We start from the raw sequence: 144,179 nt of genomic DNA, 5'->3' as shown, positions 1-144,179 counted from the left end.
AAATATAGGCTACAAGTAAATAAGTGGAGAACAGGAATTTGAACGTGAGAGCTCCGATGATTCGGGTGCGATGCATTAATTGTTCCAGTGTGTCTCAACTGCAGTGGATCAAGGAAGGGTGCAGCGGCTCTGTCACAGCTGCTGGTCTGATGCGTGTTGGAAATTACACGGGATAAACTAAAAGAAAAAATTAAACCCAGAAGAGGCTTTGGTGAAACAAGCCTAATGTAAGCAACTTGTTTTAAAACACCGCTTAATAGCGCGAGTTTGCAGCAGAACTCTCCTGCTTTATGTTCAGTCAAACCTATTCTATAACAGTATTTGAAGAAATTTGTTTATATTTGGAAGACAGAACATGATCTATTTTTCTATATATAGCCAACCGTGTGTGGTATGACCTCTTGCACTATAGCCTACTGATTTCTCTCTTCTGTTCTTTTTGAATGAAATGGAAACCATTGTTGTACCTTTTGTTCTTTCCTCACACAACAATACTTCAATGCTCTTTCTTTCTCCTTCTTACTCACTCACTCACTAATCTCACAGGTTTACTCAACCGATCACTCATGCACTCCTGCATGTCTCTTTTCTCTCCTCCAACTCCATCTTCTTCTGTTTCACTTAACAAGTCCCAAAGCAGCGCAGCAGAGGCGGTGGAAAAAATGTCGAAACACCGGGCCTACGTTCAGAACTCTTTCTCTCCTCCCACCGTCTGTCCTCAAACACAGGCCTCATTTCTCCTGACAACACACAATCACAGCCATGTTTCAAGCCGTTCCCGTGTAACTTAAACACACGTACGCTCCCACTGCGGCTAATTACAGTCTCTGTGATTCCTATGTGCATGTCTCAGGTCGTTTGTGGTCATTTCATGAGTTGACAATACACACGGCCTCGTGTACAGCACACACACACACACACACACACACACACACACACACACACACACACACACACACACACACACACACACACACACACACACACACACACACACACACACACACACACACACACACACACACACACGACAGACGCGAGCCCTGTTCTTCCCCCTGCTGAGGCAGCGGTACTCTGTGTTCACCTTTTCCAGCCGAGACCAGCTGCAAGTCTGGAACCTCACAGGACTGACCGAGACCCGAGGAGACAGAGCGCAGACAGTGGGCGTCCAGTGTGGACCAAGTGAGAGAGCAAGGCAGACAGAAATACACTCAACAAAAATATCAGCCCAACACTTTTGTTTTCTCTCCCATTTGAGTGGAAGTTAAAGATTTAAGACTTTCTGCATCCACACAAAAGGTTTAATTCTCTGCAATTTTATTCACTCGTGTTAAAAAAAATGTGTTGGTGAGCATTATAAAATGTAGATAAAAGGGAGGAAGTTGATGAAATCTGCTGATTCAATGTTTGCTGGCCCTCAGTGTTTTATAACTGAGGGCTGCTGTTGTGGGTGAAGAGAAAATCAGAGATCAAGAGGAGAGTAAGTGCTGTTCAAAAAGAGCCTCATCTGGATGTACTCATGATGGTCAAAGAGTTGAGTGTGAAGCGATGGACCCTTCTCACTCTCGATGGTCGCCACCGTGGCTACGTAGCAGAAGAGGACGGACTACTGACCTATTTACAAACTTTTGAAAAGGGCGATAGAGGCTGAAGCTGTTGAAGTGAACACCGCTCAACTCAAGTTGTACAAAAAAGTTTTCCGTTTGAAGCCATCTGTGAGTTTACTGAGGGCTGAAAACATGTTCATTATTCAAATAAAATGACCAAACGTAGCCGACATCTTGGGCTGGTGGTGCATTCACATGTTATATAAAGTGAATTAGTGTCTTCTGATTTGTTACTAGCTAATATAAATTTGCCCTTGAGCAAGGCACCTAACTCTAACAGGGTGAAGTGAAGCTACTCCATGGCCCATGTACAGTAGCTCACAGGTGTGAATGGATTTCACTGTAAACGTAAAGTCAAACATGAGCGTTTGTGTTTACCCAGTTTGAACTGGACCTCCTTTCTATGACCCTCTCTGTTTCACTCTGTTTACACCACGGTGTCAACATCTGTGTACATTTCACCCAAACAAAATCTGCGCCAAGCTGAGATGAAGGCCGGCGTCTGCTGTGACTCTGACAGGAAGAGGGAAAAAGAGCAGGACCCTCTTAACCTCAGCTCATACTGCTCCCAGAGAAACACAGTCTTTGAACAGAGGGAAGCCCACAAGCTTCAAACACTCACACCCTCCATATCAGCTGGTGACATTTAAAGTGGACTTTTAACCCACCCACACACACAGTCACACAAACATGCACACACAACAATGAAGCCACAAGCACCCAGTGCTTGTGTTTTCAGTGACATGGCTTCTAAATAAGTCATAATGCACTGGTAGTCACAGCACCGTCTCAACATTATAGTCATGACGGGCAGATAGAGAAAGAGAAAGTTGCTTTATAGCCTTTACTGACATTTCGTTAAATATGTAGGTGTCTGATTGGTTTAACAAAAGATGAACGTGAGTAAGGTGTAAGTGGGTACAGTAAATGCCACGGTAAAGAAGAATGTAAAAACATTTTATACAAGTATGAGTGTATGATTTTTCTTAGTATGCCCAGTATTTATGAGCAGTACATGAAAGTTGTATTAAAGTCAAACTGAGGTTCAGTTCAATCATCAGACTGGCAGGATTAATGAATAAATGAGAATGTTGTGGAAAAGAGAGCTTACCTATTTCCTTGTAACACAAATGCTTATGAAAGGTTGTAATTATCAAAAATGTACAGATAGCCACATGATTTAATATTTCACATCAGTAATAAAAGAAAAAAAGAAAATATGTATATAAACAAATAGTGAATAATTGATTGAACATTGGCATTAGGAAACAGTAAAAAAAAAAAAAAAAGAAAAAAGGATTAGACTCTAATTAGGATTAGACAGAAGCTGTCCCATGTTAGAAAATGCCTTTATTGTATTTATTCTTGCACACTGAATTAAAATGTGTTTTCAGAATTCCTCTATCACCCACTGCATTGTTCCAATATATTCACATTAGCAGACCAACAGCAGACCAGAGGGATGTTCCTGAGGCTAAGTGATAATAATACACTTGTACATATTAGAGGTAAGTTTGTACACATTGTCAGCTTTATTTTGTAATAAGTAAGGTACTCTGTCATCTATTTGATAGAAAGACTTTCAATTCAGCGTTAAAAGTTTGACAATATCTCCCCCTTTTTTAAAAGGAAAAAAAAACCTTTACATTTTGTTGTTCAGTGTTACTTTCTGATAGATGATGATGTTGTACCGACAGACACTGTAGCTTTCATTGAACAACAGCGTTTTGTCTGAAGTAAATGTAATGTCTGAAACAGAAGGAAAAGAACGTTTTGTTGTATCAACTCGAAATATAAAGTGATGGTCCTCGATTGTGGAGGATTTATGTTCATGTTGATGAACTCCTTCAAAAATGTATTACAGTCTGGGTGTGATCCTTTAATGTGTATTAAATAGGCTGAAATTTGACTCCCGTCTTTCAAAAAGCTGTTTTACATCAAACTGGATGTTTGATTACTAGAATGACGTAAAAGGTTGTTTTCCCTTTCATCTGCAGAGTCACCTTACACAGATGTCTTAGACACTACCTTGTCATTGAATGAGGTAACACAATAGTGACTGACTACTGTAGGAACTGATCGAACTGGTTGTCTGTGGTTATATCCCTGTGAAAAATAACAGCGCAACAGTTAGTGATGCCATACGGTATGACCACTCAACTGATACAGGAGCTGAAAAATGGCTATGAAACACAGTTTTGAATCTTCACAATGTGGCTGTTAACTGCTCAACAATCAGTGACAGAGTCTTCATCTCAGCAGGCAGTAAATGCAAGAAAACCCTCAAACATCTTGCGAATGAAGAATTTTGCATTGATCCACAATTTCAGCAAGCTGATGTCAGAGACTGCAAATTGTCAATACAAGCTTCTGTGAACAAATGTGTTCTTACTTTTTCCACAGAGAAATATTATACTGTGGTCTGCTGGGGGAGCAGCATTGGAGCCAGCAACACCAACAGACTTAACAAACTGGTTAAGAAGGCCGGCTCCATCATTGGCTGCGAACTGGACAGCCTGGAAAAGGTGGTGGAGAGGAGGACGCTGAACAAACTATTATCCATATTGGATAATCCTGTCCACCCTCTCCACCTGCTGCAGGGACAGAGGAGCACTTTCTCCAAAAGACTCCTCCAGCTCTGCTGTCACAAGGACCGATGCAGGAGATCATTCCTACCCACTGCTTTAAAAAATAAAAAATAATTTAAAAAAAACAAAAAAAACATTGCACTATTGTTTAGTTAGTTTTAATTTAATTATTCTATTTTATTTTATTCTATTTTATTGTATATACTGTGCATTTTTATATTTATATATTTTTTACTGTTATTTTATTTATTTCCTGTATCTATAAATGCTGCTGTAGCGAAAGAATTTCCCCTTGGGGATTAATAAAGTAACTATCTATCTATCTATCTATCTATCTATCTATCTATCTATCTATCTATCTATCTATCTATCTATCTATCTATCTATCTATCTATCTATCTATCTATCTATCTATCTATCTATCTATCTATCTATCTATCTATCTATCTATCTATCTATCTATCTATCTATCTATCTATCTATCTATCTATCTATCTATCTATCTATCTATCTATCTATCTATCTATCTATCTATCTATCTATCTATCTATCTATCTATCTATCTATCTATCTATCTATCTATCTATCTATCTATCTATCTATCTATCTATCTATCTATCTATCTATCTATCTATCTATCTATCTATCTATCTATCTATCTATCTATCTATCTATCTATCTATCTATCTATCTATCTATCTATCTATCTATCTATCTATCTATCTATCTATCTATCTATCTATCTATCTATCTATCTATCTATCTATCTATCTATCTATCTATCTATCTATCTATCTATCTATCTATCTATCTATCTATCTATCTATCTATCTATCTATCTATCTATCTATCTATCTATCTATCTATCTATCTATCTATCTATCTATCTATCTATCTATCTATCTATCTATCTATCTATCTATCTATCTATCTATCTATCTATCTATCTATCTATCTATCTATCTATCTATCTATCTATCTATCTATCTATCTATCTATCTATCTATCTATCTATCTATCTATCTATCTATCTATCTATCTATCTATCTATCTATCTATCTATCTATCTATCTATCTATCTATCTATCTATCTATCTATCTATCTATCTATCTATCTATCTATCTATCTATCTATCTATCTATCTATCTATCTATCTATCTATCTATCTATCTATCTATCTATCTATCTATCTATCTATCTATCTATCTGTCTATTTATATTTTTGTTGAATAAATGATCCAAAAACCTGATTTTCCTCATCGTATTTTTTTTCAAATTCCCCACCATTATCTGTATTAACTGTTTCAAAGAGGATCAAGTGTTTGCTCAAACAAGTATGTCAAAATGCCAACAATTTACTTTTAACGTACATGTAGCCTCCCTGTACTGGCTTCTCCTTAAATGCAAAGTATAATTTAAAATTGTGCTTCTTAGATTATAGGGCCCTTCACAACCAAGCCCCATCTAACATTAAAAATCTCCTGGCACACTATTGTTGGAACAGGACGCTACGTTCCCAGGGGGAACCATTAAATGGTTAAATGTGTTGTGGTCTCTTAATGCATTTTTTTTCCCCCTACGTTTTCATATGGTTGGTCTTTCTGGTTTTTAAAGTGTATCGTGATCATATGACAGTGATCCTATGACATGGTGATCCTTTACTGTAAATAAATACACGTACAGTATTCTCATGGCTGTAGCTTAGTATTAGTTTTGAATACAGCGACTGTACTTGTCTAACTATTCAGGCTGTTGTGAGCAGGCTGTGAGCTGTGTACAAATTCAACCAACCACAGTGGGTTTGCTTCTGTAGTGATAATGTCCCTCTTGTTTGTGTGTGATTTTCAGCTGACGTGAGATTTAGCTAAAATATTGTCTTCGAGTTCGTGTACACATTTATTAATGATAAAACTACAATCAGTGGCGCCACTGGAAGTGTTGCTGAGCTTCATTTTTCCCACTAACTGTAACCCATGATGTACGACTACCCCAGACAGAACAAGTCAGAGGTGGGAGGTCATTCTGAGGGTTTACGAGCTTGTCCAAGGCCACATTGCCCTGTACAGCGAGTACCATTCCCACGCTCATGGACTCTCAGCTTATTCCAACCTGACTCGGAGTGAAATTGGTGAAGAAAAATAAATTAAAAACAACATGTAAGCAGCACATAGGTGTAGTGAGAAGCTATGTTGACCTTAAATCCTCTAAGTTGACAACAGTACATATATAGTATATCTAGTCCCTGGACATGAGCTGATATGGACACGTCACTGTTGACATGTTGAGTTTATGTCCTTGTCAGCAACTTAAACATGTATACACGCCTGACCACCAAATGACAGAGTTCATGTACCAAAATGAGAAAGTAACTGAAGTGTCTTTTTACTGGGCACTCTGACACCTTTATCTGAAATAATCTATTCAGAATAACACAAAGTGACTCTATTTCCATTCCAAGTAATTATAGACCACTTGTCTTTTTGCCCTTGCGTGTTCCTCTAATTAAAGACAAAGTGGGGTCAAACTGAGGAAGATTCCCATCCGTTCTGAGTGCAAGGCCACAAAGTGTTGGTTAGACTGGCATGTTGCTTCTTTCGAAGTCCAGTAATTATCACGAGAAAACGGAGGGAAGCCCAAAGCTGAGCGATGGAGTTACTGAAATAGATGGAGGCAAACTTCTTTTCTTGAAAAACATGAGGTCTTTCTTTATTTACCCAGAGAGAGTTTTTTCTTCAAGCATTATAACTCCCAGGCTTTACATGAAGATGAAATCCAAATCCTAACTGGAGACGTGCTAAAGAGCACCAGTTTGTTTTAATTATTCAGTTACCTCGCTCAGACTGTTGCGAGGTAAAATCCCATTTCTTTACTCTTGACTCTTTCACTCCGCCTCACAAAGAGACAAGCTCAGCTGACAGGATAAACCTCCAGAAAATACAGCACTTGTTTGAAGGACTATGGGAACAAGAGATCTTTTGGGATTTCACAGTTTGATTCTGAATCAATTCTCTATTCAACAAATACAATCGCTGTTGACATGTTGAGTTTGTGTCCTTGAACTACTTTTAGGCTCCTATTGTAGTCCAGTTTGGAGCAAACTTTTCACTCTTTTATCTTGTAGTCTTTAGTCTGCTAAACAGAAGAATAAAACTTGGCTGTCCTGCTAATTGGTCTGGATGAAGGTCAATGCGTAACTGAACAAAACGTGGAGAAACACGTGTGAGAGAAGACAGCTTATTTGTTTGAAAAGTTAATTGCAAAGATTTGGAAGCATGTTACAGTCAGGCCTGGGCAAAACTATTGGGAGAATTATGACATTATTACAAGTAAAAAAGTTTCATAAGTGCTGCACTGCATTGATCAGCTGCTCATTTGTTAGTGCTTGAGTTTGGTGCTCCAGTTCATTTATGTCACTTTCTGGATTAGGCCTTTCAAATTTAACCGTAAGTGGGACAAACAGGAAAATCACAGGCGTCTCGTGGGCCACATAGAATACTTTGTCAATGAATGTGTTGCCTGCCAGACCAGAGTGCAACATGAGGCTGGACTGAGCGAATGGCAGGGCGGAGCAGGTGTCATCATGTCGCAGTGACTTCTGGTGCTAACACACAAGCACACGCGGTTTCCCTGATCCTCGCCATGCTATCCCGTCACCAAGGTTCACCAGTCATGACATCAGTGTTAACAGAATATTTTACTTTCATTTCACAAAGTTAACTTTAAAATTCCAAAATCAAAAATCCAGCCACTTGCTTCACAGAAAAAGTACAAAATTATTTTTGTACGAATATGTTATTTCTTATTCCATCAACATAATGATTCTTACAATGTACAAAAATCTATTTTGGGAATCTGTGAATTGACTCAGAATCATGATTCTTATGTGAAGTGATTTTTTTTTTCAGTCACCACTAATAAGTACTCCCTCTGGAGACATAACAACAACAAATGTATATCCTATTTCTTCATTTAAATGTTCCGCTGCCTAATGCAGCAAGCAGGGGCAGTTTTTTCTCTTAAATGTCTGACTCGGATTCAGAAGATACTGGGAACAGGTTTTCTGGTCATTTTAAGCCAAAGTTCAAGAGAGTTAAAACCTCCCCTGGTTCCTCTTTGTTTCAGCTCACTGCCTTCACTAAATGAGGCGCGTATAAAAAAGAAAACCCTGAAGCAGAACATTTCATTTCACTCTCATCCATCACAGATTCTAACAAGTACACATGCATGCGTCTTTCAGACAAATGATTAACTTTCTGCATGTCTTTCGTTGCTTTTGGCTGGATGGTGTTACTTTTTAACAAATGATATTATCCTTCCAGCTCCAGTCAGACTTTTATCGGTTAGCATCTGCTCAATATGGTCCTTTTGTCTATTTTCTTTTTCCCTTTTCCCTCCCAATACTCCAGCAAGAACAGTTGTGTTTTGCTAGACTATCATTATAAATAATGAGTTCTTAATTGACTGTACTGGTTAAATCAAGGTTAAATACATTTTTTTTTTTAAACAATCCAGAGCAATTGGAACCGAACCCCACCTGCAGCATGGGAACAATCAGAAGGGGATGGGTTGCTTTTCTGCCCCAACAGAACAGTCCTGGCTCGTTACAGAGATGATAAATCAAACAGACCCTATCTGCCCAGCCAGCACAACATTTCTTAGTGTTCTTGCTTTCTTCTCTCTCTATAAGACTGCTGCCAAAAGACATTAAGTCTCCTCAATTGTGGAAACATGTCTATCTGCTTAAATGAAGATATTTTGAATGTAGCCAGAGTAATAAAGCAGATTAACTTCAATTTTCATAGAGAGGTAATGACAGTTTATGGAGTTTCACAGGACATAAACAGCAGCTGAAAGGCAAGTAAAACATGGTCGTGAGGAATCCTTCGTTCTGATTGGCTGGACAGTGTGCATTATTTGTGAAGAAACACTCAGTTGACATAGCTGCAGGTTTTCATACATGTTCACCTTAAAGGAGAGGTTAGACATTTTATTTGTACCTTTCTTGCTGACAGATGACAAGATATGAATCTTAGATTTAACTACTTCGGACACAGATACAGAATTAGTATCAGTCTACTCAGTTAACTAACTGTCAAACTACTCCTTTAAGAAACATGCTGCTGCATTTAAGTGTTTGAAAATATCATGACATCAGCAGTAGCAGATAAATGACTAATACTACTCGTAGACTGTATATAAAAATGGACATAGTCTCTGACTCTGGTAGGGGAGGCTAATGTGGGAGGGCCTTAATGTCCCATTGAAAAAGCATCAAAACGTTTTTTTTTTTCCCACAAGTCTTTATGGTGTCTTTCACTAAATTAACTTCTTCTGAAATTAATTCCATAATTGATTAGATAGTAGAGCTCAAAGACAAGTATGTTTCAAGGTGTTTCAAGGGTTTGATTGACAGGTTGCAGTCAGGGTGTCAGTATAGATGGGTGGACAAAGTGTCCTCAGGTTGTTAGTCAGATTCAACCCTCACTCATCCCCTCCAAAAAAAAACAAGATGGCGACAGCCAAAATACCAGACTTGAGATTGAGGAAACAGCAGCTCACAAATCCATGAGTCTCACTCACTATATGAGATTGATTTATGGTCAATAATGAACCTTAAAGCTTTGAGGCAACATAAATGATAAAGCCTTGAAGTGCCCACATTTTTTTTATTTTAATGTGTAATAATTTATGACAACTGGATAAACTCCGTCCACTTGATAAGGTCATGTGATATGATTGAAAGCTCGAGAACAGCTCCTCAGGAGACCTTTTGTCAACTGCTATTTCCAAAGTCAAGAATAAACTATGAAGATCAGTATTTACTCCAAACTGTGCAATTATGAAAAAATAGCACACTCCTCAGATGAAAATTGTTCAGTTTCAACATCAAAATGCATGTTTTGACAACCTTGTCTCACAATATGTTTTTTAAGAAGAACATGCGAGACATTTTGAAGGCTAGTGGATGCATTAAGTATTTGGTGTGAGGTTACAAGCGGTCCACAACTACATTCAAGTTGAACAATGTTGCACTTTGAACTTCCCGCTTTCTTATATCCTTCTTCTTCAAACGCACGCACGCACACACACACACACACACACACACACACACACACACACACACACACACACACACACACACACACACACACACACACACACACCTTAAAACAGCAGTCAGATATCCTAGATTTACAATAAGTGGCTGCAGTTAGTAATACTACTTCATGCTGTGCTGGTTGCTGACGGGGCTGCTAACACTATGATTTATAGCACGGGTTGTTTGCCAGTAGGCCGACAAAACCCACCAGAGGAGACTGGCTGCAGGAGAATAAGTGGGTGGGAGAGACGGCAGCGGGGGGAGATGTTCCTGAACTGAATGATTAGTGTGTGCAGTGCAACACAGTCTGATCATCCGCTTTTCTCAGGGACTGCGAGCCAGGTGATATTTTGGTCCTGGCACAAGCAGAGGTGCACGTAGAAGCACACATGCACATGCGTGTGTAGTCGAACAAGCATGTGCCTAAATTCACATGTAGCTGCAGAGATCCATGTTATGACAGTGAAAACTTGTGCAAATGATCGTTAGTTTATTGGTATTAGCTGTGGAGTGAAGCGATATTGAGATGTATAAAGTCTCCAAGATCTAAAAAATAATTTAGTATCTAATTTAATATCATGTGCATACATGATAACTAACAACCACGGCCAGCATGTAATACACCCATTATTCTACTAGAGGATATTATGACGGTATCATCTCCGACGGTCATTTATGCGAGGACATTTTCACACCCAGGGGAGGCAATATGTGGCACTGACACGGTATCCTCTAGTGGACAGATGGGTGTATTTCACACCGTGGCGTAATACTGGGCTGTAAATGAGCAATTAGGGAAGGCAACAAGTGGTCATGTACACATTAGACACACATTAAATGAATTGGTTATTAAGGTGGGATTGTATTTTGCTTGTGTTTGAGGAGTGTACGCTCTTCTGTTTGTTTTTGTCATTGCTTTTATGTGCTGAAACAAATAAAAGTTGAAGCGATAAAAATATGACTACATAAACTTCAGAACACCCTCTGTACTACAAAGTCACCCACTCTGGTTAGAAAGGCTGTGACTATATACATATAATCATAGTTCCTATTGTTGTTTGTGTTTCTCCTATAAATATGACGTCAGCTTTGGTTGAAACCGAAATAAGTAACATGCATGTGAAAACTTCACCGAATGTATTTAAATAACTTACGGTACCTTCTTTATGTGTTTGGTAAAAACATCCATGTAAGAAATTTGATAAGGATGTGAACCATTCATTTATGCAGTTTAAAAATACTTTAGTAGAGTCTTGAAACTTGTTCTTGCTGTGCAGTTAAATGTAGCAGAAATTTTCTGTGAAATCATTTTCATAACGTGCAAAATTACATGGAAATTGTTCTTTACTGAACCCCTAAAAAGGACCATAAATTGTAAAACTGTGTAGCATGACTTTGAAAACTGTCAGTGAAAATTAAAGTAGTAATTTGTGGAGCTTAAACCTGCTATTACTCTGGTATGCTCATCAAGTAACAAAAAACGTTACATCATTTATGTATTTAGAATTAATTGCATGTATAAAACTCTGTATGTAGTGAAAATACAGTACATTTTAGACACACACAAAGCTACCTCAGTCCATCTCCAAATCATTTCAGCATATTTAGTTTTTGGCTAAACACGTATCCCAGAGGCCGCTGGTTTTTCTATAATAATCACCCGACCACGGGAAACCTGGGATTTCACATTGATACCCCTCTTTTCCACAGCAGACCTATAAATCAACCAAAACCTCAAAATGTATTATTTTTTTTAGGTAGGCAAATTGGTAGCTGGGTTGAAAGCAAACAGGATCCTCAGTCAGCGTTACAAATCTGAAGGAATTGTCTGACAAACATTACCAGTCATGAGGTCATCCATTTGTGTGCAATATATCATTGTGTTTCTGGGGTTGGGTGAGAGTGGGAGAACCGGAGCCAAGTCACAACATCAGCTAAACCTCCATGGATTGATATAGAACGACCATATGGAAGACATTTGGTAATCTGGTAATCTGAAACTAAATCTGGGGTCAGCCTTTTAATAGGTGGAGAGGTAAGGAACGTCTCCTTGACCCCTTGAGATGGACATAAATATGCATGCGTGCGTACACACACACACACACACACACACACACACACACACACACACACACACACACACACACACACACACACACACACACACACACACACACACACAGCAGTGTCAGCCCACATGCATGTGGTAGTGATCTGGAACCCTAATTAGCTGTGGATAGGGGTGGAAGGAAGGGGAGGGAGAAATTGGATGAGAGGTTCCTCTGATTGAGGGGAAATGGGAAACAGACTGGAACCAATGTTACCCTTTAGCCACACACACACACACACACACACACACACACACACACACACACACACACACACACACACACACACACACACACACACACACACACACACACACACACACACACACACACGCATGCGCACTCACACACAATGATGGTCACTGGGTCAGCGATGAAATATCTGAGTTGGCCCATTGTTGGGTGCAGAGCTATCCCCTGTGATTATGGCCTCCAGTCTCTAGATGCCAATATCCGCTGGTTTAAAAAAAAAAAAAAAGTGAATTTGGAGGCTGTGATCACAGAATGAGTCACTGACTAGTCTGATTTGGATTATTCACTCTTCCCTTCACTTCTGCAGACCCAAAGCACACAGATGACTTGTGTCATAAACCAGATCTCAAACCTTTTGTTTGACACTTTTATTGAGAGAAATTGCATGAAATAAGGAGGTAAAGGTCAGACCTGAATGTGGCAGGAGGATGGCAGCGAGGCCTCGAGGGCGGTAGGTGAGTAGAACCAGGTTCCAGCTCCACGTAAGGAAGTATCCATCGTGATGAAGTGTCTGTGTGCATTACAGTGATGCCTCCCAGCTGTGTGCATGTTGCTCCGCAGCCAGCCATGTGTGTTGTGTGCCTGGATGGTGCAACAGAGACTCACGTTAGCACACCAAAGCATAAAATCTGGGCAGAAATATATAGCAAAAGGCTTAAAAAGACACAATCATCAAAAGTACAGAACATTATCAAACGCTACAATCTGTATTAGCAAACAGCAAGTTAGTTTAGTTAAGCATGAAGCTTGGAAACAGGAGGATACTTCAACACGTATACAATTCTCCCTCTCCTGCTAGTGCTCATGCTGTTGTCCTACGTCAGTGACTTGAGGCTGACAGTCAAGATGAGAGATTGAGGGAGTCAAACTGCCAAGAAAATGTTTTTAGAAAAAAATTGGCAAGAAATTTCTGCAAAATAAAAAATAATTTGATTTAAATGTTTTTATTAAAGAGTGTTTTAATTATTCTGAAATTATATCTTGCATTTAGAATGTAATTTTTTTTTGCAAAATATGAAGTATCAATGAAATGTAATGTCACAAAAAATGTACTGTATGGCCTGCAGTCCTCCATCCAGATCAATTTTTGTCACTTCATAGAAAATAATTTGGACACCTCTGGTTTACATGTACTTGATGTTCGCTGGCTGTCATTCATTCTCCCAGTTCTTCATTCTTAACCGTCCGTTTAACCAGAATGAACTTTTATCACCTCACACATGTTAAAGGCATTTAGGGGAAACACTGAACTTGAAGGAGGTTATTGTTCAGATTTGCAGCTAAAAGGTGGCAATAAAAAATAAAATAAAAATAAAAAATACATCTTTAATTGCAATTATTTGTATAACAATCATCAACTAAAATGTAATGATCCTGAAAGCTCTCGTGTTAAGAATAAAAAAAAATAGAAAGCTTAAGAAACATGTTTAGATCCCGCTAACCTCTGCACACCTGGCCAAACACTTTGTTTTTACTTCAGTTTTAAAAAGTTACAAAAGCGTTTTGCTAAAAGCATAATGACACCAACTGCATTTCTAATGTACGAGCTATCAGCAGAGCCGCTATAAGAGATAAAGTCATCGTGATTTGTAAATCCACATCCAGATAGAAATTCCTGTTTTAGTTTTTCTCTTGTTAAATGGATCGTTCTGTACAACATTGAATTCCCTTTAATTGACTTCAGTGAAGTCCGTCTGAGAAAACAAAACAACCTGTCACTTAATCGTGTTGTAAAGGTCTTTGTTGTCTTGTTAAATGGATTATTCACCATCCAGGTCTCACCCTCTGCCCTGCTCGCTTCCAGGGACGAGGAACCTTGGCCCCATCTATAACACTCAAGTGTCCTCCATCAGACCCAGTGAACCCACTGGGAACAAAGCAGACAAATCCCAGACTTAGTGCTCTCCACATAAAACAAAAGCCAGTTCCCAGTGGACAGAGCAGAATAATCCTGGTAAACCAGGCTTAGGATGGGTTGCTTCCAGGCATGGAGGGTCCTAAATCTCTCACACGGTCACCAGCTGGGTGATAAACTCCCATACATGTGTGCTCTCTAATGCAGGCAGGGCTTCCTGTCACAAAGAGGCAGCTATAATGTTGCACTCAATCACCGTCTTTTTGCTCACACAGACAGCATTCTTCTGCTCTAAATATAATTATCCATCAGCCTGCAATAGTTGCACAAGGGGACCCCACAACTCCAATTACCTGCCACACTCTGCTTTTGACCTTTTTCTATCTCCCCGTGAGAAGATGTGAGGCTGTTTGTAGTGTAATGCTAAAAGGAAAAGTCAATTAGGACTCCCCATGATGCCTTCTTACTTTTCCCAGTTACTCCCAGCAACCACATGTCAATCACACATGATTGGCAGATGGGAGCTTTTATGTGTTTGTATAGCTGCGGGTCTGTATAGCTTTAGGCATTTATGGCCACACAAGGTCAAATAATGTCTTTAGGTTGTACAACATTGAATTCCCTTTAATTGACTTTAGTGAAGTCTGTCTGAGAAAAAAAACAAAAAAAAACCTGTCACTTAATCGTGTTGTAAAGGTCTTTGTTGTCTGTTGTTCACATTCAACATTTAACATAATATATAGCTGTGAATACCAAGCTGTAGGGTGAAAGGCTTGTACCTACTAACTGTCAGCCTTTCAGGAACTTCCTTTGAGCTCGACATGTCAGTTTTGAAAGCCCAAAAAGATCAAATGTTATTTATTCCCTCAGATGAACATGTATTCCGTTAAATAACAGCTACATCGTAAAAAAAAATATAGGTAAACATGGGAAACATACAAATCTTACAGTCACAACAAATTCTTACAAATGTTTCAGAATAAAAGCCTTTTAGAAGGTTTCTGTACTTTGAAACCATATAGAGAGCTTTTAAGTTGAAGCAGATACAGGAAGTTGAATCTGTATTAATTCAAAAGAAGTCCAAACAAACAAACTAAAAAAAAGGTGGTAGAGTGTTTCTTTCAAAATGCAGCCTCAACCAAAAATATGAATAACTAACTGGAAGTGTGCGTGAACATAAGATGCATGCTTGAGTTGAATTATAAATTACCAAAACGATTTAGATTTGGTGAATCACGACTGTGACCCACTGCCAACCTGTGTTATGACAAGATGACACGCTGCACTGCTTCTTTTTGCATTACGTAGCTTAACGGGCTGAGGCGAACTTAACAGCGGGAGCACAGGGGGTTTAGCATGCTAACCTGCAGAGGCAAGTGTCAGTCATTTGGTGTGCATCGTGAACTTATTCAAATTGTAAAATTAAGAACTTTAAATAACTGCACATCTGTTTGCCAGACACACAACCATTCAAATCCATCAATGACACGTTAAATTTGAATTCAATTATGGCTTCAATTTTTCAGGGTTTCAGGGAACAGTAGCAGGATGTGATATCTGCCCAATGTTTAGGTCTCACCAACGTTTAGAGTGAAGAGTTTTCTCATGATCTTTTTGTTTTTATGAGCTTATTTAACGGTCATTTCTGCATATAAGAGAGCCCGAGCTGCATTGTTTGTCTAGAAACATGATCACCACAGAGCACAAAGGGATAATGGACAGAGTAGAGCTACAACATGTAATGATGAGGAAGATGAAATATGCAAGAACCCATTCATTGTGGCACACCCTACTGTAATTAGTGAACATATTATAAGTGAGTTACACTTATAATGACATCATAACTACTGGGTGGTAAGTTATGAAACCTAAAGCTCTGTGAAAGGAAAGGAGGAAACTCAGGCAGCCTTTCCTGAACTTTCAACCCACTTCCTGATGTGATGTCATCATGACTCAAATTTGTTTTAAAAAAAAAAGCTATATTTATCAAGGTTTATCTTTTTTTAGCTACCACGTGGCTCCTGCCCTCCACTTCCTACTTTAGGCTTTTGACACCCTTTGGACAATAAGATGCCGATTAGAAAAGAGAAGCGTCTCTGGATCAGTGGAGGACAAAGTCAAGTATGATCTTATCTGCCGAGTAACACTGAATACCAGCTTGTAAATACAAATTTAGGGATTTTTGTGTACTCCGTAATGTCTTACTGCTTACTCACCAGGGAGTCGTGTCCATATCATATTCTAGTTTGGTATTTACATGTTTGTAAAAGGAAGAAACGTTTTCTTTTAAACATCATCTGTTTATATGAAGGAAATAGATAAATGTGAAAAAAGTAAGTGAGTGCCTACAAACATCTTATTTCTCCAGTATCTTGTAAAATATTTGATATACAGTTTATACATACAAATTTAAATATTGACATTATCTCAGCTTTGACTCGATTGCTTTTGTATCAAAATGTCACGACTCATTTAAATGATTGAATATACGGCAGAAATTTTGTGACAAACTCTAAAGGCATTTATTTAAAAAATATATATATATATATACAATTGTACCCTCTAGAAATCAGATTATGGGGAATTATGGGAATTGACAACTTGCTTTAGAGTCCCTCCACCCAACAGAAGAAAGCTTTAATAACGCTGCTGAAATAATATGTCCAGATAAATGCTCATTAGAGGAAAGTTGTTTGTGCAACATTACATTGACAATTGCGGTGATCTACAGCGAGCTTTGTTAGCATTTATAATGTGTTATAGTGTGGAAGATATATTACGGACAGATGTTGAAGACAGCCACAGCCTGTTCTGTAACGCTCTCTGTCTTCATATTATATATTTACTTTCTCCTGAGAGGAACCACAAGTCCTGTCTGTGAAGCAGAGTTGGAAAACCCCGATCTGAAGCCAGTGTTCCCGACGACCTGCATAAAAGCTTCTGTTCAGACGCAGGAGGGTGAAGTGAGAAGCTCCACACATCAAGCACTCGGAGGTCCAGCTTGCCCAGTGTTGGTGTGATTAAACAGGCAAATACTTTACTGATTCAACATCGCCATCTATTGCTGTTTTTTTAGTATTACAACTGTAATGTTAAAACCTGGCTTCAAAAAATGATTCTTTAGTGTATTCTTATCTTTTTAAGAGGCAATCACAATAAAGAGAATTTAACAAATAAAAATAAAAAAATGCTTTTGTTTTAAAGGACTTGTAATGTCCTAATTATTCCCAAGTAAGAAATATATAATTTGATGCCAATTATAACCAATATAGAGACGATGTTCAGAAACAAGACATATAAATAACCCATTAATAATCCAAATTATCAGAAAACATCAGCAAATTATTTTTAAAAAAGTTAGCCAATTTTACAGTTTATAAATAGTACATTTTCAGAAAGAAAGAAAACATTTTTTTTTTTAACCCAAATAAATGTTGTTTTATTTTATGAACAATTTTACTCTTTACATTGGGTGAATTGAATGTTGTCAAACATCTCCCAGTTTTACATGCTGGCCCACAGTGGACTGACTTACTTTAAATGTCAAATAATTGAAAATGTTTCAATACTTATCAATGTGATTATTACCAAATAACAAAGTTCTTTTCAGAAACTTCCACAATGATTTACATTTATGAGCCAGTTTTTTTTTTTTTTTTTTAAGGAAATAATAAAAAAAAATGCGGGACCCACAAAAAAAGTGTCGCGAATAAAACAATAAAACGGTCACACTATTATTAGCACCCTACAGTCCATTCAAATTGTTCTCATCCATTCTGCTTTACTCTCTCAGCCCGGCTAAATGTCTATCTGCCATTTTAAAGGCTCATATAAAGCGATAAAGAGTTCATGTCTGTGGATTACAGCTTCAGTTTAAAAAACACAGTAAGCAGGGAGGAGAGCTGGAAGCCGACACTACGCAGCAGTTGCCATCTCGTTTCCTTTCAAGCAGATCTCGAGTCTCACGGCCGTGCACCGCCCGTGGTGATGGGTCGGTGTGTGAAGGTTGACCCGTCGTCTGCACGGCCTGTTTGCCAACCGCAGCGTCACCAATGTGCGACAGCACGGCGGTCCAGTCAGTGGATTTCATCTCTTCTTTTACAGTCCTGGTTTTTTGCCTGCAAATGTAGGTTAGAAGCCACCCGGCAGATTATACATTTATGTTCATCAAAATAAACTTAAGTTCCAATAAATATCTGTCTATGAGGAGTGAGATGTGTAAAAGTCTAACCTGCAGTTTGAGTGTCAGCTAAACATGTTCTTTAGTTTGGAAAAGAAGCCTCCCTCCTCCTCCTCCTCCTTCTTCTGCTGCTGCTGCTGCTTGTCCTGTCCCTCCTCTGAGCTGCTCGCCTTCGTACCAGAGCCTGAAGCGCTGCTGCCCCCTCCTGGGCAAAAACATGCACCTCGTCAAGTGAGTGTGGAGAGACTGACCATCTGTGTCTACAACTTGTGTGTCTGCTGTACATTAGTGTGGAGTGATGTTTTGAGTTGAACGTTCGTCCTGACCTGAAGAAGGACTGACACCGTTGACGGTCCCCGGGACATCCGTCTCGTCCTCTGCATAACTCAGCAGCAGAGAGCGCTGCCGTCGAGTCAACTTCCTGCAAGAAAAACAGACCACAGTCAGCGACACATAAACCGAGTCATGCCATTATTACTAATTCATAAAACTGAATAAATGAGATCAGTATTTTTTCCTGTCTGTGCCCTGCACTGCCAATAAAGTAAAATGCTGGTCTTTTTGAGGCTGCATCATGATTGGAAATTAAAACAATCTTTTCAAGGTAATTTCATACACATTGTTTGTAATGTATTTCCAAAAATATACATGAAAAATTCATGTTCTACAATAAAAATGATACTAAGACTTGTGGGTCTGAACTGTGCTTTTCAGTGAACAACAAATTCTAGCAATTATAAAAATGATTGCAAAATTTAAAAAGAAAAAGAACTGAGTTTGAGCAACATGTCACTGCCATTACAAACGAACAAGAGCTGCCAAAACAATCACAGTTATAAGAATGGAGGCTTCAGTAGTGTAGCACAGTTTCATTTTAAAACGCCACAAGTGTTGTGACAAACTGCTTAAATATTAGCCTGCCTCCGGCACATGTAGGCAGGAGAGATTTAAAATGGACAACAGACAACAAGGTCAGCAACTATTCGTACTTTGTTATCGAAGCTTATTTAACCACAATGTGTCAGAGGAGTGATGAATCAGAAAAGGATGCGTCACGACGGTTGAGAACCGATCAGGGAGCTAACATGAGTCAGAAGGTTTCCATTTCTGCCAGACTCAAACAGGGTCAGCAGCGCTTTCATAGGTTTCCGCCGCAGTAGCGTGGAGGCCTTAACATAGCGCAGGTTGTTATTTTCCACGTGGATGCGGCCTCAGAAGACGTGCGTGTGCGAGTCTTACTTGGGCACTCTGATCTTGATGTGGACGTAATGATCGCCGTAGCTGTAGCTGTTCATCCTGCGGATGCCTTTCCCCTGCAGCCGGATCACCTGATCGGTCGGGCAGCTCGGTGGAATCTGACAACACAGAGGAGACATTTTGAGACAGAGATTACCGGAAATGTATTTGTACACTTAGAAGCATCTGATAGATACACCCCGAATACTACATGATATCAGGAACTCGTCTTTACACAGCGGCAAAATGGACGGGCTGAGGAACAGCAGATCCATGTTCGGTCCAAGGTAAGATCGTTTTCTTGTTTTTTTCCTGCGTGGCGTCTGGTTCCGAATGCAGAAAACGCGAACAGGCCGAGGTTTAGAGTGGGTGGATATTTATAGGAGTGTGGCCGGAAGTGGGGGGAGTGGTTGAGGAGTGGTCCTGCTCCTGAAATTCAGATCAAACTTTATCTCCAATATAGGTGTGTTATGGGCGTAATATAAAATAAACCGATCAGAGAGTCATCTTCCATTCCCTTTAGGAGCCAGGTCCATGTGCACCTTGTATTACTGTTCTAATGACACATCTTCCAAGTATTAAAAGAAAAGAAATCCTCTGCAGAGGAAACAGTTCAACTTGTGCGCTGACTGAGCAGATTGATGTTCATATCAATAACCTTCCACTGCAATCTTATTATATCGAATCTGTTGCCTGTTTGTGCTCAGCTGTATGTCCCTGTGTACGTAACAAGCACGCAGGTGCATTTACAATCTACATAACGTTCCATAAAAACAGCAGTAAAGTACTGCAGCATTCACTTCAGACACAGTTTTTGTTGGTCAGTCACTTTCAGTTGCCTCAAGATGCACCAACAATGTGCCTGAACACACCCCATGTTAAGACCAACACACCCGTGGGTGCTCAAGACAGGACATTTGCAATGTAAACAACATGGATGCTGGATGGGAAACTCACACCTGAAGCTGTCTGAATCGAACAGAGACACTTGCATTGCACGTATTGCTGCTGTGCGCTGGGTGGAGGATCGCACCCTACGCATTTTAGATGGAACCCAATCAATATTACAATTAAAACAAAAATCAAAAGAAATTTCACTTGAACATGACAGATTATATCTGATAGTATCTACAAATATATATATATGTGTGTTTTGGTATTCTAATGGAGAGCATGTGGGATCATTTCTAAGATGACTGCCAAGGAGGTCCAGCCGTGCCACTGACTCACCACTATATTGATGGTTTCATGGAGGCCCTGTGCTGTGGCTGAGCCTCCCAGGATGGCCTGAGCGATGGAGATGAGCACGTCAGAGTGGATGTCTGCTCCACTACGTCTGAACACCGGGCTCCTCTGGACCTGCACATGTCAAACACAACACATCAAACCAGTCAACATCCAACTTCAACATCATACCAGTACATGGCTAGAATTAAATAACTCTTTAATTGCTTTGAAAACAAAACTTACCCTGAATGTAATGAGGATTTCTCTTGTCCCGACTGCCATGCGCACTGTCTGACCATCTTCCACACCTGGGAGAAAAAAAAAAAGCACAGAACATAAGTAATTGTCATGCATATGTTCAAAATCAGAGCCAACAGCAGTCAAAGCACATTTACACACATCGACAATCTGGCACAAAATAAAATATGCTGGCAATTCCTCAGGATCATTCATTCAGCAGCAGCAGCTACACACACTGGAGTTCATTCCTGCATTAACACAGACTGTGAATTTGTCTCTTCCACTTGTGAGGACGAAGACCCACCAGCAGGTACAGGCACAGAGACCGTCTGCCTCTTCTTGGTCTGGCCGGAGCCTCGGCACAGAGCGCAGTGTGTGTTTATGATTGATCCTTTGCCACCACAACGCCTACACGTGGTCCGCATCATGAAAGGACCCGTGTTGACCGACTCCTGCAGGGGGCGACACAGACAACGATGCACAGACTCAGTCCTGAGAGAACGTCTGAAGGTATAAAAGGAGCCTGAAGATGCTCCACAAGTTAAATTATGATGCTAATTATGCTGCTGCCAGGTGTCTGAAACTCACCACGCCCGTGCCGTTGCAGTACCGACACTGAGACACCCTGGTGCCCGGCTCGTTGCCCTTTCCATCACACCTTGGGCAGTTGTCGTCAATGTTCACACTCAGCTCCTTATTCACTCCCTTTGCTGCCTCGGAAAACTTAAGTTCCATCACAAACTGTGGAAAGACGGGAAACTTATTCAGTACAGACCACTGAAATTAGTATTCATATCTCAGTGATCTGCCGTATTTTCAACTAGTTCTTTAAAAACAATAACAATAAAAACTTCTAAATAAGTTTCAAATAATGGTGTATGGTTACAATTCAAAACATGTTGATGCTACAGTGTTGGGATTGGCTGCACACCTCTGGCTTCTGGTTAAACATGCTGTGGATGTCTCCGAAGCCCATGCCTCCTGAAAACTCTCCAAAGATCTTCCTGAAGAGCTCCTCAGGGTCGATGTTGCTCCCCCCGGCCCGGTAGTACTCCTGCTGGCCAGCTCCAGCTCGGTTCGGGTCAAAGCCTGCTGCTCCATACGCGTCATATTGCTTCCTCTTCACCTCGTCACTCAGCACCTCCACACACACAAAAAAAAAAAACAGCAGAGAAAAGAGTTCATTACACATACAGGTCCGAACAACATCATCTGAGGCATCATTCTCCTGCAGCGCGACATAACTGCATTCACTTGGTACCTCGTAGGCTTCAGCCAGCTTGGCAAACTTCTCTTTGGCCTCTGGGTCGTCTGGGTTGGTGTCGGGATGGTACTTCTTTGCCAACTGGAGACAGACAAAAAGATGAGAATGCAAAAAGAGAAAACATTAGATTCAAATGCAACTCCAAAAGTGTCATAAATAAAATCAAGTGTTCCTATATTCACGGTATTTGACCTCAAACCTGTAGATATTTTAACCTCTCGTGTTTTAATACCAAACATTTGACACACTTATTGTCACTTTTCATACTGCGAAAAAGGCCTAAAATAATATCAAGATATTTCAGGAAAGTTCTGCAATATTCTTGATGATACATGACAAAATACTAAAAAGTATTTTGTCATTAACTTCAAGAACATACGACTGCAACCAAATTACAGTTTCATACGTCAGCATAAAGGTAACAATTTGTGTTCAAATATCCAGTAAAAACTAACACAATCACTATATCGTACCATTTTAGAAAAGATAGAGATGTTATCATGAACGATACAATTGTGTGTCAATAGAACAAAGTGTGTCAGAGACCTGGTAGTAAGACTTCTTGATGTCCTTCTGCGAGGCAGTGCGAGAGACGCCCAAGACTTCATAGAAGTCCTGCTTGTTCGTCAGTCTGCTGCTGGAGTGGAAAGAGTGGCAGGCGATGCCATGAGGACATCTCACCCCTGGAGAGAAAGAGGATATACAAAAAAAAGACAATTAGTCAAGAGGGGGACATCCATGTATCAGGACATACAGTGAATTATGAAGTGTGTCAGCAAGTTACAGAAACCTCAAGATCATAAGTGTACTTCTCTTTGACAACCCTGCAGATATTAACTGCTATTAGTACCCAAAAAGAAGAGTTTTGCACGGAGGAGATGTATCACACTGAATATCCAGCATGGCTTCACCGAGGTGCATTTACAGCAAACTAAAAGAACTCAACTCATTTACCAAACCTCAAATGCTACTCTATCTTTCATAGTGGATCAACAGACAATCAATCTGGCAAGTGTGACGAGTGTTTCTGGAGCTGCGGATCTCTGGGGAGTTTCACCAAAACAGTCTGCAGAGTTTCCTCGAGTGCTGACGATGGAGGTCAGAGGAGAACTTTTTACAAGTTTGCCGAACACAAAAGCAACTGAGGCTGCAGAAGTTGATCCTTCGGGCAGACGGCAGCAGGAAACCACCCCCGGGGTCCCACTCCTGTCGGTCCAGGGCGGACATCGGAGACGACGGTGAGCTCAGCAAACCTGGACGACTGAAGACTGGAGAAACGTGGCCTGGTCTGATGGAGCTCAACTTCTGCTGAAGCTGCAGATGTGGGATCTGGATTTGATGCGAGCTGCCTCGGGGCTGCTGGCGGTGTAACGATGAGAAAAACGTTTTCACGACTCACTTTGGTCCCTTCGATACCAACCAATCGTGGATTTGAAGGCTGCAAGCCTGTCTTGAGTACTCTCGCATCCCTTTATTGCACACAGAAGACCATCTTGTGCCGTCTTCTTCCAGCAATCACCTCCAGCTGGTTTCACGGTCATGACATTGAGCTCGGCGGATGCCCCCCAGATCTGAATCGGTAGAGCATCTTTGAGACGTGGTTCGTGTTGAGATTTGAAGCGCCGACGTGTGAACCTGGACATGGAGCAGGATCTCCCAAGAGTCAGGATAAGTTCAACTCTGACAGTGGACAGACGGACATTTAAACCAACGCTGTCGACGCTTCACAAACCAGCTGATGTAAGAGTCTGCAAAATGTGGAGCTGACTGATCTCACCGGTCGGTCCTCTCAATGTCACCCCGCGTGTCCAGGAGCTCCGGCTAACCGCGATCCCTCCCCGGTGTGTCGGTGGGCTCGTCGGTTGACAACCTCCTCCATGTCTGGCGGGGACAAGAAGAAAACAGCTGCTACGACGTGCAGAAGAAACTGATGCTGTTAGCCAGCGTGTAGTCAGCCGGGCTGCCGGGGACGCCATTTCTGCGTCACTACCGGTGTCGGCGGGTCGTGTGGCGGTCTGCGCATGTGCGGGTGGAAACGGAAATTGACACAAAAAAAATTCAAAATAAGAAGATTACATTTTTTTGTAAAAGTGCATCAGTGGTCAAAATGTACTTTTTCATATTTACTGTTGTACATGTACGATTTCAATTTGCAATGTACGTATATGTATATGTGTGTATCTACATTAGTTTACTTGTACGAAAACATTTCCGTTTTCAATTACTTTGGTGGAGAAGTAAAGTTGTGGAGTTATGTTGGAAGATACATGATGTCACCAAAATCTGGTGACTAACAAGTAAGTAAATTGTCCTGCCCTAACAATAAACATACACATTATATGTAACAAAATATGTTCTATAACAATCAAATGCTACTGTCTGTTGTAATGCATCATTAGTAACAAATCAAAAATAGCCTATATAATACTGTCTTGTTGGGTCCACTAATAAACAAGTACATTTTTCTAACAATATGTAAGTCTAGAGGAAGTATACCACAGATATTACTCTGGTGCGAGATTAACCAAATAAGAATTAACATATTGTGCTCTTGAGAGAAAAGTAAAAATCTCTTTGGCACCTCAATACGGACAACAAAGGTCATCAACAGCACTGTGTTGGGTATATCCTTTTAATTTAATACAAACTATGTGTGTTTGTGTCTCACTATGAAGTAGACGCAGACATAAATTGCAGACATACCTGTGAGGTATATGTGCTTTGAGATGAACTTTAAGACATTTTTTTTTTATCTTAATATCATTGGTTAAGTACAGTATGAGTTAAATACAGTTGTATTGCTGTCGTAAAGAAAGTTATTTTTGTGTGCATTCAGAGACAGTAGATGGCATCCCTGAGCTTGACAGACACGGTTCTCCAACCATTTAGTGCAGTTTATTTCATCGTTCAGAAAGTGATTCCATAGTGCTAATGGATGATGATAGAATAATGCAACAAAAATAACATATTCCAGTTGTTTCCCTGACACATCAGCAGTCAGACTCCATAAAAGTCTCAAAGCTGTGATGGAAAATTGAATGTTGTGTCCTGGGGTAAGGGTGCAGAGGTCACTGAAAGGGTGGTGGGGTGCGAACAATGTTCCTCTTCATTGATGTCAAGACTGGGTCATGCATGTTTTTACCCTTCATTCAATTAAATTAATAAAATGGCTGAGAACGTTACCTCTTACACATTCGGTCTAAACACTCTCTGCAGGTCTGTATTGCAAATTCAGGTTTGGGAATGATCAGCTACAGTGATGTGAAATTATGTTTCTACGTACTACTGTTGTTTTGTAATTTATACAAAATATATTAAGTTTTTTTGGAAAGTATCTTCCACCTTCTCCAACCCTCCTACAATATATAGAGAGTGCAGCATGTGTATCTTTTAAAACTCTAAATATTTTTTTTTCACCAAGACAAAATTATTGTAATAAGAAAAACAGTTTTCATAAAATAAACTCCAATAAAAATGTGTCTTTGGTGTCCCACATTTAAATGCATATTGAAAAGATGGACGAGTAAGGTCATTTATGTGTGAACATTTAATGCTGTTATAAAAGTGTCTTCCTGAATCGAAGCCATCAATCACGGTTCTGTGATGTTTATTTGAGAAGCTAAGCATCAAGTAAAGCAACGTAAGATAAAGCAGGAAACAGTTCTGCAGAATGTTAAGGCTCAACAGATCTCCTTCAGAGCAGCAGTGAAACAAATCACCAACAGAGACTCCTGGGGACAAAGACAATACAATAAATGTCTTTACAAAGTGTATTACAAGCTAAAACATACTTCATAGTAGATTCCAGCAATGGAGAAGGCCATAAATCTTGGACCCTCTCACAGTGTCAAGGTTATTGGGTTTAATGCATTTGAGTTATAGTCATACTCATCACTATGTCTCCCTTATTTACTTAACGCCAAGTAAAGAGAGACTGTCTGTTGATGTGGCAGGAAGATGATATGACAGGCAAAAGCGGAGGCGAAGGATCAAGAGTTTCAGATCTGGAGTGATGTCGGGGATTTCACCAGGCGAACATGTTGAATGGATGTCAGTGTGTGTGTGTGACCTGATGAAAGAGAAGTTTGCGCTCCCTTTCAATATTTTCTTTCCCTCTTCATCGGCATCCCTCTCTCTCTCATTCCCCGCCGTCTCCAAGGCAACTTGCAAAACAGCATCCCAGCTGTGTGCGTCTGTGTGGAATGTAATACCGGAGGAGGCTGACATTTGCCACTCAGTAATGTAAATATGACTCTGAGCGATGATCCCTATCGCCGTAAAGATGCTCCAACTTCCATATTGACGTGAATAGTTGGTATGTGCATGTGAATGTTGGCCCTCCAAACTCGTATGCTCCCATCTTTTGGGGGATTTGAATCGTTGAACAGTTTGAGCCATTGCTGTGGTAATTCTCTGCTTTTTAATCTCTCCAGCAATGGAGGTGGAGGGTCTGAGGTCAAGTCAGCCAGTCAGCAGGAGGTGGGGCAGGAGTGTCAATCTTGACTCAACTGCTTATGCTCTTCACCCTGCACCTTTACACACGCAGGCTAAAAACCCACGGTGTTGTCATAAAGGTTCAAAGCAGCCGTGCTCGTTGCAAGCCTGTGGTTGTAATTATAGTGTGTTGAGGTTATGAACGATGATAATGGAGCTCCATATATCAGCCCCGCTGTCAGACACCGGCACGACGACTTCATACCGTGGGCCAAAACACAGACACCCGGAGCAAGACAACAGGACTGGCCCAGATCTGGAGCAACATAAAAAAAAAAAATTTACATTTCTTCTGCAGCGACAAGTGAAAATCAGTGTCAACTGGGCTGATCACATCTGGATTGCTGTTATATTACACTTCTTCACTGCACATGTTGCTGTCGGTACTGGTGTTATGGGCCGGGTTGGGTTTGTACGATGCTGTAGTTCCCTTCGCATTTCAGGCTTAAAAACAGGGTTTACACATCAGCATCATTTGATCAGTAATTAGATGTACAATTTAGCTTGTGAAGCGTCAGCCTGATATCCAAGCGTGTAATACACCTGTTATTCAACTAGAAGATGCATTTTGCCTCATTTTGCAGTTAAAAGTATGGTGCCTTGAGATTTAGCACCAAAACTACTTGGTTAGGTCCAGAAAAAGATCATGGTTTAGGTCAATATCATAAACTGTATATAAAAGTGGATGCAATTTCCAGGTCTAAAATATGAAGCCAGTGTGGAAGTGCCTCAAACTGAAAATACCCCTAAGGGCCGCTAGGGGTTAGCTCCAAAAAGCATGAGGCTCCACAGACTCCCATTCAAATTGTTTATTGAAATAAGAAGTCAACCAAGTTATAATGGTGTCTTTTACTGAAGTCGTTCCTTGTTAGTTTTCTGGCGGTCCATCTAAAAATAATCCCGTCATTAATAAAAAAAATTGCCTCAAAAAGTCATGTTTTTGGGGGCGTGTCTGTTTGATTGATGGACATTTAGTGCAGTCAGGTTACGGCTATCGGTGGACGGGATGTAGTATTGTCGGGCTCCCAATCAGATTGAGTCAGATCGTCGTCCTGTGCTGCAGCATCTGATAACAAGAACAAACGGTAAAACAAACGTTTTAAAGGAATCTGTCATTCCTCTTGTGCCGGTCGGTTTATAAAGGCCAGTGTTTATTGGGTTGTCTGGTACTGGTGTCATTTTAAATGCGCATACAATTTAAATATCCTTTGGTTCCAAAAATATACACTGCGACATTTACCTTACCTGCATGTTGCATGAGATTTGCCCCCTGTGAGTCTCACCCTGTCCCCCACAGCTACTGTGACATTTCATGTCACATCAGAGAGCCACATTAAGTGAGAACATGTTATCTTTTTTCTTTCGCTACTCATGGGTGTGTATGTGTCCAGACAGTAAAGTGATCTCACAGGCAGCGGAAACTGAACCTCGCATGTTCATCTTTCAGAAACACACAGCTGCTGATCTAGCTCAAGGGCAGAGCACACAGAACATCAACAGCAAGAGAGTAAGAGAGCGAACAGAAGTCAAACTATATCCAGCATGACACTCCGCACTCCTCTCTGTTATGGAGATGATGCGACTGTTATGGTTACAGACGGTGCTACTGAATTACTGAATGGTCTCACAGTATCTCTCCTTCAGTGTTTATGTGTCTACTCCAATAGAGCCAATAATGACTGTGTCCTTTCCATCAAAACAGAGAATGCAAAATGCAAAATATGTGAGTGCATCTTTAGCAAAAAATTTTTTTAGCTTTTTGTCACTTTTAAAAATTCCACCACTTTCTTTGTTTCTGTGCACTGTTTTCACCTTGAGATTTTTTCAGTTTAACATTTTATTCTGTTCAGTCTAAGTCCAATTAAACCTGTAATTTGTTTTTAATCAGTCAGGGGCAGAGAAACAAGTTGTTAAAAAAATATTTACATAGCAAACATGGAAGGAATATTTCCATGTCTAGTGGACAAGGAACAACATTGACAACATGAATTTTCACTCAAGTTTCTGTTCCCCTGATGAATATAGATAGATAGATAGATAGATAGATAGATAGATAGATAGATAGATAGATAGATAGATAGATAGATAGATAGATAGATAGATAGATAGATAGATAGATAGATAGATAGATAGATAGATAGATAGATAGATAGATAGATAGATAGATAGATAGATAGATAGATAGATAGATAGATAGATAGATAGATAGATAGATAGATAGATAGATAGATAGATAGATAGATAGATAGATAGATAGATAGATAGATAGATAGATAGATAGATAGATAGATAGATAGATAGATAGATAGATAGATAGATAGATAGATAGATAGATAGATAGATAGATAGATAGATAGATAGATAGATAGATAGATAGATAGATAGATAGATAGATAGATAGATAGATAGATAGATAGATAGATAGATAGATAGATAGATAGATAGATACTTTATTAATCCCACAAGGGCACATTTTTTCGCTACAGCAGCATTATAGATACAGGAAAAAATACACAACAGTAAAAAATATGAAATATAAAAATGCACAGTATATTCAATAAAATAGAATAAAATTAAATAGAATAGTTAAATTAAATTAAAACTAACTAAATAATAGTGCAATGATTTAAACAAATAAGAAAACAGACAACCAATGGTGTTATTGTTGTGTGATGGATTGGACCAGAGGTGAGTTATTGTACAGTCTGGTAGCAGTGGGCAGGAATGATCTCCTGCATCGGTCCTTGTGACAGCAGAGCTGGAGGAGTCTTTTGTAGAAAGTGCTCCTCTGTCCCTGCAGCAGGTGGAGAGGGTGGTCAGGATTATCCAATATGGATAATAGTTTGTTCAGCGTCCTCCTCTCCACCACCTTTTCCAGACTGTCCAGTTCACAGCCAATGATGGAGCCAGCCTTCTTAACCAGTTTGTTAAGTCTGTTGGTGTCGCCAGCTCCAATGCTGCTCCCCCAGCAGACACCCAGGTACTTGTACTCCTCCACCATGTCCACCTCCTCTCCCAGAACTCTCAGCGGTTGTGGAGCCGTCGTCTTTCTTATACACCCGACCACTGCAGAGTCATCAGAGAACTTCTGCAGTATAGTGCTGCTGCTCGGAGCGAGGCCTGAAATCCCGGGCGAACTTCAGAGAAGACGTCGGGGTTGCAGAGCTGGAGCTAAACTGAAGGCGAAGAGGAGGAGATATAAGCCATCGGTACTGGCGATTTTAATGGGGAACGTGAGGTCTTTGGGCAATATGACTGAATATAAGTCCAATATTCACTTTTCTTTATCTCTGTTTTGTCTCAATCCTGTATCATGCCAAAGAGTGTAATAGATCTATTAGTTCACTCGAAGACAAAGTGTCAGAGTCCTCATTTGCTTTTCCTTGATGTGAAAAGTAGGTGCCTCAGAATTAGAATTTTCAAGTTTTGGAAAAAAAATCATGGGTTAAGCTAGAATAAGTCATTTTACGCAAGTCAATTTACATACATAGGTGTGGTGCTGCTGGAGCCTACAAGTACAACACTCCAATATTTTTTTTTTCCAAGCGAGGAAATAACATATTCACACTTCTCTTACAATTAATTTAATTTTTTTTAAGTGCTTGAGCAGCCAATCATTTCTTAAGTGTGTGATGTGCAAAAGATCCAATAAAACCAAACAGAACGGTCACAGTTGTCATATTGACATTGAAGGTGCTGATTGATGCATGATGTCAACCCGACGCCTCCTTTTGATCCACTACCATTTTCCTTGTTAAAGTTATTGTATTACTTGTTCATAGAAATACAGCACTTCCTGTATCTAACTCAAATTAAAAGTCCACTAATATCTCAGTAAACAGAAACACCTCATTTCTTAACAATGCTTTTATTGTGAAACATTTACAGGAACATGTTGTGACTGAAACAGGACGACCAAACTTGAGAGGAGCAATCTAGAACAACCGTTGAAAAATGGCAGGATTTAATTGTTGATTTTAATAAATTAAAGCTATGGAGACACACATTATTGATTACTGCATGTAAACTTTCCACCATAGGAGTCGTGGTTACACAACCTTAGAAAAAGTAGCAACTGAAATGTGTGTGCGCCCATATGTTTGAGCACCATATGTTTGTTTTAGTTCCATACAATCACAACTCACCTCCAACCTTGCTTGGATTCAATACGTCTTTGTGTTTTTTCTCATGATTCCCTTAATGGACCTTGGTCATAAATGTGTGTACTTGTCATGCAATATGTGATACTGACACAGTATCCCAGAGGACCAACAGCTTTACACGTTATGGCCTGTCACATTAGATACACTTTTAATATAACAAATATTGAAAAGAGCAGCTTTAAACTTGTTTGCTTTCTCAAGCAAGTATTCCTTTTAAGTTTCAAATACATAAGGGTGCTATTTTCCAGAACATTGTTTGACATTTCCCCAGACATATTTTGGATGGCGTATCACATTCACTTTCTCCTAAATGTTGGATGAGTTATTGTATCCTCCCAACAGCATGTAGGTGGTCTCCTTCTCCATTAGATAACTTATTAATAGAAACCCAGTCCCACGTGGGAGTACTTAGATTACACTTTCCTGTTCCAGCACTTTGTCTTTTGCTTCATCTGGCTGCCACAGCCCAGCATTTAATGCTAATCAAACAGTGATGACCTCATGTGTTGAATCATGTCATCAAATTACAGGACAAGAGGAACAAAAGCATGAGAAAGGAAACACACTGTGAAAAGTCGAGAGGTTTATATTCCTGGCTTGGCTTGACGTTTTGTCCTGTCAGTATGGTTACTGTGAATGATGGAGACGTTCAAATTGGTTTATGAAACAACAGTAAATTATGTCTTTGTTGGCCATGGCCTGGCCAAGATGTCAGGCCTACAAGTTGATGACTGTTTTTCGATTCGTTTCTTGTCAGTGCTGACCCTTATTTTCCTGGGATGAAACTATTTTTAGTTGAAATAACTATGCTGTGGTGCCACTTCACTGAGACTGATAGTAAAGAACGTGTATTATGTAACCACTGTGGTTACTCTTCTGTACTCGCTGGGAGCATCAGAGAGAAAGGCAGTCTTTGTGTGGTTATATTAAGTCACTAATCTGTGGAGTCAAGAGACAGAAGCTTTCTCTGCCCCTGCGGTTCTGCGGCTGCAGTCCTGTTTGGGTGATGGCTGCCATCGGGCTGCTCATAAATGTCTTTGTGGTTACCTCTAATTCTCTTCTTCCCCAATTCAAGCCAGTGTGTGTTTGTTTGGTTGTCTGGCTACCCTTGTGAGGACCAGTTTGAGGTTCTGACACACCTTCAAAGGGCTGTTTGAGGGTTAAGACTTGGTCTTAGTGTTAAGGGTATAATTAGGTTTACGTTAGGTAAAGGTTATGGTTAGGCATTTGATTCTGATGGTTAAAACAAACAAAGGTGTGCTTGTTATTTCATCTTGTGAAGGGATCGTTGCATATGTGGACTATGGTGAACATCCAAAATGTAAAATACAAGTTTTCCTTAAAACAATGATGAAGATGATGATGAAGACTTGTGTGGGTTGCACCATGTTAGTCATGTTAAATACATATCCCCATGTAAAATAAATGCATTGACATTTTTCACAAACCCAGACAGGTGACAGATTTTAGTCCACATATGCAACAAGCCCTTCACAAACTGGAATTACACCAATGCACCTGAAGTATCTAAAGATAACCTGTATGTGACCACAACAAAGACCCAACAGCACTTCCACTTCTTTGTGTAAATGTGTGTTTGTGTTGTGCATACTGGTCAATTCAACTCCTCACAATTTACTTCCAAGTGCCACTACAGGAGTAAAGTGGACGTGTAGCTTATCAAACTTTCAGAAAGTCCTTGTCCTTTCACAGCCGTGCATCATGTTTCATGCTTTTTAGTAACTTCAAATACTATTTTATTCTGAGTTTGAGTTTAACCGACCTATATTATGAATCTGAAATAACTGATATTTTTCAACACTTAGGGGGGACAGAAACAAGCTGTAAATGCATCACAGACAGATTTACCAGTGCATAACCTGTTAGGAAACAGTTGCTTTTATACACAAGAGTGACACTGGCATTTCTTTGGAGTTTTTGGCACCAGATGAGTCCAATATTTACTCACTTTAGAGCTGTGTTTGGCTCTCCACTTACTCCTGCTTGAAAATAACTGTCTCTTTTGGTGCTAGACAAGTAGAGTGCAGTGTCTTTCTAGAGCTTTTTCACTAAAAGAGATACAGCTGAAAACAATGCTGATGAAAGTCAGCAGACTCTGTACAAAAACCAAAACGATTAGCTGAAAGACACTTTCCAGAACTGAGGAGACTGTGTAATTAGGTCCATTAATACAAGTGACACGTTTTATATACAAGTAGGCTTTTAATGCTCTATTAATATGTGTTGTTTTGAAATATTTAATTTTCCATGACCATTGGGGCGTGTTTGTTTCAACACCAACCAATCAAACTATTTTTTAAAGATATGATTATTTTCCCTTAAATAAAAATAGACTCTTTAACTACAATGAATGAGAGCCTTTGTGCTGGATTTATGGAAAATCCTTTTTCTCTGCTGAGAACCCCCTTCTTCCCTGTTTCTTTTTTTACCCCTCTATCACTCTACCAAACCTTATCCTGCTCTCAATCTCAGCCCTAAAACCATTCAAACGGCACTGTGACGTCTTGTGGTTGATTGTTCAAAGAGTTTGCCAGTTGGGTTTCAGTCTGAGGAGAATATGTGCGGTAAGATGGTTTCCACAGGGAAAACATTTTCATATTAATTGATAGAAGCTCTCAATGAGCAGAACACACTGCAGTTTTAGTATATTTTGTGTGTGTGTTGCCTGTTGGTGTATGCTCATGTGTAAGGGAGATGCATGGCATATAAAACCATGTGCAGATCTGGCTGAGGCCACCCACTCTGAAACTGTGGACTGGGCCGTTCCCAGGACTCCGACTCAGCAGGCCAAACCTATCCCGGCCAATTTGGACAGCTCCATCCTGACCCTGGGAACATGCTGTACCTGCACTAATGAACACTCCAGTGTTTTCTCAAGCTGTTTTCATAAGGATTTATAAAACTTCATCAAACAGCTACTTGAAATGCTAAGTTGAGAAAAATCACGTTGGCACCATGTTTGTTTTCAGCGCCACTGTCTGGTATTCAGACATTTTTTTGTCCTGGAGCTGCACCACAGTCACTCCACTGAGCTCTGTCTGGGTTGCTGTTCATAATCACACAACACATTTCCATATAACTGCATTTAGAATAGTATAATCTAAGCCCTATGTGAGCAATAATCGAGACCCTGAGTAGCACATAAAAAGCAAGAGAACATTGGACTGATGGATATACAATACACGACAAACTTTTTTCCATTAGCCAATATTTTGGGAACACTGAGCCTTCTTCAGAAAAGTGATTTTAAAAGTATTTATGCCATGATATGAATAGCTTCCAGTGCAATTTAATAAACTTATATGGAACGGGATGATCAAAAAGTTCAGAGACTGCGAATAGAGTGTGGCACAGTAATGTGCACGGAGCAAGCGGAAGCTATAACCCTCATGAGTAAGTATTCCAAGTTGTTTGATACGTGTTTTTGCGAGCAGGGGTACGTGCATGTTTGGGGTTTCACCATGGACCTGCAACGTGAGCAGCGGGCGCACATCAAAGTTTGTGTCAAATGTTTGGGCAACAGAAATAAATCACTGTGAGCCAGATCTAATGAGTTGGTGGTGGGGAGCTGCAATTGTCTTGTTGTGGGAGAGAAACTCACCTCTTCAGTGTGCTGAGAGCGGGAGTGTTGTCATGTTGGTGAACCCAAGTGCCATAGCACCACAGCTATGGTGGTTTGCACCAAATGTTTTCCTTCAGACGTCTCAGAACAACACAGCAGAACTCTGTGTTGACAGTCTGACCCTTGGGGACAGATTCATGGTGCACATCCCTGCTAATCTCAAAGAAAACCCACCCACTAATTTTCTATTGCTACCCCCCTGCTCCATGCACATTACTGTGCTGTGCTCTATTCCTGCCAGCAGGAGATAATTTTTGATTGCCCCTATGCAATTTTCAAAATGTAGATACTTAATCCAAATAAATTATGATAAAATATAACAAGCATTTTCATAGCTTTGCAGTAAATAAGTTGGAGACATTCAGTTTGGGAATGCCATAAAGATATCTAATACCAATCCCCCTCTCAAAATCTTAACAAACAATTGAAAATCCCTGAAAAAGTATGAATGAATTTGATGCATTTCATTTGTCATTTATTTCTAATAGATTTGTGAAAGATGTTAATCTAGGGTTTTTCAACATAGAGACAGAGTCTTTTCAGCAAGTCACAGCAAGAATCATTGGTATCAAATTTTTCACTCATCACTCCTCTTGGTATCCCAAAATTGGATGACTTCCATCTGATGATACCTCACATGTCTTTGATGTAAATCTTGTTACAACAATTTAGTAACACCCTGTCCTTAAAGAGTCTATATAGTCTTGACAGAAGTGGTTTCATTAATCCAAGTACATTTGAAAAGAAATAAACTGCAGCCGACCAACAGTCTTTCAGTTCATCATCATTTTGAAGACTTTAATGCTTAATTATCAGATTTTGCTTTTTTCCCCATGAGTACCTGCCACTTGATGGTGGTCATCTGTACTTATTAGTGTTTATTCTGTTTGTTGGTTTTGTCATAATCAGACTATAAATGCTTCTTGTTCTCAGATATAAAAACTGAAATCCTAATCTTAAAGAGACATCCACATTATTATGCCTTATATATATCTATATATATATATATATATATATATATATATAGCCCTTATTGTTGTTAACAGTTTTCTGCATGAAGCCTCGGTGCTGGGTTGACCCACTTCCTTCTGAATCACTGCAGACATTAGTGTTTCATCAGGGTCAACTACTTCCAACCTGTGTAATTTGTAAACGTGTGTGTGTGTGTGCCTAATTCGCACTAGGTGACCACTCTTATACTTCTAAACATGCATTTCCCAGGAAGTCTCTATCTGCCCCATCAGCTCTGCAACAAAGAGGCCTGTCAGTCGTTCACACCAAAGTCCTGCCTTGAGCTCGGAGCACTGTTGTATCTCACCACCCCGACCTGGTCCAGCCCATCGCTTGTGACCTCCCCTCCCCTTAGGTGACATTTGAACCATGCAGAGCAGTGACCCACCTGAGTGTTGCCTCTGGCTATAGGTAAATGACCACCTCAATGCTGACAGGGGAAGACCTCACTCAGGTCATATCAGATTTGCAATAACCCATGACAAAGAAAAGGATGTAAAATTGTACAAAAAAGTTAAAAACAAAAAGACAAATTGCGAGAAGATGCAGGGTTAAGGCAAGGGTTTCTGGGAATCAGTGTTGTCTCTGTCGCTGTCTCCTCTTCTCTTTCTTCCCTTCTCCCCTCCTCATCACAGCGCGGACCACCAAAGCGCCTTTTATCTTTGGGAAAGGCGTCTGACTTTGATAAGTTCATTCATGAATCGAGCGAGGCTCCATTAGTGCGGGAGTTAGAGATGGATGAAAGATGGCTGCACAGGGGAAGAAGGTGGGAGGGCAAACACGGCTGAAAACACAGGACTTGGCAGGATGTTACTTTCCCTGAGCTGTTTTGTCAACAGGTGAAGATGTAATTGCACACTTGACTAGTGCTGTTCTTGTTGAAGTCTTCCCCAGCCACTGTGAAGAACAGACATTTAAAGAAAAAAAAGACAAGGAGGTTGTCAAGTCAGCCAATTGTGTGTTGATGGGACAACATTTCCCCCTGTCAGTTTGAATTGTTTATGGTGACATGGTTCATACCAACAATTCCTAAAGTTTGATCACGTATGAAAAGGTGAAGAGAGACTGACCCCCATTCTCTTAAGCTGCAGAGTGATTAAAAATTAGTAAAATGCACTGAAAAAGAAAAAAAGAAGAAGAAAACACAATCACAAGGTTTTAAATGAAGCAGATTTATCTCCCTCCTGTCTTATTGGACTTTTTTACTCAAATATTTAAAGAGGAACACTCTCAAACACGTTGTCTGTTCTTTGTTACAGGATCAGTCAGCTGTGTTGTGTCTTAATTTTTGCATGCAGTTCAAAGATATAGCACCTCTATCATACAGTACAAAAAATTATATCAAATCAAAAATGTTGTTCAACATTGTTGATTATGAGTGAACTTTGAGCACAGGTGTCCAATGATTGTTTGAAGGTGATGCTTTTTCACTATCGACATGAATTCATGTTTTCATTTAAATGTAAAAAAAATAATTTTCAAATGTTCCTATCATTGACCAATGAAGCATTAACAGGTATAATGAAGTAGTAACTGCTACTCACTGTATTGCAGGAACGATCATGAGGTTGATAAACATGTCATTTTTACTTACATCTTAGAGGTGGGTGGTGAATGTCTTAATGGAGTTTTTCTTTTGGCTACTGTGTGCACAGACATGAAACAGCCTTCAGTGTAAGCAGCTGGATCCCTGAACCTTTGGCCTAAATCAGCCTACAAGAGGAATAGAGTATAAATTATTGTCTGATGTAAAGTGCTGTACAAAGAAAAATAGCCGTAATAAATCCAAATTATACCGCACTGATAAAATGGCAACAGATGTTTGAAGGTAAAGAGGTGAATCGGAGATGAAGGAATTATGGTGAAAATAAAAAGGAGTCGTTTTGGGAGGAAGATGTGATCAGGAGCCAAATGCATGTCAAAGATGGCAGTGATCAGTGGATGAGGAACACTAAATGATAGAGAAATGAAGAATATAAAGAGGACTGTAATCATCAACTGATAAATTGTCAGTGTTGTACATATCTGTCAACCTTAAAACAGAATGGGAGTTTCTGTTTTATCACGTTTTGCCTCATTTAGCTGCCTGAGTGTTAGGCACTAAATATACATGGTTAGGGTCAGATCATGGATGGGTTAAAATAAGTAATTTTACTTAAGTAACATGGCGTATGATCAATCCATCCATTTTGTTTCTGCTTATTCAGGGTCAGGTTGCGGTGCCAACAGGTGGAGCAAGTTTGCCCAGACTTCCTTATTCCCGGCAACATTTCTGAGGTCATCCAAGGTTTTCCCGGACCAGATGACATATATAATCCCTCCAGTTCTGGGTCCTCCCCGGGGTCTCCTCCCAGTTGGGCATGCCCAGAAAACCTCCCACTGACGAATGTTACCTAAGTTAATTACTTTGCGTTATGTATGTTACACAGACTACTAGTTACACGGATTCTAACTATAGACTGTGTATAAAGGTGGACGTAGCTTCCGGCTCTGAAAAATGAGGCCAATGCGGAAGTGCCTTAAATTGCAATACCACCAAGTGCCGCCAGAGGTTGGCTCCAAAAAGCGCCAGTTTCCATTGACTGAAATTTTTGTATGTCACATGACAACTTTCTTTTAAACTGGTTATACATGCATGTACTTTTCAAGGCGATGCAAAATGTGACACTGACAAGATATCCTTTAGTGGACTGACAGGTGTATTACATACTTTGGCGTGATACCTGGCTGAACTTAGGATAAACTTATACATTCACCCAACACATGTGCTTCTTTTCAGACTGGTCTGGATTGTGCAAATCACCCGGCCCCTGCAGTTAGACACTTCGGTGTTCATGACAAACGTAACACCAGCCACCCTCCAGCTCGCAGCAGCAATAAAATTCCCCGTCTCTGACTATCTTCTTACTGCTTTAACTCCGCACCTGTAAGCCAACCTGCCACCTTCAAGTGCAGAAGAAGAAGAATGAGGAGAGGAGTCTCTAATATGGCTCTGATCCCGGGTTCACATCTGTGCAGGACTTACTGTGCCAGGCACGGTAGCGACTGAATGCATGACAAGTCAAAACCCGGCAACATCATCCTTCATTCACATGGTCGGCTGGAAATCCCAGCAAAGCCCTCCATAAAATGACCTGTCATCTTCACAGAACCCCCCTCCTTGTTCATTTATCTAAGGTGCTTTTGCTCTCATATTTTATTTATTTATGCAACATGTGTTTCTGGTTTGCGCACAACTTTTCAACAAAAAATGTGAATGTGGTTTCTTGTGTTTTTCATTCACCTGATACTGAATGAAAGAAAAACTTAAAGCAGCACTATTTTAAGAAAGTTTACTACAAGGGTTTATAAACAAGGGTTTATAAAGTCTACATAATGGATTCATTAACACGACTTACACATTAACCTTTGGAGAGTTGAGAGGTTCTCAATAATCCTTTTGGCTGGTGTACCACATGTCCTGTACATTAGTACTATGATGGTCACTAAAACTGATTCAAATTCCTGTCCAGCTAAAATTACTTAGAATAAATGATTCTGTCTTTTACAATGAAGATGTTTTTTCATCAAGGACCCTTTGTAGTGTTTGACTGACTGATCATTAAATTGAGTCAGATTTTGATGCTGGCTGCAGTTCAGTGAATCCTTCATGCAGGGCTCAGGCTACATGACATTGACACGAAACTTGATCATTTTACCTCAAATTGTCTGTCAGTTGATGACAACTAATGTCTCATCTCCACCACTTCTGATGTCCTGACAAAAATAGAGTAGACTTGAAAACTCAAACTTTTGCCATGGTGCAACCCACAGACAGGTCTACAGTACTTCTTTCTTCTTCTTTTAGGGTTTTGTGAACACAGAATGGCTCCTTGGATGGATTTTTTGTTGTTGTTTAGATTTAGTTTGTTCTTGTTTGCACCTCTTTCCCAGTGAAATCATGCACATTGTGAAAGATGGCAAGGATTGGTCATTAACCAACCCCATGCGTCTCGGCCAAATCCATACATCCCATTATTTATTCCGGCTTTCTAATATCGTGAAGGAACCAGGCAAAGTTTTATTTATTTCATAGACCTTTTATAATGGTACCAATTAGGTTGTTTCTGAGATCCAATGTTTTATTTGATTATTCATTTCATGTTTTACTTTTTTTTATGTTATCTGTCGTGGGATATCTTAAATTCATCAATATTGCAGCCTATTTTTTACCAGGCCACTATAGAACAAGATATTTTTAATCTCAGTGAGGTTTTCCTTATTTAATATAAAATAGGTTAAATAAATATACACTCGAAATGCACTCCGAAATGAGAAAACAGACATAAACAGTGCACACAGGTGTTGTCTATGAGCACTGTCTCTGAGCGCAGTTAAGAGAACCATGTTCCATTCATAGACAATATAGTAATCAGCATAGACTCTGGGTCTGAAAAGTGTATCCAATGTTGAAGTGCCATAAAGTGTAACACCACTGAGGGCCACCAGAGTCTGGCTCATAAAAAAACAGTCTTGCTTCAATAGAATTCCATTAAAAAAGCATTCACTTCTCCCAAACAATAATTGGTCAGCAAATTTCTCTCACAAGTCTTTATGGTGTCATTTGCTTAATTTAAGCTATCTGATCAGTGTTCTGGTGGTCCTTATGAAAATAAGTCCATCATTAATTAGATATTAGGCCACAAAGAGAGGTATATTTGGGGGCTAGCCTGATTTGATTGACATGTCTTGGGTGCAGTCAGATTGCCAGTAAAGGTGAGCATGCAGAGTGTCCTCAGGTTCTCAGTCAGATCAAAAATCAGATCCACCCCTCATCCAAATATGGTCACTTCAGGCACCAAAAAAAACAAAATGGCAACAGCCGTAACCAGTGGGTGATGTCGTGGTCAACTGTCACTTGGTTCCTGCCTTTAGGGTGGCAAAAAATGACATGCAACATTTAGTCTCCAACACAAAGTCATGCAACAGTAAATGAGAATTATTTATAGATTGATTGTTAATCAGCTGTCCGGTGTAATAAGAACATGGCACAGAGCAAGGATTACTTGCAATCAATGTAAGCTATATTTACAATTTAAAGTGGTACGAAACTTTTTATATTCTTGTGTTTTAGCAGATGCATTCTCTCTATCACTGTCCTCATTGTCCCTTTCTCCTCCATCTCTCTCTCTTTCTACCCTGCAGGCATGAACACACTTTATGACTGTTCCTCAGAAGTCTCCCGGCCTTAATCCTCGCCGAGCTTAGGAGACAGAGAGACACTTTGCTCTTCGCTTCCCTGCTGTTTGATCCCACATATTGTGCTCTTCTGGTCAGCAGGGAAGAAAAAGGGCAGGGCCGGGTGAGAGAGCAAGGTGGAGGAACGAAATGGATGCAGGGCAGAGTGGACAAAGAACAAAGTAGAGGAGAAAGAAAGCGCACCACGGGTTTGCCAATATGAACACAAGACATAAATTCACCGTTGCCAAGATGGATATATTTTTGTTTTGAAGTCAGGGATGATTCGCCTCAATCCCTGGATTGAAGTTTTGATGCTGTTATTATGTATCGTGTTGAGAGAAGGATAAAGAATAGAAGGAGGGAGGGTGGAGGGAGGTTTGATATGAATTCCTGTTGGGGAGGACAGCTATATCAAAGCCAGTGGGAAAATATGATTTGTGATGAAATCTGCAAAATATTCCTAAGAATGATATCTCTGCAAGACAGAGGTAGCACTTTGATCTCAGTAAGGAGTGGCTGACAAGATGTTCACAAGATGTTACAAATCAAAGAGGAGGAAAAGAGGGAGGCAGAAGGATTTCATATTTCCCTCCAAATGTTTTGGTGTGTTTGTCTGAAGCATGTTCGAAATTCCCTTGAAATTACCTCATCATGCCGGGAGGGAAATGTGAACGGACAGCGAAATGATGAAAACCATGCATGAAAAGCAAATTTTGTGCAGCGTTGTTCAGGGTTGTGTCTGATTGGTGATGTTTCTATTTCTTTGTCCGGGAAAGACAATACCATACCCCCTCAAATGAGAGCAACTTGAAGGAATCCTGATCCCTGTGGAAGGCAAGCTGGCACCTGACGGCTGGACAAAGCCGAGGTCAGGAGGTTGTGAGTCAAAGGTCAGCAGCAGAGGCCTGATGTAGAAGCAGAAAAGAGGCTGGTGAATCACCTCAGATCATTTTGTCTCCTTCTTATTAACTGTCTAGCTCCTTGGGTGGCAGGAGAGCATCTGTTTCTTTGTTTTTTGGGTAAAGTTGTGACCGATTGATGCAGCGACGTGTTGCTTCAGAGAAGTCAGTTGCATATTTCCTTTCTTTGCCAGTACTTTTTGTTCTGTGCCGGTTAAATTTTTCCTGATTAAGCTACATTTTGTTAAAGAACATCAAGTTCCCTTTTCAACGCTGGCGTTCACTGCCATTGCAGAACCCGTCCTTATGCTGCTATAAACATGCACACATCTGCTGTCAATCCAGTGAGCTTTCTGAAGATCAAACTTACTATCACCAATATGTCAGAGGGCTGTATCACGTTGTGATGGTGGACAGCAACATTGTTGGTGAACACAAATGTTCCAAACACATGTAGAGATGGAAAGCAACATGTGATTATACTCGTGTTGGATAGGCCTTCTGCGCGCCACATTCAGAGAGCTGAAAAGGGAGGTTTATGGGTAATAAAGAGGGAAGTCATTGTGGTCTTCGATGGGTCACCGCGTGGCTTCCTCTCTGTTGTCAGACCCTCTTTATGCAGACTTGAATGAAGCCCATTTCATGGCTTCAGTCATGTGATGGTCATTTATTTTGTTTATGTTGGTTGCATGTCTTCCAAAGTCAACAAGACACAAGTGTCTGTAGTTCCAGGACATGCTGCTCTTCCTCGTGGTGCATTAAGCAGTTCTTTATTGTGGTGAAGTACGGATACGTTTCTCATGTTGTTGTCTCGGTTTCCTTTGAAGAAGAGATTCTTGATCTATTTAACCAGGTTAAATAAAGAACAAAAATGATTAACTTGCCTGTTAGCTTTGTGGCAAATCATCAAGCTGTCAGACTACTAAATGGCTTGGAGCGCCATTCACCGAAGTATGTGCCTGTTTTCTTTATGATCATTCAATAATAAAACCAGATTTACAATCAGCCCAGTGGCCCCGTCTACCCCGGCCTCTACGTCCACCTCTTTATGTGACCATGTCTTCCTCTCTCAGCCTATTGATGTCTTTCTTCTGTCACTGCTGACAGGAGTTTTAGTCTCTACTCAGGGAGCTCCATAACTCAAGTGAGCTCAATTCAGTAGAGAAAAAAGAGCTTTTATCAGAGGGCTTTGCAATATTGACACTTGAACACAAGACTGAGAACGCAATAAAAACTCTAAATGTTGATGTAATTACAGAATGACTGATAAATTGTGATGGAAAAAAATTGGTTCTCCAATATTTGTGTACCTTACATGTTGTGCCAATTTTGCACTCCCCTCCTTCATTGTAGAAATGAAGGAAATGTGATACCAAGCGAATGTAAAACTGCATGTCACCAAATTGCTAAAAAGCCAACTTTAGCCACTTACAGTGCAATGTGAGTTACGATAAAAAGCTTCACCGCTTTTTCCTTCAAGAGCAACAGTTAAGGTTTCTTCGGTGCAACTTGAGCACACCAATATCTTTTTTAACTTCCATTTTTTAAACTTCCTGTCAACTTTGCATCTCACCATAATTGCCAAGATTATCATCTCTTGAGCCTCACTGACCTCATTCCCGCATGCAAACTCTAGCTAATCCTTCTGTTACGGCAGCAAATGGATTTCATGAGTCCAGTTCTCTCTTTAATGAAAGGAGACTCCCACCTTTGCCTTAATTTGGGAGAATACAGTCAACAATTTAATTGTTCGTAGAGTTATTTTGGGGAGAACATGAACATGTGCAGCTAATTGCATGGCAATTCAACCAATATCTGGGGTATTTTACCAAAAACTACAAAGACAAAAAGTCAGGCAGTCTTTAAAATCTTTAAATCTATGCTTATTATGAATTTGGTGCCAGCAACACATTTAAAAAAAGTTGGTATAGGGGCATGTTTACCACTTTGTTTCATCGCCTCTTGTTTTAACAACACTCTGTAAACATTTGGGGACTGAGTAGTTTTGAAAGTGAAATGTTGTCTCACTGTTTTCTCAATTTCCCTCAATTCCATTAGCATTAAATAATCATGAAGAAGAGTCAGTAGGAAATACAGAAAATTTAACCTTTTTAATGTTGCACTTTCAAATCAAAATGGTGGGAAATGTTTAATTCCCATAGGTAGTCAGTTCTCTATGTAAATGTTTCAGGGACCTAAATATTATCTTTCATGCAGATGCTCAGGCTCTCCTCTGGTATCACAACGGCTCTTAATGGCTTTGTGGTAAATGAGAACACAAGCACAGAGGGATTAAAGGGAGAGAACATGCTAGACTGACATAAAAATAACTATGATAGAGGGACTTTGCTTACAGCTACATGTGACATCAGGCTTTTAATCTCTACACATAGCAGAACTCCTGCAAAATAGGTTACAGGAGAGTCTCTGGATGACTTGTTGGGTCTGAAGATATTTAATGTGACTTAATGTTGTGTAATAGTAATGTGTGGCATGGGTTTGACAGAGGGATAGTGGGCACACACACTCACGCACACCTTTATCCTTTAACAATCCAACCCCCCACCTCCAGTGAGTCCATTAGAAAGCGTTTAATCTGTCCCAAGATCATTCCACGCTCTCTGTTTTTATTTTCCTGCCCAGCCACACTGCTGCTTCCCTCTTTGTGTCGCTCAGAGGCAGCAGTAGGCCTTCAGCTCGGCCCGACCAAAGACAATGGCGGAGCTGCAGGGGATGGAGACGGCGATGAGGGAGACACGAAGGGGGTTTAGTTTGTTGAGTGATTTGGAGTGGTTGACAGCAGGACAGCTTTTTTGTTGTGTTTGTGTGTGTGAAAGAGGCTTATGTCTGTAAAAAAAAAAAAAAAAAAACGCTGTGTTGAAGTCAAACAGTGAATAGCAGAGCAGGAGGTGTGTGGTTAAGAGGTGAATTGGGTGTTTAAGGGAATCTCTGATAGTGATCAAACAGCTGTTTTTCCCGAGGCCGCAGTGTGACGGAGACCTGCAGCAGCCAGTGTCTGCTTCACGCTTAATGTGAGAACAAACCCAAGGTCAGAATCATTTCATTTCAGATTAAGAAAGTGAATGTTTTAGTTTTAGTGTGTCTTTTTCTTGAAAATACCTTCTCACGCTGATGCTTGTTCTTCAGTAGTAATCTGTGTTCTTCTATTCAACCTGAAAAATGAAAACAATTTAACAAAACAATGTAAACATGCAAGCACGGTCATGGTTTCCAGGCCCCTTTGCTTTTCCGAAATTAACAAGTACAGAAAACATCAGCATTTTAACTGATCAGAAGCCACAGGCCTGATTAGAGGAGCTGACACTAGAAAATATTAGTACAAATACTTCTCTGTTGGGGTTGTAAGGATTCGGCCATGTTTGAGAGGTGGACTCTGTTAGACAACTTGAAATTTGAAAAAAACATTTTATGCTAACAAATTGTAACAGCCTTGGTGACATGTTAGTGTTAACTCTTCAAAATGTCATAGTGTTTATTCTTGTTGTCATCTCTGTACCTATGACAGTGAGCAGTGTGGGACAGCCCGTCTGTGATTGGCCAGGAGCCAAGGGGGGATATGTTCTTCTTTTCCTCACTTGTTGTTAGAGTTAGTTCAAGTGTGTACCGAGCGATAGATGCTGTGCAGAGAGATATCTGTAAGAATTAGCCGTTGTGTTGGCGTCGGCTACGGCCCACAGTAGCTTGTGTATTGTTCAGAATAAAGTTGCAGCAAACCGGGCACCATCTGGCAGCTTTGTGAAGTAGAGACGCTACAGTATTTAAGAGCAAAATCAGACCCAAAACTACTGGATTCATGTGGTTTCCATCTTTTATTTTTTGGACTGCAGGCTACTGCTCCGTCCTGTCTGTCTGACTTTTTCTTATTGTTTACTGTCACCTGCATCTCTAATCATATTCATTGCCACAAAAAATGTTACCGGCTTCTGCCTAAAGTGTTTCTGTTTTTTAAAAACATTTTGACATAAGGAAAGGTGCAATCTGGTTACCCAACAGAGCAGATAATAATCAAAAAGTTAAAAGTTTGATAAGAGACTGAAAACTTTTAACTGTTCAAGATTAGTTCCACAATCGTTAAACTTCATTTTCTTATGTAACATATTTTTGGGATGATAAAGTAGCTGCACTGCAGTGACTGTATTTAAATGTATTTGTTGCTTGGGAACTTTTGTTAACTTCTAATGTAAACTGAGAGCCTCGGTCTGTAGAGCCTGACCACTTTTACCCACCCTGTCTGCTGCTACAAACCTTCTGGCTACATATTATTGCATCACATATGAGCATGAAGTTGCTTCAAATACAGTTAATTTACCTTCAGAGTAAAAATTGCTGTATATCTTATCTTGAAAATAGTTTTGTATTTTAACCTAGGGCTTAATGATGACTGTTAAAACACAAAGTTGCAGCAATGACATTAGACAGTGCTTTAAATATGGATGTTGCTGCAAAGAAGTTACAAACTCGAAGATGTGGATGCCTCACACACATCTTCAACCAAACAGCAAAGAGGTACAATCACCACAATTTCAAGGTGGACACCCAAGATCAGTGTCACCAAGTCAGTACGTGACCAAATTTGAAATATGGTTACAATCTCCCCTCAAATGTTTTATCAGTTGATCCTTAAATCCAAGCGAAAGTTTGTGCCATAACTTAAGCAATTCCCCTCAAGGCGTTCTTGAGATATTGCGTTTACAATTAAAGGACATAATGTGAGGTCACAGTAAATAGTCCATCCTTGGGACCAAGTGAATAATTGTGTTAAATTCAAAGAAATTAGCTGAAAGTGTTTTTGAGATATCATGTACACTAGGCTGGGACAGCGAGCCGGCCGGTTGGATGGATAACCTGTTAACAAAATGCCTCCTGCCGTGACTATTACTGGTGTGGAGTCATAAAAACACATAAAAATAAGTGATTTGAACTTGAACATCACTTAAAATCAACATGATAAGTAACTGTCTATTTACCTCTAACTGCTGTGTCTGAATTATCGTTCAGCTCCAAGCTTTTAAAACCCATCAAATATGATTTTCCTCAAAAGTGCAGTATGTGGGTCTTTGTGTACGTGTGTCTGCCGTAGGTTTGTGTGTCTGTATCGTAAGAGCCTGGCACTGATGACAGTTGGTTTACCTGAAGGCCCTAAAGGAGGAAAACAGGAAAGAGGCAATACACAAACAGAGCAAATGGGCTTGAGCAACATGTAGAAATGGATTTGTTACGCTCTATCAAAACAAGAAAACAAGGACGGAACAGTCAAACCCTGCTGCATATAGGACAGCTCAGACCTGAAGGGTGAAAATAACACTGTTTACTGAAGTGACTCTGGGAAAACTGGTTCTCATTAAAAACATGTGTGACACATGTGGGATATTAAAATGTACATAATCGGGTTGCAAGTATTTGCAAACCAAGAATTTAAGAATTGCTTTTTCTGCCTGTTAACTCCTTTTTTCTCGCTCCCTCTTTCTGAATCTCAAGTTTTTAATTTTGGACAGGGATCCGTCACCATTCATTGGAAATAAAACTTCTACACAGGATCCAGCACCAAAACATCAGCTTTGACCACACAGCAGTAAATCTTAATCCTACTGTATGATGCCAAACCTCAGCTCCAGTTCTCCATCCCCGCTGTATCCAGTGGTGGGAACAATTCGGATGGAGGGAGGTGGACATGTTTATCTGGTAAAGCAGCTCTGTGTGACACGCGGAAAAGGAACAGAGGAGATACAGGAGGAGAAGATATCATAAAAAGACTGCTTATTTTTAATTAAGACTTAGTTTGACATCACCAAGACAGCAGGAGGACACTGATGTGATAATAATGTTACACAGGGTCAAAAATAATGTCCTCCCTGAATACACTTACAGTAATACTCTACCATATCCCTGTTGGGGTTATCCTCTGTTTGGAGTGGCCTTCCAAAAGGAGTACAAGGGGTCATGGTAAAATAACTCTGATTCAGTCGACACATACTGAACCCGACATACATAATACTAACTGTGTGCTAGCTGCTCTGTGAGGCCCATCGACTATATCGACATCGTCTCAGAGTCTGAAAAATGAAATATGGAAGTGCCATAAAGTGCACCACTGATGGCCACTAGGGACTGGCTCAAAAAAACTCTGGCTCCAACAGACTCCCATTTAAACAGCATCAACTTCTCTCGTGAAATTCAAAGTTAATGATTTTTTTTTCCCACAAGTCATTCAGGTGTCAATCACTAAATTCAAGAGGTAGTGGAATTTCTGGCTCATGTTTATATATGGTTTCTTCTTTGCATGATAGAGTTTCAACCAGCATTTGTATTCACAGACAATGGATTTCAGAAGTGTTTCTGAGCCCATGCAGTGATTTCCACTACAGAATTGTATCTGTTTTTAATGCAGTGTCACCTGAGGGCCAGAAGATCACGCTCATACAGTATTGGTTTTCAGCCTTGTTGGATTCTCTTTGTGAAATTATGTATGGCAGATGATGATAAATCCCTAAATAATTAAAATTTTTGCTGAGGAACATTATTCTTAAATATTGCACTATTTGCCCACATAGACTTTCACAGAGTGGTAAATTCTCTCCCTCTTTTTATACCCAATCATGTTCCTGACTTGTTGCCAATTAACCAAATTAGTTGTGAGATGTTAAACAAGGTGTTTATTTTGCATTACACAACTTTTCCAGTCTCTTGTTGACCCCATCCCAACGTTTCTGAAACATGTTGCTGACATCAAATTCAAAATATTTTTCATGGAACAATAAGATTTCTCAGTTTCAACATGTGATATGTTGTCTTTGGTCTATTTTTGGTGATTTGCAAATCATCATGTGTTAAACAGCGTCCTAACTTTTTGGGAAACGGGATTGTAAATATTGGTAAGAAAACTCGTGTGTAACTCAAAATGTCAAACTATTTCTTGAAACAGAGTTTTACTAAAACCTGAGGAGAGCAGTAACAGGACCCAGAGGTGTAAATCCAGAAAAACCTGCTGACCTCAAATTAGACATAATTTCAGCTTCTTAATGGCCGAGTGTAGGAATACGGAGGTTTGGTAATCTGATCTGAGATCTGTAGCTGAAGGGGGCGAGTTGGACTTCCATGAGCTTATATCAGTTTGTACTTGACCTGTAGAGCGTTCAGCATTTTAGCTGGCCTGTTATTAATCTGCTTAACCAAGCTTTATAGAGATGGAGTTTCTCTCTCTGTTTCACACACACAAACCCACTTTTATCCATTCTCACACAAAGAGACACTTACTCTGTTTTACCCCCCTCTCTCTCTCACACACACACACACACACACACACACACACACACACACACACACACACACACACACACACACACACACACACACACACACACACACACACACACACACACACACACACACACACACACACACACACACACACATTGTATTCCATCCTGTCTGTTTTCATTTCCTCCCTCTCACCTTTCAGACCTTGTTACACAGTCTTATCCCCATCTGTCTCCTCTCTTCTTGTTCCCTCTCTGACAAACGACAGGTTTTATTGCTTCATATCCCCATGATACTTTCAGTTTTATGCATCTACATGTTGGATATTTAGCTGCAGTCTGAGAACAGAACAGAATGAAACTGCTGCATGGGATTCTGCTGCTGCAGATTTGACATACGCATTTTTTTTTTTTTTTTTTTAGTTTTCAAACAGTGCCGTCTTTGTGCAGCTCACATTGAAACACTCAATTATGAAATTCATGTATTTACACCAAGTGCCCACTCTGGTTACGCTGCTGGCCAATGTCTACACGGCTTACACACCAGCTCCTCCAAAACCAATATGCCAGCAAAGTGAGTTACGCAAAGTGACCTCAAGCTCGCATGAAGTCACCTGACTGTGTGCCTTGTAATTTTTTTCACCACCACAACTAACAAACATTTGTTTTGTCTTACGCTTGTCGTCAGCTGTTGAAGCATGTCATAATAAGTGGCTAATGTCTGAAACATAAAGAGCTGTTTGAGGTGGCTGCAAGCTGTGTGGAACCATAGTGCAATAGTCAAAACAGCAGGTTTGCGGGATCACGTCATCATCGCCGACGTAACACACTGTACAGCCTTCTCTCTATTTTGTTGTTTGCTAATCAGGTGCTTTTCCCAAACCAGTTTAGTTGTGACTAAACAACTATTTTACCATAACAGATTGACACAAAGCATTTAGGATGTAAAAATGTTACAGCTGTAGCCAAAGTTTATGATGAATTTACATCCGAGTATTGATGACGCCTGTGCAGGACAAGTTTTGTTTTCTGAAGGTCTGTAGGATGACGTCAAGAACACCAGAAAAACACCAAAGTGAGCCTTGAATGTAGAAAATATAACATATGTCCATAGTACAGTATCATGCAGCAGATAGCACATGTACCAAGAATAGGAAGTTATGTTTAAGGCACAGACATGTTTCAAAGCACACCCACAGTCACTGCTAATCACCCACTGCATAAGATGAAGGACATAACATCATATAACCAGGTAGCAAAACAATCTACAATTATGAGAATTCAAAACCATAATTAACATTACTGATGTCCTGATAGCAGATTTTTTTTTTAATCAGAATCAATACCACTAAAATTCCACCATCCATCAATCACATTAATGTACTTTAACCTGTTTTATTTTGAGTCATCTCCAGTACCTGCTGCTTCTATTGTACCGTCACTACTAACAGTACAATAAAAAAAAAAAAAAATAATGTTTTATGAATCATGGCACAGACTTGGTGAAAGTATTGCTTGTTGGGACTTCCCTAATTGATTTACAAACATATTAAACATAATTTCTGCTATACACAATCAATTCAGCCTCAAAGGCTTAAAAACAGCAAAGACATACTAGAAAGTTCTTGATCCCACTGCCATCTTATTTGGCTCGTTCTGTCTATTTTCTCTTCTTTTCTTCAAATAGATTTTATAATTTAGGACTCAATATAATTGTTCATTGTACAACATTTTGTGATAAGGATACAGTAGATGGCAATAAATGTGAGCAGTAAGATGCTTTGAGTGAAGTTTTTGGCTGAAACTTGACCTAAATTCTGTTAAGATTATACACGATGAAATTAGGCGTATCATTTCTTATTTGCAACATTTTTGAATTACGATAAAATTAAAAAGTTTAATGTTATCTTTTCTTTATTACTTATTTATGCGATTAATTAATTAATTTAGACAGTTTATCTGGAGTGGCACGTTCATTTGATTCGAGGTCATTCTGGTGAGACAAATATTGAGTATAATCACAGAGCAACCTAAAAGTGGGTAGTTTTATTAACAAAGTCAAAAACCTCTAAACCGTCTTTGAATATGAAATAAAATACTTCTATATGAATAACCTTGTCGGTTGTGCATGACTACATCAGATTTTATCCACCATGAAGAGAGAACCTACAGTGAAAAAGACAGAGCTCCTCTTCAGACCAACACTAATGAGAATGAACAATGAGTCAGCAGCTGATGGATGTGTCGTGTTTTGATATGAAGTCACCTTCTCCACATCCTCGTCCAGCGTCCTTAAGTCAAGTGATGAGGTCACCTCTGAAAACATTTATCTTCCTCTTTATCAAAACAATTGTCATTTCCTGGACCTGAGTTTGAAATAACAGCAGAAAGTATTTAACAGCACAGAAAAACTGTGTGAAATACTGTTCTCATGTCTATTCTCTACCTCAGCAAGGTTTAATGTGTGTGTGTGTGTGTGTGTGTGTGTGTGTGTGTGTGTGTGTGTGTGTGTGTGTGTGTGTGTGTGTGTGTGTGTGTGTGTGTGTGTGTGTGTGTGTGTGTGTGTGTGTGTTACATTTCAGTTACAAACTCACATGGGTTTTAGCTTCAGTATTATGATCCTCCAGATAATCTCTCTCTCACACACAGCATCCAAATTGAATTCTTAAACCCTTCAGTCACTCTGCAGGCATTTTGTGACAAAGCTGTTTGTTAAAAGCTGTTTTCTGATCACCACACCCACTTTTGTTTTCATATAAATATTTTTATTAGTATCGGTAACATGTCAGGGGGATCTGTTCCCCCCATTCTTTATGCGGATAACATACCAGAAATAGAAACAGACAGCGATAGAAAATGAGAGGTTATAAAAATAAGAGGATATACACGCGTGAGTGTGCTGAGGAAGAGTAAATCATGGAGTAAAAAAAACTAATCCCAGTCACTGTTTCTAGAAAGGATTGAACTCAGTTTATAATCCGAGTCGCTGAGCGGTTTATACTCCGGAGAAGGAGCAGAGCACAGACAATAAGTCCTTCGAAATCCCAGAACTCACCTCAGTTCTGCCAGTGTTCGGAATTATTCATCTTCTAATCACCTTTTTTCTCCATCGAGGAAAAGGTCAACTGGTTTGGGATTCATGTCCGTGTCTGGAAGTTTGATACTTTGCTTTTTAGCAAACGTCTCAGTACAGTTGAGGTCCACGTGAGTCAGTTATCCTCCAAACCAAGACCTCGTGGCAAAGTAGGCTCCAACCAACCTTTCAGCGTCACTGGATAGCAGGTGGTGAAGAAGTGACAGGCAGAAGGTGCTCGCAGGCTGTCGTCGTCTTTTCCTCCTCCAGTCCTTCGTCTGCCTGTCCCTCTTCACCTGATGCCTGTTGAAAGAAAGGGAAAGAGAAAATGAGCAACTGTCTTTCCTTTTATACAGAAAACATGTAGACATCCCTGTTGAAACTGCGCTCACTGTATCCTCTTTTCTTTTCTTGGTTAGGAAAATCAGACTGTTTTGTTATGAACAAACAATATCTCAAACATCACAAACAAATTGTTGTAGAAATTTCAGAAATATTTTGCAGTTAAATTCTAAAAGATCCCCTTCAGACATATTTTAAGATGTATAAAAAAAAATATACTGATCTTTAAATAAATATTTGTGTCTCTTTTTTTTTTTTTACTAAAAATCTTTAAAATGATCTTTAAACATGTGCTCTGCACATAAATCATTATGCACAGTGAAGCTCAAACATTCAACTGTAGGAACAAGAAGAAAAAAACATTTTGAGATGAGGGGCACTTTAATTAAAGGTCATAGAAATGTCATCAAGTCCAACCTGGTAAATACCGCTGTCTTGACTTTTATGTAAACTTACTTCAACTCTTATTCAGACACGAGACAAACATCATATTCACGTAATGACTTGCTTGTCTGAAAGGTGCTAAATGTATATTTTTAAATCCAGCTGATGTCAGTGTGACTGGTAGGCCTTCAGCAGGTAGCTGAGTCAGCAGGTAGTCACACAGCTGCAGCAGGGAGTGGCCCAGTGACCTTCTGACTACAGGACGGTTTGACTGCAAGACCTCTGGTGCATTATTATATACTCTGATATTATTCATTGAGGTTTACAGTACGATTTACTGTGAAAACAATTATTATAGTCCATTTAAATTCTACATTTGACTCATTCCCTGTCTCTGTAGGTCAATTGGCTGTAGATCAGGAGGGGGGGTCTTTGAAAAAAGGGTGTGTGTTTGGGGGGAGTGTGTACTTGTGTTTTGTGTGTGTGTGTGTGTGTGTGTGTGTGTGTGTGTGTGTGTGTGTGTGTGTGTGTGTGGGGGGATGGGGGGGAAGGGGGCGTTGACCTGAGGGAGGATTAATTCAGGCTGAGAGGAAAAACACAATAAATACCTCAGATCTCTTATCAGCTATGTGGGTGTCAGTCGACACATTCAGACAGGAGAAGCCGTCACATGTGAAATGAGCCAACACATACTCACACATACTCACACGCTCACACGCACACACACACGCACACGGCAGTATGCTCACCATTGTCTGTGTCTGGGCTGATGTGGCGTTTGTTGGTGCACATACACTCTAAATGATCCTCCAGCCGCACCTGCACCTCCTTCAGCTTGGGCCGCCGCCGCACATACTCCACCTTCGCCACCTGGGGAGAGAGAGAGAGGGACAGAATCAGACATTGAGAGTATTTTCAAAACCAAAAACGCAAGCATCGTTGTGAAAGGTGTGTTTATCCAACCTGTTCTCATTGTGGGGCATCAAACATACACATGTACTCAAAGCTGCTGTCGTCATGGAGATACACGCAAAGTGCCTCCTGTTTGGGCACCAAACTACATGGTTAGATTTAGTAAAATATGATGGTTTAGGTTAAAATCAGTATGTTACTTGCGTAAGTAATGTTATGTACATATGTTACGAAAGTTTGATTACTTCCGTTACTTAAAATGAATCAACGCTTAGTTTTGCCTCCTCTGGGACTCGAACATCTGTCTCCTGGTTTAAAGTCACATGTTTGATGCCTCCAACCTTCCCCATATGCTGACTCTGTTGGTCTTTGTCTGTCACCTGACTTTCTTTTTCAAATTGGTTTCATCACAGCACCGATGCCAAAGGAGACTTTGTGAGTTTCTCTGTGATGCCCGCAGCTTTGACAAATGTCAATTGCTTGAACAAAAAGAAGAAAATGTCAGCATGTCTGGCTAACTGGCTCACAGCCTCCACTAGTGTTAACGTTACCTCATAGGCCGGTTGAAATACAGTATATGTCTCTTTGTCTCAATCAGCAGGTCAGAGAGACACTTGGAAAACTCCAATGAAAATTGACATTTTGACTTTCTTATTTTAAAACTGTAGAACTTTATAACAATGAGTCAGTGGACATTGATGTTTGCTGGTTTGCATTTTGATAACAGAACATCCTGGTCCTGGTGGGAGGAAGGCCGGACTAGAGCTGCAGTAGTTTGAGAGGTTGCAGGTTTATGTGAAAAGAAAAAGCCCTGTACACGACCAGCACATCCACTGTACACAATTGTTCCAAAGTATGGAATCCAGTCCTCTATGCAATATCAGACATTATATCCAGGTCATCAGATCTGCGTTGCTCTTCACAAGATTTGGGAACATTTACACTCCAGCAACACCAACCTGCGATAGTTCAGCTGGGGTGATGTTTGCCAAACACACCAGTTAGTCCTCAGCCTAACAACCTTTCGTAATGTTAAAGGTAGAAACATACACTTTGAAAACAAAAACAGATATTGCGTGTGCTGCTCGAGAACAGAAAGCTCGACAGGTAGGGCTTAGATCAGCTAGGTGTACCTAATAAACCGGCAACTGAGTCTATAGGCGTGTATGTTTTAATGTATTTAATTTGCTAATTTGTTGCATCAACTTTGTGCCTTAGCACCATATCAGTTTGTTCACAACATTAATTTTAATCCCCAGAACTGCAGGAAAATGCTAAAGGAGCCTCTTAATGAACGCAGAGCAACAATTCAGATAGAACAAGACACTAAATAAAGTAAATAATGGAACAAGGCTTTTCTTGAACTTATTCACAAATCACATCTCTTCTGTACCTCTGTAAACATGTGAGTCAGCTCTTGTTTGGATAAACGAGTGAAGCATTAACACCGACGGGAGGTTTGAATTCACTGACAGTAAGTTATGCATATTCTGTTTTGTGTCAACACACGTCACACCTGCTGCCAACGCTGAATGTCTGAGCCTGGCTGCTGAAACAGCAACAGTTTTTACTTGCTCTAAAACCCACAGAGAAAGCCAACATACCGTAAACTCACTAAACCAATGACACCAACACGCAGACGCGGCCATGCTCAATGCTCACATCCCTGACAGGGAGCCAAGAAGGTGGAACGCCAGGCCCGATTGCGCAAGCGTCTCAGCTTCACGTCTGAACAGACTCAGAAGCAGCAGAGCTGAGACTTAAAAAAAATAAATAAACAACCAAGAGGTTCAGCTGAGGTAAAGAAGCTGCTGCTGAAGCACCCGGCAGGCAACGATTTGGGTTTCATGACACAACGCTGAGAGGGTGAGCCCTGACACCCTGCCGTGCTGCCGGACAGCTTCCATTTAAAATCTCAATGTTTTACCTACAGTCACTCTGTGAACGGGTATAAAGACGTCCCTATGGCCGCACAGCAGTGCAGCATTTACGAATCATTCATGGTTTTGCACTCCGCTGTGCACAGAAGTAAACCGAACTTGTGTTCAAATGGAAAAAAAAGAAGAAGAATCAATCAAATGTTTAGTGGAGGTATTAAGCGCAAGGAATTATTTAAATGACCAGGAAACACAAACTCATAAGGTTTTGGTATAGTGTGACACTTGGTTAAGATCAGTAAAGATTAGTAAAGCACTGTGATTGTTGTGATCAAAAATGCTTGATTTTCTCCAACATTTTTATGCAATTTGTGGAGTTTTGTGGAATTTTTTTGCAGTATAATTTCAGGATTTGGCCAAACTTTCAAATCAAGGAATTAAAAAAAAAAAAATGTACTAATGAAAGAGTCATATATAGCTGATAGTATCTGTCGTTTTAATTTTCAGACCTTAAAGGACCTTGGGGCTCAAAGTTACAAAAAACCTCCTGTGTGAATAGAAGTAACGCAGCTTTGCAAAATAGTTTGTAACTGCAATATAGAATATGAAAGATGCATCTTGTGTACAAATACTTAAATGCTTTTTGAATGATATCAGTTCAACACATGTCACCGGACCAAAGTGCAATCTCTTACAAATGTAAGGTATGTACAAAACCCATGTAATTAAACTCATACTGTTTGATTGGACTGATGACGATTGGTAGCCTCATTCTCATCAGACCTCATTTCCCATAAAATCTGTGTCTTCTGACTTTTGCCGTTTTTTTCTTGCTCATTCTCAATCCCAGGTTTTCAAATACTGCGGTTCTGTCAAAACCAATAGGCCCACGGTACCCTTACGTCCGCACCGTGACCACCTGGGTCGAAGAAGGAGGTCCTGTGACAAAGTAGAACGAGAGTCAAGGTTCGTGTAGAGAGGAAGTCAGAGCTGGACACTGGTTGATGTTGAGTTATTTTTTGCTGATACAGCAAATTTGTTTGGGAAGACTTACTTTGCACTGTAAGGTCCTCAGCAGAGATTATATGAAGTACTTGAGAGATTGAATGAATTTTGCAAAATTGTGGAGAATGTAATCACAGGATTGGATTTCCTGGAGGGACTGATCTTTGTTTATAGATTGTCGTGGCAGGTTTGAACCAATTCAATCCCCCAGTATTAACACAGGTGAGGAGCTTTTGAGAGAAGCCATTAACCAAAATATACTCTGTATGAAGGGGATTTTAAGAAGTTTCCTAAAAAAGTCACCACAGGTAGTGGGTTGGGAGTCTAGATATAGATCAATTCATCCATTCAGATCTTTTCCTTCAGACTCAGTTCACTCTTCAACACAACACCTCAAAGACCAAAGCAGCACTAATCCACCTGTCTCCCCCACTCTCCAAAGTAACACTTGAGCATGTGAGGTCTTCACACTGAGACACTCGATCGAGGCAGCTCTGAGCCGAAGGCCAACCCATCACTGAACCTTGAACTCGGAGTCACAGACTCCTGCTTCACACAGCAGAAAAGGCGGCGTCGAGGTTAAGATATCAACACTCATGTTATCTCTCCTTTTCTTCTCCTTTTCTCACATATGGACACAGCACCTGAACCTCAGCCCTGCCATTCGCCCTGCGGCTGGATGGGAGTGCAGTTGCAGTCGTGACCGTTTACCCTCTGAACACTCAATCTCAGCACATGTGAGTGACTTTATTTTTGATTTCCTCTGTAAGCAGACACAGGACGAGTCCTTTCATCTCAGATTGGGTATCAGCAGGCCAAAGCACAGAGAATCAAGCTCCCTCTCTCTTCCTCTTTTTCCATTTTCTCCCTCTTGACCTCTGGCAACACACACTGATACCGATTCTCAGTTCTTTCTCTTTCTATTCTCCTCTTTCCCACCATCCTGCTCTTAACACCTGCTTCAGTTTTTTATATTTGATTTAATGATGATTCCATATACCAACCTCCACAATTAACATTCAACATACTGTCCACATTTCATGTACACAGTCAGACGATAAACATAAAAAACAATGATGTTACTCTCATGATTTAAACATGAATTTTAGACCTACTTCCTGTGTGCAGAACACACACACACGCACACACACACACACACACACACACACACACACACACACACACACACACACACACACACACACACACACACACACACACACACACACACACACACACACACACACACACACACACGCCTTGGGTCAGCTCCCAGTTGGCAGCCTGTGACTGTGAACCAGTTGGGGTTTACTGAGTCTTATTTGCAGCTCTGGAAGAGATCAAAAGGAAGCTATTATGTTCTTGAACTAATTCTCTGCCAGACTCTCAATCACCAACACACACTCTCATAAACACACAAAGGCTAAGCTGGGGAGGCTAATTGTTTTTGGCAGGTGTAGAGTGTATACCCCGAGTAAGTGGCTGAGTGTTTACATGCTCAGTGCCATCATTAGTTCGGTGTGTGTTCAGGGTCGGAGCCACGAAAAGACAAATAATAGAAGCTTTTAAGAAGGTGTTTAAAGAGTGTTTACCACCAATGTGCCAACGCGCTCTGTTGAAGTCTTTTTGTTTGTTTGTGTTTATTACTTTCATACTAGGTGTGTAGCTACTGTTTATATCCCTCTATCTGGATGCTTCAAAATAATCTATGTATTCAGATTTGTACTGGAAGTGGACCAGTGGTTATACTGCAACTCGTTAAAGTCATCTATACTGCTGGTTTGTCTTAAAAAAACAAACTTAAAAACCACAGACAAAAGGGTGATCACACTGTCGACTGGAGTTCATTGGTCAAACTGTTTGAACTGTCAATAAAAAAATTAGAAAATCATTGTTTGATTGTTTTAAACTCTCATTTTGCTTGCACCTTTCAGACAGTTCCTTACTTCACCTCTTCAATAATACATCGTGAAGCTCGTAAAAAAAACAAAAACATCTTTAGAGTCTAAACTTATCCTGAACTTCACAATGAATCTTGTAAAACCTGATGAAAAGTTATTGAGAGGGAACATTAATGAATGTCTGAATATTGAACACAATTATCTACACCACCAACACTGTTCTACCCTCTATTTGTTTACATTCAGCAAAATCAGCTTCATTCAATAATTACCAGCAGCTCTGCTTCACAACAGTGATATGAAATTGTTTTAATCTGCTGATTTCAAGTTAAGATTTGATTTTAGAAGGAGGGCTTTTTTTTTCTTTTCTGTTTAATGGATTCTGAAAGCATTCAAAGCGTCTGCAGAAAGATTGTTTGGAATTGACTGAGACTCAAAAAATTCAGGATCTGTTCTTGATGTTCAAAGCTTATTATTGTTTCACACCTGAATATATATGGGTTGCACTTTTGCCTGATTACATCTTACACTCTACAAATCTCACCTGACAGGTCTGTAAATCTGCACAACTGCTGAGGTTTTAGGTTCAGCTTACATATACGGTGTGGTAATGGTCAAGTGCAGTAATATTTTTCAGTAGCCACGCAGGCCAATGCAGAGTTGGTTTGTGCCGCTGGGCCGCAAAGATGTGATGCGACAAGAACGGGCCAACTAAACATCAGAACCCACCACGCACCAAAACCTGCATCACCACATCCTGACAGCTGAGACACTTCATCATCTGAGTAACCACCCTCTGAGTACCTCCTCCTCCTCCTCTGAAACTCATACTTCCATGAAGCGTTTCTGTGCTGTTACCCACATAAAATGACAGAAAATAAGACACATCTTCCAACAATTACTGATATTATCACTCATATTATGAAAGTTAGTTTTTACAAACATCTGCTGAAGTTTCTCTGCTCAGCTTAAATCTCTGCAACTGACACGAGCATCATACGGAAACTTGACACCTCCAGTGCACATACTCTGAGAATGTGACCATTGTGAAAAAGTCCTCTTAAGTCTTGTTTTAGAACACAAAGCGAGTTAAACCGGGTGTGCACGACTAGTACCGGTCACATTTTCAGACATAAGACGCAGTAAAAACGTGATCTTGCTCTCTACCTTAACAGTGCGATGGTGTTTACGTGCAGCCTGACACCTCATGTTGCTGGTGTTGCAGCAGCCGGTGCAACGTTTCACCTCGACGCAGGGAGGCCAGATGATGAAGTTGGCTGATGTGGGATCCACCTGGCTCCTGGGGATTTCGTAAATGGTTGTTCGCACTTTGCACACCGCCGGCAAGGCCTCCTCCACCACTGCAGACAGAAGACACAAGGTCTTGAACACTAATATATTATAACAAGAATACAGTTATATTCCACATGTGCACAGTGAGCGGTTGTGTGTGAGTATGTGTGTGTGTGTGTGTGTGTGTGTGTGTGTGTGTGTGTGTGTGTGTGTGTGTGTGTGTGTGTGTGTGTGTGTGTGTGTGTGTGTGTGTGTGTGTGTGTGTGTGTGTCTCACCAGTGCTCCTCCTGTTCCTGGTGTGTGTGTGTGCCCTCTTCAGGTCAGGGAAGCTGTGAGAGACGTCCTTGTGGTAGCTGTGTTTGGTCTCCGCGATCACTTCGTTCTCTGGACAGAGACAAAATAACACATGCAGGTTGAGACGTTACACACTCTCATAACAAAGAAAAGCAGAAACACACCCACATTTTGACACCTACAGTATTTGATTATGATAAAACACATGAGCACAGTTCATTCATTTGGAGGCATAAATGTTCTTTCGAATTTCTCTTTGATGAAAACTTTGCCTCAAAAAAGGTTCACTGAAAGGATTAGAATTCATCCTCTGGGAACCATGAACATTACATATTAATCTCCCAAATATCTGACCCATGAGTTCAATAAACCTCGTGGACATTTTTTTGGTGAAGCCAAAAGAGAAATCATTATGAATCATCCCCTGGGGACCATGATTCTGGATTTATTAGAATAATTTGACGACTGACTGAATAAGGTGGGATGTTTACCAGCTACAGCGAGCTGTTTATTACAGCCATCTTTCTCAAGTGTCTCCTGATCAGAGTAGGAGTTTAACCTGGTTACTCTAACTGAGTTAAGATGTTTATATGTGCTAACGGGTCACCGGGTTCGCTGCATGTACACGTGCCCTGAGAGAAACCCAGACGGTCGCATGTATAGAAGATACATTTGAAATCTACTTCACGTGAAGACGGAGATACACATCAGGAGCTGGTGCTGAGTTCACGCGCAGGTCGTCAGCTGAGAAAATGTTGTTTTGTCGAGTCAGACATGAAGTCAAACTAAATGTGAAACACAGTGTTTAAGTGACACCAGATTACAAGCTGACCTGAACTTCTTTCTGAGGTCTGATTTCAAGATGACAATTATTTTTAGCTTATGGTGCATCTGTTTGCTTATCCCTATGATTGGATGTTCTCTATACAACGTTTTATGTTTGAATAACGTGATTATTTACTTGATAATTGATTCTATATTAAATGTGTATGATTCTTTAGCAGGCAAAGGTTGATCTGGGGTCAGTTTACCTCTGAAGTCATCAGACCTAAAAGTGTTTAATGAGTTAAGGATGTGAAGTTAAACTGATGTTCATGTGAAGGCAGACAAACAGAAAAAGAATGAAATCCTAAATGTAAAAACTGCATTCTCTGGATTTTTGATTTTCTTTTTTTTAATGTGTTGGCAATAAATATTCTAGTGAGTTCTGCTGAAAGAAAACAGGCTCTTAAGAGCACTGGCCTTCAAAATGCCTTCAAAGCATCTCAAGAATTGTAATTAAAAGTTGTAAATAGATGTTTACAAAACCATTCTCACCACAAGGCCAAATCAGGCACTGTTCAGGAGATTTTGATGCATTCTCATTCTAAACTTTCATTCAATCAACATTTGAAATCTCAACTTTAAAATAAACACGAGGAACAAAACTTTGATGTGTTTAGAAGAAATAAAATTTCATCATCTCCATTTTCGACTCGCGAATCACTCTCTGTGACCCTAAACTGTTGTTGTCAAGTCAATTTGATTTGCTTTCGTGGCAGTGAGCATTGAAGGCTTTTACCCCTTTGTTTGTTTAGTTTTGTGGATTTTAGCTTCTTTTTTTTTAGGGGTTTGGTAAAATTAGTCTGTTTCCTAAAATACATTTTTGATTTCCTCTATTTGTCTGAGTCTAAGGCAGGTGTGACAAACACTCCATCAGACTCAACAGGCTGCTTTAAGGATTATCCTCTGAAGTTGGTTTGCATCATACAAGTAGACAAAAAAAGACATGTAAACAGATTTTTATCTTTAGTTGGTGACTGATGATTTACAGCATAATGATGCAGATAAGCCCAGAATGCAACTGTACCCTGAAGGGTGGCTTTTTAAGATGAGCTCTGTCTTTTTAGTGTGTGTGTGTGTGTGTGTGTGTGTGTGTGTGTGTGTGTGTGTGTGTGTGTGTGTGTGTGTGTGTGTGTGTGTGTGTGTGTGTGTGTGTGTGTGTGTGTGTGTGTGTGTGTCAGGAGATGTTGTGTTTACAGTGTTTGCAGATTCATCAAACCATTCTGCGCTTCCAAACCACAGGATATCAACAGACAGGCTGAAAGCCAATAAATTCTGAGCAAAGATTATGTGTGTAGTGTGGACTTCTATTTGTGTGTGTGTGTGTGTGTGTGTGTGTGTGTGTGTGTGTGTGTGTGTGTGTGTGTGTGTGTGTGTGTGTGTGTGTGTGTGTGTGTGTGTGTGTGTGTGTGTGTGTGTGTTTGTGTATGACAAGAGGGTGGAAAAAGGGAGGGAGATTCCAGGAAATCAGCATAAATGAAGTGTAGACAGGACTATTTCAATTTGATTCTAAACACCAAGCCTCACACTTCTTTTAGTGGCTGCGAACGTCTGTGTGGACCCGTCACTCTTGCTGCGATGTGTGTGTGCAAACAGTCACGCACACACGCCTGCCTACATACACAATGTGCTTCTGAAACACAACAAAGTCCACCTCCGACATCTCCCTCTCTCCCTCCGTCTTTGCGTCTCCCTCTCTCGCCCTGACATGCAGGAATTTGAGCATGAATTATACATAGCAACGCAGCAGCCTTCCAGCGAGCCCTCCTCTCAAACCAATAATGGGCAGCATGACAACAGTATAATGAAGTGAGCCACTTGACCCCCACCGAGCCAGGGAACCGTCACACTCGACATTTGCATCTCAATGATGCCAGGATTAATGGTGGCACCTCTCTGCGGAGCAGACATTAAAAAAATGAATCAGCTATGTTTCACAGGCAACAAGAAGTTCAGAGCAGCAGAGAGTTTGTGTGGCTGGAATTTGGAGTCTGACTCAAGGCGTGGAGGCAATAAAGCCGGTTTTATGCCACAGTTATTTCCTCCCGTCTCACCTCACTGATCCAATCTGTTTTGATTTATTACCTGGATAATGAGAACTGGCATTAGTGTTGTTTGCGGGCGAATACTGGAGTCTTTTAGAGTTAGTTTACTTTTTAATTTAAAAGCACACAAAAAAACCTTTTTTTTTCCTTTAGAGATTTCATTTACAGCGTCAACTTCTGGCTGACAAAGATGCCACAAAAAGTAAAATATAAATGTGACTTTTTAGTTTGTGAGAGAATTATTTTTTTTTGGTCTCCTAGCGACATCCGGTGAGGCATCTTCTTACTGTGCACTGAACCAGATGCAACTAATACCTCGATTCAGAGTCTTTCAAGGCAGAGACGGGGAGTGAAGCAACAGCCCTGACCACCACATGTCGGGCTCCAGAGGTTGGTGTTTGTCAGGCAGTAACTCCCATTCAAGTTGAGACCCACTCTGGATCTTTCAAGGCAACAGATACATCTGCCTGTTTTTTTTTTTTTATGTGTGAATGTTTTGGATTTCGATTACAGACATTTTATCTTCATAACATAAGTCCCTCTTACTAACTCAGCAGAGAAATCAGAAGTTTAACTCTGTTTTCTAAATCTCAAACATGTCATTCATGCCATCAGTCACTTGGGTTACTATGAACCCCTGCTCTCTGCATAGCATAAAAAATAGCTCATTCAAAACTCAGCTGGGTTTTAATAGTGCATAAAAACATGATCAAATTTCACCAATCCAGGCTTCCCTGCACAATTGAGCTATTACTCCTTCCTCAATGACAAAATTATTTTGCTTACTTTCAGAGTCCATGAAAGGTTTTGCCCCAAGTTATATTTCTGACCTTTTGTTGGCATGTGTCCCCTCCCTCTTCCTGAGACCCTCAGATGCCTCTCTTCATTGTTCTAAGGTCTAGACTTAGACATAAAGGTGACAGACCCAGTTAGTGCCCCTAGATGCCTGAGGAGTTTTGGGCCGCAAACTCAGCTTCATCTTTTACACTTATTTGAAAAAAAAAAAAAAAAAAAAAAACTTGAGATAATTGGATTTATTCAGCTTTAATTTTTTTATAAGTGTTATGTATTCCTTGTCCTTATTGTAAAGCACGTTGTACTGTGTTTTTAAAGTTGCTATATGAATAAAGGTTTATTATTATCCCCCATCTAAAACAGCTGATCAGGCATTATGTAATATGGTGTTAATATCAAAAATGTCCCATGAGCAGGCTTTTTTTTTTTTTTTGTGGGGCGGGCAGGAGGGTTAACCTTATTTTTCTGCAAGGATAGCTAATCCAGCTTCTGAAGGAGTTGTATTATTAAAAAAAAAAAAAGCGCTTTACCTACGGAGTCTATCTCTAGCAGCCGCTGGAGGTCGCTGATGCTGCGGATGTCGCTGCGGGAGAGCCGCTCCAGCAGCTCCCGGGGGAGAGGAGACTCCTGTGAGGAAAAAGTCGGTCACGTTTTTTTTTTTTTTTTATCGGAGGTGGAAATACTAAGATGCGCATGATCATGCAAATATATTTATCTGCAAAAAGCTTTCAAGTTGACTCAGTTGCATCTTTGTCAAAGCGCGACGGAACAAAGTGATTGAAATGTACGCAAACTTTACGCAAAAAGAATTGTGCGTAAAGTTAACGTTTGTGCGTAATTATGCAGATAGAGTGGATTGAATATGTTGCATGCACCACAGTAACCTAGGGTAGTATTTCACTGTGAGTTATAAAGTGTTATTTTGCTTCAAACTGAATGACAGTGGCCCAAATCTGGCAGCAAAACAGGTCAACCCCGGTGTGTTTTCATGCAGCTCACCTCAGCAGCGGTGCGTAACAGGCAGAGGTAGCCGGCGAGGAGTTGGTAGACCGCGGCTCTCATCTCTCAGATCCACTGCATAGGCACCAGGATGGGGCGAAAGTCCACTGGAGGAGCCGGGCTGTCGCTCCCTGGTCTCGGGAGCCTAGAACCATCCCTCGGGAGGAAAAGCCACCTCCGCGACTTCAGTGAAAGAGTGTAAAAAATCTTAAATGATCTTTAAAATCCTGAATGAAATTAAAAGTGCAGAACCAAACTTGCCCTTCTCCAGCATTCAGTGAAAATCACTGAAGATGTCAAGACAGATTGATTTTCCAAATGAATACAAAAGTGACCGTAAACCATGTGGGAAAAGTCACACTGGAAAAAATACAAAGTAAAAATGTCAGAGTTGTACGGTCACTTCTGAAGTTAGAGACATAAAGCACATCAAACAATCAAACCTAACAGAGATCATGTTGCTGTCCATCTGCTATTCGTTTTGGCATTGAAACAACAGGTGCCGATGGAAGTATGGAAACTTTTCTTAAATTCACACATCCAGTAATATCCATCATTCAGTCCTCGGTATGATCCGGTCCAAATTACACATTTGTGCGGCCCATATCTTTTCAGCGTCTTGGCACTTTATGTGGGCAAATCATGAGCACTAGTTAAACCTCTAGATTTAACCGGTTCAGTCCTCAATACAAAGAGGAAAAAGGCAAAAGGTAAAACGTATTTCCGCTCTTCTCTGCAGCCCCCAGCAGTTTGATGGCAGCTCCCAGCGGCCCTGTGATCTCCGGGGTGAATGAAGTCGGGATGCTTTCAGTCACAGGATATGCCCGCGCGCGTCCCCGCGGCACAAACTTGCACCGCGGGGACGCGAGCGCGCTTTGCATAATAGACTGCAGATCATTATGGCAGCGCTAACTCAGGCATTAAACTACAGCGGAGAATCGTTCTGAGAATCACATCCGCTCAATTTGATCACAAATGTTTTACTTCACAAAACTTTACCGAAGAGAAGCATTATATGCAGCTGTTATAATGACTGATAAGCACCGTGATACTTTTAGAATTGAATGTTTTATCTTCAAATATTTACATACATATGTGCAATTGATCATCTATCATAAATAAGGTAAAATATTACATTTGAAATTATGTCTGAAATATCTATAAGGACCGATGATGATGATAAAAAATAAGTGATTTATATATCATAAGAACAGAGACACCCAGTAATAATTAACTGTTTGTGTGGAGGTTAATTCAAAACCTAGCTGAAAGATAATCTGTGAATAAATTGCTCTTAAAATCAATGGCCCCCTTGTTCTCTAAAAGCATCCTCCTAACCTAACTCTGTGTGTGTGTGTGTGTGTGTGTGTGTGTGTGTGTGTGTGTGTGTGTGTGTGTGTGTGTGTGTGTGTGTGTGTGTGTGTGTGTGTGTGTGTGTGTGTGTGTGTGTGTGTGTGTGTGTGTGTGTGTGTGAGTATGTTTGTGTGAGTGACAGTGTGAGCAGGAGTGAGAATAAGACAGACCAGTGACCATGTCAAGTGTTTAATTGCTGTGTAATGAAGCTTATTAATGAGTGTCCAGACTGGAGACAAAACTGATAGAAAAAGAATGCATCTTTCTTCTGTTATTTGTCCTCAGTCTGACCCTGAAATATCTGATGCTACAGTGTCTTCGGATGCAGCATTAAGGAAAGTTTAAAAAACGTTCGGACAATGTCAGTACCCAACATTATACCATCAGATTACCTGTAATTTGGATTGTTTGTCCAAACATTTAAACATAAAAAAGCCTGTTAGATATTTACCTAACGAGGATGTTTTGTGTTGCCCGTGAAAATAAATTCTGCAGCAAAGGTGGAAGTAGTGAGACATTGTTACATCACTGACAAAACCTCTGTCGCACTGGATAGTTGTGACAGCAAAAGATTTGAAACAATAACCACCGAGGTACACAGAATACACTTAATTCCGTCACACAATGTCCTCCTGTAGACATATTTTTGAAGACACTGACAAACTGTTTTGTACATTAGAGACAAAATGTTGACCCAAACAGAAAATTAAAATGACAGTCCAGTGTGATCATCCATCTGAGGCAAGTTTCCAAAACACTGCAAGATTAAGTAACCATCCATCAGTACTTCCTGATCAGCGTTGCTGGGAGCTGGATGACAGAGCACATTGAGTGAGAAGCAGGTTACACTTTAAATAGATCACCAGGAAGTCTGTCTTCATAAGGCCAGTGGTCTCCTCTGGGTGGTTATGGTTGGCAGTTATATTAAGTTTGCTGTGATTTGTCGAGCACAAACATGCAACACCACCAGCGTTGTCCTTACAAGTGTATCAGACTGAGTTTGTGCCCTGAGAAGCAGTTTGCTTCATCCACTTGTTTGGGTCAGTGACCTGAGTTGTTGAGGGAATGTTAAACACCAGATCTAAAGCTTCATAAAGCAGCGCTGGAATCTGGAAATCCAGCCTCAAGCATTCAAACATGCACGTACACATGTATACTCTGTTTGTCTGACTCTTGTTCTCATGCACACACACACACATACACACACACACACATGGCACACGGTTAATTAATCAGTTAATTTGATTCGGTCTTGGTTTCTCTGAAGGCAAAAGAAGGAGAGCATGAAAGAAGAAAGATGAATGAGGGCGAGATGGCAAAAAACAGATAAACTTGTTGATACCAAGATGAAGCCTATTTGGATGAAGGAAGACGTCAGTGGGGTGAGTGAGTGAGCCTGTGTGTGTGTGTGTGTGTGTGTGTGTGTGTGTGTGTGTGTGTGTGTGTGTGTGTGTGTGTGTGTGTGTGTGTGTGTGTGTGTGTGTGTGTGTGTGTGTGTGTGTGTGTGTGTGTGTGTGTGTGTGTGTGTGTGTGTGTGTGTGTGTGTGTGTGTGTGTGTGTGTGTGTGTGTGTGTGTGTGTGTGTGTGATTGTGTGTGTGCAAAATCCAGTCTGTGTTGGACCAAACTTTCCCCCAATTAAAGCCCATTTAGTCTGACAGAGGCTAAAACCATCACAACAAAAATCCACCACTGTCTCTCTCCTTCCTTCTCCCCCTGAAAGGCTTCAGTGTGACCAATACACACACACACACACACACACACACACACACACACACACACACACACACACACACACACACACACACACACACACACACAGAGACAAAGAACCGGAATGATGGAGTGGAAATGGGTCAGAACCGATTTGGATCTTGAATGGTGTCTCTGGTACCGTGACGCTGTCACTTCCTCCTGGCGGCAGCTTCTTCTCTGAGCTCCCTGATGCATCCCACTTGTTCTGTTGTGTCTCCTCCTGTCCTCTTTTCTTCTCTTCCAGTGTTGGTGTCTGTGTTTGGGCTGTTGGGCTCCCTGCCCTCAAAGGTTTAGTTACAGACACAGAGGAGAAACTTTAGCTTTCAAAATGTACTGGTAACACACTCTTGAGAAGTCCTAGTTTGGTTTTAAAGGCCTGGAAATTAATCAGCATGTCTTTGTGAAATGTCCTATCTGTGATGTCGAGACCTCACCAGACATGCTAGTCCTTCTTACCCACAACATTTCTTAGAGCTTCTGTCTGTTTTCTTTGTACGAAGCCATTTACTCCCCCTGGAATTCTGCTCTTTTTCTTTTATACTGTACATCATTTAACCCAATAAAAGAACTCCTGAAGAGGCTAACTAGTTTGCTAACTAGGTGGCTTGGTGTGGACAATGTTGTCAGTGTCTACACCCTAACAGAGGAGGGGTAAGTAAAGCTCAGTTAGCGGATTCAAGACGACTTCCTATTGGCTAACAAAGCAAATTTGCAAAGTAAAGTTGACTCGAGCAAGTTGTGTGGATCTACTTTGGCCTCTCAAATGAATCCACTGATCGAAGCCATTCCATTTCAATGACTCATTTTGTCACCAAATTCCACTGTTTTAAATAAAGGTGTGACCAAACTATTAATGTTTCCTTCACTGTGCCTCATTGTGTTGTTGTAGCTTCATTTTATGTTGTAGGTGACAAAACAGAGTTTTTGGCTGTGCCACTTCCTCAATTACTCATTCACTAGTTTCCATATAACACATGCAGAAGATTACTTTTTTAAATCAACATTTTGAGGCATTACTTACAGGTGCAGAGGTCACTGTTATTTCTTGCAACATATGGCCTTTAATAAATCCAAAGCAGAGGTTTTTGTTTATGTTAAATCCCTTTTATATGTTTACCTGTTTTATTTGATCAGATAGTGCACATAACTGTCAACATCAGATCATTTTTTGTTGTTGTCATAAAGTTGGTTATTTGCACCTTATTCAAAAGTTGTTTTTTATCTAAAATGGTTTTGAGTTGAACTGCTTTTCTGGATATTCTACTCTTCCTCTTCTACTCTTCCTTTTTTTCCCACATAACTTTCCAAGCCGGGTAGTCGAGTTTATTTTTAACAACCCAGGGGAAAAGTGTTTTGTTTCACTTCACTGTCCTTTTCCTTTTTTTTTTTTCTAGTTTCTTTCCTGGAGGCCAACAGCCACCATATTGGGATTTGTTGATGTTGCTGAAAAGCACTTCAGCAGTGTTTGGTTCACGGAGTACAATCAGCTCTGCCACCCGAGCTGCTGTCCTGTAGGAGAATGCCACCAATGGAAAAAGAGTAAGATGAAAACACAAGAGTCAGATTTAGAGATGAGGATGTTGGCGGTATGAGCAGCGACACCGCGAGACTCAGAGGCAGTTAAAGTTAATCCAGCGGGGGATAAAAACTTTTATGGGCAGGGCGAGGGTTAAGGGCTATCCCCGAATTTATTCACAAAACCAAGAGCATGGTGGAAAAAAAATCCTTTATACACATTTTCCTCTCACATTCTCCCTTCAATCTGGCAGACATTATTTATTAAAGCCCTTTCAAAAAAAAAAAAAAGTCAGAAGGGATTTCACCGTTAAACCCAGAATAAGTCCACTGCTGGACACCTGCCAAAACCTATTGTGCTAGGCATGAATGTTTGGTCATCAGCCAACTGGAGATTTATCCTGGATTACCATCTCAAACATGCCGGCATTTACCTATATGTAACATCACCCCACCACCCCCACCCCACCCGTCTGTTCATCACAGGCCACAAGGCTCTGAGAGAGTGCTTCCCTTAGGTCTGTTTGGGAACGAGAAAACACAGGGCCCTTGTGCTGTGTGGAGAGAGAGACTAAAAGATATAAAGACAGAGCGACAGCTTAACTGGGTGGGGGGTTGGGGGGGAGGGGGTGTACACAGTATAAGTGCCGGACCTCCCTGAATCAGATTTAGTGACCGGAAAGCACTCAGAGAGCAAACACGAAGAACAATACTTAGATATGTTTAATGTTGCATCTGATTCTGGATATTTATCACAATACACACAGCAAGGTGATTTTTCGGTTCCCAGTGTCACAGGTCCTATCAAAAAGTCCACGTGAAGACGCGTCAGGTCATGAGCACAACCAGGTGGGTTATATTTGACATTCAAGGGTTTGTACAGCGTGAATTCGTCCCCCATCAGGATCAGATTGTCAACATCGAGTTCTACTGTGACGTTCTGAGGCGTCTGAAGAAAAACATTCGATGGAAGCGACCTGAACTGTGGCGCGATGGCACTTAGGTTCTCCAACACAACAATGTGCTGCAAACACATTTGCTGGATTTGGCTCCCTATAACCCCCTACAATTGATTTCTATTCCCCAAAAAATTAACACAACATTTGGTGTGTGCTTTCTGCTCAAGTAAATGGTAAGTCTGCACTTGTATAGCAGCTATTTACCTTTGCCATCTAAAAAGCATTTCAAAGTTTTTGCCTCCCCCATTTACACACACACAACTGCCAAAATTCTTGCCTGCCACTCGGAGCAACTTGGGATTTCGTATCTTGCCCAGAGGAAACTTTGGTATGTGGAGAGGAGGAACCAGTGATTGAGCCACCAACCTTATATATAAGCCTGCCCGTAGTCTGAGATACTCAGACAAAAACCTTGTATTTGTTCCGGAGACACGTTTTCAAACTAAAGGTGACAAAGCATTTTTAGTCAGAGGCCCCAAGTTATGGAACAAGCTGTCTGAGGAAATAAGGTCTGCAGATTCAGTGACATCTTTTAAGTCTCTTCTTAAAACATACTTTTATCGGAGAGCCTTTGCTGATTTTAGTTGATTTTAGTGATCAATTCTTATTTATTTTATACCCTGTTTTAATTTGTTTTTATGATTGTTTTATACAATTATTGTGTTGTTAAGACTTGTTAGAATTCACTTGTTGTTTTGTTTTAATGGTTTATTTTAGGTGAAGCACTCTAACTGAAGTTTAGAAAAATGCTATACAAATAAAGTGTATTATTATTATTATTATTATTATTATTATTATTATTGTTATTATTATAGTTAGTAAGCAACCAGCTCTCCATTTGAGCCTCAGCTGCCCCAGGTTTTAGGTCCATGGTGAAATCACAAATGCACATCTACCAGTGGTCACGAAACCGCATGTAACTGATGGACCAAGTGACTTTACTTGGAATACTTCCTCACTAAAGTTATTGCTTCCCCCTGCTCTATGCAGACTACTGTGCTGCTCACTGTTTGTGAAAAACAGGAACTCTTGGAACTTATTTTTTTTAATCACATCGCGTAGTTTTCATTCTCCAACTCCAAGCTTTTTTCTTCAAATGTTTGTACCTGCCACTGCTGCAGTTGTTATTTGGCCAATCGGCTAACATTTCACCAGAAGTTACCAAAGTGTCCTTAAACATCCAGGACAGAAACACATAGTGGCAGTGGGGCATGGTTGTAGGTCAGCTGCAGGAGGGACTGATTGGAGGAGTGGTTCAGGGAACGGTGTCAGGGACAGAGTTAATTAGCACAGGTGCATTGTATTATCGATTGGCTCTCTCTCCACATACACCAGCAGTGGCACGTGGGACGGCTCTCTCTCCAGGGGACGCAGAGCAGCTGCGTGGCTGCAGACCTGATTGCGGACGTGACGTGTGGCCGGAGGCAGGGCGGGCGAGCACGTGGGACTGTGAGAGAGTGTTGTGTTGTTTGCCAGTACTTGTGCTGTTGTGTGTGTCTCTGTGCTGAGGGAACCCACGGAAGTAACAGACATGTGTTGCACACGTAACCGCCTTAGCTGAGATAATACAGCCTAAATCACACAAGGCTGAACAAACGTGTGATCTAAACTGAAGGATGTGTCTCCTGTGGAACAGACATGTCTCAGCCTTCTTATCAGAGCCTTGGGACAAAACATCTTTTTTCACATGGGTACTTCCTGTACCGTTGTTAACGTCTGCAGTCCTTGCCTGTGTGTTAAGACGTTAAAGAAAAAGCTGCTTTCACATGTCTGCTTCAGGTGATGAGGCTATCAAAGACGTGGCTGTGACACGTACAGTCGGATACTGCTTCACTACTGGTTTACTCCCCACATTGCTACAGCGCAGAGATATTAAAGTTAATGATCTGAATGACATAAAGGAATGTTTTACTGTCTCTGCCTATGATTCATAACACAGTTCAATTTGGGTCAACTTCATCGGGAAAGTTTCTTAATCCTCACTTCAGATGCTCCAAACCAAAGTAAGGAACACAACACAAGCAAAAGAAACAAAATAGCCGTCTTGAGGTTGAGAACTTAATGGGCCTAATTACGCTTGGCATACTACCCAAACGGTGATTTGCTCTACAGCCTGCTCTCAAAAGCTTAGACTTTTGTTGGTCTGAGCACCATCGAGATTTTGTTGGGAAATGATGCATTTAATGCAGCAGTGACATCGGTTTGCTCGGAGTGAACAGTAAGCTATAAAGAACGACAACCGCCAGTGCAAAAGAAAGGAGCTGGAAACATCCTCATCAGAAAACACATGGAAAGAGATGCCTCAGGGATGGCCCCATTTATGTCGCTCACTTCCACTGACCTGAATGCCATTAAGGCTAGCTATGGTGATGAAAGTCTCTGGGCATTGCTCTCCGTGTGATGGAGTTAGCTCATAAAGGAGAATTCTCTCAGCAGGTCTGGTTGTGCTTAATAAAGTAGTAGCAGTCAGCCAGTCTTCCTTCCCTCTCTCCCAGCATCTACCCTGTTTGCTTTTGATGTGTCTTTATGTCTCTTTGTTTCTTTTCCTCCTAGTTATGTAAAATGTATTTATTTTCCATTACGGTTACAGTGTGATCTCTCTTGCTGTAGTCTAGTGCAGTATTCATATTTAAATGAATTTAACAGCGGTATGACAGCTAATAATACTCGTAGGATTGTCCTCTCTTCCTCCTCCTGTGCACCTGTTTTCTTCTTCCCATGTTGATCCAGTTCATTTGTCAGTTAGTTACCCAACCCCATATTAAGACACAATGTGTAAAACAACTGTCAATCATATTTTGCCTTACCTAGGTGTCTCAGTTTTAAGCACCAAACACTTGTGGTAAGTTTTAGGACAAGATCATGGTTTGGGTTAAAATAAGTAATTATATATAAGCAACGTTACAGATGCCACGTGGTATACGTTTATGTAAAGAATTGACTTACGTTACTTAAAGGAAATCCACCCTGACTTTCGCTTTCTCACAGAAACTTGCCACATGAGTGAAAGTCCCGTGTTTGTTTCATCCAAGCACCAATGAACTCCTCCTTACTTTGACATTATCTCTTTGAACTTTTACCTCAGTCACATGACCTCCTTTTTCAACCCTGGTCACACATGCGTGTATTTTTTTACGCCCAGGTCAGGCAAAACGTGACACTTACACAGTATCCTTAAGCGGCTGTGACACTGGGCTGGGTTACTCACACCTGCATGTCACCTCTTCCAGCATGTACTGGACATAAACTTCGGCTCAACACTCAGCTCTGGCTCAGGTTTTCCTGTCTGAACTCTGAATTTATAATTCTGAATTCCTATCAAAATTATGAATGGGTACGATATTTAAGGCACCCTCCTGTGTATCACTGCGATAATCCTTTCCGGTTTGCTTGCTGAAAAGCAGTTGAATTAACCTCAATGTAAACTCTTCCTTCTGTGATTTCTGAGTAAGCCTACGAGACCTAGAAGACCTTCTGTGACACTCAGAGGATCAGAAAAGATATTACAGTCTGCCCACCTATAATGATGTGACCTTCTGGATGTAGAGATTAGACACAAGAAAAGATTTGTCGTGGCATTTTTTCCTAAGATCTTTATCTTCTTGTCACATGACTTGTCGCTAACTGATATTCATATCACCACATTTTAAAATGCAAAATCCATTTCAAGATATCTGAACATGAAAAGAGAATATAAGTCTTTAAATTGAGCTTTATTGTAGAAAAACATTTAACTCTTTAAACAGTGGAAACAATGATATGATTTCCTATACTGTCAACTTGAGAAAAAAAAACTGGCCTTGTTCAGACTGACAGTCCAACCCATGTTTTTTTCATATCCAGATTGAATTTTTGGATTCTTGTTTTTACAAATCGGATCCAAGCCACATTTTTATTTTATTTTTTATCCAATATAATTTCTACAGATATGTGTCAGCCCGGATGCTCTTCTTACATCACTTGCAAAGAAACACACAATGGCGACATCATTTTCAGAGAGACAGAGTTAGCAGAATCTATGCTACCACTCGCTGACAGCTATCAGAATATCTAGGTTTTGGCGCTATGGAGGACAAAGACAACAACAGTCCCTGGACAGACGCTAAAATAAATTGTCTCCGGGCACTTTGTTGCCGTGTTAAAAAGCTACGTCACCATCGTAGTTACCCATACATCGTTACAACAGCAACCCACGCAGATAGGTTGGTCATGTCTAAACAGACAAAATCCATCGCTCACTTTGAAATAACAGTGCAGACAGTCTATCCTAGAGATCTGATTTGGGAAACAAGGCTGCTGCTTGTGGGGAAACGCTGTCAAGATATACTGTATATTCACAGAGAATCATAAAGGTCCTGAGATTTTCACAATTTAAGTGCAAGCAGGATAAACAATCTGAAGGCAGAAATCGGATTATTTTTTTAATGCATGTGGTAAGTCAAACCATTTTTTGAAATATGTTTGGTTTGTAATTGTCTACCAAAATGTCCCGAGCCAGTCTGCCTCCAACTTCCACTCAGACGCAGCAGAAGGTGAACACCTCCTCCCTTTTCCTCTTCCTCTAATTCTATCACGTCATTCCTGAGATTTATCTGATAAGGTGATGATTAACATAACTGTAATCGACACAGCTGGGCCTGAGTAACAAAACAAAACAAAACAACATGCCGCACTTCATTGGGATTGACAAGGCTGTCCAAGCTGACAGCTGTTCGGGAGCTCTGACTCCACAGTGTGAAAAACAGGCGCCGCTGGATCGTTTGACCAGTGGAACATTTGATTCAGATGTTTGTCCGTCCTCGATTGTTCATGGTTTCAGTTGGAAGACTTCAATCTCCTCTGCGGAAATAATTAGGGGGCAGTGAAGGAGTTAATTGTGTTTTCCATTGGTGAATCATCAGGAAGCGTTGGTGAACTGCCCCCCCCCCCTCCCCCCCTCCCCTCCGACCACACACACACACACAATCACACACAAAACATGTGCACACACAAACTGGAAGCACATGTATAATCCACATATAAACACACAAATTCATGTAACAGATGAACAAGCACACATACTCGATCACACCCACATTCACACATGAACAGACCACACACATACTGTACACTCACAGAAGTCTATAAGCATTCACATTCACACACTCTAATGTGAAGTTAAATACAACCTTACAAAACACACACTAACACATAAGCAAATATTTCTATAGTCTCTCCGTATCTTTATCATTTTCAACCCATCACTGACGCCCTCTCTGATACTCCATTTTGCTTGTTTCAAAAGATTAAGAGGCCAATTAGTAAAGCTTTCACTGCAGTTATTACCACGCTGGGAACTGGGGAGAGAAGAAATCCCCTCTTTCCTCTTCCAAAAGAAGGATTTCTCCCACATTGTCGCCGAGTTGAGAGCGAAGGATGTGGGGTGTATTTGGAGGGCTGCTGATGTGGTAATTTTGGCTCGGAAACAATGCTACGCTGTCTAGAGGGGGTAATGGAGGGAAGTAGCGGAGGTGGTGTTTTGGCCCTGTGTGAGTGTGTGTTCACATGTGATATACACACTCGCAGTGAGGTGACATCATGGCATTGCTCTGAGGGTCACACCAGCTTCCAGATGAAGGAGGAAACATCGTATTAACTCTGAATCAGGACTCTGCCACAGATGCTTTGTGTGATTATAATGAGCAGCAGGAAACACAGAGGGAGAGAGTTCCTGTGTGAGTGTTTGTGGATTACATTAAAGGAAAAATATACACTGAAACTCTATTGCTTATATAGATAATCAGTCTGTGATATTTTTGTGACGTTTTTTTGTCTTCTCGCTTAGAAATTTACTACATTTTCCACAATGACCATCAACAGAAACAGACACGTTCCTGTTACGTTCAAAGACAGTTGAAGCATTCAAAAGTTGGTTAAACAAATATACAAAAATGAACCTGTCAGAAGAGAGATGAACTTCTCAAAGACAGTTCAAGCTAGCCTGACTCCACCTGCATATTTCTTACAGCTTCAATTTTCTGCAAACCCTGTTTGCATGAAGGTTTGCTCAGTCAGTCTGCTCGGCGGACCAATCAGCAACCAGTAAGGGAGCCCAAGTGAAATGATGTTAAAGTCCAGCGTTTTTCTTTTGTTTGAAAGTTAGAAAAATACATAAATATATATATATATGGGTATTTTCATAAAAATCAGAGACAAACTGCACACAAAACCTCATTGATAATGGTATTCGCATGCTGTTACATTTATTTCAGAGAGCAGGCAAACAGCAATAAAGCAGGATAAAGATGGGCTATGTATATTTACAGTTAACTTAAGATCTTTAATTCAAAGCTTCCACTGACAGCTTTTCATTAAAGAACAAAGCTCTTCTGGCAAAGTGAAGAAAACTCAGACATACTTGTGTGTGTTTATGTGTTAATTATACAGTGTTGTTATTACCTGCTTGCCAACTTGCCAGCAGGTGATGGCAGGGAGAGAGATTCTCACTTGGGTTGAGACATGAAGTAGCCTGTCTACGCTCTGCTTTTCATCACTTCTCATTATTATCCTTCATAACAGTGTGAAGAAATCATTAAAAGACACAGACAAGATATAAACAAGCCTGAGCTGGAGGGGCTGAACGTGAATAAGTTAAAGAGGGCAAACGGCACAGGTTATAAAAGCTGATGATGCTCTGGTCTGGTATTAAGAGACACGAACTTGTGGTTCATCTAATTCATCTGTCTGTTGTGTTTGGCACCAGGAGCTGCTTGGAGAGTTAAGTATTAAAGCTTAAGGACATACATGAATAGCTACAGTTAAAAAGAAAGGAGGATTAAATGACAACAAAATAAATTATGATTTTGAAAATGAAAGCAGACAGATAATTTTGTTCTTGTAATTTTGTATACATGAACCAATGAACCTCAAATTTGAAAGGGGTTATTCATATGGCTACGAAACAAGAGAATTACCACCCAGTTCAACAGTTCGTGTTGTTTGTTGTTCGTCAATGTTGCCTTCACAGATGTTTAAAGTTAACAGATGTTCATAAAGGATCGTCGAGCGTCGACACCGTGATGACCCGGGTCGAAGAAGAAGGTCACTTGACAAAGTAAAAGAGCAACAACGTCTGTGTAGTGATGAGGTCAGGTTGGTTGGATGGAACAAACACTGGACTGTCTGCCAGGAGGCTGGTGTTCAACCCGGTGAGGAAGCAAATTTATTGAAAATAAAACAAGTAAGTTACTAACATAACTTATTTCATTTATAAAACGCATGCTAATTAAGTTACATGCAGTTTGTAATCTTACTTAATTGAAATGTTTTTTCAAGTATCCAAGATTTTTTCCTGGTCTGCTCATCTGCATATGTGTGCAGCCTATCCGTCCCCTCTTTAGACTTTCCCCTCTGATGCCAGCTTTTTGTTATTCTCTCCTGCAGAACAGCAAACCAATCACACCAGACCTGCAGGCTACTGGCTGCTCTGAAAAGATGTTGGTATTACTCCGAGTTATAGGTGAAACTGGAACAAGAAACAAATTAGAAACACGAGTCATGAGTGATCATTGGATTTTTTTTTAAATTATTTTATATATATATACATAATGCATGTTAAAAGTTGGGACAATGACCGAATTAAAGTAATGATGTGGTGTGATACTGTGCGTCCTAATGTTGAATGTAACCATGTTAAGTCGGGACACTGCGTCAGGTTTATTTATTAAAGACATACATACATTTTTGTTTGACGGTGACTCTGCACAAGTGATGCTCTCGAAGAGCCTGAGCAAGCATGGACAATTCTGAGATCACAAACCCCCCCAGCAGAGCCTGACATTAACAACGTGTCAACAGATGGACACAATATAAACAGAGAAGACATTTGATCGTGGAGGAGGACGAAGGATTTGCAGCAGTTCTGTAGTGTGTTGTAAGCGATGTGGAGAACGCAGAGTGGGGAGAATGAATGAACGGAGGCCTGCTTTAAAGTGCAGTAATTGGGGGGGACGGACTGGAGCCTTTGTATGATTGAACAGGAAAGGGACCCGTGACAGACTCCGTGGAACGAAGTCAGCAGGGGCAGTTCAAGCTGCAGCCAGAAGATCCCTGACATCCTCGCCTGGTGCCATATCTGTTTCCAGGTTCCAAGCACTGCCATCATCCCCTGCTTCAACATGCTCCACAGTGTCTTTGTTGTCGAGGTAGAGATTGTATAGGATGGTACAGCTGATGACAACAGGTAGAGTAGTGTGGCTTACTTCTGGGGACTTGAAGAAGAGGGAACACCAAAGGTCTTCATCATCCCAAAAGAGCGTTCTGTGATGTACCTGGCCCTGGACAGCTCCTTGTTGTACCCGGCCTGCACAGCATTCAGGACAGTGATGCGATAGTGTCATCAAACAGATGGGGGCAGGCGGACAGAACGCATCTTCCCTCTGGTGGGTAGAGCTGCTGGGCGACAACATCATGGACAGACCCAAGGAAACCATAAAGCACATCTATGAACTTGACTTGTTCACAGATGGCCTGAAGCTGGACGGATGCGATTAGCTTCCAGTTAACATAACAGGTAGCATCCTCTTCAGTGGGGTTTATTCTGGATGCAGCAGCCTTCAATGGCACCGACTGCCACACGAAATGCTGGAGAGCCTGCTAACCGGGCAACCGGCACACACATCCTCCATTTGGTCTGGTTGAGGAAACCGAACAACCCTCTTCAGGTCTCCAAGTACTGCACGGCTGACCCTGTTTAGGATCCTGTGGACCGTAGTCTTGGAAAGTTCTATTGTAAAGGAAGCCACATGGGCAAGCTAGCACAGAACTGAGAAGATCTTTTTTCCATCTATGATCAGCTTCACATGTAAAAGCACCTGGAAGTGCTGCTATGGACCATCTTGTCAGGAAGAGGTCAAGGTAGAGGTCAGACACACCATCAAAATAGAGCTCCGTCATGTTCAAGTGGTGGCATGTTGTAGGTTGGACAAACAGTGAATATGAGAAATAAAATGATCAAATGTTAAACAAACGCTTCATTCAGATTTCTGTAAAATCCTATTCTGTCTGACAGGTGTTTAATATTAATACAACTGTTTCATATTTCATAACTATTCTCACTCCAGTTAAAACAGTTAGGATAGTGCTGGAGCAGTCACATGGTTTATTTACAGTTATACAAAAGGTAGTTCCGACCCAGAGATCTGATTGGTCAACTGTATGTTTGGGATGTTCTCAAATCAGCATGACATCACACCCTGCTCATCACGAGAAATATCCCTCCGCCTCCTCAATGGGAATATATAATTGGAATTGGATTTCATACAATATAAAATATAATGTTGTTTTGACTTGTTATAGGTCTATGTGACCCATTTGGTGAAATCGGGTCTCTTTTGGTCCTTATTTGTCGCTCCGAGCACCCGTACCGTAACAACACGGATACTGGCACACTTAAAATCCAAGCTTGACCGGTTTTGTTTTAACACATGCGCTAAAACCTTAAAAATACACGAGTCCAGTGATATCTTCTTTCAGTGTATATCTTACTTACAACAGGAATGAGCGAGCCAAGCAGTTTAGTGTTTCTATGTGCTGTAGTTATTCAGTTTGAGAAACAATCTCTAGAAAGCAATTAAACGGACTAGGTTTCGTCTCTGTTGCTAGGGTCGTTACTAAGGGTCAACCTACTTCCCGGAGTGGTAAACATTGCATACATTACATTTGCTTGTCCTGACGCGAATGATTGTTTTCTAGTTGTTGGTCATACCACATGTATTGCCATGGAAACGGAGATCACGCTAACAAAAACTTTTGTATTGTGAGAGCAAATCACCCCACAATATGAATACATTTTGATTACATACTTTATTTAGATTGTAACTTGTTGTATAATCGCAATATTACACGAGAGGGTGTACTTCAACGTCATTATTGGCACGGCAGCGATGCGGTCAGGACCGAGGCGCTTGCGTGTAATAGTGCTTAATTTGACATCACTGCAAAGCTCTGAGTTTTATTTTTTATTCTATCTATTTGATAGGAACTGTTGCATGCTTCCAATACAGAGCACGAAACGGATGTGCTGCACAAAGAATTTATAGCTATTGTTAATTTTGAATTCCTGACCATAGTTGGGCTTTTACAAGTGCAGTACTATTGAAATATATAGCTTCAGTATCAGAAAACTACACTAACAATATGGAATGGAAATGCAATGAAAACCCCAAAACTGTCTTTGATGGGAGTAAAATTAGATAAAAACTAGGCGCAGTTCTGCTTTGCTTTAAGCCATCACCTAACTTTTATTGTAAAACATTTTATATTTTAAATTAATTTGACTTGAAGTAGTGTTCCAGAGATGGCATCCCTTTATCTGACACTATATACATTAACCGTTTCAAAAAAATCTATAGGGTTACACAACAGAATTGGCATGTGACATATTACAATACAAATTAGCTAAATGTAAGACTGCTTCATAGATAGACACATTACGCATCTGCATGAAAATATATCCCAGAAAAACATGTGCCAGCAGCAGAGAGTGAAAGGGGTGAAAGGTCAGAATTACGACTGTGTAAGCCACATGTAAATTAACTTTTGTTTATATTCTGCATGTCACATACACTACAAAGTAACCACAGCAATGCTCTCTATGTCGACCCTGGCGAGCTCGGGATTGCCATTCTTTTTCATGTCCAAGGTAAACTTAAGTGTGGAACTCTTTCGAAATCACATCCTTTTTACTTTAACTTCAAATATTGAGCTACGGATCACGACGGATATGACCAAGAGGATCAAAGTTCAAGGCACATGCTTATGTTGAAGTTGTAGAGTATGTCCTGTTTGCATACATACAGCATGCTACATTACATACTTTGTGAGGGTAACCACAGAACACACTGAAGGTAAAAGAAACAAGTGCGCGATTGTGAATGCAGCCAATGTCGATCACAAGAAGACCTTTATTTATTTTATGATAATCAGGATATCAGAAAAATAAAAACCTCTTGGACTGCAACTACGAATGTTATTTTTTTCAACTAATTGATAAATCACCTGCTCTATGAAATATTAAAAGGTAGTGAAAATATGTAACATGTCACAACTTCACAGAATCCAAAGTAAAAGTGTTCAGATGTCTGGTTTTGTCTGAGCAGAAGTCCAAAAATCAAAAGATATTCAGTTTACTAACGTACATGAAACTGTAACCCTGAAACTGTGCAGAACAAAGAACACTTAAAGAACTGAACTCAGTTTAGAAAGATTGGTGTTAATCCATGTGCTCAATATCAACAGCATCTCATTAGCGTAACACCAATGACTTCACAGACTTCTGATTCACACGTTGTAGCTGCTTTATAGCTGGTTCAAATACAGTGTGGCATCCATTTAACCAAACGGCATAAGAACAACCAGTCACCCCTGCTTGCCGGTGCCACATCAGTCTTCGCAGAGGTTGTCCAGAGCTCTAATGGCTTTTACTGGACTTTACCGAGTCACGTTAAAACAGTGTCAGGCTTATAATGGCCTGCTAGTCCTACATGATGCTTCAGCTTTTCAGATGCTAATCTGCATTAAGAGCTGTGATCCATTTTACTGGGGACTTGTTGTTTCACTCCTTCTCAGCCACTTCCTCTATTTTTCCTCACTCAAATGTTTCTGTCTTAACAGAAGTCAAAACTAATTATCTTCACGTTGACAAATACGACAGTAAAGTTTGGTTTAAATAACTCTAAACAAATATGGCATCATAAGTTAGTCCTTTTTCACATACAACCTGTAGCGTGAAACGGCTCACAGACAAAACAAAGCGCACACGCACACACACACACACACACACACACACACACACACACACACACACACACACACACACACACACACACACACACACACACACACACACACACACACACACACACACACACACACACACACACACACATGTCTTGCTTGCAGAAGCTTCCCGCTTTGTCAAAAATGTTATGACTTGGCAGACACATACACAAACGTCTTTTTTCATGTCGAAGTTCATTAGATATTATAGTGAAGAAACAACAACTTAAAGAGGAAGGGATTATGTTGCAACGAAGCTGCATTATGTGTCAATCAACGGAACATTAACCAACAGTCATTTCTGTCCTCCAAACCATTCACCTTTCTGGGTTTAGCTTGTAGATATACTGTTAAAGCTGGACTATAACAGTCATGTTGCTGGCTGACGTTCGACAAGTGCTTCTGGGTTTCATCCTCTACATCTCAGGTATGAGTCATTATTTATGCTTTATTACATAAGGATAGTAATAACTTCATAAGATAACTGTATATACTCTGGTATTTCAACGAAGTAGGTGAGTCAATAGAAAATGTAAATTATTAGAAATGGATCAAAAAAATGATATAAGTTGACAGCACATTACATGTCTGAAGATGATCACTTCCTCGTATAAAGTACAGTTTAGTATCATTATTCAGGGATTTATGACGGAAAGGTAAAAAAAAGAAATTTAAATCTATTTGCTCATGAAAGTTTCTGTTGAAGGGGTGAATGCAGCAGCCATCGTCTGTGCTTTAAAAGGTTCGACAGTGGATCTGCCCTGCTCAGCTCAACCTACCACTTCTAGTAACAAATGGTACACTTTAGACTGGAATGGATCCATGTATGTTCAGAATGAGTTCCCTGCAGATGGACAACGTGTAACGTACAACACAGCTGAAGAGAATCAACCAAATTTAACAATCAATGATCTCAGAGAGACTGATGCAAGCTATTACTGCTGTAGGGGGACTGCAGACCAACCAGATTGCTGTTGGCTCAATTATATTAAACTCCTCGTTACAGGTACAGTGGATTTTAATAATTTATTACTTTAAAAATGACATCATTCTATAAATTCTCATCCATCATCTTCTCAGACCTGCAGGTAAAAGTGTTTCCCACCACCGAGGGACTGACAGTAACACTGATGTGCAGCACCACCTGTCATCTGACTGAAAAGGCTGCAGCCTTCATCTGGTACAAGAACAGAGAGTTTCTCTATGAGGACTGGTCTCCCTGGTACCAAGAGCTGGTCAGCGGTGAGGAGGCAGTCAGATACTCCTGTGCTATCAAAGGCTACGAGGAGCTCAGAGCCCCTGAAGTCTCCGTGGGTGAGTGACAATGTTCACCAATGTTACAAAACCTGTACCTGAACCACTGTGTAGGATTTAGTGGTTTACAACCAACTGAACACCGGTCGCCTCACCCAGCTCTTCAAAGCTTGGAAGAGAAGCGATGGACACCACAGAACTCACAAAAAATGTGAAAGGCTCTTTCAAGAGCAAGTGTTTGTTTTTTCTAGACTGAGCTACGGTAGAAACATGCTGGGGCTTCATGTCGGGTTCTGTGGAAGAGGACATGCTCCCGATGTAGGAAATATAAAGGACTCATTCTAAGGTCATGAAAACAACAATGTTTAGTTTGAATCTTGTTTTATTTTGTCCAGATTCTGTCTCTTCGACCTGCTTCAGTGTGACCTATGCTAAAGGGAGAATGTGTCCTTACAAGCGGCCATCAGTAGATGAGTCCTGCTCCATCAAGTTTCCCAGAGGTGAAGCTTCCACTGTACAAAAACATCTCCCAACACACCTTTAAAGTCATATTTGGTCATTTTATTATTTTTCTTCTTTCTTTCTAAGCTTAAATATATATACACATTATATAAGGTGTGCTAAGATAACTATATGTCACAGTGACTGATGGTAACTCTTTTTCCTCAATAGCGCTACATGTTCAAAGGACTCCTTCGAACAAATATGTCAAACTGACCTGTAACATCAGCTGTCCTCTGACTGACACTCAAACTGCCTTCAAGTGGTACAAAAACGGATTTCATTATTCCAAGAGTCGAAGTATTCCACTCCCTTCAAATGACAGCTTCTCTTGTGCAGCTAAAGGCCTCGAGCATCATCAGTCTGCAGAAGTCTGTGAGTATCACAAAACCTATTGTTAGTTATTTTTCTTAACAATAAACTAAAGTCTAAACATTCAGGATATTCAACAACTTTTAGTATTTTATCTTTATTTCAGGTGCTGAGGTTCAGAAATGCAGGAGTGTGAATTATGTCAGCAGGAGAATCTGTGCTCTTCAAGGCTCTTCAGTGAACATTTCCAGTAAATACTCTCACCCTGACACGCAGCAGCCCACTTCTAAATCGTGGTATAAAAAAAATAGAAGTGGTAAGGAGGAGCTGGTGGAGGCTTCAGGTAATGTGGAGGACTATGATGAGAGGAATAACCACCACCACATCCTGACAATCAAAAACCTGAAGAAGAATGACTCAGCACAATACACGTTCAGACTTCAGAGAGAGGATGGAGGATTAAAAGAGTCTTTTCTCCATGGAGTCCTTTTGACTGTCACAGGTAAATCTTAACTCCTGCTCTTCATGAGCAGCACTCAGCAGACTTCACTAATTCATGTGTGAACAGGAGGACTAAGGGCTCATAGTCTGTGGTCAAGCTTCATTCAAACATGTATAATGTGTCAGACTTATAGGAGGTTGGTGATAAATATTTTTGATTCCCTCGTTCAGACCTGCAGGTGAAGTTTACTCCTTCTGCAGAGGTGACAGAGGGTCAGAGAGTCACACTGACCTGCAGCACCAGCTGTCCTCTCACTGACAACACAAACTACATTTGGTACTTCAACAGTCGACCTCTGACCCTGCCAGAACACCAAAACAAACACTTGCTTCTAGACCCAGTCAGCAGCCAGCATGCAGGAAAATACTCGTGTGCTGTCAGAACCAACAAAAACTTCAACTCAGCTGAAAAGAGTCTCACAGTCCAAAGTATGACGGGAACATCCGCCGCAGCAGCAGCTGCAGGAGTCGCAGCTCTTCTCCTGGTTGTACTGCTCGCTGTCGTCTTGTGGATTAGGTGAGCAATAACAAAGTGTGGTGGAAGGAGGGTGTGGTTAAGAGTTTTGAGGAAGGTGACCAATGTAATTAGTAAGAGGACGACGAGGCCACCTTAGGAATTTCACCTAAAGAATAATTTTTTCCCCACACAGTATCAAGAACTCAGAAGGCACTCAGGTTCATTATATTGATTCAGAGGAGACGTGGTTCCGTTCCAAACAATTATTCTTTATTGTGACAAACTTCATATTCAACAAAGTGGTTCCATAAAATATCATTTTAATCACCAACTACTAATAAAAGAGCCTCAACATATACAATTATTTGACGAAAGGTTCGGGGCTGCGGCTTACCAGTGGAGAGGTGGACCGTTAAAGGTGAGGATCCCAAAAAGAGGAGGCACCCCGATCACACACAAACACACCTGAGGGTTCAGAACCAGGGGTGCACCAAACCACACAGCGCACGAAGGGAGACACCAACACCAGGAGGCACCAACCCCACCACCTTAGGCCCTGCAGCTCCTACAGACACAGAGAACACAATTAACAAGGCTCCACTTCACAGAAAGAAAAATAACAAAAGAGAAAATAAACTAAGCAGACCGTCCAGCACACACTCGGCTGTTAAAGGGTGAACTGCAGGTCTGCAACTTAATATAAACCACAAAATAAACTACACAAAGCAATATTAACTCAATTAAACAAAATACTCTTCGAAAGAAAAGTGTTAATTTCCAGGCTTAATCAGCCAAATAAACTATCCGATCAGAACAAAGATCAAACGGAAAGAAAATAAACCTGTGGCTATAAATCAGGAACAAGAGAGAAAACAAACCAAACAAAATAATTCACCTCAGCTGATTATCCAGGAGGGATGATCAGACACCCAATTTACTTATACAAAATTCCACGGTGGGCCTAAACCTCCCTTGTCAGATTACACGCACAGTTAAAAACGGCTCAAGCTAAAAGGGGTTTTCTCCATTAAAACAACACCGTGACGCTGACATGAAATAGCTTGAAGCAGGGCTGCAGTGCTGTCGAGATCAAGCAAAGCCCGGCAGACGAGCAGCATCAGGCACCGTAGACAAAGTAACGCGGGGGAAGGCAAAGCCCGGTAGGCAAAACACCCAGCAGGCAAAGCAGCAGCGTTTTTAAGAGTGAGCAGGTTAGCTGGAGCCACTTTCTGGCAAAGTTCAACGCAGACCCCGCCAAAAGTCTCCTGTGATACAGGATGAACAATGAGTTAACAGAATAATAATAATTACCACCAAAGTATATAAAACTAAAATCACCTACCGATCAGGCAACGCACAGTGGTTGGCTAGTAATGGCCTTGTGATAAGGGATAAAACAGGTCCAGAGAGTGAAAGAAGCTCCATTATGCTATGAATTCAATAACATTTAATCACTTGACTGAAATCACATCACATATTTATTTTTGATGTTTATTCCTTTTATTAAACAGGAAGAAGAGGACTTCCACTCCTTGTCCTGCAACTGAAGCATCAAACAATCGAGAGCAGGTGAAGATGAAAAGTTGTAAAACGCATCTGCATTAGAAAAACATCCACTTTGCATATTTAATTTGTCCACATTTGGATTGATATATTTTTTACCAGTTGCAGTGATTTTTTTTTTATTGGTCTATGAATCATCAAAAGAGTAAAATCGTTACATAATGTCATGTTAGGTGTCGTGTCCTGATCAGCTGAACCCTGGTCCAGTGGATGATGACATCTCAGCTCAGCCAGAAGAGGAGGCTGAGCTTCAATATAGCAGAGTCCACTTCAGCAAAAACCACACGGATCCTCTTTATTCCAACGTACGAGCAGATCAGCCCAGAGAAGTGGAGCATGCCCAATACGCCGTCATCAACTTCAGAAACTAAGACAGCCCTGAGCGAGCATCTGCTGTCACTACAAAAGGACTCAGACTCAACTTAAATACTCAGAGTGGTACGCTGTGTTTAACACAAAAACATCCTCACACACTGCACCTGTTGTAGGTATCAAGCCTCATGTCACATATGAGTATCTCCATTTGATACACAGAGAGCAGCGGAAACAGCCGGGCTCCTAATTGCACATCTCACATTTCACATCTGGAAACAGTGGAATATATGACTGTGTACACAACAGGTGGCTGAAAAGGCAACTTGTTAGACAGACTGTACATTATCATGCAAAGAACATGTATTGCAATGGTGGCGCCACCTGCAGGACAGACTTCAAACTGCTAGCAGGACAAACAGGAGGGATGCATGTTATTTTGTGTCTTTATGTTTGTTAAAGCTCCAGATGTACCCGGTAGAGGGCTTTTCTGTGCTCTCCATTTGAGAACTGTCCCTGATGCTGTTGGTGACGTCACCAGAAAGTTGCTTTCAAGTTAAGTGATACTGTAAATCATGTGTAAAGTCGTTAAGAGCACAGCAAGAGTGCATTTTAGGGGAAGAAATATAATTGAATAAGAAATTGGTTTAATTTTTTTTTGCCCTTGCTGTGAGGGAGAGACATGATGTCACCAACGTAAACAGTAAGGGTGTGAACAGACATGCTGAACATCATCAGTTCGTCAGAAATACATTGTCACTTACTGAAACGTATGAACGTTTTTAACTCTAAAGGTGGTATACTTGAACAAAGTTTTCAAAAGGAAAATTCGATTTTTCAATCATTTTTTCAACAAAAATATAAAATTCTTCTGTGAAAAAAATATGTACACTGTTGGCCTGAGGACCAGCTTGTACCCCCTTTAACACAGTGAACTTCTTGTAGGGATTTTGCATATTTAATATTTTTTTGTATTTTTTGTCTATACAGAATTTCAGTCAACCACAAGACATAGAAAAGGTTTAAATACGAGTTGGTCTGTGACTCTGGACCATATTTCCATGTTAAATTTCTTCTGAAACGGATATCTGTCATTTGATCAGTACAAAATTTATGTTAGCAGCAAAGTACATGTCAGCAATCGATATGATAGATAATAATGTTAGTAATCAGGTAAAGAAAAGTTTGACAGTAAAGTGAGATGAAAACTGTTATTAATTTATTGTACGGTCAGTTTGAAACTCTAAAACTCTATGAAATGCTTTCATGCTTGTATTCAGCAGTCAAGATCCTCTTCAGTTTTAAACTTGTCAAATCAATAAATTTTATCCAACAACTTTAGTTTTGACCCATCGAGGCATAAACTCTAAAGGAATCCGGTTCTATCAGGCACCAAGACGTTCGAAGCAGATCCTTCAAGTCTTATTTGTACTATACAGTGTTTTTTTTATCATTTTTCCTGTTTCTATTTTTTTGTTGTCATGGGACCGACAGATGTACTACTACTCTAATACTCTTGATTACATGTTTTGTGATGTATTAACAGATCTCTTAAGTTACATCTGCAGCTTTCATCTGTACATGTTTTTTGTTTCTCTTTTTAACCACAAACCAACCAGATAACACACTTTTCCGATTGCTTCACTTCCCGAAGCTCTGACTCTTATCAACATTTTAATGAATTATGTTTTTGCATTTACTTAAACACCAAAACTATGTACAAATAAAAGGAACAGCAAAAGACAAAAGTAAGATGGAGAGTTTTCCCTCAGCAATGTCATTGTTTCCTAACCGCCTGAGCGGTAGTGAGAAATATTTCAGAGCAGTCATGAAACAGTTTGTTTAGAAGAGCAACAGAAAAGTTGCTAATTTGACATAAGTTAGTTATTTAGGTTTGAGGACTTCTGGGTGTCCTTGTTAACATCTACTGACACAAACAATCTTTTAGGCCTCAAAGTGCGGCTGTATCCAGCAGAGGTGGCCGAGGGTCAGAGTCACACTGACCTGCAGCACCGGCTGTCCTCTTTCTGGTAACACAACCTACCTTTGGTACTGTAACAGTCAACTTATGACCCTGCTGCATAGGCAAAACAAGCACCTGGTTCTAGAGCCAGTCAGCAGCCAGCATGCAGGAAACTACTCTTGTGCTGTTGGAAACAACAGAAACGGCTCCAGTTAAAAGACTCTTATTGTGTAAAGTGTGAAAAGGAACCTCAGCTGCAGCAGCTGCAGGAGTCGGTGCTGCTCTCCTGAGCATCACACCTGCCGTTGTCCTCTTCTGGATCAGGTGGGCAACACTGGGTTCTATTGCAGATCAAAGACAATCAATTTCTTATCTGAATCACTATTTCATCTATACTTATCAGTTTATTTTACTAAACCGGAGGAGAACGTCAAGTCAGTCTGAAGAAACTGAAGCAACAGACCCTATATTATAGAGCAGGTAAAGACCAAAAGTTATTGCACAACATTGAAGTCATAATTTCAGGTCCTGACTGCCTTAAGTGGCCAAAAGATCACCACACGCTGTGAGTACAGTGCAAACAAAAACCCAGACATTCAGGATGTTTCTGCTGCATTTGAAAAACTCTCCCACACACATCCTGCGTTCCTTCAGCTGGAGTGACGCTTTAACACAAACATCGTTCTACTGACTCAGAAGCAAACCGAGCCACGAGTTATATGAATCCTATTTTTCAATTCAGGATGTAAAATGTCCTCTCCAACAGTGCATATTCCACAGCTACATTATTTTCCCAAAACACTACTAGGCCAATCAGCCATGTGACATCATCACTGATACAATTGTTCTGACCTAATATCTGGCTATAAAAGCTGCTAGAAACTTCACAGTAGTTTTTACTTTAAATACTGATTGAGGCTGTGAACTATCAGTTACTCCTGCCAATGTGCCATGGTATATTTAAATGCCTGTAAAGACACGCCGCCGTTACCTAAGCTGCGAACAGGATTTATGAGATGTGGTGTGATAAAGTTGCCAAAGAGAGAACACACGCAATTTTATCAAATGTATTTATTGTTAAACTGTAGATTCTGGGAACCTTGTGCACGGCTGGGACACTGGGTTGTTCCTTTTGTTCTCCCTGGGAACAAACAAATAGACAAGTGCAGTGAGTAACTGATTGAACAGGCTGATTGCAATAATATCTAATTAGTTATATGGCAGAACAACAGAGTATATATTGCCAAGCTAAAGATACAAATTTGCTTTAAATATTGCAATAACGTACCTCTACCTGTTTCCTCTTCGCAGGGTGTTTGGGCACCCATTTATAGTTCAAGGAAGTACCAACCACAAGAAGCGGGTAGGGGGGTGTCGAAAGATGTGTTGTTCTGTTTTTTATGGGAATTATGTATTGATGGTTTCCCAAATTTATAGGGACCGTAAATATTCGTAAATTATTATTGTCATATTTCGATTGGTGAAATGATGTAAATATTGATTGTACAGATGAATTGTTGATATATATACTTACCTGTAGATGGCATGTCTGGGCCAATTAGAGTAATCAGGTGCATATAAGGAGCTCAGCTGTTTGTGGGACTTTATGGTGATGGCAAACCTCTGTTGTGGTGGTTTAATGTAAAAATAAATTAAGCTTCATCTGAAACCCCTTCTGCCCTCCAGATCTGCTCATTTTTCATGTTGCTGGAAGACATTCAACATGTGCTTCTGGGTTTCATCCTCTACATCTCAGGTATGAGTCATTATGTATGCTTTATTACATAAGGATAGTGATGATGATACCATATTACAATGACAGGCATGAGAGTCAAATTATAGAAAAGCTTAACTGAAAATTTCACTTGCAAATGGAGAAAAGAAAATGATTGAAATTACATGACATGTCTGTGGATGATCACTTCCTCATGAAGTACAGTTTATTATCAATATTCAGGAACTAATGATAGGAAGGTAAACATTCTTTTATCTCAGAGAGACTGATGCGAGCTCTAATGGCTTTTACTGGACTTTACCGAGTCACGTTAAAACAGTGTCAGGCTTATAATGGCCTGCTAGTCCTACATGATGCTTCAGCTTTTCAGATGCTAATCTGCATTAAGAGCTGTGATCCATTTTACTGGGGACTTGTTGTTTCACTCCTTCTCAGCCACTTCCTCTATTTTTCCTCACTCAAATGTTTCTGTCTTAACAGAAGTCAAAACTAATTATCTTCACGTTGACAAATACGACAGTAAAGTTTGGTTTAAATAACTCTAAACAAATATGTCATCATAAGTTAGTCCTTTTTCACATACAACCTGTAGCGTGAAACGGCTCACAGACAAAACAAAGCGCACACGCACACACACACACACACACACACACACACACACACACACACACACACACACACACACACACACACACACACACACACACACACACACACACACACACATTGTGACCTTGTCTTGCTTGCAGAAGCTTCCCGCTTTGTCAAAAATGTTATGACTTGGCAGACACATACACAAACGTCTTTTTTCATGTCGAAGTTCATTAGATATTATAGTGAACAAACAACAACTTAAAGAGGAAGGGATTATGTTGCAACGAAGCTGCATTATGTGTCAATCAACGGAACATTAACCAACAGTCATTTCTGTCCTCCAAACCATTCACCTTTCTGGGTTTAGCTTGTAGATATACTGTTAAAGCTGGACTATAACAGTCATGTTGCTGGCTGACGTTCGACAAGTGCTTCTGGGTTTCATCCTCTACATCTCAGGTATGAGTCATTATTTATGCTTTATTACATAAGGATAGTAATAACTTCATAAGATAACTGTATATACTCTGGTATTTCAACGAAGTAGGTGAGTCAATAGAAAATGTAAATTATTAGAAATGGATCAAAAAAATGATATAAGTTGACAGCACATTACATGTCTGAAGATGATCACTTCCTCGTATAAAGTACAGTTTAGTATCATTATTCAGGGATTTATGACGGAAAGGTAAAAAAAAGAAATTTAAATCTATTTGCTCATGAAAGTTTCTGTTGAAGGGGTGAATGCAGCAGCCATCGTCTGTGCTTTAAAAGGTTCGACAGTGGATCTGCCCTGCTCAGCTCAACCTACCACTTCTAGTAACAAATGGTACACTTTAGACTGGAATGGATCCATGTATGTTCAGAATGAGCTCCCTGCAGATGGACAACGTGTAACGTACAACACAGCTGAAGAGAATCAACCAAATTTAACAATCAATGATCTCAGAGAGACTGATGCAAGGTATTACTGCTGTAGGGGGACTGCAGACCAACCAGATTGCTGTTGGCTCAATTATATTAAACTCCTCGTTACAGGTACAGTGGATTTCAATAATTTATTACTTTAAAAATGACATCATTCTATAAATTCTCATCCATCATCTTCTCAGACCTGCAGGTAAAAGTGTTTCCCACCACCGAGGGACTGACAGTAACACTGATGTGCAGCACCAGCTGTCCTCTGACTGAAAAGGCTGCAGCCTTCATCTGGTACAAGAACAGAGAGTTTCTCTATGAGGACTGGTCTCCCTGGTACCAAGAGCTGGTCAGCGGTGAGGAGGCAGTCAGATACTCCTGTGCTATCAAAGGCTACGAGGAGCTCAGAGCCCCTGAAGTCTCCGTGGGTGAGTGACAATGTTCACCAATGTTACAAAACCTGTACCTGAACCACTGTGTAGGATTTAGTGGATTACAACCAACTGAACACCGGTCGCCTCACCCAGCTCTTCAAAGCTTGGAAGAGAAGCGATGGACACCACAGAACTCACAAAAAATGTGAAAGGCTCTTTCAAGAGCAAGTGTTTGTTTTTTCTAGACTGAGCTACGGTAGAAACATGCTGGGGCTTCATGTCGGGTTCTGTGGAAGAGGACATGCTCCCAATGTAGGAACTATAAAGGACTCATTCTAAGGTTATGAAAACAACAATGTTTAGTTTGAATCTTGTTTTATTTTGTCCAGATTCTGTCTCTTCGACCTGCTTCAGTGTGACCTATGCTAAAGGGAGAATGTGTTTTTACAAGCGGCCATCAGTAGATGAGTCCTGCTCCATCAAGTTTCCCAGAGGTGAAGCTTCCACTGTACAAAAACATCTCCCAACACACCTTTAAAGTCATATTTGGTCATTTTATTATTTTTCTTCTTTCTTTCTAAGCTTAAATATATATACACATTATATAAGGTGTGCTAAGATAACTATATGTCACAGTGACTGATGGTAACTCTCTTTCCTCAATAGCGCTACATGTTCAAAGGACTCCTTCGAACAAATATGTCAAACTGACCTGTAACATCAGCTGTCCTCTGACTGACACTCGAACTGCCTTAACGTGGTACAAAAACGGATTTCATTATTCCAAGAGTCGAAGTATTCCACTCCCTTCAAATGACAGCTTCTCTTGTGCAGCTAAAGGCCTCGAGCATCATCAGTCTGCAGAAGTCTGTGAGTATCACAAAACCTATTGTTAGTTATTTTTCTTAACAATAAACTAAAGTCTAAACATTCAGGATATTCAACAACTTTTAGTATTTTATCTTTATTTCAGGTGCTGAGGTTCAGAAATGCAGGAGTGTGAATTATGTCAGCAGGAGAATCTGTGCTCTTCAAGGCTCTTCAGTGAACATTTCCAGTAAATACTCTCACCCTGACACGCAGCAGCCCACTTCTAAATTGTGGTATAAAAAAAATAGAAGTGGTAAGGAGGAGCTGGTGGAGGCTTCAGGTGATGTGGAGGACTATGATGAGAGGAATAACCACCACCACATCCTGACAATCAAAAACCTGAAGAAGAATGACTCAGCACAATACACGTTCAGACTTCAGAGAGAGGATGGAGGATTAAAAGAGTCTTTTCTCCATGGAGTCCTTTTGACTGTCACAGGTAAATCTTAACTCCTGCTCTTCATGAGCAGCACTCAGCAGACTTCACTAATTCATGTGTGAACAGGAGGACTAAGGGCTCATAGTCTGTAGTCAAGCTTCATTCAAACATGTATAATGTGTCAGACTTATAGGAGGTTGGTGATAAATATTTTTGATTCCCTCGTTCAGACCTGCAGGTGAAGTTTACTCCTTCTGCAGAGGTGACAGAGGGTCAGAGAGTCACACTGACCTGCAGCACCAGCTGTCCTCTCACTGACAACACAAACTACATTTGGTACTTCAACAGTCGACCTCTGACCCTGCCAGAACACCAAAACAAACACTTGCTTCTAGACCCAGTCAGCAGTCAGCGTGCAGGAAACTACTCGTGTGCTGTCAGAACCAACAAAAACTTCAACTCAGCTGAAAAGAGTCTCACAGTCCAAAGTATGACGGGAACATCAGCCGCAGCAGCAGCTGCAGGAGTCGCAGCTCTTCTCCTGGTCATCACACCTCTTGTTGTCTTCTTTTGGATCAGGTGAGTATCATGATTCTGTGTTTCAAAGCAACAACATTCAAACTTTGATTCAAAATCTCTAACTAGTTTAAATAATAATTCTTTGTTTTTTTCTGAATCAGGAGAAAGAGGACTTTGGGTCAACCTTCAGGAACTGAAACATCAGACAATGTGCATCAGGTACAAAACAGGATTCAGACACTCATGCTGCATCAGAAAAACTTGACACTCATCTGTTCTGTTTCTCTTCAGATGTAATAATTATTTATTTCCTGTCAGGACAGAAGCTTCAACTTGTGCCTTCTGCTTTTTCCTGTCACTCAAATTATAACCTCTCATAGCTCTCTCTTTAAGTTTGCTCCCCCTGAACACCTGGTTCTATTAAACTCCTCCATGATTTCTCTCAGAGTTGTATTTGTATTGAAACACATCTATATCATGACTATCACTGTGAAGCCACATCAAGAACTACTGTTATTATGTTTTGACAACTTAACACCTGCATATTATCTGATTTTTGTCATGCTGCAGTCAACGTTTGGGAGCTGTTTCTTTTTAATAATGATAGGTTAATATCTGCCATTTGTAATTTACTTGATATCAACCAGTCATGTTAATCACCACTGAAAGAAAATACGTTTCTCCCTGGCTTCAACTACATTTAACAGTTGGTACAATTAAATCACATTTTCTAAATCCAGTATGAGTGACTCCATATTTTTTTTATTTTTTTATTTTTTTTAAATAGGGCTAAAAGATGAAAGCAGTTGTAAAACACTTCAATCAATACATTTAAAAAAGTTTCCTAAACCCTTTCAGTTGAGATCGAGTTGTATTTTATAATGCTCTTCAAGGATAAGCCAAACCTGACTGCAATATAGTAAAATTATTTGTCTCTTCTCCTCAGTTCAACCTTGAGCCCATGTATGAGAACGTGTCAGCTCAATTAGCAGAGCAGGATGACGACCACTACAGCAGACTCCACTTCCCTGAGAACCACACAGCTGATATCTACTCCACCATTGAGCCACTGCCTTCAATCTAAAAGAGGAAACAATTGTTGCCATAGCAATTTGCAAAGGACCCTTCCGTCTGATATGTTCAGATATGAAGAATAAAATTAATATCAGAGCAGGATCAAGTGTAAAGTGCAGTGCAAACTCAAGTTCAAGCCCGCATTTATCTTTTTAATGTAACGGCAAACTTTGCTGTCTGATCTGCCAGACCTCACTGTTCATGTTTCTGCCAGTTTATTGCAGAAACATGCCAATAAACTGGAGCGCTCTCGGGCACATGTTCAGAAAAGAGCTAAAAAGCAGGTAGAGCACAGCATGTAATGTTGCATCAAAAGAAGGTTTTGAGAGCCAATTATGTAAGCCACATTATTTCCATATCAAGCAATATGATGTGGTGATATTATTAAGACCCACTCATCAGTAGGTGGACAAAATAACATATTGTAAATAAATAGACAAGTTTTTAGAATCTGCATGATTTTTATGAGGACACTTTGCTGCTTGTTTTGATGGTTTCATTCAAGACAGAATTCAGGTTTAGAAACCTTTCAGTTTTGAATTGGATTGATTGTTGTTTGTTTGATGGCGAGTGAATCGGCGTCTCAACCAGCGATTGTTACACGTTAAATGAAAATATTTTTTAAACATGAAAGGAAGCAACATGGCATTAATCTGTGTTAACAAAACACAGCACAAACCACAATGAGCTGCAAACTCACCACTGACAGCTTCACATAGTATTACATATATTTATTCAGCACTACATACGTAGATTCGGCAAATGACATCTCTTATTTGATAAAACAATCATGAGGAAGGAAATCATTTCTGTGGTTGAAGCTGTGTGCAGCTGCTCAAACACACTTACACTGATGAATCAATCACTCTGCCTTCAGCCTTTCCTTTGTAAGAGGACTGCTGCTGATTTTGACCATTCATTCAAGTTTCATAAAATGTCAAATCATAGTCAACTTTTTGATTAGAAGCTGAAGTCTACAACAGCCATGTTCTTGGCAGCAGCTGGATTTGTGTTTGTGGGTTTCATTCTCTACATCTCAGGTATGAATGATTTATTTTCTTCTCTATATTAACGGAAAACTGTGAAAACACGTTTTTTTTTCTCTGTATTTTATGAGTTTAAGTGTAGATAATAGTTACAAAGTGAATCAAATACAGTTTTGGTATGACGGTACGAGTGTGAGATCCTTGCCAGTATCATATCATCATCATTTCATAGTACATTAGTATGGAGAGGAATGTGATGAAAATAGTATGAATGCTTGCTAATGACATCTTCTGTTAAAGGGACTCACAACCAGCGGGACTGCATCTGTGCCTTAAAAGGGTCATCAGTGAATCTGTCCTGCTCAGCTCAACATCCCGGTTCAAGCAAGAATTGGTGCACTGTCCACAGGTCCAAGACTGATCACTCTCTGGATGGAAATCGTGGAAAGTACAGCATATCAGAAGAGACTAACTTCACTCTGACGGTCAGTGATCAAACAGAGAGGGATGAACGTTTTTACTGCTGCAGAAAACCTACTGCCACACCAGAAGACTGCAGACAAGGCAGTATTCATCTCCATGTTGCAGGTACAGTGGCCGTCACAAATGTATCACCAGGTGATTACAATAATAATCCATGCATAATACTATTTCTATTAACCATCATCACAGACCTGCAGGTAAAAGTGTTTCCCACCACCGAGGGACTGACAGTAACACTGATGTGCAGCACCAGCTGTCCTCTGACTGAAAAGCCTGCAGCCTTCATCTGGTACAAGAACAGAGAGTTTCTCTATGAGGACTGGTCTCCCTGGTACCAAGAGCTGGTCAGCAGTGAGGAGGCAGTCAGATACTCCTGTGCTATCAAAGGCTACGAGGAGCTCAGAGCCCCTGAAGTCTCCGTGGGTGAGTGACAATCATGAACTCATCATCATTAAAATCAGTGTTCACCAGTTAATGAACTAAACGCCTGTTTTGTCCAGGCGAGGTCACACCGGTCTGCTTCAGTGTGACATACGCCAAAGGGAGAATGTGTTCTTACAAACAGACATCATTAGATGAGTCCTGCTCCATCACATATCCCAGAGGTGATGTTTTCACAGACATGTACACTCCTCTCACCTCTAACAGTACATCATCTACTGACATGCAGTCCTACATATTCTGTCTGAAAGCCAGTATTTAATAATTTATTCGCAGTGTATCAAATCATATCTAAATGACATGGCAGAAATGAACTGTTGAAAAATATCTTCTTCATCTCCCAACAGAAATACATGTTCAACAGACTGCTGCTGACATATCACCTTATGTCACACTGGCCTGTATCACCAGCTGTAACATGACTGACCCTCTGATTCCCTTCACATGGTATAAGAACACACACATACAAAGACAGTATGAGGAACAGCAGATTTCTGTTACGGAAACAATTGCAAACAGCTTCTCTTGTGCTGTGCAAGGTCTTGAGGATCTGCGCTCTGCTGACTTCTGTGAGTGTAAACCAACTGATGGTCTGTTAATAAAGGGAACATTTGTTTTAACGGTCTGCAATAGCTGATGAGAAATCTGATTATTTTAATACTGTATGGTTAACAAAAACTATTCATATGGCAAACATGTTGAAAGCTGGCTCGTCCCAATTTTAAATATCTATGTCTAAGTAGTTTCAGTTGCCGTTCATTTGTATTCCAGGTGTTGAGGATGGGAACTGCTGGAGCGTGAATTATGTCAGCAGGAGAATCTGTGCCTTCGAGGGCTCCTCTGTAAACATCTCTAGTGAATACTGGCATTCTCCCAACAAGCAGCCAGAGTCCAAACTTTGGTATAAAGAAAAGGGAAATGCTGATGAGGTACAGGTGACTGACAACACAGGGGATGTGAGATATCATGACAACATGAGGAACCAACACACCCTCAGATTAAAAAATGTAAAGGAGAGTGACTCAGCAGAATACAAGTTTCGTATTCAAAAAGCCAGCAAACGATGGAGACAGTCTGGAGTTACTCTGATTATCACAGGTAATTATAACTTGTGGCCCCGTCTTTATGTGCGAGCAGCAGACAGTAGACTATACTTCGGAAAACTTCCAACTGCGTACACGTCATGGTCACGTTCTCCATACAGAGCACATTATTTAAGGTTTCTTATTTTCTGATGCGGGTATTTTGAAAAGTGAAAAGCTGATACTGTGTTCAGTCCAGAGTCGATTCAGTTCACTCCTTTACAAGACATTGTCGGTATTTGAACTCATATTCACGTTTCAGCATGAAATACCTGAGGTTTAAATGCTTCTTGAAAAGACGGGCCTCAAACCAGTTATGTAACATCTGTCACGTTTAAGATGTTGCACTTTTTCCGCCCTACCAATGAGGCCAAACACTCGACACAATGTGAAGATCCATCATTCAACTATGTTTTAGTGTCTTACGTGTGAAATAAGACGTCAAATGGATACACAAACAGATCCCGATCGATGACGCAATCCTTAACCTTGTTAAGAAGATTAACTGATTCAAGTTAAAGTCCCAACTGACCAGAACAAGAAGCCTTGCATTCAGCCTACAGCCTCACTCATTGTTTCACACTTTGCATGTTGCTTGTTGTGATAATATACCGTACAAGTGCCAGAAAGATAAGAAAACTAGAATCAATGGTTGGGCTTACATGATTCCATCACACAAGCCTACCGCTCCTGTCTTGCAGTCAAAGTTTGTTTCTATTATCCGTTAAACTGAAAAGTAGGACGCGCTGTAGTTTAATGTGCCTAATCGTACCTTTCTGAAATGTGGCAGATCAGGAAAAACGTCCTTATAACAGTGATATGTGTTGTATTGAAAAACCGACAACTAACCCTGTTTTGTTGTTATTTGTTTGTAATGTATGAGAACTCAAATTGTGCTGACCAATCTATCATCTACCAGGCCTGAGAGTGAAGATAACTCCTTCTGCAGAGGTGACAGAGGGTCAGAGAGTCACACTGACCTGCAGCACCAGCTGTCCTCTCACTGACAACACAAACTACATTTGGTACTTCAACAGTCGACCTCTGACCCTGCCAGAACACCAAAACAAACACTTGCTTCTAGACCCAGTCAGCAGCCAGCATGCAGGGAAATACTCGTGTGCTGTCAGAACCAACAAAAACTTCAGCTCGACTGAAAAGAGTCTCACTGTTCACAGTATCCCAGGAAAATGGGAACCAGCTGCTGCAGGAGTTTCTGCAGCTCTTCTGGTTTTAATACTTCTTGCTGTCTTCTTGTGGATGAGGTGAGCATCACCGTGCTCTGTCACACACACTAATTCACACGCTAACCTCCTGACTTTATTAATCACTATTTTTACTAACCAGAAAAAAGAAGACTTCCAGCCAATCCTTCAGAAATGAAACAATGGACAACTTGGAGCAGGTAACAAAAATAATTTAAGTTCTGCTGCAATCAGGTATGATTAGTTCCAATTCATTATTATTATACTTCTGTCTCAGTAAATCATAGCATTGTTCTGCCCGACCACTGTTAAAGATTTTCTCACAGGTTCTTAATGGTAAACGCTGTTTATGGTCGAGCAGCACAGAAATAGGTTGTTCCAGAAGTTCCATCGGTTCTACAGTTTGCAGTGTAAAACATAAATATTATTCTACGGCAGCGTTTATTAAAACACGACATACAACCACTCGTTCACCACTTCTATGATGAAATTTACTTCATAAAAGTCTGTAAAATCTCCTGCAGAATTAGGTTTTCCCTGGACAATTTATCTTTGAATTGTATTAACATACTAGCTCACATATTTATAACTCTTCTAGAAGTACTCGAGCCACATAGCAGCTGCTATGTTGTACCGACCCTCCCACCCAGTTAAAACCAGTTGATATTGCTTTTCTTAGATTGTATCAGTGACACGGTGCACATTAAAATAACGTAATTCCTTCTGTTTCTGTCAGATAAATTCTGTTCCAGAGTGCAACGACATCTCAGCTCAACCAACAGAGCAGGAACTTCATTACAGCCAAGTCCATTTCTCACAGAACCAGGCAGTTCCTCTGTACTCCAACATCCAGCCACTTCAGTCCCATGAACAAGAGTGCGCCGCCTATGCTGTTGTCTCGTTTAGGTCCAACACAACCCCGAGTAAGCATTCATTTTAAGAATTATGTAGCTTATTACAGGTTGTATGATACCTTGGACAAAGTTGAAGGAACTACAGATTGTGCACTTCCTTGAAGGTTTTCAAAATGGTTCTTTGTTATATGTTTGAAATACTTTGCAGCATGTTTAAACCTCACTACATGAATGCATTCTCATCTCTACGTTTAGGCTCAATAACCAGACAGTGAAAAACAGCAAACCAAACACCGGCCAATGTGACGGACAGAACGTAGAAGGTCTTCCCGTCTTGTCTTGTTTTCCAGAGCAGCTAATGTCAACTACTTCCATTTTCTAACAACATTCATTAAGACAGTGACCACGGTGTTGTGAGCAGCGAACCTGAACTAGACCTTTTTCACGGCAGACAGACTAGACACGGTGTATATTGCACAGGTGTGTTGATGATGGTTCAGTTCATTTAAGCGTTCTACAGAAAGTCATGACAGTGAACCAGCATGCATGAGAGCGAGAGCTCCCGCAAGCGGAACGCAGCCGTCAGCAGCACACCTGACTTCCTCTGCAATGAACCTATTGCTCATATTGGTCTCCTTAAATGGCCACGAGGGGTTTCTATAATGCTTAATCTGCTTTTAATACTACGCATACTTTATTATGAACGTACTGCCATGACGTGAAGATATATCCCTTATACAAATAATGCAATGTTTTTAACAAATATTATTTTCTGCATCTTAAATGACCACCAAAGAAAATACAGATCTGCTTCAGCATCAACATAAACAATGTATTGATCTTCCCCTCAATCGAATAAAAAGCAGTGAAAAGATATAAGAAGACTGTTTATTTTTTTTTAATGTTTGTTGTGTTTATTAATACCTTTGAATAAAGCTCACTCTTACAGTCTACTTCTCCTCTGACTTTTTTAATGGCCACATTTTTTGTATCAATAAAATATATTCTATAATAGTCTATAATCTTTGATTAAATAAACTATGGGAAAAAATATCATCGATACATTTTAGGTCAATAATTATATATTTTATTACCATACAAGTATACACTTAATTAATCCAGATTAAAAAAAACAATAGAAAAGTATTTGTTGCCTCCTGTTAATATTGTGCAAGTAGCAGCTGGTCTTCTGTTCCTTTATTCTTCAAGTAAGTTGATCATTCAAGTTCACTTCCGACTCCAGTTGTAATAGTACATGTTAAGTATGCGTTCAAGACATTTTCACAGCAGACTCAGTGATTGAGTCTACAAGGTGCAAACAATGTATCGACAGGTGTGTGAGGCTAAATGTTGCGTCTAATCAGTATAAATAACTTAAAAGGGCAGGAAAATGTGTTGTGGAAAGAAGAAAGGAAACGGTACAAATACGGGTCAGTGACACATAAGGCAGAAGTGGTTCATCATCACCATCACCCGAGCTGCACTACAGTATAATGTAGGCTTTCTGGTGGTATTGCAGACTCCCTTTGATGATTATGGTCTGAGGGAAAATAAAATGCCGCTATCTTACGTGTCTTTGTAGCTGAATGGATAAAAAAAAAAAAAAAAAAAAAAAAAAGGAACAAGTAAAGAAGGAATGAAGAGAAGAGTCACAGTTTCATCCCATCCAGTCAGAAATGGATTCAAACAAGTTTGGACTCTATTTGTTACCCAACATAAGTGGAGAGAGGGAGGATGGCCGTTAGCGTACACAGCCGCAGTCGCTGTGTACGCTACATTTTGTTAAAACCACTTCCTTCTCCATTTCTCGAGTGGTCAGACCAAAGAAGACCAGATTTAATCTTTCCTTCACTGGTTTCTACACAACCAGTAAACTTGATGAACCACAGTCGTGACAAGATCAGTGATAAGGTCACATCATGCTACATGACTTGCTTTTCAATAGGCGAAAGGAAGTTTCCTGTCTTCAGTTTCCATCTTGGTTCGCACGCTTGCTGATGTGTACTTACATTTAAGTGTAAATCATTTTTAAAGAGAAAGCACACACCAACATAGACATTACAGTCTAGAAGAAGACACATGGCTCAAAAATATGAGTGCCTCGTCCAACCACTCTTGACTCCCTGTTGCCGTCTCCATCTCTTCTCCTCCCATCTTCGCAGCCTCTCCTCATGGTTTTCTTGTGTTCTTATTTGTTCAGGAGCAGTTTTGCCAGAGACTGGAGGACCTCCCTCTTCTCATACAGGTACATCTGGGTTTCCCACAGCATGTCTACCAGGACCGCGTCGCTCACCTCGTCCAGCATCACCTCCTGTGACAGCTGGGGACTCAGTCTGCGCAAAATACAACAAACACACTGACTGTAAGAGGTTTCACAGCAGGGACAAACTTTAAAAAAAATAGTTGAAACAACATGAGTGTATGAAAGGCTGCACAATGGTGTTTTAATGAAAAGGTTTTACATATATTTACCTTGTAATTTCACTTAAAAAGGTTGCGATAAGCTCTGAATAGGGCTTAATGACACAGAATAATGTATCCTTCAAAAACTTTTGTTTTAGCCGAGTCAGGCACTACCAAGATAGAAACCGTCTGGAAATACAGTCTATCTGGGGATTAAACTGCAGTCGTGTCTGGTTTCGGCCGGGCACTTCCTAGACATCTTTTCTGAATCAATGCGTCAACATGCCTCTAAAAGACTGACTCGCAGCACATTTGACTCCAGTGTTCCCAACCTCATCCAGCACACTGACGACTAGTAGGTAGTCTCACTGTAACTAATATCGGCGCTCGCACCCGAATGTTTACTCGTTGCAACATGCAGGGTTTACTGACACCAGTCAGCTCGCAAAATGTCTTACATAAAACTCGTGTTTTGAAAAACGGCACAGGAAGTGTGATGAATAAGAGACATTACAAAAAGTGGGCTGAGAAAAGATACTTCGCCAGAAAAAGGATGTTCATAGTCAGCTGACCTGTGGTAGATGGTGTCGATCATTTCACACCAGGCTCTGGCCCTGTCCACAGCACAGCCGTCAGAATCTGTGCACTGTTCATTCACAGAGGATTTTGAAGAAAAATATGAGTAAACATTTAGAAAAAAAAGTGGAAGTGACAACTCTGGCTGAATGAATGGGATCAAAACATTGTTTGGACAGTAGAAAATGATGATTGATTCAATCACTGATTGAAATACAAAAAGTGGTGTACTCACGCAGTCCACCAGCATTTTGCCCAGCTCCTTTGCTCCCACAAAGCTCTTGGCCAGCTCCAGAGGGTTGGAGGGCCGGAAAACATCCACAGAGCTCACCACCACCTGAGGAGGTTTACCTGGAGGCACACAAGGAGCACATGAACACAACCAAAGTGTATAACCAGTGGTGGCTCTGCAGGAAGAGACAAATAACTGTCTACACACAGCGGCTTTCCATCTCAAAATAAGTGTGAATTACTGTAAATACGCTGTATCCTGCTGACACCCTGGGTTAACATCATCCATGAGATGACATACGACAACTCATGGCTGTTCCATGGCACATTTAATCAGAAATAAAAACCCTGACAGAAAGTGTCAGAGACTGAAAGACGGTTTTATTATATATTATATAATGTGTATATGTATAAACACACAGGACTGTTCATCAGGGTTGTGAAATATTGAACCTGACATTTAAGCCAACTGCTGTGTTGGTTAGCAACATAAACTGAGATAAACTGAGTTCAGTTGGCGCCCAGTTGAGTGTAACTTTATCTCAAAGTGTTTGTTTGAAAGAATGCAAAATGGTAATAATTGAATTCCCTGTTTTTCCAGGTGGGACACAGTTCAGATACTTGCACTGACCACCACCATCGTCCCGGGCAGCGGCAGATTTTAGTGGACTCATTTCTTGTGTTATTCTACACAGCCCCTTTTCCACTGCAGTTAATGGCTCACCACTGCCCCCTTTTGGTACCAAGTATTTTTCCGAAATTCCTTTTCCACTTCAGATGGTAATCCCTGAACGCAGTGACGACGCATGAAACTGTTGTGACATTATCTTCAAACCGACAGACAGAAACAGTGGAGGAAATGGAGGAGAGGCTGTTCTGGATTCTCCGTATGCGGCTGTTTGTCAAGCAGAGGAACGTCTGCAGCTCCTTAATTGACCGCAGTTTGGTTTTGCAGGTTTCCGTTAACGGAGTTTTCCAGTGAATAAAATAAATTGCGGCTGCTATAGTAGGTTGGATGGTTAACAATGGCGGGTTGGTGCAGGATGCAGACCCATGTTGCGACGCTGCGATTGTGATGATTCTTTGACCAATCAGTGGTCCGCAATGTTTTCAAGTCACATTTTAGTGTCAGCTCAGCTCGCTTGGAACCTCGATGACGGTGATACTAAAAATAGCACCGGGTATTGTCCACAACTTTTGTCCAAAGTGAGTCGGGTCGTGCTGATACCGGCCGTGGGAAAGTGGACTTTAGGCACTGTTAGCCTTTATTACTTATATACCTTAGTTATTGCTCAGTTGTTTTTATTCTCATGTTGCTATCTTATCTCATCCACATACATTATGTGCACAGGCATAATAAAAAAAACAACCTAATATACAAGCAGTCAATGGATACACAACACATTCAGACACATTTAAATGACTTACCTGTTCCAAGAGAAACAACTATATCCAGCTTCTTGATGTCCTCCTTGAGGCCCTGAGAGAAACGGATAAATAAATCATCTAATAAACAATAAAGGACTTACTAATCCATTTAGGTTAGTAGTTTATTGTGCACTTAATGCAAGACTTACCTCTGCTTTCAAGGCCTTGTTGTATTGATGGATTTCTGACATGGCGTCTAGAGTCGGGTTATTGGCCAGCAGCCCTCCATCCAGAAAGCGGCCCATTGGTCGGAAGTAGGTTGGAGCAGCTCCGCTGGAGCGAGCGGCTCTCCACACTAATTGCTCTGATGTAAAGACGAGGATTTGAGGGTTTAAGACTGCAGGTTTTTTTCAAATAGCGCAAGAGGAAAAAACACATTTATCAACGAGATAAGCCAGATGCAGATTTCAGTACTTCCCAACGGTATATCCCGAAACAATAATTCCACGTGGTTTTTATTAGACTCTGGGAAGAAGCATGATATGAATGGAAGGGTTAACAAAATACATTTATTTAATTCTTTGCTAAGATTGACATCCAGTATGAGACGACGAGCTCCCAAACTACAGTTGTTAGCAGCAGTGAAGTGTTAAGGTGCTGAACTGAAATGCACATTGTGGACAAGAAAGAGTATTTAAAACTAAAAATGTTAAACTTTTTAATTCCATCTAAGGTGTGTTTTTGGAGAAAATTAGTTTTACTGACTTTAGTTACACACACACACACACACACACACACACACACACACACACACACACACACACACACACACACACACACACACACACACACACACACACACACACACACACACATCCACACACCTTCATCTGGCACCTTTCTATGCTTTCTGGATGGCTCCTCTGTGTATCCTACTATCAACACATCCTCATCCTCCCATCCTGTAACAACAACATGGCAGCTGGCACTCAACACAACACAACACAGAACAACACAGAACAACACAGAACAACACAGCACAACACAATCAGACTTCCTACTGAATGTGATGACATGCCAACTCTGCGTTCACCCACAACCATTTTCAGGTTTCACTGCCTGAATAAACCAAAAACGTGGTTACCACATCCCGCAATTTAAAACCTGCAGTTTCTGAAAACGTCTTACTTTGCCGGCACACAGTGGTATGATCAGTGCGCGCCACTCGCCCTCTCTGGTATTAAAAGACTAGTGCAATAGGTCACAGTGGGTAACAGCTGAAGTACCTTGTGGGATGGTGAGAGGCTTGAACGTAGCAGTGGTGGCATATGGAGGCTCTCTGCGGACGGACGGAGGGTTGTAGTTCCTGAAGATGTGCAGCTCGCCTGGATGTCTGTCTGCCAGAACGCTGGTCACCATCACCCTGTGCAGAAAGAAATAAAGGAGGGGAAAGTGAAAAGCGTAATAGTTAGAGAGAGGAGCGTCGGTTGGTTCAGCATTTGTGTTCATGCTAAAGAAGCTCGACGAGAAATTCTCTTTAAAACCTGAAAACAAGCAACACATGACACAAAAATGATTTTCAGAATCGTAAAAAATTGTATTAACATTTTTTGAAGTTTGTCAGCAGGATTGCCCCAATTTTCAAGAAACTTTGTGGAATTGTGTCGCATGAATTGAGGAGGAACCCATTCATGTGTGGAGCAGGTTTGAATCACAGGGGTGGATCCACAAACTATTTTTTACATTCATTGTGAAATAGAGCATCTGGCCTCCCAAATTCCTTCCATGTTAGTAGTTGGGATCTTGTGTGTCACATTGGACATCACAGTCACCGTGATGTTTCACTTTCCGTTGCGGACGCGCTTTGCTGCTGTTCACAGCGTTCATCCTCGCTCATATAGCTTCGCTCATCTACACAAAACCTCTTTGTGCGGCAGCTGGGCAGCTGATTTCAACTTGTAACACTCATGCAAAATCCTTTGCTAACCTTAAACTTAAATGTGCTATTTCAGTTCCATTTGCTTAACAAGGCTTCTCTGTCTCTCTCTCTCCCTCTGCTTCTCCTTCTGTCTCCTGATCAGTGTGACAGATGTTTAGTTTTTCCTCTGCCTCCTTCAGCGATATTTTGTTTGTCATAAAATTAAACTTTTTGCAACATTGGAGACAGGGCTCGCTTAGTTGGAAGTGCAGCTCCACACCATGGAAAACAACCCATTAGCTGTGGTAGCTGATCAAGACGCTATTAACCGGTGCGGGCCGACCAAATGTTTCCCCTGTTAGCCGGCTGGGTAACAGTATGAAGGAAGCAAGGCCCTAAACAGAAGCCTGCGGTAACCAGTCCAGACCGGTGGCCGCCTGCCTCTTGAGTCTGGTTCTTTTGGAGGTTTCTTCCTGTTAAAAGGTCTTTTTTTTTTTTTCTTTCCACTGTCACCAAATGCTTGTTCAGGTTGGAATTGTTGGATTTCTCTCCATAATATTGTAGTCTCACCTTTAGCGCCTTGAGCTGACTGAAACTGAACATAACTGACCTAAATTAGACTGAAAAACCCAGCAGATTGAAGGAAAGTTCATAGGTGACAAATAATAAACCATCCTAGAAATATGATGACTTTGTACTTGCTCAAACTTAACACAGAAAGCAAGTCGTTTTGGGTAGTTTAGTCATTTTCCCCCAGTTTTGCTCAGCAGGTTAGAATCAGGTCAAATTTCCAAAAGGCTGACCAATCATAGCAAAGCAGAGGGATATTTAAAACTGGTTGATGACATTGCTACCAACAAGAAACACAGAACAAAATACACAAATTGCCTCCTGCCTGCAAAAGACTACTTTACAGGAAAGCATTGGCTATAAACAGCCTGCTGACAAGTGTCACATGTTGACGTCACAGTTACCTGGGGTATCGGACGTCTGTCATCTTGGTGTGTTCTCCAAATTCTTTCTTCAGGAAGTCCTCCAGCGGTGCTGATTCGTAGGGTCTTGATCCCTTGAACACCTGCTCCTTCATCCTAAAGTACAGGCAGCGTAGGTACTCCATGGACTTACCTACACACAAAAGAAAGTTTCATTGTTGTTCTGATCCGTTATAGGAACGCTGAGAAGTGTAAAAGAAAACGCGACCACACCGTGGACGATAGCGAGGGCCAGGATGCCCCCGGTGCTCGTGCCGGCCACCCAGTCGAAGAGCTCTCTGATGGGTCGACCTGCTTCTCTCTCCAGAGCGATCAACATCTGGATCAGCACAAGGCCTTTAATGCCTCCACCATCCAGACACAGCAGTCTGTCTATCCTGCAGCACAGGAAAGACAACAACAAAAACTATTGTCTCCAAAACTGTAATAATCATATAAAACATACAAATAAAATTATACAAAAAAAATATTTTGTGCCTGGAAAAGGGATTGATCCTATATTCCGTTTTACAAAAGAAAGAATGCCTTCCCCTTAAATCAAGGTTTTGTACCTTAACAACCTCTTCATCTTAAAATGATATATTTACAGCAAACATGACAAACTGGAGATACGTTTATGGTTATTACATCAATTACAAGTGAACCGGACACATGTGCCAGCTCTATGTCTATGAACGGACTCACAGTGGTTCAATTAAATAAGATGATGCAATATAGCCTGTTAATTATTGTACACCTGTCATACTGATATTTCAAACCACTGTTGTATTTTAAATTTAAAATTTCCATTAAATATACATGTTTTAAAAAGTGAACAAATTCTACAAATTACCTGTATAAATCAGTACAAACCAATATAAATAAATAAATATCTATATAAATCATTAAATCTAAATAATATTAAATATAAATGTGTATAAAAATGAATGTATAAAATGTGTATAAATCACTTAAACAAATCTGACAGCTCTCTCATTTCCAAATGCAAAGAGGACATACAAATATTCTTTGATCTCCTCCCCTTCTAATAATTTTCATATAGTCCACTCACTTCTTTTTCTCCATTTTGAGGCCGTCCACTTCAGATCTGCCTCTACTCATTGCACCGATTGCAGCGCCCACAGACATGATGTCATCAAACCCTGTGAGCCAATCACATGACACATCATCAAATGAATGCATGAAGGACAGAAAAGGAAAGCGGTCACTGGGGTTTCTGAAAGCCACATGGGAGTTTTACAAGGAGCAACTCGTGATGGTTTCACAACATCTATAAACATACACATTTCCTTTATTCATCGCTATCATTACACATCACCGCAGACACTCTCTGCCACAGTATGCTGCAAATGGAAAAGGTTTGGGGAGCACGGCAATGCTGCCTCATCAAACTTTTTTGGATCATTGTTGACATGATCAAAATAAAATCCCACCTTCCCGCTCAGGTTTCATTCATTAACATTCTTCAAACTCCTGATTTGAAGTTTTCCAACAGCGCTTTGAACTGAAAACATGTTAATCTGTTGAAGATTAGTCTTTACACTTTGTAATAAAAGTCATTTCTTACATTATGTTTCAAATTAATTGAAACGGTCCTAAATTAGCACAAATTTTCAGGATTTGCCAAATATGAAATAAATGAATTAAAAATAATGCAGTTATGAGGAAAAAGGAGACATTTAAGTGGAAAACAAACAAACAGAGAACAGTGATATAATTCCTGTAACCTTGAAAGACGTAAAGCTCAAAGGACCTCCTGGTGAAATAAAAGTAGAATAGAAACCAAATCAAATGTGAAGAAGAGGCAGGTGAGGGACGATGGTGTTACCTATGCCTGGAGGCTTGGCCATGGTGGAGATGGGAGGAGGACTGCCGGGGGAGGGAGGGAGGCAGCGCTGGACTCCTACACTACACAGCATGTCCAGCAGTATCTTTCTATTAGAACCTTTCATGTTTAACACACACACACGCACACACACACACACACACACAAGCAAGCCAGCGTGTTAGACATGCACACACAGCAGGAAGAGCTCAAGATGAATAGAGAGAGAGAGAGAGAGAGAGAGAGAGAGAGAGAGAGAGAGAGAGAGAGAGAGGAGGAGAGAACATCTGTAAGCTCTTAGCGATTATCATGCATTTTCAAAATGAATACATAACAGCAGACTTAAATTACCACTATTTCTGCTTCTAGGCATCCAGTGAAAGGTTTCATAAACAACCTATTAATGTGCAAACAACAAATATGCTCATGCGATAAGCCTGTTTGAACAGGAAGTAAAAAGTCAGGAGTAACAATGTTCAGGTCTTTTTATAAGTATTCACACTAGAGGTTAAAAATATTTTGGCCTTTAAAATGCTCTTCTTTTTAACAGGTGGATTATATTGCTGTCTGTGGTAAAGTCTCAGGTGGAAACACTCTGACAGAGAATCTAGGGCAGGGGTGTCAAACATACGGCCCGCGGGCCGGATCCGGCCCGCCAGGGGGTCCGGCTCGGCCCGCCGGATGACTTTGCTAAGTGTGAAAATTACAGAAAGACATACATTGCATTTCTATGAGAATATGGAGGTTTATGAGTACAAACGTTTTGTAATTGTTTTTTTTAATCGATCCAGTAATTGCTTCAGAAACAGCGTAAATGTGATGTCTGCTCCGGAGGGAGAAGCTGCTGCTCGCTTTGTGACCCGTTAAATCTGCAGAGGAGAGCCCAGGCAGATAAACAGTGGGCTGATGTCTTGAGTTTTTGCTCTTTATGTTTCTAGTTTATTGTAGAAAGACCTTTAAAATAGGGTTTATCATCCAGAAACCTTCACCAATGATTTAAACATAGAGAAATATTGTCGTTATGTATGCATTATTATGCTGTGAATTTACTGGTCTGGCCCACTTGAGATGAAAATGGGCAGTATGTGGCCCCTTAACTAAAGTGAGTTTGACACCCCTGATCTAGGGCATCATTTGGATGGGCTTTTTGTCACGGCACTACAGATGAGAAATTTATTGTGACAAGGAAGCAGTTTGAATGTCACTACCACAACTGTAGGCCGACAGTTATTGGTCAGAATAATACAAAAAAAACAAAAACAAAAACTGTAAAGCAACAAACTATGACATTCAAACAATGTTTTATCACTGACACTGTGTACGTTATGAACTTGTGAAGTGAAGGGGCGATGCAAACACTGTACTGACAATCATTTGCTTTATTAACGGATTAAAGGACATTTTCAAATACCACTCACTTGTATTACTGCCCTCTACTATGGAGAACGTGAACATGACAGTAGGGAGTGAAAAGATTAAATAACAGTAATTAAGTATTTTTTTGAACAATTTAGAGACCAGAGAGTGACTTTCATTTTTATGTATTTTAGTATCTTTCCCACTTTTTTACACTCTCTGAGGATCAATTAAGTCTTATCTTGTATAATATTACTCTTTAAGGCAGTTAAATATTTCTTATTACACCTTTAAAAAAAGGAGTAATGACAGCTCATTGAGCCTCTTAACATTTGTAAAACAATGTAGTCGTTGCATAAAACATTTAAAATATTAATAATTGGCACTGAGGACGGCTTAAAGTGGATTATTTTGTCTAGAATCTCTTGTTAAATACCTCCGTGTGCTCACACAGACGCTCTACAATCTACACATGCTTTGAAGGAGGACTACATGAGATCAAACAGGTTGGTTAGGTCAGCCACATTTAAAGCTCCCCCCTCCCTCTCTCTCTCCCTCTCCCTCTCCCTCTCTCCCTCTCTCCCTCCCTCTCTCTCACCTTTGCTGCTGCGAGCAGCGATGAGTCCGGGCGTTTCTCCCAGGTCGTTGTGGATCTCCACATCAGCCCCGAACACAATCAGAGCTTTGATCAAGTCCATGTGGTCCATCTGATGAACAGAGTCACACAAAGTGGTCAATATCATTATCTTAAAACCATACGTGTTGTGATTTCGGTTTTTGGATGGATCTATTTCCATTCTGAAGGAGTCACATATCATTGCATAGTTTTTCTGCATTGAGAAAGAACCGAGTTGAGCAGCTTTGTCAAATAACAGCATTTTCTTCTCAGCATTTCCCTCTCTTGCTGCGTTACAACCACTTAGTAAACCCCTTTTTTAATGAAGCGTGTTCAAAAAGTTGAGAGACGGCTCCCGGTGCGCTCCAACAGAGTGCAGCACAGCGATGTGACCTGGCGTTGTTTTTTAATCATATTTGTTGTATCTTATATATAGATGTATGTTTCTTCTATTGCTTTTATCTGTGTGAAGCGTACTGAATTGGCCCTGTGTATGAAATGTGCTGCACAAATAAAACTGCTCGCTTGTGGGTTAGAGACTTCTGCATTTTCAATTGTGTGCTGTGAGCGGGAGCGTTGAGATGTTGGAGCCACAGTTCCACAGTGCAGATAGTTTGCAGTGAATGTTTTCCCTCTGAGCATCACAGTGGAACTCGTTGTTGACAGTCTGAGCCTGGTGGACAGATTAACAGCGCACAACCCCCCCCACCGCAAATACCAAAGAAAAGCCAGCTGGCGGCTCCTGACCTGACGCCCTTTCTTCGGTCTTGGACAGTGACATTCTGCCCCTCTTGAAACACGAATGTCGCTCAAAGCACCTCGCCTGGCTCACTGTTTCATTGAAGTGGATTTTCGAAGGCATTTCTCTGATGCTGACTTCTGGAGTTTGGCACAAATGTCTCTGCTCAAGTCAATGATGAAATCGTAAAATGTGCACGAACCAGCGTCCACAAAAACTTGCGTAACTCAGGTGCTGATGTTGATCACGTGATTAAACTTGGAAAACTTGTCCGCGAAGGTCGTTGCTTCTTCCTGCACTGCGCACATCGCTGCACTGTAAGTCATACACAACAGTTGTTTTTGTTTTTTCGATCGGCCCTCCAATATCATCACTCTTTCATTTCTCCGACATTTTGCAAATCAGTAAGAGATGAAAACACGAGACTAACAATACGCTGTGTCTTCTGCACGCACCTTCATCGCTAGGTGCAGGGCTGTGTTCCCATGCTGGCCCTTCAGGTTGGCATTCCCCCCGTGGGTGAGCAACACCATGGCCGCCTCGAAGCGGCCCCTCTGGGTCAAAATGTGGAGGGCGCTCTCCCCGGTCTTGCTGAGGTAGTTCACTTCACAGCCGTGCTCCAGCAGCATACAACACATCTGGCACAGAGAGAGCAAGACAGCAAACATGAAGTTAGTCTTTGACGCTTTGCTAATCTTTCAACAGCTGAGCCTTTATGAGGGATTAAAGGTTTTTCGATGTTGTACAGACTCCAAGTGCTTTCTGACAGAGGTCATCCATTTAGGTTTCATCAAAGCCTTTTTCTCTGGATGTATCCTCTCACAATGCAAACATGTGATTCAAACAGCTTCTCATAACCACTAAACACAGGATGTAATGTTTGTAACCTCAGAGGTTTTGGCCCAGTGAAGAGGCGTCCCGCCATACAAAGAGTCCTCAGCCTGGAGCTGACCTGGGTCTGCTTTAAGGATCTCCTCCACACAGCTGACACACAAACACACAACAAAAACACATTTACTATCGAATACATATCAACAGAAGCAGATCATTTAAAATCATTCAGCACAGTTTTTCTCATGTACGATGTCAGTTTCAGTAACCCTTATAAAAGGCCACAGTTTATTTGGGTTTTACTTTTTTTGTGTGTGTGTTTGTACAAAGTGTTCCATGTCTTAAAAAGCACCATTAAATGATTTTGTAACAACCTCTACAGTTTCCCTCCCTCAGCATTACTCATTTCAGCAAAATGAAATAACTCACAAAAAATACACTCACTGGCATTTCCAGATTAGGCCCCTTTTTAATTTTATTTTATTCTATCAAGTATTAATTACTGCTCTTGTACATCCATCTGTCATTTTGGCTTAATACCATACTATACCATGGTATCTACTTGGTCTTGTTTTTAGCATAAATAGATCATTTAGTGCTTTTTCAGGCAGATCAGTTCACTAAATTCAATTAAATATCACCTTCCTTGAATTAAATATGCGTTTTGACCTACCTATGTCCTATTTCAAGATGAGTCACCTTCTTTCAAACCAGTATGAAGTCATTTCCACTTGAATTAGTGATTCACTCTCTTCTTCCTTGGCCTTCAGTTTTCTAGTGGGCGAAAGTTAATAATTCAAAACTATTTAATTAAGAACTTTTACTAATAATTAGTTATTTCACTGATTACTGTGCTGTAGAAAGTCTGATCTCAAATAATTTGATCTATAAACCAGCATTAATATTTAGACTGGAACCAGCTTATTTTGAGATTTCTTGTCAAAGTAAAACTAACCAGCTGCATGGACAGGTAATTTCACTGGTATTAAGTCGTTATCTCTCCAAAGTCCGTGTGTGGTTCTTGTATTTGGGCCAAGATGTTGATCAGTGGAAGAGCGGAAACGGTTCCTTTCTTCAACACCGTGCCGCTTGAGGAAAACACACCAAAACTGTTCTGTCGCTAAATCTTAGCGCTCGTCCCTCTCACCCCTTCTCGCTGTACTTCATGGCGCTGTGGATGGGGTAGCCTGCACCACCAATGACACCACACTTGGCCCCGCCCTCCAACAGTGCTTTGACGGCCTCCATGCGGCCCAAACGGCACGCCACGTGGAGCGGCGTCTCCCCGTTGTCATTCAGCTCGTTCACCCCCGAGCACAGTCGAGAGCACAGAACCTGCAAGAGGAGAGAGGAGAGCGGGAACATGATGTTCATACGCAGTTCGGAGGATCTAATCAGTTGAGTTTTAAAAACAGTTCAAAAAATGGCGTTATGATAAATTCCAGATGAATCAGATGAAACGAGACTGATGTATTGTTTTCCATCTGAATAGAGCATCAACCTTCACGCGTGTAACTGAGACTTCACCCCGGCTGAGTCTCACCTGGACGATGACTGGAGACTCCTGCTTGGAGGCGCAGTGCATGGGTGTGTCTCCGTTGCGGTCTCTGATATCGGTACGAGCCTGGCTCTCTTCCAGCAGCTCCTTTACGCACGCCAAGTCGCCTCGCTCGCACGCCAGGTGCAGCGGCGTCTGACCTGATGCATTGCGAGCGTTGATCTGACTGAAGGCGGAAAGACGACAGGTGGTTTTATCTTTGGGAGCTCTGCACGTTTTGCCATAAAACTAATTTTCTTAAGTATAAAGCAGGTTTTAAATCATTTTCCTCTTTCTCGGCAGCAATAAGTTTCCGATCGTGTCAGTATAAAAACTGGCTTGCAGAACCTTCGTTTTTTTTGGCCACCTTATCTTATCATGCTGTGGTAATGTGATTAAAACAAGGACAGCTTTGAAACATCTTTGTGCCTTTTAACTCATTCCAGCATAAACTTTTTAACTTTACTTGGAAATTCCTTTTCATGATGTCTGTTCCCTCTTTGTGTCGTTTATATTAAGTGTCCCCACAACACGAGGCTGCCTCAGAGACTTTGACAAAAACTATAGCAATTAAATGTCCACTGTGATAGATTCACTGTCTCAAGTAGCTTTTACATGTAATAATACGTTTCTTATTACACTGAACTAATGTGAATAAAAAAACAACTGCTGCATGGAAAAAGCTGTTTATATAAATCAGTCATACATAATTAATAGTATTTGTTACCCTCTATGCATTTAGCTGGCACTCATACTGACTGCACACACTTCTATAGAAGAGGCTTATACATCCTTATCCTGTCCTCACTCAGTTGTATATAATGCAAATATATATATATATATAAAAATATGAAGTCATACAACTTCATATAAAACTGATTCAATTAATAATCAACAAGAATAACTTGCAGGTTCACTAAGTCTGACCCACCGCTGGGTAAAACTCAACATGTCCTACCTCTGGACAAAGTTGTGTTTGAGACACTCTCTCAGACTCGTCTCCACGGCGATGTGGGCGGAGCTCCAGTCCGGGTGGTTGCGGATGCAGTCCACGATTGGCTGCACCGTCTCGGCTTTCAGAGGAAGTGTCTCGTAGAAGGGTCGTAGTTTGAGGGCGAACTGCGGGAACCAGTTCATGGCGTCCTCCTCTGACAGCACCTGAAAGAGCCTTCAGGCAGCCCAGCGGGTACAGAGTCAAGTTTCACGGGAGATACTACCTATAGTACCAAAAACTCTGGTAAAACTACTGCAAATGACAGATTAGTTAACTAAGAATAAGAATAACTTACTTTTTGCCACTTGGAAAGATAATTACAAAGAGCTGTGAGCCTCAGAGTGTGTTTTATTTCTTGTATTTGGTTTCCTTTGTCTATCAAAAAGTCCCTTTTGTTCATTCAATGTCACTATTTACATTACTTTCTACTTGTTGTAATTTACAGACTTCAAAAAAAAGTTGCATCTCAAAATATGACATCTGCACCTTTGACACTACTTTGGCGGCTGTATTGCACTACGAATGGCACGTATTATCCCACCGCTCTCCCGTTGATGTGATCAATACTGACCTCAGCACAACAGTCGGTGTCTCTGGGCACATGAGGAGACAGTCCCACGACTGACACTGGGTGTTTTTGTACAGGACCAGGCGGCCCTCCTCTTTCAGCAGGACTTTGCCCGCTCCTCCGTAGTCGGACAGCGGCGCATCTCTGACCCGGTAAGGGTTGGTGAAGAGGGTTGACACGGAGGACACGGTGTCCAACAGCCGGCCCAGGAACTGCATTGTCACCTGAAATCACAGAGATGTGGAAAGACTGAAACAGCAGCACAGATAAAACACGCAGTCATGTTTATGGGATTGTTGTCAACATTGATGAATGATTCATTTCATCCCCAGGACGGGATGCAACCACTCAAGAAGAGCAACACGACTACTAACCCCGACATTGTGTGTTACAGCTGCTGACAGTTTCTACTTGTGGGTTCCTGCTCTGTCAAAAACAACTTAACGTTATACTATTATTATTATTATTATTATTATTATTACACGCGAGGCTAACAGCTGCCAACTCCCCCCTCCCTGTTAAACTCCCAGACCTTCTTGTATCTGTGATAACCGAGTATGAAACGACTTTCCTTCCCATAACAAACACGTGTCTCTGTTCATGCTGCTCACGAGTTTCAAGTTATCCTCAATCAACTCGACACGATAGCGGCGCTAAAAAACAACAACAACAACAACCCTGATACTGTCAGCGAAACACGCAGTCGGTTTATGGTTTTAACATAAACACCTCAAATTATTTACAGATACAACATTTAGCTTCCCGTCAGCTGATCGCATTAAGTGGTGTAAATAAAAAGCGGCCCGCCGCTGTCTGTCCGAGCTCACCTGCTAGCTGCTCTGCGACGTCGGCCTGACTTCTGACAGCGACGTCAACAATCGCGTCCCGCAACCAACCTTGCTTGCAGATCTTGATTGGCGTGAGCTGGACCAATCACAGAGCTCAGGTACGAGATACTTGCTACGTATAAAGGGTGGGACATAACGCTATTGAAGATCGTTTTCTTGTGGATCAAAGACCTTCGTAATCACGTCATCAATTTAGCGGAGCTGTTACGTCATCTTTATTTTAAAACATATTTTCCACTGAGCAACTCGAGAACAATTAAAAATGATCAATAAATAAGTTAGATTTGAGAAAAGAAATTAAAATTGTAGTGACGTTTTTTTTTTTACAGGCACATTAAACATTAAATGAATGACTCAGTAATTTAGATTTTTAGTTATAAATCAGTCTTTGGTTCAAAAGCCATTGTAAAACACCAATAATACACATGAATGTGTCCTCATAGTATTTATAGTTTAAGATATGTAAAAGCAGCAACACTACTTATCCCATTTTACTTTACTTACATACATGTTATCCTAGAATATCAAAGTAAGAAGCATCATAAAATCTGATTTTACGTGTTGTGTGTAATATGAAGTCTCCAAAAAATAGTGGGTCAATATAGTGTAAGAAAAATCTATCGAAGTAAAATATTCAGTCTTTGGGAATTAGAGCAGAAATAATAGAAGTAGCTTGAACCTGCAAAATTAAAGTTCATGTAGGCCGACAACAAAACTGCATTGAAGTGAAGTAATCAAACTCAGCCATGAGAACATTATGCAAACTCCAAAATGCCATCCCATCCAAGGTTAGGCCCAGTAGGACATTTGATTGTCATTTTAAGTCAAAAGCTCCGTTAAATAAAGGTTCACTGAGCTTTATTCTTACAAGATGAGGACTTTCTGGTGTGTACTCATGGGCAGACCGGGACATTCATTGTGCACTGGCCCCACTCTCCCTTTCTAATCCAGCTTCTGAATGCCCAAGCACCACATATGATGCTACGATGCTATTTTTATTATTATTATTATTATTTTTTACATGTCGTGGTGGGAAAAGTGTAAATATTGATGGTGAAGTAAAATGTTGCTGCCTCTTTTTCATGGTCCTGGGATTGTTGGTGTCTCTCTAACACAGGTTAGTGTTATAAGCTGGGCTTTACCTACAAATCACAATTTGTGGTATAATAAAAAAAAAAATCTCAATAAAGTAAATACGAAATAATAAAATTAAATGAATAAAATAGTATAAATATGATGCAGAATGACAGAGATGGTTAAATGCTGAAAGCAGCGCGAGGTGTTTTTTTTAATTTATTTATTTTTTTTATTCGCATCCTCGTGAATGTCTTCATCGTTGCCAGGGCGACCGAGGGGGCTGACCCCGGCCACGTGACAGAGAGCAGCGCTGGCCGCGCCGCTGCTGTGAAGTGTTGTGCATATGTGTGCGCTGCCTCCTCGCACAGTTTGGCTGTGGTCGACCCGAGCGAGTCAGCGGAGCTCGTCGTCTGGAGAAGAGACGTACAGAGACAGGTAGTTTCGGTCGGGTATGAAACATGGAGTCCTCGGCGACGGGAGATCGCATTTTCGCCGCGGAAGCCGTCCTGAAACGGCGCGTTCGCAAGGTGAGCCACAGCCGCCACCGTCCCGCGTATTTTCTGTGTGTTTTTTTTTTTTTTTTTTTTTTTTTTTTTTTTTTTACTGCGTGCAGATGTTTGGCGGCGGTCAGCACGGCGGAGCGCTGCTCGGGTCCATAGGCTCCGGGTTGTCTGCTTTGCGCCTAATGCAACGCTGCGGAGGCCTTTATTACTGTGCTAGCCGGAGTTAGCTGGAAGCTACCGAGCGAAGTCTCCCAGACATGGCTCGTATGTTCCCACAGGGCAATAAAAAAATAAAAATTAAAAAAAAAAACACAACAACAGCGACACAAAGAAGGGGCGAGTTGCAAAAGAACAAGGCAGCCCAGCCGACGGGGCTTGTGCTATGAAATGGAGGGGCCTGATTTCGTTGCCAGCTAATGGCAGCCGACGCTATACGGTCACAGTGTGCAGTTTTTGCAGCTTGTGAACGAGGTGCACATTAAAGGCTGCTGGAGGCTGTTGCTTTCTTCTGCAGGCTGCAGACACGGTTCCCCAAACATTATGTACTGCTCGCACTCGTGTGCTGTTATTGAGGAAAATGAGCTTTTTTTTTCTAGATTTCTAATAGGTTTTTTTTTAATATTTTTGTATTATCGTATATCACCAGTGTTGTAAAGCTCGTATCTGTGGTAGAGACCCTAATAACTGATAAAGGAGTCTGGCACACACACACACACACACAAGCAGGCCCATTAGGCCTCCAGTTACTTCTGGACAACTCAGAGTTGCAGCCACTTCTTGTAAAATGTTTGTGATCCAAAAACAAATGTAGGTCTCAGGAAAAAAAAAAAAGTGCTCCTTCTGTCCTTGGTGGATCAGTGAAGTGTCCCCCTGTCAAATGGGAAGAAATCCAGCTGCAACATAATTCCCTTGTTGGAATCTAATTAACTTCCAACATGACGTTTATTAGCCTGATATAGAGCCTGGAGGATCACCAGGACAGAAGCAGGATTAAATTGGTGTTGTTTTGCTTTTCGTGACAAACGTGAATGTTGTTTTTGTTCCTATTTGTTGTGTAAAGGACGGACGATCCTTGTGGAAAGCTGCAAGTGTGTTTTAAGTGATTTATTTATTTTTTTATTTTTTATCTCTGTTCTCACATGATCTCTTTTTGGTAATCCACCATTTGTGTTTTTCTTGTAGGGAAGAATTGAATACCTGGTCAAATGGAAAGGATGGGCAATGAAGTAAGTGCTACTCTTAATGGAAATATCACAACCCTCAAGGTCTTTAAAGTGAAGCATCTGCCAGTGTTGGTTTTAATGTGCTTACTTTCTACTGAAAATGTGGATTAAATCAGATTTGGAGCTAAACTCATTTGTGCTAAATGGTGTCCTTTTGTTGGGTGTTTTTTCTTCTTGTTGCTCCGTCCTTGTTCAGGCACAGCACGTGGGAGCCAGAGGAGAATATTCTGGACGACAGGCTGATTTTGGGTTTCGAGCAAAAGTGAGTAAAACCAGCTCATTCGGACCTCAATGTATCAAGGGTTTGTCGTCCTCTGAGGCTGGGACTTCAGCTCATGTCATCAAATGGTTAAAGCCGGTCTGTTCATTTTGTTCATTGTCACATGTCCTTATTTCCCACGAATCTTTAATGTAAGTGTTAACTCCAACTTTCACCTCCACTGTTAGTGTCTTTACATTCCTCCTCCTCCTCCTCCTCCTCTTCTTCTTCTCTATCTGATTGTAAAAAGTCTGTGAGCTGAACCTCCTTTTGTCTGTTGCCAAGCCACTTGAAAGCCTTGTGCTGCTCAGAGATGTTTACAGGAAACTTAATGGACACGAGAAGACAGAGAATCTGTTCAGATGTGGCTTCAGATGCTCTCTGTGCCCGCTTGCTCTACTTTCCCACAGCTTTCATCGCTGTCATTTCTTTCAGTTTGTTTTATTTGCTCTAGTTGTCTCGTTCTTTTTTTAGTCCGTCTTGACTTTTCTTGTCTGCGCTGTTGTAACTGTCATTGTCTTTTTTTGTCGTCTTTCTTTTTTAGGGAACGAGAAAGAGAAATTCATGGGCCAAAGAAACGGGGACCAAAACCCAAAAACTTTGTTAAAAAGGTACATTGTTTTGATGTTTGTTTTAATGTCTCTGCCGAGAAATGAGCTCCCGTGTTTAATAACTGGCTAAAATCATAAAGTAATTCAATGAATTTGACCAAACCTCAAATACAATAACTACCTTTGTTCGGGCTGCAGCACCTTCCAGGGGAGCAGAACGGTCTGTTTGTGGTTTCTATGAATAAGGTTAACCTACTTGAAGCAGGCCGTCTTGTCTGTCTGAAGTTTGTTTGACTTTTCTGCCTCACAACATTCATCAATCTGCGTGTCTTGTCTTTAGAAAGTAACATGAAAAGAAGTCGGCGCCACAGGGATGTATTCATTCTGTGCTACTTTCGTTTGTACAAATGAGCCCAGAGCGGCCTCAATGCGGTCAGATAGGTGTTAAAGCCAACGACCTTTGGCCATAGAAAAGTCCTTCTGGGGCTTTAAATAGTTTGGCAACAATATCAAACACGGGCCATGTTTTTGTCATCCAGCCAGTCACAATCAGAGCTGTGTATTGAGCTGCACAAGCCCTTTTAGGATTCATTAGATTAGCAACAACAACTACAGCAACAACAGAGGGATCTATCACATGGATCGAAATTGATTAGAATAATGTATGGAAAGGTTCTCCTCGTAAGCATTGATTTGGCGACTTTTAGATCAAAAGACCATTTTAAAACTAAAACGAGGGTAAATCTCAGTTCATTTTGGCTGCAAAGGGTTCAGTTTTACTACATTAGTTGCATGGCGACATTTATCTCCACAGCATTTGAATGACTATACGTGACTCTTAGCCTGTTCACACCTGGCATTAACGTCCCGGGTGATCCGATTACAAGCGGTCAACTGAAAGTAAATGTGTTTAGTTTATTAACTCTGCTTCTGATAGGGACCATGTACAAAATCAGTTCCTTTCAAAAAGAGGAAAGATTGTTTGTACCAGATTCAGCTATTTAATTTCCATCTGCAGTCTCTGGGCAGGTTAGAAGAAGTAATAAAACAAAGAGCAAAACTTTATCTCTACTGCAAATGGACTAACAGCCTATTGATACCCACGCAGCTGTACACAGACACACAACAAAGACACACTTCACCGGAATAAACAGATATTAAAATACTGCATAAATAGTTGGTCAAAAGTTCAAACCAATGCTGATAAGTCTGGTGTGTGAACTCGCCCAAGAAGCATTAAGTACACATCGAGACCCCATCTGTCAGATTCAGAAGTGGTCTTTGGTCACATACCTTTAGCAGTGTGAGCGCAGATGCAACTGACCAACTACTCAGATAATGTTCTGTAAATGTGGACTAGAAATATCCAATAGAAAAAAATGTCCTGAAGGATTCTGCCGAGCGCAGCTGAAAAATTACAAAAAGTCGGAGAGATTTGTGTTTACTGAATGGCTGTTTACCTGACGCTTAATTCACCAAACCCTCTGGGTTTAGTGTATTTATGTATTTATTTGGTCTTATCTTGTCTGCATTTTCTAACGCACATCAGACCCACAGCTCTAGAAGAACCCCTGCCTGCTTTCACAGTTCATGCGTCCACCGCAGCGCAGAGCCTGACCCTCTCAGACCTCACCTGACGTGATCGGGTCCCGCTTGACGGGTCAGGTTGTGATTAACAAACTTGAATATTCAGACATTTACAAATATGAAATACATTATAAATTTGTAATAGATGGCACATTAAAATGAGCCTCCAGAGAACAAAGAGGTGTCATTTTGGTGAGTGCCTGTTAGCCTCAACTCCTCTCTCCTCACGTTTTTTTTTTTTTTTTTTTTTGTACGTGTTCACGTTTATTTACATGATTCATGAAGTGAGATCCAATCACAACGGGTCACATGATATTACCAGCTATGACAAACAACACCGTTAATACAGTCCACTCGCGATCGGATCACTCGTGTCTGAACAGGCTCCCGGGTCTAACTCCATTATGAGGTTCATTCCTCCAAAACTCTTCAATGGGTTCTCATTTTTTTTTAATCCAAAGTTTGTAGTGACCTTGAGATCTTTTGTCTCACACCGACACTGGAAACAAAGTCGGTTATTCTACAAAAACATTTTTCATCAATTTCTAATTTCCCTCAGGCTCGTGGTCGGAAAGGAGAGAGCAGCACCCGTGCCTCAAGCAGCCGCCAGAACACTTCGTGCTCCTCGTCGTCCACCTCCAGCCGAGCAGCTCCCTCCTCTGCCACACCTCATCAGTTACCGTCGTCGTCCTCCTCCTCCTCCTCCTCCTCCTCAGCTGTGGCGCCCTCTCCTAAACTCAACTCCCTCGCTGCCACCCACAAGCTGAAGAAAGACATCCACCGTTGCCACCGGATGTCCAGGCGCCCTCTGCCTCGCTCCGACCCCATGGGGCCCACCTTCTCCAACCCTGGTGGCTTCCCCTCCCGCATGCACGTCTCCCCCTTCTCTGAGACCGTCCGCATCCTGAACCGTAGAGTTAAACCCCGGGAGGTCAAGAGAGGTCGGATTATCCTCAACCTGAAGGTCATCGACAAACCGGGGAGGGGCGGCACCGCTGCAGGCGGTAGGAATATTACAGCGGGACGCCAAAACATCCCCTCCCGGAATCGCATCATCGGGAAGAAGGGAGAGGCCCCCTACAAACCTTTCCAGCCTCCTCTGAAGATGCTGGGGTTCCCGATGTACGGGAAGCCGTTCGGGCTGCAGTGCGGAGGCCCCGTGTCTTTTCAGTCCCACCCGGGCTCCTGTTCCGGCACTCGAGCCAGGGACAGCCGCACCACCTCCTCCCAGTACCAGTCACCTCCCTTTCCTTCCAGCTCCAGTAGATCTCAAGGAAAATCTCCCACCAAAGCCACGGCTGCACAGTCTCCCAGAGCCTCACCCTCCAGCAAGGACCCCAAGTCCAGTAAACCTCACACAGAGACCCAGAAGGGCCACAGTGCCAAGCTATCAGCTCCTGCCCCGTCCTCCGATGCAAACCCAGCGGCGTCAGCTTTCCCCCTCCTCCCATCCTCTCCCTCCTCTTCCTTGGAAGAGGAAGAGGAGGAGGATGCCCCGGACCGTTCGACACCCTCAGAGGGAAGCAGGAAAAGTCTTCGCCAACGCAAGGCTAAACGCCAGTTGCCCTTCACGCCTCCCTCGGTCTCTCCCGGGGACCAAACCTCAGCCGCTGCTGAGCCCAAGAGGGTGCCCGCTGAGGGCGACCCCGACTGGCACCCTGAAATGGCACCGAGCTGCAAGGATGTAGTGGTGACCGACGTGACCACCAACCTCGTCACCGTCACCATAAAAGAGTTCCCCTCCCCGGCCTCCTGCCCCGCCTCGCCTTCTTCTAACCCTGAAAGCTCCTCCTCCCCTCCTCCTGTCACCCCCTCCGACAACGCCTCCCCAGTGAAGCCATAGGAGATCACGTTACGAAGTTGAATGATGATAGAAAAAAAATATGCCAGTGTTGCCACTTCATCCCTCTCCTACTTTTACCTAAAGGGTATGTCCATACTTGTGAAATGTACCTTCACGCCGCCCAGCCATTGAATAGTTCAAAGAGCTTTTTTTTTTTTTTTTTTTTTTTTTTAAAGATGAAATGTATGAATTCGAAGAAGGGGGCAGCTAATACGCCCCCTTGTCATTCAAATTGCCATATAGTGTCCACTTGCACAGCACTGACTGTCTGAAGCAGACCGGGATGGAGACGTTTTCTCTCACTTGCTTCAGACATGCTGAGTTCAGCTTGTTTGGTGCAATATACAAATTTTTTTCCTAAAAGTGGAACCGTCACCCATCTGGTGTTTGGGGTGAACTTTTATCAAGCACACCTGTACGTGACAGAAACACAGTGTTGCGATGCCTCCTCCGCTGCGCCGGCTGTTACCGGCGGCCTATTTCCTGACCCATTAGTCTCATTGGAAGTCCAGCTTGTTAACGATAAATGAGGTGATGCGTTTTTTGCACTTAACAAAGTTGGACTCTCGGGTGTCAACACGGCGAGGTAAACGCAATGCACTTGACTGCATCAAAAACACCAACCTATTCTACGTAGATCATCAATTTCCCACGGCCTTCTCCTCTTTCCCTCTTGAACGCACACGCATATACCAGTACGAGGAAGTATTTATATGCACGCACAACCTTAAAAGCTGCAAACGAAAATACAAAAACGGAAGGTTTGTTTTAAGTTATTGCTGTCCTTGCGGTCTCTCCTTACTTGCCTTGTTTCCTTCACAAACCAACCACCATCTTCGACTCCGTAACGTCCACCAAGACTCTAAACTGGCCTGCAGCTCATTGTGGGATTTTTGCCAGAATCGCGCCGCATATAACTTCTCAACCAGTCAAGGTCTCGAAGGTCCATGAGCCGAACACAGTTGAGGCTAAAGCCACCAATAAAGCGCAGCTATAAATAGCAGTTAGTTGAAACTGTGAACTACTTGGCTGGTGTTTCCAGCATGCGGAACATGAAGCCAGGCGGGTTTTGGGTCCCAAAGATCAACAGGGACCGGTCACTTTGTCTGTTTACCTTCCACGTAGGCAGGTGGAACAAACCTTTATGGATGTTACCAGTTAGTCCTTCAGCTATAGAAACTCTTTGTTAGTACGTTCTCAAGTCGTGTCAATAGAAGTGGTTTATGTAGCACGGTTCACAGCGTCTTCTTGCTGCTCACGGGGCCAGTGCAGGAACCGGAGGACACTCGTCCTTCGGTCCCGTGGGGGACCTGGAGTCTGTTCACGCCTGGCAATAACACGCGTCCCCGACGGCCCGATCACACGCGGTCAGCTAAACGTACGGCTGCAAAGACGCCGAAGAGGCTCTGAGCTTTGACCTGCTCGGATGGACACGTCCTTTCCGTTTGGACCGTGTCGAAGGATCCACCTGCTCAACTGATGTCCTGGGATTAAGCAATATTAAAGGAAGAGAAAAGAGCATCCCGCGTGATTCTGCTGGCGCAAGCCGAGCTCGCAGCCATAAAGCAGCTGTTAAGTGAATCAAATCCAGCTGTTTACCCGATGCTTCTTTCACCCAAACGTGTTTGGAGTCCGGCATGTAGAAGTGAGATCCGATCATACGTGGTCACGCGTGATAATGCCGGGTGTGATCAGACGTCCGTGCAGCGGTCTGCTTGAGATCGGATCACATGTTCACAGCATGTCTGGACGCGGCCCGACATTCACATCCACTTTGCTCCGTGATTGGCCAACAGTGCAGAGGTGAGGAAGGAGCAAGGGATTGAACTTCTCTGTCTCTCCGTCTTCTTGCATACATGGCACAAAGATTGTGTGTTGTTGTTGTTGTTGCTGTTGTTGTTGTTGTTATTATTATTATTATTATTATTATTATTATGCAGTTGCATGTTGCAGGTTCACCACTTGTCAATCATCGCCCATCCTGAAGGAAGACGTAAAACTCATTGTTTTTCATTTCCAGTTGTCTTTGTGAAGTCATCGGAGTAGCTTTGTTTCCGGCTCCTATTTTAGACACCGGGTTGTTGTTGTTGTTGTTGTTTTTGTTTTTGTTGTTTTTTCTAGACTACACTGTGCCCTTGAGTACACGCAGAGAAATGATGAGGAATTAGACCCAAGGACACCTTGACGTTTCTGTCTCAAACAGGAAAAGCATCCTCTCACGCTGCTGGTTTCTCTGAGGGGACGTTAGCTGAAAGACAAACGGTTTGGTCTGTGGCTGATAAACGTATCTTTCCCGAACCTCTGGCTGCTCTGCGAGGTGACGGTCGACCATTTTACCTTCAATCATTAGCAAACACGTCTCTGTGCTCTCCTTCGGTGGAATCATATTCCAGTCAGATGGCGTCATTTCGCCTGCCGGTTAGAAAAGATGCTCGACCTCGGATAGTTTGATCCCCTGCCCTTCGTCTTCTCGACCGAGAACCTTTTTCAGCAAACTCCCTGAAAAGCTTGGAAGTGATCAGAGTTGTCGGGTTTTTTTTTTTTTTTACCTTCACATGCGTCAAAAGTACTTAAAAGGAACCCTTTTATACGCGGGTTCTTTTTCTCTGGTGCTGGCTGCTCTGTGTAGACCTTCCCAGACCTTGGCTCCCAACTGTGGTTGTATCTATGTGTCAGAATATTAAAAAAAAAAAAAAAACCTTCCGCATGTGTTGCCTTATAGCTGCTCCGTTCACCCTCAGCTGCACTTCCGGCGATGTTTACCTCGTCTCACTCGGCTCAGCTGGAGAAAATATGACTAAACCGTGACTTTAGCTTGGTAACTTCTAACTGTTTCTCTTGACGAGGATGACGTCGCCTCTTCTCCTGTCATGTTACTGGATGGTCCTAGTTGTTGTCAATACTGTTTCAATACTGTTTCAATACTCTCATAGGTTACACATGGGAAGATTTATTCCAAAATGACACATCCATTATATGAAGAAAAGACGCTAATGATATGGTCTCCAGCTCAAATTTCAATTCAGCTATTTTCGATCATTTACGAGTCAAAGTGAAAACGCGGTCGGACTTGTCCTGTATTTTCCAGAAACCTGGTAAACTAAAGGATTATTTTCTTCTTCAAATGGATAAATGGTAGTTATGGAATAGATGCTTTCATCTACTATATCTTTAATATCTCTAAGTGGTGGGTAGAAGTGACAGTTGGTAGATGTGTAAGGTATTAGGCTGCTAAGCGATGTTTTTCCTTCTTTTTCTTTCTCATATGGGGTAGCACAACTCAACTTAGTGGCCTATCTTTCAACCAAATAGGGCTCTTGATTTTATCGTTTGATTGTTTTTGAAGTCTTTCCCCCCCCCTTTTGAATCGTTTGACATTTCTATGTGATGTATTTTGATGTGCTAGATTTATTTGGCACTAATTGGAAAATAAAGGAAGGATCCTAGTTTGGATAAAGCTTAATGAATTAAAAAAAAAAAAAGTTTTTCATTTGTACTGTACTTTAATACTTTTTTTGAAATATGCATTCAAATTTCAATGTGATGCTGTTTATTTGAACGCCATTTTTGTAATAGTCCAACATGGGTTTGATCAGAAGGAAAAGCTGATCCGACTGATATTTACGTGTCAAGACTGCAGTTTTGTCTGGTTTTATGCTAATATGAATTCTGTACATTGTATTGATGGCGATGAAGATGAGGTGGAGGATGATGATGATGACGACATTGTAATGTATCTGAAATTATGAAGCATGTTTTGCAAACCCTTATTGTACAGATGATGTATTCAGTGTCATGTTACATGTTACTGTTGTTGCTTTCTGTGTGTTTTCTTGTACAAGGCTTTTAATTAAAAGCTCTTTCAAAAGCAGTTGGCCTTGTTTTGCTTTTTTACTTGTTGAATCATTTTTATTAATTCTGCTGAGACTGTTTGAATGCAAGAAGCAGAAAATGGACCTTTAGATAGATACAGTATATAGATTGACCTTTTGACCCGCCTGGAAGCATGACCGCTAGAGATGTCAGAGAAAATAGTGGGGAAGCAGGAGAGAAATTTTGAGGGAAAGCTCTGCATAATGAAACAAATCAAGGACGGGATGTGATAGATTTTTTTTTTCAATTAACTAATTTAGTATCAAATGTTTCCTTGGAATTTGATTGATTTCACTGGCTAGACCTCCTTACACACAAAGCGTATGCTCTTTTTGATTCTGTGTTGGTTAAATTAGTGAAATATTCGCTCATATACTTGGTCATAATCGAGACTATTAAGTGACTTTTGTGTTTGTGACGGCCTTTCATTAAATCAGATAATTACTCATTTAATACACTGCATGTTAATTCTCACTTTTGTGTTTTTTCAATTGTATTAATCTAAACTTTCCTTTCTACCTTCAGTTGCCAGAACTGCAGAATTAGGCGATAATTATACATTTCACGTGACAGTCTTTAGATCAATTATTGATATCAAATATTGTTTATTGCAACTTTAACTTTGTTGGGACCAATATTTTGTTTTGCCGCTCCGTACTTCTGTACTCCGAATTTCCTCATCATCACGTAGAAGGAGACCACAACTATTTGCAGGGATGAAAAGCTGTGACTGGCGACAGGCTTTCCTCTAAAAACTACTGCTGCTGTTCCTGCTTCAGCCATCCACGGAGCACACGCAATTCCCAAGTATCCCACAGAGAGGCGCTGTTGAGCCGCTTTAGTGCGTTCAGCCTATCAGAGCAGCACCGTGCTCTGTTTTCAGAGGAATTGTGAGGGCTGAGGTGATATTGAGGTCATCACGCCTGGTTATTCATCTCTCCGTGTTTTGATGTTGAGATGAATACCTACATGTAGTTCAGACATCTTCATTCTCGTCCACAGGCAGTGTTTTATTTATTCGTCTACCGTTCAGACTGTTGGATGTATAACAGAGAGACAGAGACATGATACATATGTAGTCTCTCTTTCCTCCCCTGGCAGGAAACCACTGAGCTCATGAGCCGGATGGAACTAAAATAGTCGTTGCGGTTTGATACGAGTGGCACACTCAGTCACCTCTGGAGATTAAAACTCAATCTGAGCTACTGGTCGCTGCACTGAAGCCTGACTGAACTGGTGTTCAGGCTCCCGGCTGTGGTGGATAATCCATCTTCATTTAAAGCCAATCGAAATATTTCCACCTGCTGTTTGATCCGTACGATTTGACTTGAGGGCGGAAATGTACACTTAGTTCTTTAATTGTAACAATTTATAGCTGTTGAAGTGTCACTTTTACAACACAGATAACTTGTGAATGTTCAAATGAATAATACCTCATGTTTTAGCGCACACAGAGCGATCAGCAGTATACAGTGTAGGAGTCCTTGCACGAGAGATAAAGTGAGAACAGACTGAAGAAAGAAGAGCCAGAAAACAGTCTTTTCCACTTTGTAAACATTACAGCCTATTCACTGTAAAAAAAAAAACAACAACAACAACAAAAAATATTAGAAATTAAATGCCTGAAACTGAATGACACAATTTTGTTTCACAAGGTTAATTTACAGTAAAACACTCCTGCTAAATCAAAGACAGATGAAACCTTAACTCAAAAATGTTCATGAAATGTGGCTATCATACAAGGACAATGAATCAGAGAATCTGAGGCAGAGAGATAGATAGATAGATAGATAGATAGATAGATAGATAGATAGATAGATAGATAGATAGATAGATAGATAGATAGATAGATAGATAGATAGATAGATAGATAGATAGATAGATAGATAGATAGATAGATAGATAGATAGATAGATAGATAGATAGATTTATGTTATTGATCACACAAGGAAAATTTGTCACAGCAGCAGAATAATCAACAATTAGTCAAGAGTTACAATAAAATCGCTGCAGATCTGCAGAAAAAACACTGAATTTTGAATAAAGATGAACAACATGAAGAACAGTAATGTTATCTGCACCAACAGGTGCCTCAACTACAGCGTAAAATGCATTGCAGTTCGAAGACATGCTGTGTTTATTATTTGCTTGTCTGCCTTGCTGGTGTAGCTCTAAGGACAGTAGTGACGGCCAACACTTTGTCCAGACTGAAACACGTCACAAGTATTGAATAGATTGACATGGATTTTGGTATAATTGTCGTCCCCCGAGGATGTCAGCTAATGATTTTGGTGAACGCTTGAATGTTCACCAACACCACCAGCAGCAGGCCAAAGTGTTCGGTGAATTAACATAACATCTAGAGTCTAGTAAAGCCAAAACATTCATGGTTTCCAGAGGTTACATCCTACATGTTTTGGTACCAACTTCACCGTCCTCATCAGAGAAAAGATTTAGTTTGTTGGTCTAGTTTACAGAGCTGTAGTCAACCAGAAATATCTTTTTGGTCTGTTGTTGTCACCCAAAGTTGTCGTAAAGTATTTTGGGAAATGTAGGCCACAAAGTGAAAGTTATAGGCTGATGCAAAGTTCACTAACAAATACATTTTAGTCACTTTATCACTAAGCAATGACGACGATTCATGAGGTTGAAAATCTAAGGTTGGATCTTTCCTTTAATCTTTTGCCAACTGGCAGACTGACATCTCTGCCGGCCTCAGACCATCTCCTATATGAACCAGAAAAGACCCATCCTCGTTCCATGTCTCCGTTTCATTTGGCCTCATATCAAGAGCAAACTTTCCCAAAGTAGTTTATCCAGCCAGGGAAGAAAAGCTTCTGAGTGAGAATGTTTGCTGAAGAAAGCCTCCGAGGACTATGTGTCAGGCTTGGATCATTTCTGCTGGCATCACTGGTGAGTTTTAGTTTTTGTGCTGCCTCTTCCTCCTACTCAGTCCAAAAAACCTTGAGGTCCTACATTTTTATGTTTTCGCTTCCTCTTCTTCTGTGTGCTTTTTGTTCTTCTAAAGCTCACTATAAACTGACAGAAGGACCTATTTGTCATCACGTCTTATTGTCACGTCTTTTTAAATACATGCAGGCTGCATGACAAAAGACACGTGACTTTCCAGGCATGCGAATTGTGGCATAACATGTAGTAGTGTGGACTGTGATAGCTGAAGTGAGGGTGTTCACTACCCATCGGTGGGCGTTGGTCATCCTTTCTCAAGAAAGATTGGATTTAACTTATTTTTATTTTCTTGTTTTTGTGACACTTTATCATCAAAATATTTATTTCTCAACCAAAATGTGTCAATTTGTCAAAATGTCTTTATTTATGTTTTTCTAAACCACATCAAAACACTGCAGTGCACTCAATCACACACAAATGCCACATTTTATGCTTTACTCTTTTCACTCACCATCTTCTGTCTCTTTACCCCCCCCCCCCTCCTCCCTCCCACACACACACACACACACACACACACACACACACACACACACACACACACACACACAGACACACGTATTGATCCATCACCGCCTTGTTTGTTCGCGCTGCTGCCGGAGCTTCACCTCTGCTCCGACTGACGCATGCCCGCAGCCTCTCGCTCCTCCTCTCCCAGCGGTCTCCATGGTAACGGACGGGAGGAGAGCAGCTTAGCAACACGAAGACGGAGAGGGAGCATCCCCGGTCCAGACAGCGCGGTGCCATCGATATTAGACGGTGGACAAGAAGACAACAGCAGCGTCCTTGGCGAAGCGCCGCGAATCTGCTTTACGTAAGTGCCACATTTCACCTCAAACTGCAGCGTTGTCAGTTATTAGGAGATGTCAGACTGAGACTCCTGTTCATCAACTAAATCGTGATTGTATTGGGGGTCTGGTCTGCAGTCTTCCCGCATGCTGCTGTACGAGGTGATGCTTTGTGTTTCAAACAAAGGCATTTTGCAGAGCAGGTTTCTGTGTCTCCACTGTTTTCTGAACTGTAATCTTTTTCTTCAGTCTTCACAGTCATAATGAAGTTCGTGGTGGTGCTTGTGGGAGCGGGCACTCTGGCCTTCCTTGGCGCCGTCATCTGCATCATCGCCAGCGTTTATCCCCGAAAACGCGCCGCGCCTCTCAACGACAACGGCACCCTGACATCGGAGACGCTGCTTCAGCCCCTGGAGTCGGGGTCGGTGGCTCACGCCGGGTCGCTGGGCGCTCTGCACGGCTCCGAGTCCTACGACGGAGGCAACGGACTCGGCGGCATCAGCCTGGAGATGCCCACTCTGAACGAGCTTAATCTCGGGGAGGAGACGGGAGGAGGGTCGGCAAAACAGTTCAGCTTCAGCCGACTGATCTGCACTCCTGTACCGGTCGGAGAATGCAAGACCAAAGACCTGAGGCAGCGGCGGGGCCAGCAGCAGGCGGATGAGCCGCTGTACGGAGCGGGTGATAAGGACCTGCGGACCACCGCGGAGGATCTACGGCAGATGGTCTTGCAGCAGAACGATCAGATCCTCATGGACCAGAGGACCATCCGGGAGCTGACCGGGAAGCTAAGCGAGTGTGAGAGCGGCCTGGAGGACGAGCAGAGCGTCCCGGAGAGGAGCATCGGCGTCTGGAGCGGAAACCGCCGCGTCATGGCCGGGGATGATGTGAGCTCTTCCGCCGCGGCGCAGCTGCAGACGGCGCGAGCCGTGGAGGAGCTGGCCAGGGCCATCATGGACCTCAAGGACCGCATTGAGAAACTCGAGGTAAGCAGAGAGATTGAGCACAGGCTCTACAAACTTTGGCAAAACCTGTTGTTCTTGCTGTTTACCCTCCTGTTTGAGTTTTGTTTGACTGCAGGACATTTGGACAGACACCAAAATTATTCTTTGGCAAGGTGAGTCACTGTTGTCCAGTCTAAATTAGCTCCATTTCTGGTCCATTTAACAGACACTTGGCCCAATAGGTTGATATCCACTGTGCAGTTTAATGCTTCTTTGGTAAAAGTGAATCATCCTGTCAGAATGAACCAAAGTTAGACGCTTTAGAGGTGAAGTGGCACCGCTCTGCTGCATCATACCAATAATGGCAGAGTCAGTATGTAGTCAGTGGCCTCTCTCTTTCTCTAACTCCTTCCCTCCCCGTCTTTATTCTTCACTCCCTCTTTTATCTTCACCTCGCCTCTCCTCTGACAAGTGACTCGTGACACACAGGCACCTCTCATGTCTTTTGCTCACGCTCCCCACGGACCCATGGGAAATCTTTCCACCTGCTGGCCCTCACACCCCTCCCCCCCCCCCCCCCTCCCCCTCCCCCTCCCTCCCATCTTGTCAGGCGCCTCTACCCTCTACCTCCGCATCCAACAACAGGATGGAGACATAAATAAAAGATGAAGCTGCTGGACAGAAAAGGAGGTGGTGGTGGTGGTGGTGGGAGGCTCCGTGTGTGTGTGTGTGTGTGTGTGTGTGTGTGTGTGTGTGTGTGTGTGTGTGTGTGTGTGTGTGTGTGTGTGTGTGTGTGTGTGTGTGTGTGTGTGTGTGTGTGTGTGCGTGTGTGCTGACATTGAGACACACACACACACACACACACACACACACACACACACACACACACACACACACACACACACACACACACACACACACACACACACACACTACTGCATCACTGCCAGCCCTTTCCGAGCACAGTCAGTTACAAGGTTGACACCGTCACTGTGAATGTATATTGTGGCCATCCAGCTCTGAGTCCTGCCTCAGCAACCTACTTGATATTAAATATTGCCCTCGCAGGCATCTCATCCACAATAACATCTCTTTCTCTCTCTCTCTCTCTCTCTCTCTTATTCTTGACTGCTGCTTCACAAACCTTATTTTTTTCCAACTTAAGCTCTGCATACTAACACTGCCGCTGCTTGGGCGACTACAGCAGCTCTCACTTGTGCCACTTTATTATTTTACTGCTTGTGCTGCAGTTTAATTTCAGCTTGATACCACTACAATAACTAACATGAATAGTAGCCACGTTTATGCTGCAATAAAGACAGCAATGGACTTCACTCATTGCCTTTATGTTACACTTCTTCAAGTCTTCTTGGGTGTTACCAGCCCACAACGAAGAAACACAAAAATCCACACAGACGGAGGATTACTGAGAACATTTTCTTACACTGTGATGCTCCTGTTTCTGCCTTTTTCAACATGTGTTGACCAGACTATATAATATTGATCCCATCTCGACCAAATACTAGTCAATCAATATTTATCGGCATTACCCAATTGTCTTTCCTTTACCAACATGAGGCAAAATAAACAATCTTTATACAAAATTTTACAAATCAATATGATTATTGGTGATGGACACCTAGACAGCAGAGCAAAATTATGTTGTTTTAACAGCTTTTAATTTAATCTTGAGAAAGAAAGACTCTGCATAAATAGATCTAATTCAAATATTTAATTACAAAATCAAGCTTCCGATATTCAGACATGGATTAAAGCAAATGTTTGACAACTCGGGAATGGAAACCTTATAATGATATCAAATAAAGTGCACATGAAAAACTCCCAAAGTCCAAATATGCGGGAAGCCCCACATATGCGCCATAATTGAAAAGCTGAAGAGGAATCAATAATGAATCAATAATACTGAAAATATTCATCAAAAGTAAAAAAAAAAAGTGTTACACATTTTTGGCCCTATAGTGCACCGTTTGCATTGAGCTTGGCTACTACTTCTATTACTACTTTGTACAATTAAAACACATCTGATAAGTAAAAAATACCACATACCAAGAATGCCTAAACTCCCTCCAACAAGCCACTATTACAACTACCAAAATGAATCGTGTTGCTACAGAAATGCTAATTTAATTTTTCTGAGTTCATCCACTACAACAAGAAATGTTACCCTCAAGCGGAATACTAGTCGTTGCCTAAAGATGACAGTACAAAACACGATAAAAACACCAAAGTCACCTTGGATTAATGTTTATCGAAGAACCCCACAGCTCAAATAAGACAAAGGCTCTCAGGCTATATGGTGCAGCAGTATTTTGAGCTTCACATCAACATGCTCACAATGATGAAGTTTACAGGATCACCTCACCCTCAGAGTGGTGATCCACAGTTGTTGAAATATTTCACAAAAAAAAACTAAAAATGTCATAGTAGAAAAGTCAGTGCATTCATCCCCTGGGGACCTTAAATATCACAGAAATTTATTTGGAACTACATGTTGGAAGGTTTCAGTCTGGACTTTAGTGGATCAACTACTATTCTTTTTTAATCTCTAAAAAGAAGATATTTTTTGGATCACCAGAACCTTTAAAACGGGCACTATGGAAGCAACAACTGAACACAGTTTTTTTTTTTTATCCTTGCTGCTAGATCTCTTAAAACAGAAAGTTGCTGATTTCCTCCGACATGTTCTCTCTGTTTATCTTTCTTCGTCAACACTGACACAGACTTTATTCTCTTCACTTCCACTCTGCAGGCAGAGATAGGTCCTGCTGCCTTGAACCTCACCGACTCATCCTCGGGTACAAGTAGCAGCAGCAGCGGCAGCAGTAACACTGGAAGCAGCAGCTCGACCGGCAACACCGGCAAGGCTCCATCTCCACCCACCGGCAGCGCTTCCTCCCCACCTGCAGGGGCTGCCCCAGGGGGCCGCCGTCCCGCTTCCCCGGCCTCACCCGCCCCCAGGCCTCCCACCAAGGTTTCCCCCGGGCGTGGAAAGGGCACCTGGAGGGTGGAGGACCTGGAAGGGGAGCTTGAGAGGAAGATAAAGATGCTGGAGAAGGAGCGACAGGCCATGAGGAAGGACACTCAGGGCCAACACGAGAAGATCAACCAGGGTATCGACACCGTCAACCACCGCGTCACTGAGCTGGAACACAGTGAGTCTGGGGGAGGAAGGGGAGGAAGAGGATGAGGGTACAGACAGAGGGTGGTGGCTGAATCAATGAGAGAAGGCATGTGGGGATAAAGTCATTGCAAGGGGTGGTAAACAGTTGCATCATCAAGCTGATGTGCAGGAGAGCTTTGCAAGTGGTTAAACTGGGTCATTGCAGAAGCAGCGAACACACTGTAGATTAAAATAAGATGATTAATGAGTACTGAAGTTGTAGGAGCTGAAACTAAAAACAATACAGGCAAAAAAAAAGACATGGAAACTCAATTATCTGCTACTTTTTCTTGTAAACTTTGAACGATTTAACCTCATTCTTTGTGAGTGACTGTTATTTTTTGTTTGTTAGAAATGTATTTTGGAAGCGTTACATTGATATCGAAAGGTCAACTTTCCTGGAGATTTCCCTTGATAAAAACTAAACTACTGGAAAAAGAAGTCAAAGGTGATTGACGGATAGAACGAGTAGGAAGAGTGGAAGTCTGGAGGCGAGACTGAGAGTTTGCAAGGTGCCAAGAGGAAGGTTAATGAGGAAAGAAAAAGCACTTCTCCATTCTCTTTTTAGCTTTGTCATTCTCCCAACCTTCCCCAACTGTCGCTACATCTCTGCTTTAAGAGCTGCAGTGTGGCCTCGAGTTAGAGAGGCTGATCATTAAGTGTAACAGTTGAGCTCTTGCCGGGCACTGAGTGTGTGTGTGTGTGTGTGTGTCTCTGTTTGTGCGGGCACACACACACCGCCAGGGACAAGTAAGGAGAGAAACAGTGTCCTTCTCTAAATTGGCCATTAACGCATCGTCCTTCGCCATTTTCTCTCTCCTCTTGCCTTCTATCTCCAACTCTGTCTGACTGCATTTCTTTATTTCCTTGATCTTGTGTATCCAAAGCTCTAACGGAGCCGTCGTTCCCCGATGGCTTCGTCCTCTCCTTCCCCATGCGGACCAACTACATGTACGGCCTGGTCAGAAAAGAGATAACAGAGATGTATGCCTTCACTGCCTGTGCATGGCTCAAGGCCAAAGAAGGGGGCATCGGGACCCCATTCTCTTACTCTGTGCCGGGGCAGCCCAACGAGCTGGTGCTGCTACAGGGAGTCCACAATCCTGTGGAGCTGCTAATCAATGACAAGGTATGACGGCTTGTCACGCCTAACAGTTGTTTTTTCATTCTCATGGGCTGGGGACTGAAAATGACTCACAGGGAGACAGATTTAGAAAAGCTGGACAGAGTTAAGTGCAATCAAAAACATTTTATGAGGAAATTAATTGTTTCCTAATTATTTAAATGAAATAGCCTGCCAAGGAAATCCTTATTAGCTTATGATGATTATGATAATTGATGGCTTACTTTCATCATCTGATTAAAATGAGTGACGCAAACATACTATTAGTGGTGAAAAACTAAAACATTTACTGCTATCAACAAATATTTTAGTCAATAGGATGTGATTCACAGTCCATACTAGGTTTAGGTTTGGTACTCTGAAGGCTGAGGTGTACGATTCCCCCTCTAACATCCATTTAATGAGTAGTACGTAGGGTTAAAGACTGGTGGACCCAAATAGAGAACACACAGCAGGTTGTAGAATATCAAGCGATCTTTAATTATCAAGATGCAGCTTCAGAGTTATAAAAAAAAAAACAATCTAACAAAACACAGGCAAGATATAACCTGGAAACTTTAATACTGGAAAACAGAGACACCGGGTATTACGCAAGAATTAAAAAACTGGTGGTATACGTACAGAGGAGGTTGAGTGGAAACAAGTGAGTGGAGAAGCGGCGAAGATCAGGTGGAGCAATAGGCTGAGATGGCAAAATGGAAACAGGTCAGAGTGGCTGGACTAAAGAAGCAAAAGCCAGGATGAAAGGAAATCAAAATGAATGGAAAGCTAGAGGGCAGAAAAAACTAAATCGTGGCAAAGAAACAAAGAAACAAAAAAAAAACACTTTGTGAGAGGTAGAACTGAAACAGATGGTGACCTTGAACCACACCAATAAATTCTTAAAACTACCAAAAAGAAATCAACAAATAAAAGCATAAAAATCACAAAGGAACTGAATGTTTCATTGGAGCAGTGATGTACCAAAGAAAACAAATCAATAGCAAATGACACGTGCATCTGCTCTTTTTCAGTATAGTATAAAAGAGTATAAAAGGCACTGAGGTGCAAGAAAAAGCCATGTCCTGTGTTTATTTGTTCCACTTATAGTGGTGGGACTCACAACAAACATTCGTCATTGAGGAGACGCGACAAAGAGGCAAGCTTTTTGCGGCTATGCATCAGTGTTTACTTTTTATAATGTTTATGAATATAGTTCTGATGGCAGAGAGGAGTAGAGGTTTGCTGTCATGCCAGGAAGGTTGTCCATATAGGGTGTAGTTTGGCTGAAAGAAACCATCAGTGTATCTGAATCTCTTATCCAATACTCAATCATAATTGAAGCTTGATGTGTCATATGTTAGTGAATTTGAAATGTCCCAATAACTTTGTAACAACAGGCCTGACAACAACCATTGTATTCTCTGACCTGTAGGTGGCACAGCTGCCGCTGTCCCTACCGCAGGATGAGTGGCAGCACATCTGTGTCAGCTGGACCCTGAGGGATGGGGTGTGGAAGGCCTACCAGGGGGGCAAGATGAAGGGGAGAGGAGAGGGACTGGCTGCCTGGCATCCCATCAAACCAGGGGGAGTCCTCATACTGGGACAGGAACAGGTGAGACAGATGGATGGATGGATGGATGGATGGATGGATGGATGGATGGATGGATGGATGGATGGATGGATGGATGGATGGATGGATGGATGGATGGATGGATGGATGGACGGACGGACGGATGGATGGAATGACAGCTCGATGGGCAGATGGGTGGATAGAAAGACAGGTGGTTGAATGGAAGGATGATTGGTAGGTGGAAAGACAGCTCAATGGACAGGTGGATGGGTGAATGGATAGATAAGCAAACAGCTGGAGGAAACATGGATGGTGGACAGATGACAGGGATAAACAGGGGGGAGCTATTTTAAATGACCATCATTAGCTTTTCACACATGAACAGACAGAGACCTAATGGTGTTTATGCACACACTGGGTTGCCTGTCCTCCTCATTAGCAAGCCAACTGCATTACATAACCCTTATTAAATCTGACTTTATCCTTTCTCCCCTGTGTTAAAAGAACAACCCAAAGCTCATTCCACAGCCTTTGTTCTTGCATAAAGGATAAAAAGCAGTAAGATGATGCACTGACGCAACAAGACTTAATTTAATGGATAGTTCTTAGAAAAGCAAGTATTATATTAATCTCCATTGAGGATAACTGATGAATTGATGTTACGTGGATGTGTTGACTAGATTTTATGTGAAAAATCCCACTACATCTCCCTCACAAGGGTGCTCTGGGAATAAAGATTTATAATATTTTATCAGAGTAATCATCTAAACACAATGTTTCTGTGTGTAGCTTAAGTTTATGCTCTAGTGTCATCATTATTGAACCAGGAAAGATGACCGCAGTAGTGGACTGTTCCTATTATAGCCCTTAACTGAGTACCAGAACGTCCTCTGAACCAAACTCTCAGGAACTAAAAGATATTTCTGCACATTTCCACTTCACTAGAAAACCCATGAAGGCGATCAAAAAGTCCTGAGACTGCTTCTGTTGCACTCAGACAGAGTGCAGCATAGTGGTGTGCACGAGCATGTGGAAGCCTTGACCTTTCTGAGTAAGCGTTCCAAGGTACACATCGCTTGATCAACATCGTGGACATGAGCAGGAAGAGCACATAAAGTTTTGTGCCAAACTCAAGAAATTGGCAACAGAGAACCTTGACAATGAAACAATAAGCCAGGCGAGTTGTTTTGAATGGTGTACACATTTCAAGAGGGACAAAACCTCCCTGCCCGAGACTGGAGAAGGCGAATCAAGGGTGGGGGGAGGGTGGGGGGGAGGGGCAGGGTTTTCTTTGAGATTGGTAGGATTGAGCATCATGAATTTGTCCCCCATGGTCAGACTGTCAACACAGAAGTCTCCTTTGAACTTCTGTGGTATCTGAGCAGAGACATCTGGTGCAAGTAACCTGAACTGTAGTGGGATGGCACTTGGGTTTTCTAACATAACAACGTGCCCACTTACACACAAGCTTCTTACCTGCATCAACAGGTCGCTCCCCACCTCCACTAGTAATCAGATTTGGCTCCCTGCGACTTCTCTCTGTTTCCCCAAAATTTGAAGCAAAATTAGACGTGTGTGTTCTCTGCTCAAGTTTCCGGTCCATGGTAAAATCACAAATGTGCACATACTAGTGATCCCTGTGCTGTGCTCCCTTCGCACACAACAGGAAGAGTCTTGAACTTTTTAATTGCCCCTCGTTGTTTAATAGACTGATAACAGATTCAAAACATTTTTTTATGGAACACACAGCACAACAAAACAGTTCCAACGTAATCCAAGAAGACCTCGGTCTCTTGGGTCCTCATGTTATCACTCTGACGTCCAACCCTCTGTTTGTGCTCACTCTTCTACCCAAGGATACGTTGGGCGGTCGTTTCGATGCATCCCAGGCCCTGGTCGGGGAGCTCTCCCAGTTCAACCTCTGGGACCGGGTGCTGAAGCATCAGGAGGTGGCGGCTCTGGCCGAGTGCAGCTCCGCGGCGTTGGGCAACATCGCCCCCTGGACCGACCATGATGTGGACGTCTACGGCGGTGCCACCAAGGAGTCCATGGACCCGTGCCACGCTGCCCAGAGATCCAGCCCCTCCAGCCCCAAACAGTGAAGGGTGACATCGGCCACGGGCGGTCCTGTTTGATAGGTCAATTTAGGAGTCGATTCAGGAGTTTTGAGGCATATCAAATTTGAGTTTACAGTATATTAGCTTGTTGGGGGAAGGGAAGCTTGCTGGTGGACTGAAAGGTGGCGCTATTAAGTCGTTAAGAGTGGTGTATCTGTTTTGTTCCTTGTGTTGGTGTCCACGCTCGTGTGTTTACTTCTGCAGTGAGATACAATGAGTTTAGTCACAGAATCACCTTAGTGGAGGCTGCATGGTGGTTCAACTTCTGGCATGAACAGTTTTAATGGAGACTCATAGATTAACGATGGTATCTGGCTAAATACTGGGCTTGGTAAGCACACATGATTATTCAGGCAGGGGGATTGGATGGATGCAAATGCTGTCACGGAATGAGCCTTTAATGATGCCATATCTAAGGGTTTGTTAATTTTACAACACAGTGACACAAAGTTCTGTCTTCTCTCATCTTCCAGTTGGTTGTGTTAAATGCTACAACGGTGACATGCTTTTGTGGAAATATTGATTTTTTTATCACTCAATGGGAAACAAAATGAGTTTTTTTCATTTTTAGCTGTATATGATCCTGTTGATTCATGTCGGTGTGCTCTTAAGTTTTATATATTGCATACGATGATTTGGTAAAACAGTGGACTTATAAATGTGTAATGTGTAATGTACCTCTGCTAATGTACCAGTCTGCTCCCCCTGCTGCAGCCTCTCACTCTTCACACTCCCGCAAAACAAGGTTGCAGCATTTTGGTTTGCAGCTTAGACGAGGCAGCTCTCTCCACTGACCTATCAAATAAACACTCTATGTCGAACTAAGCGCCAATCAGACATCGATCAATCAAAACTGTGCTGCCCTTGAATGTAAAGCAGATGGAATATAAATGTGTTTGCATGAGTGTTTTCAGCAAAGTCACATCTCCTGTCACTGGAAACTCGAAATGTGATAATTAATACAGTGTTTGTGTCTTCAGACAACCTTACAACTCACAGATGTCTTTTTTGGTGAATCACAACCTCACAGACTGAGAGGGAAGAGGATGAGGTGGATTGATTCCATGATGACCACTGTGCACTTAACAACTGGCTCTGTACAGAAGAGTGATATCAGAAGAATGAGTTCAACCAACTGTTTAGTTTCAATTTGGAGGCAGCACACGCAGAAGTACGTGGATCTGTTATCATTATGGGACCATAAACTCAAGCTTCTGTCATCCTTTTAGCAAACTAAAGAATAACAAAACAAATAGAGAACAAATTATGCATTTGTAGAGCAGCATCAGTTCAAGTCTGGTGCCATTCTTTTGTCATGATGTTCTCAATTAATTAAATGTGTTGGAAACAGCAGCAGTGACAATTTATTTCTGTTTCCTTTGATTTAAAAGCATCTGGTTCCACATTTATATCATGCAAGCTAATGTATGAGAAAGAGCCTCCATTTGCACATGTAATAAAGAGACAGATATTACACAACCAGATATACTTAAATGATTTGGAATCCCCAAATTTGCCACATGGGTGTTGATGTAAACTGTATTTATTAATACTTATACTCTTTCTAACAGCATAATTAAGACCTATAAACTATAGAAACTATGGTTTCACATTAAACATCAGTGTAACTGAAAGGGGTGAACTGTTAAAACATCGGGACAACAGTTATAGTGAACAATGGAGTTTCATCGAGCTCACACGAGTCTGCTGCTACGGGTTTAGCCTGTAAAATCCATCACCTTCTGGTGTGATGCTCTGTGCGCCCCTATCAGTGTGCTTCGTGAAATGATAATATTTATCAGATGCTTAGGATTTGATTGGCATGTTTGTTGGTACCAACATGACAAACGGGATGTGCTTCATGTTCACAGTGGACATCACAGGAATTGAAGGTAGCGCAAGCCACTCCACTAACATTGTATCCAGTCAACACTGTGCAGCAAAATGAACTGTGGTGAAGATACAGTCAGTGCTTCTGTTCACTTATTACCTCAAGACATCAGTCCCACATATACGATTTGACACTGTGTTGTAAAGTGCCTGCTAGGGCTAACATGCCCGCTAAAAAAATGGTCAAATGTTTTTCATGTTTTCCTCTTCTTTTTTGTCTCCTTCTTCTTCTTCTTCTTCTTCTTCTTCTTCTTCTTCTTCTTCTTCTTCTTTCTGTCACTTTCTCTCTCTCTTGTTTTTGGTTGTTGATGGCTGTGACGGTGTTATGCTTGTCCTTATTTGCATCTTCATGGATCTTCTATGATATTGTGAAATAGATGGATAAAAACTAATAAAAATGGTTATGACAACATGTCTGAAGTTGTGAAATGAAAATGACATCAAAGAGTGTGTGAAACGTGTGTGTAGTTTATTTGGACTTTTTTTTTGACTTTTTACATGTCAGTTCATCCAAATTAAAACCTCAGCTAATGGAAATGCATTGAGATTTTCATGACCCTCACACACACACACACACACACACACACACACACACACACACACACACACACACACACACACACACACACACACACACACACACACACACACACACACACACACACTCCTGTCAGATTAATTTGGGTGTGTGTGTGTGTGTGTGTGTGTTTACATGGAGACGGCATTCAGCAACATAGAAAGCCTGAACTTTGATGTAGATATAATAGATTATTCATAAATATAACTAAGACCAGGTTGATTCGTGACTGCTGATCTGCCCACACACTCAACATTCCTTCGGCTCTGCTGAACTGTGAGCGGATGTGTAACCTCCCACTGATAACTACTTGTCTCACTTAAGCTCTGTTTCCTCTCTTTTCCTCAGATACATAATTGTAGTTTTATGAGCAAACAAAGTCCTTGCTTTTTTAGCATTAAAGCTACTTGTAAAAATTACACAGCTATAACTACTGCTGTT

The 144,179-nt window shown here is 41.2% G+C and overlaps 7 protein-coding genes across 11 annotated transcripts; 4 read left to right on the top strand and 3 right to left on the bottom strand.

Moving 5' to 3' along the window:
• Positions 1-17,933: 17,933 nt before the first annotated feature.
• Positions 17,934-24,661, bottom strand: LOC138615770 (dnaJ homolog subfamily A member 3, mitochondrial-like). 2 transcript variants are annotated; one of them, XM_069689578.1, is made up of 12 exons: positions 24,436-24,661; positions 23,205-23,341; positions 22,656-22,739; positions 22,326-22,535; positions 21,983-22,135; positions 21,699-21,846; positions 21,398-21,462; positions 21,158-21,286; positions 19,931-20,046; positions 19,018-19,112; positions 18,743-18,896; positions 17,934-18,629 (listed from the first exon to the last, which is right to left on the bottom strand). In XM_069689578.1, exons 1-11 carry the CDS (start codon positions 24,632-24,634, stop codon positions 18,757-18,759), a joined length of 1,476 nt encoding a protein of 491 aa, XP_069545679.1. In that variant the 5' UTR covers positions 24,635-24,661; the 3' UTR covers positions 17,934-18,629; positions 18,743-18,756. The 2 variants fall into 2 exon arrangements, with proteins under 2 accessions (XP_069545679.1, XP_069545680.1); XM_069689579.1 differs by lacking the exon at positions 17,934-18,629 and having other exon boundaries at positions 18,742-18,896.
• A 27,331-nt stretch (positions 24,662-51,992) lies between these two features.
• On the bottom strand, positions 51,993-65,835 carry LOC138615798 (platelet-derived growth factor subunit A-like). Of its 2 annotated transcripts, none has more exons than XM_069689625.1 (6): positions 65,108-65,835; positions 64,639-64,735; positions 60,429-60,536; positions 60,027-60,220; positions 53,914-54,034; positions 51,993-52,741 (listed from the first exon to the last, which is right to left on the bottom strand). In XM_069689625.1, exons 1-6 carry the CDS (start codon positions 65,168-65,170, stop codon positions 52,731-52,733), a joined length of 594 nt encoding a protein of 197 aa, XP_069545726.1. In that variant the 5' UTR covers positions 65,171-65,835; the 3' UTR covers positions 51,993-52,730. The 2 variants fall into 2 exon arrangements, with proteins under 2 accessions (XP_069545726.1, XP_069545727.1); XM_069689626.1 differs by having other exon boundaries at positions 60,105-60,220.
• A 26,265-nt stretch (positions 65,836-92,100) lies between these two features.
• On the top strand, positions 92,101-94,820 carry LOC138615677 (uncharacterized). The gene is made up of 6 exons (XM_069689434.1): positions 92,101-92,155; positions 92,809-93,042; positions 93,378-93,482; positions 93,655-93,858; positions 93,962-94,297; positions 94,468-94,820. Exons 1-6 carry the CDS (start codon positions 92,101-92,103, stop codon positions 94,818-94,820), a joined length of 1,287 nt encoding a protein of 428 aa, XP_069545535.1.
• Positions 94,821-96,850: 2,030 nt separating this feature from the next.
• Positions 96,851-101,806, top strand: LOC138615769 (B-cell receptor CD22-like). The gene is made up of 9 exons (XM_069689577.1): positions 96,851-97,404; positions 97,489-97,722; positions 97,800-97,904; positions 98,088-98,309; positions 98,512-98,838; positions 99,742-100,087; positions 100,170-100,227; positions 100,764-100,950; positions 101,137-101,806. Exons 1-9 carry the CDS (start codon positions 97,098-97,100, stop codon positions 101,154-101,156), a joined length of 1,806 nt encoding a protein of 601 aa, XP_069545678.1. The 5' UTR covers positions 96,851-97,097; the 3' UTR covers positions 101,157-101,806.
• A 139-nt stretch (positions 101,807-101,945) lies between these two features.
• On the bottom strand, positions 101,946-117,703 carry pla2g6 (phospholipase A2, group VI (cytosolic, calcium-independent)). 2 transcript variants are annotated; one of them, XM_069689575.1, is made up of 19 exons: positions 117,663-117,703; positions 116,839-117,059; positions 116,232-116,441; positions 115,280-115,460; positions 114,884-115,071; positions 113,793-113,889; positions 113,361-113,543; positions 112,149-112,257; positions 110,198-110,314; positions 109,421-109,511; positions 108,583-108,746; positions 108,352-108,502; positions 106,746-106,882; positions 106,344-106,421; positions 105,669-105,823; positions 105,520-105,571; positions 104,096-104,211; positions 103,857-103,930; positions 101,946-103,214 (listed from the first exon to the last, which is right to left on the bottom strand). In XM_069689575.1, the coding sequence occupies exons 2-19, from the start codon at positions 117,051-117,053 to the stop codon at positions 103,070-103,072; spliced, it is 2,463 nt and encodes an 820-aa protein (XP_069545676.1). In that variant the 5' UTR covers positions 117,054-117,059; positions 117,663-117,703; the 3' UTR covers positions 101,946-103,069. The 2 variants fall into 2 exon arrangements, with proteins under 2 accessions (XP_069545676.1, XP_069545677.1); XM_069689576.1 differs by lacking the exon at positions 106,344-106,421.
• A 1,365-nt stretch (positions 117,704-119,068) lies between these two features.
• Positions 119,069-128,597, top strand: cbx6a (chromobox homolog 6a). Its single transcript, XM_069689574.1, has 5 exons — positions 119,069-119,287; positions 120,446-120,489; positions 120,683-120,748; positions 121,290-121,356; positions 123,443-128,597. Exons 1-5 carry the CDS (start codon positions 119,219-119,221, stop codon positions 124,724-124,726), a joined length of 1,530 nt encoding a protein of 509 aa, XP_069545675.1. The 5' UTR covers positions 119,069-119,218; the 3' UTR covers positions 124,727-128,597.
• A 3,576-nt stretch (positions 128,598-132,173) lies between these two features.
• Positions 132,174-143,698, top strand: nptxrb (neuronal pentraxin receptor b). 2 transcript variants are annotated; one of them, XM_069689572.1, is made up of 6 exons: positions 132,174-132,380; positions 132,604-133,340; positions 136,069-136,471; positions 137,367-137,608; positions 139,017-139,196; positions 141,011-143,698. In XM_069689572.1, exons 2-6 carry the CDS (start codon positions 132,618-132,620, stop codon positions 141,254-141,256), a joined length of 1,794 nt encoding a protein of 597 aa, XP_069545673.1. In that variant the 5' UTR covers positions 132,174-132,380; positions 132,604-132,617; the 3' UTR covers positions 141,257-143,698. The 2 variants fall into 2 exon arrangements, with proteins under 2 accessions (XP_069545673.1, XP_069545674.1); XM_069689573.1 differs by lacking the exon at positions 132,174-132,380 and adding an exon at positions 132,421-132,516.
• The last annotated feature ends 481 nt before the right edge of the window (positions 143,699-144,179 follow it).

The sequence above is a fragment of the Brachyistius frenatus genome, unplaced genomic scaffold (genome assembly GCF_029030835.1).
Source record: "Brachyistius frenatus isolate BFR_SWC_R1_liver_20210118 unplaced genomic scaffold, ASM2903083v1 Contig_7, whole genome shotgun sequence".
Lineage (NCBI taxonomy): Eukaryota > Metazoa > Chordata > Actinopteri > Embiotocidae > Brachyistius > Brachyistius frenatus.
This window is presented reverse-complemented; position numbering and strand designations above follow the sequence as displayed.

What these genes read in the sequence shown, in the direction of transcription:
- LOC138615770 (XM_069689578.1), bottom strand. Translation starts at nt 24,634, where the DNA reads ATGGCGTCCCCGGCAGCCCGGCTGACTACACGCTGGCTAACAGCATCA. An exon ending in ATCAAGATCAGAGTGCCCAA is followed by an intron (nt 19,113 to 19,930) that starts GTAAGACTCGCA and finishes TTTTTCTTGCAG; the next exon opens with GAAGTTGACTCGACGGCAGC. An exon ending in CGGTGTCAGTCCTTCTTCAG is followed by an intron (nt 18,897 to 19,017) that starts GTCAGGACGAAC and finishes GTTTTTGCCCAG; the next exon opens with GAGGGGGCAGCAGCGCTTCA.
- nptxrb (XM_069689572.1), top strand. Translation starts at nt 132,618, where the DNA reads ATGAAGTTCGTGGTGGTGCTTGTGGGAGCGGGCACTCTGGCCTTCCTT. An exon ending in ACCGCATTGAGAAACTCGAG is followed by an intron (nt 133,341 to 136,068) that starts GTAAGCAGAGAG and finishes TCCACTCTGCAG; the next exon opens with GCAGAGATAGGTCCTGCTGC. An exon ending in AGCTGCTAATCAATGACAAG is followed by an intron (nt 137,609 to 139,016) that starts GTATGACGGCTT and finishes TCTGACCTGTAG; the next exon opens with GTGGCACAGCTGCCGCTGTC.
- LOC138615769 (XM_069689577.1), top strand. Translation starts at nt 97,098, where the DNA reads ATGACATCTTCTGTTAAAGGGACTCACAACCAGCGGGACTGCATCTGT. An exon ending in AGCCCCTGAAGTCTCCGTGG is followed by an intron (nt 97,723 to 97,799) that starts GTGAGTGACAAT and finishes TGTTTTGTCCAG; the next exon opens with GCGAGGTCACACCGGTCTGC. An exon ending in CAATGGACAACTTGGAGCAG is followed by an intron (nt 100,228 to 100,763) that starts GTAACAAAAATA and finishes TGTTTCTGTCAG; the next exon opens with ATAAATTCTGTTCCAGAGTG.
- pla2g6 (XM_069689575.1), bottom strand. Translation starts at nt 117,053, where the DNA reads ATGCAGTTCCTGGGCCGGCTGTTGGACACCGTGTCCTCCGTGTCAACC. An exon ending in ACAGACGTCCGATACCCCAG is followed by an intron (nt 106,883 to 108,351) that starts GTAACTGTGACG and finishes CTTTCTGCACAG; the next exon opens with GGTGATGGTGACCAGCGTTC. An exon ending in GCAAAATGCTGGTGGACTGC is followed by an intron (nt 103,931 to 104,095) that starts GTGAGTACACCA and finishes GTGAATGAACAG; the next exon opens with TGCACAGATTCTGACGGCTG.
- LOC138615798 (XM_069689625.1), bottom strand. Translation starts at nt 65,170, where the DNA reads ATGAGAGCCGCGGTCTACCAACTCCTCGCCGGCTACCTCTGCCTGTTA. An exon ending in GCTAGAGATAGACTCCGTAG is followed by an intron (nt 60,537 to 64,638) that starts GTAAAGCGCTTT and finishes GTCTCTGTCCAG; the next exon opens with AGAACGAAGTGATCGCGGAG. An exon ending in AACACCATCGCACTGTTAAG is followed by an intron (nt 54,035 to 60,026) that starts GTAGAGAGCAAG and finishes CTCTCTCCCCAG; the next exon opens with GTGGCGAAGGTGGAGTATGT.
- cbx6a (XM_069689574.1), top strand. Translation starts at nt 119,219, where the DNA reads ATGGAGTCCTCGGCGACGGGAGATCGCATTTTCGCCGCGGAAGCCGTC. An exon ending in ATTTTGGGTTTCGAGCAAAA is followed by an intron (nt 120,749 to 121,289) that starts GTGAGTAAAACC and finishes TTTCTTTTTTAG; the next exon opens with GGAACGAGAAAGAGAAATTC. An exon ending in CCAAAAACTTTGTTAAAAAG is followed by an intron (nt 121,357 to 123,442) that starts GTACATTGTTTT and finishes AATTTCCCTCAG; the next exon opens with GCTCGTGGTCGGAAAGGAGA.
- LOC138615677 (XM_069689434.1), top strand. Translation starts at nt 92,101, where the DNA reads ATGTTGCTGGCTGACGTTCGACAAGTGCTTCTGGGTTTCATCCTCTAC. An exon ending in TTTCATCCTCTACATCTCAG is followed by an intron (nt 92,156 to 92,808) that starts GTATGAGTCATT and finishes TCATCTTCTCAG; the next exon opens with ACCTGCAGGTAAAAGTGTTT. An exon ending in TCATCAGTCTGCAGAAGTCT is followed by an intron (nt 93,859 to 93,961) that starts GTGAGTATCACA and finishes TCTTTATTTCAG; the next exon opens with GTGCTGAGGTTCAGAAATGC.